Here is a 144,179-nt window from a genome sequence, read left to right as displayed (position 1 = left end):
CAATTCTATCGTTAAATCGCAATTATCTGTGTGACAATTCATCGTCAAGTAAAAGTTCATAAGCGTGACAGCCCTAAAGACATCTAAGTACAAAAGTGTTTGTTCCAAGCCACTTCCACTTCATCTCAGTAGACTTTAAATTAAATTAGAGACGCAATAAAGACTGATTCTGTTATTTAATCGACTTAATGTAACATGGAAACAGAGCATAAACCATAACTGATGCAGATGGAGATTATTCATGTTCATTGTTTTCAGAAGTACGTGCAATCACATTTTGCATGTTCTTTTAGTTTTTTTTTTCCACAGTCACAACGCATCGCGATGTGACACGTTTGTGAGCTTGTAGATCTGCCATTTCGTTTTTTTAGTGTCTGAAAAAGTTTTCTATTTTTGAAAATTTTCTATAACCACATGAACCCCCAGCATACCTATTCTGAGGTGGGGGGGCTATTCGCCAAAAATAGTAAGCGTAGCGACACACTTTGAGCTTGTAGATCAGCTATTTTTGGCAAGACATTTGGTGTAGACGAAGGGAAAAAAGCGGTCCAATTACAGTTGTAACTCGGTTCTGTTTTACTAAGAATAGAGATTTTTAAAGGAGCAGTTCACCCAAAAAATTACTTATTTCCTATCAATTACACACCGCATGAAGCCTTGAATTCATGGAAATGTGTTTGTTTTTGTCGCATTCCTAAGCCAATAATTTGATGACTGGCGGAGACTCCGGTAGGAGACTCAAAGAGTTTCCTACTGAGTCTCCTACTGACCGATGACCCGATCATCAAATTATTGGCTCAGGAACAAACAAAAACATCTCCATGAATCCTGGCTTCATGGGGTGTGTAATTGATAGGAAATAAGATTTTTTTTTGGTGAACTACTCCTTTAAGTGGACAATGACATGCCCAATAGGGATGCTATAGGTTTAAATTGGTGAACTACAGTAAATCAATGCCATGCACTCTACAACAACACTCATGGATTAAAGTTCTCAGGATTTCAGTCATTCAGATTCCATGATAGAAGCCAGCATGTCTTCTATGGAAGCATGTCATGCACCAAATAATAGCAGATCTACAAGCTCACAGTAGATCGGCTATTTCCGGTTATCAGTTATTTTAAGATAAAATATTTGAAGGTGTCAAACTATAGCACCAGAATACATGTTCAGAAGCATCTTCCAAAAACATGAATGGTCTCAGATATTATCTCATGATTTTTTTTTTTTTTTACATACTGTGTTAATTGTTTAGGAAACCCCAGTGTGTGTGTGTGTGTGTGTGTGTGTGTGTGTGTGTGTGTGTGTGTGTGTGTGGGGGGGGGAGAGGGTTATTTTTGCTTTATTCCATGAAGTCATGTAAGGACTCACGGTTGAACTTAAACATTGTTTCTACGGTCTGACCTCATCCAACTGCTTTTTTCAGTTCAGAGGACAGTGGTTCCAGTTACAGTATTGTACAATAATCCCACCACGTCATCACGAACAAGTGACTGTGGTGCAGCAGCAGTGAGTCAAACAGGGGGAGAGAAAAAAAAAAGAAAAACATTGTTCCATAATCCATTAATGCACCCAGGCTTTTAATCTGTGGACAGTGGCTGTTCTAAAGTGCAAACCCCAAATGCTTTTTACCTCATTCTTTTTTTTTTTTGGTGGATGATTTGGAGGAGGGTAAAAAATAAATAAAGACGTACATGGCATTGACACTAGAGAGCGTTAACAATATGTATATAGTATAATAGCAGAGATTATAGGTTCACGATAAATTATGGATAAAGCCTGGGGTTTGGTTGAGACACGTTCAAAAAAAGGCACACAGAGTGAATCTTCCAAAGCTTTAGTGACAATGGGATTCCATAGCGCTTGATACCTTGTAAGGAGACGGCTCTCTATAATGCCATCACAGAACACCCATTAAAGCCATTAAGTATATAATCCAGAGATACCTTCGGCGCAAACACATATCATGTCCAACTTTGCGTGTTTTTTTCATGGTGACTGTCACGGAGGCGGAATTCCCTTTAACAAAATACACTGGACTTGAGTTACGACTGTACTTTTTCAGTCTACAGTCAAATATCTTAGCCAAAGAAAATAGCCGATCTACAAGCTCACAATGCGTTCGCATATTTGTTTTGGCTAAACAAGCTCGAAACGAGGCGATGCGTTTCTAGCTTGTTGACCTGCTTCTTTTGCCATTGTTGAATTTATTTCCTGAAAAGTAACAGTTTTGGACATATGAGGTTTGTTGACTCCAGATATATATATATATATACATCGGGCATATATAAATCGGCTTTAATCTTTTACTAATGCCGATGACAGCTGCCATTTACGTACGCTTATGTGGAAGGGCAGCCTGTCCCGTATGGATATAGTGGCGTGCTGCTGTATATCTGAAGCTCTGACATGGTTGGTGACACACGGGCCGAGAATCAAAACATATATATAATCAGAATAAACCTATAAGATGAAGACATGGGTCTGTGAAACATGACCGTCATTCAAAGCAGCTGATGGTAGTTATAATATATTATTACTGTTATTATTATTATATAGTAATAATGAATAATAATTATTATAAATATGAAACGAGTACATAATACAAAAAAGATATATTATATGACAATTAGTATATGGTATTTACTAATTGTTCTTGTTTTGTTTAGTTTTTTCTGTGTAATTGATGCAAAGCCGGATATGTTTCATATGTTTTGTTTGTTTTGATATGTAAGACTTAAAAGCATCGTTGATACTTGGTTTTCTTTATTTTGCTCTTTTGTTTCCTTTTTCTATTGTGACAATTAATTTTAATATCTATATATTTTTTAAATATTTTATTTTTAATTTAAAAGTTTCACAAAGTATACGTACATACAACCCCCCCACATACAAACCCAATTAATTTAAATATTAATAAGCTTCGGCTTCAGCCCATACCTTTTCGGCAATTAAATATCTTGTTGCCTTTATTCTGTAAGTTCAACTGTTTTGTTAAATCATGACCAAAATGAATAAACAAACTAACTAAACTAACTAACTAACTAGCTCAAGAGAAGCTCACAACACGTTGATGTGAGCTTGTAGATCGGCTATTTTTAAAGGGCCAATGTGTGAAATTGGGGGGGGGGGTCCCCAGCTAAAGGAGTTAATATAGCATCACAATCATTTTAACCACTTTATCCATTTATAAGTTGGCTATTCAAAAATAGCCAAGAAGTGACACGCTGTGAGCTTGTACATCTGCTATTTTTGATATAGATATAGATATAGATATATATAAATACATATATATAATTTGTTTAACACAAATCTTGCTCCCTGGCACAAAACATTTTCAAATGGGGGTCCACGGCCATATATATATACAGTATATCCATTTGGGGGTCCTTGGCATGAAAAAGTTTGAGAACTACTGTACTTCAGAGTACTACACAAAGAACCTGGCCTGTCCTCGCGTTGTGCCTCTGCCTCTCTCACCTCTCGTGACTCCCACCAGTCACACAGCATCTCTTTCCCTTTCCCCATGCAATACCACACTGTGAAACCATGAGTGTTCATCTTATATTGACACTCAGCGTTTCGCAGTGCAGCCACACCGCTCCCATTTAAGGCCAGATTCTTTTTGGCAGCAAATCAGAAAGCTTCCTAGTTAATACCCAAGAGTAGCTTCTTTGCGTCGCTGTCGTCTTTACTCAATTTGGGGCCAAACTAATCGCGTCTCTCGCTCATCATCCCGCCCACCCACCCACCCCACACACACACACACACACACACACACACACACACACACACACACACACAAACAAAAGCTTGATGTTCTTTTCACCGCACACTTTGCTGATCTGCATGCATGTTTTGTGATTGTGCTGTGCTGTTGGAAGGGAGTAGCACTGCCATTAGGCTGTCATATAGGCCTTACTCTGATATTACACTGATGGCTTGAAGCACGCCAATGCCACCCAAGCACGCAAACACACACACACACACACACACACACACACACACACACACACACGCACACACGCACACGCACACACACACACTCCAGCTCCACTTAAGATTCTCCTTGGCATCATGAGGCCTATAAGATGCATTTTCATTATAGGTGTAATGGGATGACTACGCACCCCCATCACGGCGCACCCCATTCGTCTCTCCAACGGTTCGTGGAAAAGTTAAAGCAGAACAACACATGTGTGGTGTCATTTCTTTTACAGAACCCTCCATTCAGCGGTGGAGTGGGACCTGGCAGGTGGAGCAGAGAATCACACCCACTCTGTAATGTCACTGTACTGTACGACGGGCCTTCAGATCAGTCATGTTCAGTGTGGTGAGAGAGAGAGAGAGAGAGAGAGAGAGAGAGAGAGCCGGGTATAGCGGGGTTTCCACTAGCCTTATGGTGTGCACACAGAGATGGGAAGATGAGAGGAGAATGACGGAGGGAAGGAAGGAAGGAAGGATAGATAGATTTTTAGATAGGATTTTTTTTTTTAATATATTTTTGGCTACATTTTTGGACACACCTTGGACTTATTTGTGCATCCCAACGGTCAAATTAGCCTTTGTGATTTTGGGGGGTAAACAATTACCTCAAGAACAGATATACAATTAGTGTAATATCACTTATATGCCGATATTTCATTTGGCTGACCAGTTGAAACACTTTTAAACCAATTTTTCTGTGATTTTCCCCCCGTAGTTACTGCACTTTGGCTTTGTAGGGCAGAGTAGTCTGACAGGAAATGGGGAGAGAGAGATGGGGAGTGACATGCACCAAAGGCCGTCGGGATCGGGACTCGAACCTGCGACGCGCTGTCAGGCTACTTTGGAGCCTAGGTGCCTGGACCGCTACGACCAGCGGTCCAGGCCATGGACCTTTTAACTAGAGTAGGTTACTGAGAGAGAGAGAGAGAGAGAGAGAGAGAGAGAGAGAGAGAGAGAGAGAGAGAGAGAGAGAGAGAGAGAGAGAGAGAGAGAGAGAGAGAGAGAGAGTCTTTCTGGCGACCTCTGCTTCTGAACACAATCAACATGGAAACAACAGGCTAATTGGAATCACAAGGCCCAACAACAGTTGCGTTTTCCCGTGCTGCTCTAATCTCAAACACATGATGGACTGTCCAATCAAACCCTCACCAATGCTCTGGTCACTGTTGTTGGGGTGCATCATGTGAGGTACTCAGCACAACAACGTTTTCAAATCACATTTCTGATTCACAGTGGTTTCATCCAGTCTGAACAGGAAGAGAAAACAAAAAAACAAAACAAATATAGCTGCAAGCAGCAATACAGGGCCCAAGGAATGAAATAGCATAGGCAATATGCAAAAGGCAATACAATACGCACAAAAAGCCATAGAAACAGAATAGATTGAACTTGAGACAAAGCAGCCCATGCAATTAACAAAGAGAACAGCTGAGCAGAGGGCTGAAGGATTGTGGATATTTGTAATGTATCTCTGTATTGTGTTGCTTATAACGCAGATGTCAAACTCGTGTTACAAATTATTTTATCATGCCACTAAGAAGTTAACTTTAAACCTAAAATAAGCTTCGTAGCTCCAGCATTTTGTTTTCAAAGGTCAATATTGGAGGTCATGGTGCTGTTTATAATAATAAAAATAAAGACCTTAAATGATTCCAACAGGGGAAACTACTTTTCAGCTTGACCCAACTGAGGTGGTCATATTTAGCAATCAGGGGAGCAATTAACTCATTCAGTGCCAATGAAATAAAAAAATAATTGCAAGCTGTGCCAGCCAAAAATACATAGTAAAAAAAAAAGTGCTCAGGAGCCGAGATACAGCCTTTTTCAGTTATACGTTAAACAAGAAGTGAATGGAGCACAAATCTTCAAATGATGATATCTTGGGTTCTGAATGTCCCCCCCCCCCCCCCCCCAAAAAAAAAAAACATCAATGGCACTCAATGAGTTAAGAACCCTACTCATGGACACCTCAACCCATGGCCAAGAACACAAATCGAACCCTTGACCTTTCGAACAGGCTGCCGTGCAACCAATTGAGCTAAAGCTCTGCCCATCATGGTGTCTGTTGACGAGCTGAGTTGAATGTTTGTTAAAAATGCAGTCATCAAGACAAAAGTTTGCCAAATGTTTCACTTCATCTACACAACATGGACGGATCCTAGTATTCTAATTAGGTTATTCCGTTTTGCATTACAACTCCTTGACAGCCATTTAGCCGTAGCCTGGATTCAAACCTGTGACCTTCTGTTTCCCCGGCGTCCTTTCTACCCATTCAACTACAACAGTCCTGTTTAAATTTGTTGAAAAGCATAACGTTTTTCCTTCTGTCATGTTTCACTAGAACATATGTCACAAAATTGAAAACAAATACTGTCAAAATGCCATTTCATCTTGTCTTTTAAAAGTGCACATTTAATGAATAAAGTCATGAGTTTATGGCACATTCATATCCTCACTAATAGAGTTGATAAAGGGTCGTAAATCCTGCTCTATGTTAATTAAAACTATTTGTAGTTAAACAGCTGAAAAACCCAGTGTAAAAAGGAGGAGACGAAATCAAAGACAGACACAGGCCGGTTCTCAAATTAAAAGGTTGACATTGTATTAAGAGAAAGAATCAATCCACGAGGCACCGTACAGGAAAAATATCTCTCTGATATTACAAATACAGGCATTAGTATTTATACACAAGTTGGAGTCCGGATATCAGATATAAGGTGGATCCTAACGATTGGTTAAGACCCTCAGACGTCAGATCATATCTGATGAGCTGTCAGGCATCAGGGTGTCATCATAATAAGTTGTTGTTTATCTTATAGTGTCCTTGTGTACAACTTTTGGTTCCATAAACAAGTTATTCCTTCGATATCATAGGACATGTGGCAGGTTTATCTGTGACAGGGTGACAGCTGACAGAGTAAATTAATGACAATATCCCGGTCATACAGGTCATCTTACACAGATACAGGTCATTTGACATTTAATCACAAAGCGTTGACCAAGACATGGTTTTACTGATTGGGAACATATGGAGCCGGCACCAGATAGCAAATATGGAGCCAGCTACATGGCCTTGGTAGGGAAAGTATAGTAGAGTTACAAAAAGCATCTTTAAAACACTGAAGTACAGGCCCAAAAAGACATCACTATATTAATTTGACTGGTTAGATCGATAGTTCTAGATCATATCAATCTGGTCCACAAAACATATATATTTTTAACTCCATCACTCACCTTCTTAAAATATTGGCTGGAGTCATAAAAAACTAAAGATCTGTTCTATTTGTTTCACTTTATTGTTTTTTGAAAATATGACTTGACCATTATTTTAAGAAAGTGGCAATATGTGGTTTGAAATTCAATTAAAATGAGATTTAATATAAAGATGTCTCTCAGAGCGGACACTGCAGCCTCATTTATAATTCCTCACATGACGGTGTCCCTCGCCGAAAATAGCCGACCTACAAGCTCACAACAGCCTGTAGACCGGCTATTTGCGGCGAGTGACAGAGTAAACACGTAAAACTACTCACGCCTATGTCGTTACGTTGTTATCACAGTAACCAATGCAGATAGGTCCAATATGCCTGAAGATGCCTGAATAATCATATCAATCCGATCTGATCATTTGCAAATAAAAGTCAGTCCTAAATATCATAATATTTGGATTTGCCTGTAACAAAGCTAGTGGTGGACAGTACATTTACTACTACTACTACTAGTACGGTACTTAAGTACATTTTTTGAGTATTTGTTTTTTGATTTTTGATTTTTGCAAGCATGATGACTTTCACTCTGCTACATTTTAAATAGAAATATAGTATTTTTGAGTCCCACTACATTTCTAGGAAGGGACTCTTGGGAGCGAAATTTACAAAAACATATTATGAATTAACCACTTATTTCACGCCCTATTTCAAATACAGTGAAAATAGCTGAGAGACCATTTCTGAAAATATACTTTGCAATTTGTTCTTCTGAATACTATTTGTCTTGTACTTTAAGTCCTAATAATAGTGAAAATAGCAGATCTACAAACTCACAAGGTGTCAACATGTGACATGTGAGCTTGTAGATCTGCTGCTTTCACTATTGATATTTTCTTTCTGTAAAATCTTTCAATTATTTGGGAAAACGTCTAAATGTCAATACAGCAATGCATTGATATTTAAAAGAAAATGCTCTTCGTAATTTGTAGCCACTTTTGAATACTTTAACCCATTGTGTCATTTTAGATGTTAGCGTTAGCTATTCAAAAATAGCAGATATACAAGCTCACAGCGTGCTGCGAGCTTGTACATTTGCTATTTTTGAACATTTTTGAAAAAATCTTCAAAGTGTGCAAACTACTGATTTAGAAGGCATTTGTAGAATCGGCCTCATTAATGCGTTAATGCTTTTTTTTAAAGCATGCACTTTTGAATACTTATAAGTATTTACAAAAAGCAAATACTCCAAGTACAACATTTGACAGAGCAACGCTATATTTAAGTACTGGGGGGGGGGGGGGGCGAGTACACTTTTGTCCTCCACTGGATCACTCTCTCTTCACCCACAATCGTCTCTTCCATCTGCCGAACGCCGAAACCAGAAGCAGTCACTGGGGATAATTTACGTCGCGGAGGCCATACAGTACAGAGCCATGCGGATCTGAACCTGCACGAATGTTCCTTGACATCATAACATCACAGTGTCTGGCTGCGACTGTGGGCTCTGTGGTAAACAATAACAGTCAATGGCTTGCCCTCGGTTTAACCCATTGAAGCCCAGCGGGAGCACATCTGTGTTAACCACTTTAACCATTATTTTTTATACTTTAGCTATTAAAAAACAGCAGATATACAAGCTCATAGCGCGGCACCGAGTGCCGCACTATGAGCTTGTAGATCTGCATTTTTCTTTTTTAATCGTGTGCAAATCCTTTGCATCAATTTGTGCAAATCATTATATATTTATTTTTTAAAGCGAACATTTGTAACTCAAATTTTTGCTTCTGGGGGGGTCCCTGGAACAACATATTTTGAGATGGCAAAACATTACGTTTTTCAAAAAACTGTTAGGATTTTGAAGAGATTTGCAGAATCCCCAGAACAAAGATTTGAGTAAAGAAATTGCTTTAAAAAAAAAAAAAAAAAATATATATATATATATATATATATATATATATATATATATATATATATATATATATATATATATATATATATATATATATATATATATATATATATGCACAAAATGCTTGTAAATCTGCATTTTGTTTTACAGCCAAAGAAATAAAAAAAATGACACAGACGCGTTCCACGGTCTTAATGGGTTAACTCTATTGCCTGTGGGAGAGAATTAAATGTGCAGGGGTGCAGAGTATGGCACAGTCAGCACACCACAGCCTGCCACCGCTACTGCTGTAGCGTCTAGTCACTCGGGCACGTCCATATGGAGGTGGTTAAAAACGCTCATTAGTCGGCCTACTTGAAATACACTCGCAGTGACGCCTGTCCATAAAAACACAAAGTGGAAGGGTTTCTTTTTTTTGTGTGTGTGTGTGTGTGTGTGTGTGTGTGTGTGTGTGTGTGTGTGGAGGTATTAACCAGGTTAAGGCATCGAAGCCCTCAAGATTGACAACAGTTTGGCGCAGGGTCTCCAATTCACAAAAGTGATGGCTGAAACTTGAACACTTTCCAAGGGAAAAGGAGAAAGAGAGTTTTTTTTTGTGGAAGTTTCTCGGAAGATTGCTGGAACTTTTCCCCTCCTGGTAGGTATTTTGATCCCTTCTTTGGGTGAGGAAGTATGGAAAAATGTCATAAAATGTATGGTAAGGTGAATGCGATATGGTCCATTGGAAGAAAAATGACTTGGTCTTATTAAAAAACAAACCAAGCGTCACGAAAGGCTTGCTTCAGAAAAAAAGTGAGTTTTGCGAATACAAAATCCATGCAACGGGCGTTCACTTCCGACACCTATAGGACTATAGCGTTACATATACGGTCATGGGTGAAACGAAACCCAACCGTTTTTGATTCACTTGCAAGATGTTTGCTACTTTTGTTCGGCTATAGTCATACCGAACTGAAAGTGAAAGAATCGGCACCTTAAAAGTTTAAAGACATTTTAAGCCTGATTCATACTTCGTCATTATGATAAATTAAGCCTTACTTGGATACTGCTGAGTGAAACCGCCCCAAGACAGCTGAAGATGGCAATAGGCAGGCAGGCACCATGAACAACCATTAGCCCTGTATTGTATATCGCAGTGGATCTCAAACGTTTTTGTGTCAAGGACCCGCAAAGTGAGATTTATTTGGCCACAGACCTCCATCTGAAAAGGTTTTGTGCCAGAGACCAGAAACAAACCTTTTAGATATTTTTCAAATGTTTTCAAAAATAGCAGATATGCAAGCTCTCAGCGTGGCACAAAGTAAGTGACGCGCTGTGAGCTTGTAGATCTGCTATTTTTTAATAGCCAACATGTAAACGGATAAAGAGGTTAAAATGATTGTGATGCTATGTTAACTACTTTTTGCTGGAGACCCCCTGGAACCCCCTCCACCCCACTTGGTGGTAACGATATACCAATGGTATATCGTTGCTGTCGGGTGGAAACCTTCCATGTCCAAAACCATTCCTTTTTACATTCATTATTTGAAAAACATTTAGAAATGGTGAAAATAGCAGATCTACAAGCTCTTTGGTGTGACTCTCTTGTATGATGAACCAGGCCCTGGTTACTAGGGCATCAATTTATGAAAAAAAGAAAAGAAAAGTGAAAATGAAATGTGGAGATATGAGGTTTCTGCTCGACAACAACAATATTCTTATCATACAGTATTTTTTGGCATATAAGAGATATTTCATTAACAGGCAAGTTTGAACTCTTCAGTTTCATTGACCGGTGTGCCCCAGGAGTCTACAGTATATACTTGGTCCTCTCCCGTCTTCCCTAGTCTACACAGCAAATCTTTTCGCCGAAAAAATAGCCGATCTACAAGCGCACAGTCACAATAAGTGGTTGACAAGTGAGTGCACTGACTGGAAGTGTGTTTTGGATGAATCAGAATTGGCACCAGTGACCGAGAGAAGCAGTAACAGCGTTTAGCACGGCGGGGGTGGGGTGGGAAAAACCTCAGGCATTGCAGGTAAAAAGATGTGGTTATTTATCACTGATACAATTTATTTACCGCAGTTTGAACTGGGGTCACAGCCGAGTTAACCCATTAAGACCGGGAACGCATCTGTGTCATTTTTTTTATTTCTATTCTATTTTTTTATCATGAAAATGTGTGAATTTTTTTTGAAGATTTTTAGCGCTGAGTGCCGCGCTATGAGCTTGTAGATCTGCTATTTTTGAATGGCCAAAGAAATCTTAAAATGACACAGATGCGTTCCCGGATTGAATGGATTAAAGGCTGCCATACGGTTGCAGGCAGATAGACAGGTCATGGTAGACAAAACCTGTCTTATATAGGTTTTTTTATTTTTATATCTCTCTTATGGCACTGTTTCTCAGCATCTGGTTCGGAGACCACCAGAGGTCTAAATGGTCACTTTTAATGTTTTAATGTTTCACATATTGTTTGTATATTTCTGTAAAGATTTAAAGTGGACGTCAATGATCAGCCACTCAGATCAGGCTGAAACCTTAAGCAAATGTATTGTCATATGTCATGTCATCATAGCTGACCGACATCATGTCATGGACAGGTCACATGAAGTCTGTATGTATGTGTATGTATGTATGCATACCACACATCTTTATTTTATTTTATTTAAAAAAAAAAACATTATATCACAGAATGAAAGTTGAGCCCAAGTACCATGGACTACTGGACATGCTGCAATAAATTACGTCGAGCATTCAAAGACTGGCTCATAAAACATGAGACATGTCTGTGTGCTCCACCGAGATTTAGTCATAAATCAATAAAATAAATCAATGCCTGTCAAACGTTCGAGACCCAAGCACCACGCAACCATCTGTCTGAATGAGTCAACAGTACCTGAGATGTCCATTGTGAGCACCTCTAAAAGCCCTGCGCCACAAACCAAAGTGTTCCTGTTAGTCACATAGCCAAGAGTTATTGCACAACATCTTCGAGGGCGTACTTGCGATTGGCAGGGCATATTTACACTTATCTGAACAATTAAAAGATAAATTGTGTGCCAAACGTGCACGATTTAGATTCTACGAGTGGGGCTGCCATCAGTGGCTTGGCTTGGCTTGTGGCGTGTGCACGCGCGTGTGTGTGTGTGCCTGTGTGTGTGTACATGTGTTACTATACTTGTGAGGGCGAAGTATAGTCGAATTTGAGAAATGGTCAATGTGAGGACCATTTTTCCTGGTCCTCGCAAGAGAAATGGTTGTTTATATGGTTAATAAGAAGATTTTAAGCTTTACAATTAGGAAAAGACTCAGGTTCGGGTTAGGGATTAAGTATTTAGAGGTTAGGTTAGGTTCTAGTGGTTGGGGTTAGAGTTATGCCTGATTCATAATGTAGCTGCACGCCAGCATGTCTTGCACCCAAAGTAACTGATCTACAAGCTCACGACGCGTCGGGCTGCGACGAGCTTAGAGATCGGCTTAATCCCGAATTAGGTTTACGGTAAAAAAAAAAAGACGTACAATTTCCATCCTAAAATACTGATGTCCTCACAAGTATAGAATAGTAATGCCAGCACGCACGTGTGTGTGAGAGAGAGAGAGAGAGAGAGAGAGAGAGAGAGAGAGAGAGCTAGAGAGAGAGAGAGAGTATTGTGTGTATGGCTGTTTGAACAGATTGTACACAATGAGTGTTTTACCTGTAAGCAGAAATGGAAATACCCACACAGGTGGTTATGTGTTACGTGTGTGTGTGTGTGTGTGTGTGTGTGTGTGTGTGTGCGTGTGTGTGTGTGTGTGTGTGTGTGTGTGTGTGTGTGTGTGTGTGTGTGTGTGTGTGTGTGTGTGTGTGTTTTTGTGCACACAAGTACGTATGAGTGTGTTAATTAAAAGTGACAACACCTAGATGTGGAATGCAATATTTCTCCTTGTGTCTTTGCCCGAGCAACTCCCAAAGACGCACACTTTCCCCCCGCTTGCTTTTGACATGTTGTCAAATGGAGTCTCAACGCGTAAACACACGTCACATAGTGTTTGTGTCAAGAATCAAAGATGCGCCTTTTTCTTTTAACAAGTTTTTTTTTTATGGTGTGTGTGTGTGTGTGTGTGTGTGTTTGTCTGTCTAGTGTGTTTGTCCAGAACTAATATATGGAACAATCAGCGCCACATCTCTTGTGCTGCCAGCAGGCCAACAAATTATCCATGCTTTTTCTTTTACATATGTTTTAGATTTTTACAAATCTATATCTATTAAGTCAAGAAAACCCTGTCCCAGGTATAACTCGGGCGCCGTCCGACCGAGCGGCCTCAAATTTGCTGTGTGTGTGTGCAATATGGGGGTGTGCAATGCCGAGTGTCAATTCAATTGGATCAGTGGTTTCCGAAGAAAACGCAAATGTCTGCATCCGTCTAGCCTCGGAAACCCAGGCTTTTTTTTTTTGTTACAAAAGAAAAAAAGCCTGGGGGAGCCATGCAGGAACGATGGTCTTGGACCTTGTTATCTCCTAACCAATCAGAGTGCAGAGGGGCGTCGCTCTAAATTTGGTGACGTCAGCGTGCTCCGTGCACAGGCCGAGGGGGGGAGGGGAGGGGAGGCGGGGACATAGATTGGTGAAGCAATAGGAAGCCACACACAAATCCGGGCGGCTGTGTTTGGGTCCGCCCTTCAAGACCATGGATTGAGCTCGTAGCCTCAGGCTAGCATCCGTCTGACCGCGGGGTCTGCTGAGGACGCAGCGATTCTCTGTGTGTTTGGGGAAGCGTATGTTATGCATCGGCTTCCCTTATTGGCCGACCCAACCCGTCAGCATTAGCCAATATCCCTAATTGGCCAATCCCACTCCGTCGGCTTAACTGATTGGCCAATCTTCACTTCACTTCAATGGGGGGGGGGGGGGGGGGGGGGATATTTGTCCCATGCTCCTGCGGGCTGGGGCGGCACCTGTCAGCAGCAGGGAGTGTTGGGCGGGAGGAGTAGGACGGAGTCTCAACGTCCTCCCGGTGGGGGCTCCTCACTGGAATGTGAGGATAGCTGGGGTTTAAACATTTCAGTGATTCTCAATGGGGCATTTCAGTGGGGCACTGAATGGGGCATTTCATTGCCAATGAGGCATTTTAGGGACCCCCATGGGTCATTGAAGGGGTTCCAGGGGTCCCCAGCTAAATGAGTTAATTATAGCATGACAATCAGTTGTTTATTCGATGGTTATCATCGATTTATAAAAATCTTGACACATTTTGAATCATTTTGAAACACTTAAATATTCTCTTATTGGGGTCCCTGTCAGGGCATCTTTTCAGATGGGGGTTCAGTGCCAAATACATGAATTTGGGGGTCCTTGACATGGAAATGTTTGAGGACAACTACTTTGAGGGGGGTTGCCGTGCTTTGTTTGTTTATACATATTTGTCGGTTGTACTTCAATGTGAAGCACACTGAGTTTACTTTGCTACACAAATAAAATGTACTTGTCTTGGCATAGTATGCATGGGTTTTATTGACATAAAGGTTTTGTTATCAAGTTGGGAGAAACTGAGAATCCATTGTGATGAAACAATTTGATGAGTCAGGGATATTCGAAGCTCCAAATGTTCCAGAAACATGATTTAAAAACAATAACAATCGGCCATCCATCCCAGATCTGAATAACCCGAATGCCATCTCGTTGGAGCCCAGGGCTGTTATGGTGTTATGAAACTTTGCATTCTCAACGGTTAACCCATTAAAACCAGGATGGCATCTGTGTCATTTTTAGATTTCTTTGGCTATTAAAAAATAGCAGATATACAAGCTATGAACTTGTAGATCTGCTATTTTTAAAAAATCTTTAACATTTGTGAAAAATCTTGAAAATTTGTGAAAATCTTTAAATATATATATATTTAATAAAGTGAACACATTTAACTCAAATCTTTGCTTGCGGGGGGTCCCTGGAACAAAATATTTTGAGATGGGGGTCCGCGGCCAAATACATATATTTTAGTTTTTTTTTGTGATTTTTTTTAGCACCACTGATATAGCAACATAGGTTTTTCAGAAAACTGTTTTTTTTAAAGACATTTGTAGAATGGGCCTCACAGGTCTTAAAGGGTTAAGAGGTTTCAAACCGGGGTACGACATGCCTCACAGTGTACACAGAGGTGTGTCGGCAGAAATATGGATGGAATGTCCAGAATGTGGTTGTAAACAATGTCAACAAAACCGTGTGGGGCTATGTAAACAAAATGTATGTATACACTAAGGCACTTTATGTGTATCGTAAATAATAGTATGCTTCCTAAAGTAATAGACACGCTGAGTACATTTGAAAATCAAATAATATATAGTTGTCTGTGGTGCAACCATGCATGGTGTGCTGGTGAGGTCATTTCAACCTGGTGTCCCTATTTTTGGGCATGTCGTTATAGGTGGAAATGTTCAAAACAAAAATTGTAAATATATAAAATCTTTAAGTTTCTTTTTTTTCATTGTATTATGTATATATATTTTGTCTTTTTTTTTGTGTTGCAAAAATAGCAATCTACAAGCTCGCAACGTGTCGCAATGCGACGTGTTATGAGCTTGTACATCGGCTGTTTTCCGGTTAAAAGCGGTTAAACAGAAATGCGAACGCTGCAGCTCTCAGCACACAGAGTAAACAATACGTATGTTGTTGACGCGAGTAAACAATGAGCCACGTGTCGCTTCGCCGCCAACAATACGAGACCCGCACCTTAATGTGTCTGGGGCAAACAATGTGCGGCAAGCCGATTATGCAAATTGGGGTTATCGAGGGCATTGCAATGCAACAATGGCACCGAGTTGATTGAGCTGGCCCTAGTGTGTGTTTGTTACCCATCCCCTCTCTGGGGGTCTTTCTTTCCTAAAAAAAAAAGGAGAAATAAAGAAAACTCCCCCACCCATCCTTTCCTCTGTGTTCCAAGGCCTCATTATAGGAGCTGCTGTCAATTGGAAGGTCAAGGGTCGCAGCAGAGGATTCAGTCTGATCAATACCCCCCCCCCCCCCCGCCTGATCAATCAGCCTGTCTTTTCATCTCCACCAATAAGATACAAGCCTACATCAAAACAAAGGATGAAGAGGGGGAGGAGAGAGAGCGAGACAGAGAGGGAAAGTAAACAAGCTGGTCTCACCGAGGCGAGCGGATCCCCGAAGCCTTGCTTTTTTTTCTCCTCCTCCTTCTTCTTCAGCGGTATAGCTTGACATTGTCAAGGACTGGAACATTGATGAGAGGAGTGCGTCATCGTGATGCACCTGCGATGCCCTGGGGTGCTTCTGCGTTGCCTCCACATCTGAGGGAGCCTTGTGGGACAATTAGCTCAGTGCCTCATATGCCTGCTTGCTGTGGCGATCACCTCCTCGCTGTTGACACCCACACATATATAGACACGGAACCTCATGTGCTTCCTCCTGTAGTCCATTAAGACACGAGGCCCGTTCTGCGAAATGCCTTCTAAACCAGTTTAGTTTCGAGACACTTTCAAGATTTTTCAATTGATGTTCAAAAATAGCAGATTTACAACGTGCCGCGCTGCGAGCTTGTATATCTGCTATTTTCGAATAGCCAACGCTAAAATCTAATCTTCCCCGTTTTAATGGGCTAGTCCAGTGGCTTGCAAACATTTTCATATCAAGGACCTCCCCCCAAAATTGAAAATGTTTTGTGCCATGGACCCCAGTATCCCTAATTTGGGTTGTTAAAATGTTTTGGAAATGGTCCAAATGATCACATTTCTTCAAGAGTTTTTGAAAACAGCTGATCTACAAGCTCACAATGCATTGCATCGTAATTGGCTATTTTCAAATGATCTCTTATCCCAATCTCTCTTTTTAGGCTATTTTCAGGCTATTTTCAAATAGCTAATGTATACGGTTAACGTGGTTAAAGTGATTTTGCTGCTATATTAATTAATTTAGCTGGGGACCCCTTGGAACCCCCTCAAGGACCGCTGAGGGTCCCCAGACCCCACTTTGAGAACCACGTCCTAGTCAGTGTTGACTCAAAAAAGATACTTTCATCTTAACCACATTATCTCTCTATTGTGGGCACATTTTCTAGTTTTCACTTTTTTTCCTTATAATATAAAAATGTATAAATAGAGAAAATAAATCGGCTATTTTCGCTGCACAACACCATTGTACGACAGAGTATAAAATATGACTTGAAGGGATTCTAGGTAACTTTAAGCCTAAATTGTATGTTAAATTGTTATATATATATATTTTGCATTTTTCCCCCTCTATCAGCCACTATATAATGATGTTGGGGTGTTTTCCTGCATTGAAACACAGTCCTCTTTCCGTATTTTCCCTACTATTTATGTTTTGACATCCGGGTATCCAGCTCTGTCCGGGACGTAAATGAAATGCACGCATGTGCACGTCCGTGCGCGTACGTGTTGCGAGTTCGAGTGAAACCGAATGGAACCGAGTGCAGCCGACAAAAATGGAACGGCAGCCATTGTTTTCTCTGCTGTGTTTTTACTTTCGGTTTTAAAACTTCGCTCTCAAACTTATTTTTTGAGGCACGGAATTTACTTTTAAGATAGCGTTTGGATAGAATTTAGTTGTTTAACTTCATATATGTGGTCAATTAATCATGACAGAGCCTATTTAAAAACAAACAAACAGAGAACCGGCAGGGGCGGGCAGTGACACGCATTGTATCCGAATAAAGCAACCTATTTTCGGCATGGCCCGTTCAGAAGTCCCCCCTGCGTCACCCCCTGGTGGTCGGGGAAACAAACTGCTGATGAGGAGGGGGGGGGGATGTTTGACAACAGTTTTTTTCTTTTTTGATCGCTGAAGTTGCCTAGAATCCGTTTAAGTGGTTATGTTATGCATTCATTTGAAATATTGGGATAATTTCACCAGAGTGAATTTCTATGTCATCATGTCAGTTTGATCTGATACATTCAAAATAAGAGACATGGCTGTACTCTTTTTCCTTCCCCAGGATTATAAAATGTTCATTGTCTTTCAACATGGATAATGAGAAGACCTCATTGTGGGGACCATTTACTGGCCATTTCAAAATGAGAAGGTATTTCTTTACCAAGAATTTATTTCTCCTTAATTTCAGGCAACTAGTAATAACCGATCATGGAAAGGAGAGGATGCGATATGGAATAATAAGACCAAGAGTCTAAAAGTCGCTCTAGCAGTCCCTAGAGGCCACAATGCTCCTTACACCCAATTGTACCAAATTCGTTTGAATCAGACAGCGGTTTGAATCCTTAGAGCTCTGCAATCGCATTGGGGGGAGAAAAGGAAAACGTGAAATAAAATACAATACCATGATTAGGGTTAGGATTCAACTTTTGTTTTAAAGCCTTTAAAGCAGATTTGGAGATTGTAGATTTTGGCCAATTGGCGGTGCTAGAGGAAAGGCCATGGGGTCGCCCAAATCTGTAGGGTTCATCCTGCAATCTGCCATCAGATTATGAAAGGTATCTGGTGTGCGAGTGGACATTTTGGCCTGAGGGAACGCTATGGCAATGCTAGAGTAAATGGAGTCACTTCAACCCATGTTTCATGTCAACGTATCAGGGTTCCCTGAGGGGGTTCCAAATGGACCCTTACAGATATGTAACTTTAAGAGTGTACAAATGGAGCTTTCGGACCCTTTGTGGTTCCAGTTGAACACTCAGAGTTAAGGGAGGGGGGGGGCCTTGAAATCAAAACGTTTGAGAACCAGTGAACTAGAGGAAAGGCCATCGGGTTACTCACTAGTCTCGCGTGGCCAGACTGTTGCCTCCCACAATTTTAAAATGTTTCCGGTCATACAGTCTGGGTCATGACTCTGATCATGATTAGAATATAAACCGGATGTGAAGCCTCCTCCCCACTTCCGTTTCGTCTTTACAGTCGCGCAGATTTATCCTCATATAAATACAAATCAAGTGTTTTTAGCTTGCTGCTTAGCAGAAATGGAAATTAAAAAGTAAAATGTAAAGATATTTTAAAATATATTTTAAAGTGCCAGTTTCCTCTCTCGGATTTCGGGAGTTGTAGTTCGAGACTCTAGATAGCGTTCAGAGATTGTGGAATAGTTGTCTGGCTACGCGAGACTAGTTACTCACCAACAACAGCAGGGTTCATTCTCCAGGGAGCATGACATCATTCATTCAGCATGAATTCCATGGCAATCCAGCCAGTAGTTTTTTTTTGTGATATCTTGATTGGGATGAACTGTATACAAACTGTACTGGACAGACTTATGGACAGACTGACATATTGGCCAAATTCACACCAGGAGTGGTGAGCAGTTCTCTGCTACGTGTGTGCAAAACAAAACGTCTGAAACACCCACATCACCTTCCTGTATACGCCTATTTCCTAGATCCGACATCCCTATTGGCTGAGGTAATTGGCCAATGATGTCACGACTCGATCTAATTTCCCTATTGGCTGTTGCATATTGCTGTTCGGGGCCGGAGGTACCCTGGGAAAGTTGGAGCCACTGATTAACCCATTCGATCCGGGAACGCATCTGTGTCATTTTAAGATTTCTTTGGCGATTAAAAAATAGCAAATATAATACAAGCTCATGGCACGGCATCGAGTGCCGTGCCATGAGCTTGTAGATCTGCTATTTTAGAAAAATCATAAAAAATGTGTGCAAATCTTTGAATATATATGTTTTTAAAGCAAACATTTCAAACAAAAATCTTTGCTTCTGGGGGTCCCTGGAACAAAACATTTTGTGATGGGGGTCCGCAGCCAAATACATATCTAAAAATATTTTCTAAATCCTAACAGTATGTTGCTATATCAGTGGTGCTACAACTTTTCCATGTCAAGGACCACCCAACATGATATGCATTTGGCCGCGGACCCCCATCTCAAAATATGTTTTGATCGATCTCAAAATATGTTTTGATCGGAGTTAAAAATGTTATTTTTTACTTTAAAACATATTGAAAGATTTGCACACATTTTCCACGATTTAAAAAAAAATAGCAGATCTACAAGCTCTTAGCGCGGCACTATGAGCTTGTATATCTGCTATTTTTGAATAGCCAAAGAAATCTTAAAATGACACAGATGCGTTCCCGGTCTTAATGGATTAAAATGAGAGACAGTTGGGCACGTGAGAAGCTTCAGAACATGAATGAGAACATGAGAGATTGACTATGCAAAAGTGTCAGTTGTGCAGAGGCAGAGACAACAAGCGCACATCGCAAAGGAACATTCTCAGAACCGTGCGTGGGGAAAAGACGCATAATGAATCGTCAAAAGACAAAACTTGAAAGTATGTGGTGGCCAGTGACGCTAAAGTATAAATGTGTGTTGAATATGATAGGAGCTGATTTATTAGATTTATTAGATAGGACTTTAATGGCCCTAGGGCCTAAGAGTTCACAACCTTTCATTCCTATCCGAGTGGATCAGATTTGGATTTTCTGCTAGTTCAAAATTGAGAGAAAAGGGAAGGAAAAAAACAGCATTTGTATCACTTTGATATCTGATCTGTGATCATAGAATGATCTCAGCTAACATTATGTAAATAAGAACTGATAAGTCTGATTAATACAATAATATCTAATATCTAAATCTGATCCATATAGGATTAAACACTTTTTAACTCTTGGGCCCAGGCAGGGTTTGATCAGCTTGTGACACAAGTATATAGCATTAGAAAGAACTATAACAATACCAAAAGATGATGATGATGAATAAATGATAACAGTAAAATCAAGGGGATTGTCACTGAAAGGCCGTTTAGAGCTCAGGAATAGATTCAACCTTGACCTCATTTTTGCACAGTAACCACAAAAGCCTTCCTCGAGCCAATACTCTGGGATGTCTTTTCTCACGTCACTGTCATCTCATAACTCTGACCGGGACATGAAATATTCAAATCCTGCACTGCCTACTGTGTTAGTGATCAGGAACAATGGAAAAAAACCTAGACTTCGGCCCCTTCTTAGACCAATGATTCTGAAACAGGGGTCCAACTAAATACCAGATAGTTATAGAAACCAAATGGACCCTTGAAGATAATGTAACTCAGAGAGTGTTCAAATGGACCCTTATGGGGTCCATAGGGTTCCATTTGTACAATCTCAGAGTTAAATTAACAATGAGGATTTTATAGTGTAGATTGGGGTCCCAGAATTAGAGAGAAACCTCATTACCTCCAAAACTATTACTTTTCAGGATTCAAATTCAAAAATAGCAAAAGTAGCAGATCTACAAGCTCAAAACGCGTCGCTTCGCGCCGCGTTTCGAGCTTGTGGATCTGCTACTTTTGTGTGACACTGTTATAGAACATCAACTGATACAAACTTGGACAAATCATCAGTGTTGTTACCTGGAGTCACTGGGTGTTTCGGGTCTTGCAAACAGACACCCTCCCCCAGGCGAACCGACCGAGGCTGATCAGACCCCCGGCCTGTGTCCAAGGGGCATGCTATACTGCCCCCACTGTCTCTTGGGGGTAGTTAAGAGACAGTGCTAATTATAGGGGGTTAGGGTTAGCCTGGCACTAGCCAGACCGACAACGCGGATCCACTCACACATGGCACTATGTGAGTGAATCCACGCCATCAGTCCGGCCAATGCCAGGCCAGGTTAGGTGAGATGTTGCAGCTGGTGTTGGCGATACCTAGGACGCTCATAGGCACTGTGGGTGGGTTGCCTCCGGGCCTGGCTCCTCCTTCGTCTGATCAGAAGTAGAAGATGTTTTGTTATATGATCAAGTAGGGCGTTAATTTACACAAAAAAAAGCACAAAAAGTTAAAATATTGAGATTAGAGGTTTCTGCCCGACAGCAACAATACCAAATCCGGTCCGTGGCCCTAATGCATATCAAACTGGGGGTCCTTGAAATGACAGAGAATGAGAATAACTGCCATAGACCATGCATGCTTTGTCTCAGAGAACACGGGTCCGTGCAATGTAGACCTACTGTACTTTTGGGGGAAGACGAGAACACGAGGATACTAAATATGTGGCGTGACGAGAGTTGCTTTGTGGTTTATCTTACAGCAGGCTTTATCTTCCTTTGGATTTGGGCACAATGCTGGCATAGAGTGGCAGGATTGTGTATACAGGAAGGTACTCGCACGCCCATCTTTTTTGGCCTATACTGTGATGCCCCGCCCTGGCCAGCACTGGGACAAAAGGTTTAATCTGGGCCACCACATGTAATGCAGCTAGTGGTTCTCAAAGTAAGTGGGGTCCTTGGGGGGGGGGGGTACCATTGGGGGGGGGGGTCCCCAGCTAAATGTGTTAATATAGCGTCACAATCATTTTCACCACTTTAACCACATTTTACACGTGCGGCGCTGCGGCGCTGCACGCTTGTACAAAGAAATACATCATGGACTAGTCACTTAAGACCAATCTAAATAATAGTGACAATAGCAAATCTACAGCAACATGTTGTGAGTTTGTAGATGCTGTTGTTGCGGTAAAAGAAAAGATTCTGAAAAGTCTTTCACTTTTGGGGGGGATTTTTTTTTTTGAAACATTTTTTGAAATCTTTCATATTCTTTTATTTAATATTTTCTGTCTAAAGAAAATCACGACCCATAAAAACAGATAGTCAGTGATCCAACATGGGTCACGACCCTAGGTTTGGGAACCGCAGGTGTGTCAATAAAAAGTCAAAAAAGTTGTAAATGTTACAGATGCAGGACAAAGACGTACAGACAGAAGAGTAACATCACAGTAAGACACCCTCAAACTAATCATTAATAAAAGTATACAGACGTATACACTATGCCAGGAGTCTTCAACAGGGGGTCCAAGACCCCTTGGGGGTCCACAGTCACTACAGGGGGGGCCAAATCTTTGTGTGGTTGGATATTTCTTTTACATTAACCACTTGAACATTCCCATTCTGAGGAGAACTTCAGCCAAAAATAGCCGATCTACAAGTAGAAACCTCATATGTCCAAAACTGTTACTATTCAGGATTCAAATTCAAAAATGGCAAAAGTAGCAGATCTACAAGCTCGAAACGTGGCGCGAAGCGACACGTTTCGAGCTTGTAGATCTGTTACTTTTGATGCTTTTGTGTGACGCTGTAGTGGGATCACGTAGGGCGTTAATTTACGGGGAAAAAAACACAAAAAGTTAGAACATGGAGATAAGAGGTTTCTACGATAGGTAGGGTGGAGGCCGGGCGGGCAGACAGGCTGGGCGGGTGCCTGTGAGGTCAGGGTCTAGGTGGAGTGATAGCGGGTGCGACACCTGACAGCGGCTGGGTGGATGTGCCCTGGCACTTCTGTACGTCCGTGTCACTACGGATCAACGTCAACGCTGAAACAAGTACTCCTAGATTTATTTTTACTTGAGTAAAAAAGTAGCAATTACCACATTATCAAAATACTCTATTACAAGTCAAAAGGTCTGTATTCAATAATCTGACTTGAGTGAAAGTACAAATATATTGGATTCAAATATATACTTACAGCACCCAAAGTGAAAGTACAGTTTAAAAAAAAAAAATCTGTCAAGTTTGTTTAAAAAAATAGCCGATCTATAAGCTCACGCTTGTAGATCAGCTATTTTTTAAATAGATCAAGTATAAAATAGGGTTAAATTGATAAATGCATTATTTTTTTATCATAATAATCTGATTATTCTCTAAAAGAATTCAAACAATTGTAATGGAGGGGGAAAAAAAGTACAATATCTGCCTCTGTGATGTAGTGTGTCTGTAGTGGACTAGAAGTATTTAAAGTATAAAAGCATGCACATACTGAGGTCTCAAAACTGTACTAAAGTAACAGTTCTTGAGTAAATGTACTCAGTTACTTTCCACCAACTGACTGGCAGCAGCGCGGGGTGGCACCGAGGCCTCCTCTGTCGGTGTGGGACGGAGAGGTGGAGGAGGATGACAACACTTCCCTCCGCATGTTCTTCCCCGTCGCTCCAGAGCAGACAGGTCTGGGCAGACGGAGTGCATCAGCTGGGCAAGCGGGTGGAGCGCTGGAGGTGCCAGCCTCGTCATTGTGGGAGGTAGGTAGGTAGGTGGGGGGCAAAGCGGCGTGACGCTGCTCCATTTAGGCATGGAACCAAAACAGTAAACAGACAATAGACCCACAAGGACTCTCTGGGGACTTTTCCTTTTTTAAAACCACATTATCCCTGGTGTCTTTATTGGGCTTTGTAATTATAGGTGACCGTCCCCCCCCGTGCTTGGGTGGCACGGTGGTAAAGTGAGTGAGTGAGCCTCGCTGAGCCATGTGGCCCATAGGGCACAGGAGCCTAGCTCCTGTTTCTGTATAGCGTGAGGCGGCTCGACGGACGTGACGCCATGTATGTCACAGCAGGCGCATATACCCCCCCAAATCCAACCCTTGATGATGCTGGAGTGCCAAGCAGGGTGGAATAAGCTCTATGCACAACAGCCATATTGGAAAGAAATTGGGACGCTTCCTTAATACTTCCTTCACAGGTGTTACCCAATGATACTAATGAAGGCTCTGTTCCATTCTGGTCAAATAGTCAGGGTGCTGATATCACTGGAAACACTCTCAGGGTTCCTTGAGGGGGTTCCAAATGGCCCCTTTATGGGTGTGTAACTCTGAGAGTGGACCCTTACGGGTCCATTTGGTTCCATTTGTACACTCTCAGAGTTATGGAGGTCCTTGAAATTACATTTTGAGAACTACTGCGCTACACTAAATGGAACAGAGCCTTCATTAGTACCATTGGTAACACCTGTGAAGGAAGTAAGCAAGGGGCCCACAGTTTTTCCAATATGGCTGCTATGCATAGAGCCTATTGGGTCGCATTTGTATAGTCTTTGGTATGACCCGGGCCGGGGAGAGAACCCCGACCCCCCAGATCTCAGGGCGGACACTCTAACCACAAGGCCACTGAGCTGGTCAGTGGTAAAGTACCACCGGCTTTTGCCGTGTTCGGGGGAGGAAAGCCGGGCGGGTGATCTTTTTGTCACTGAACGTACTGTACTTCTACAGGCTGGGGCAGCGCTTGTTTTTTAGCGGAAAGGGCAAAAAGGCTCTACTGCGTCCTCCCGGTGGAGGCTCCTCACTGGCAGATGAGCCAGTAGGACACAGCAGCAGTGACAACACACAGAAATGTGTGTGTGGTGGGCTGGGGAGGAATAAATTGGCTTAAAGACTAAACATGGGTAAAACATTTTTTTATGACAACTTTAAATTATAATAAAAGATAAGAAACATATTTCACAAAATGTCAAAAGAATACAAACAAATCTCCACGTTTTGGCTATTCGTCGTATGACAAAGCATAGGTGTAAAGTATATTGTTGGTAACAAACTGAACGTAGGTAGTGGTAGGAGCTATACTGTAGTGCTTAATGAGAAACTAGACAATCCAGTAACAGTTATGGCTATTTTTTACTTTGTCGTGCCACTCACCGGATATAACTGATTTACAAAATGAAGGAAAAAAAAAAAAACGTGACAGGAGGAGATGCGAGAATCAGTTATTTTCGGTGAGTGACATAGTCGCATGACAAAGTATAAAATAGGCTTTAGTGTAGGAGAGGAATGGCAGTCTGCCTGCATGGGCCCTGGAGCAATACGCTTCTCAGTAAAACGTACAATGCACTTAGAATCCTCCCTCATGCGGACACACACACACACACACACACACACTACTTTACTTAAGTAAAAAAAAATAGTATTTTTTACATTACTGGAGTATTGCCAATTTTCAATACTTTTACTTCTACTCCGCTACATCTCAGAGGCAAATATTGTACTCTTACTACAATTATTTGAACACTTTAGTAGCTAGTTACTTTGTAGACTAGCTACTAACCACTTCAGCCCTATACAATTTCGGCCATTTGAAAAATAAACTTTGTGAAATGGGGCATTCTGCATAATGAGTACTTACTACTTTTGATACTTTAAGTACATTTTGATACCAATACTTTTGTACTTTTACTCAAGTACATTTTGAATTCTGGACGTTTACTTACAGTATAACAGAGTATGTCTACATCGCAGTATTGCTACTTTTACTTAAAGGGTCTACACCATGAAAATCACATTTTTCTTGTTTTTTTGTATTTTTTGGGGTCCCCAGTGTCTCTTGTACCCCAAAAAATGTTTTTTTTTTAATTCAGTCATTCCTTCTCATTTCATGGATTTCCAGAATGGGCGTGTCTGAACAGGCGATCTCAGAATGGCAATGATTCTGACGTCACAAACATCAATGATGGCAAACCCAATGTTAAATGAAAAGTGCCCGAATCGCTCCGAAACTTTTTCTACCCCCCTAAGTGGGGGTCTACGAACAAATACCTCGGATTTTGGCTCCGCCCCCCGGAAGTGGGTGAAACAGGCACCTCAAACACTTGGTGGAATTGTTCAAAAATGTTCAAAGTGTTTTTTTTTCGATTTTGTATTTTTCTTAGATGCTTCTTTTTATGCAGAATTTTTCCATTTTTTTAAATATTTCTTTTTATTAACAGACAGAATTGCTCAGTAGCCCCCCCCTGCCCAAGAGGACGTTTTGGTATTGCAGCTGAAAGTGCTGTATAAGCCAGAGACAATTGACTTGGGATGAGTATATCTGAGTGATGATTTAGGCTCAAACCTTTTGAAAAAGGTTTGAGGGACAGACACCATATGATATTAAATATCAAATATATTTTTTAAATTCATGGTGTAGATCCTTTAAGTAAAGAAATGGAGTACTTTTTCCACCACTGACACACACACGCACACACACGCGCACACGCACACCTTACATATCAACACGAGCATACATAAAATGTCCCAGGGAAAGGAAAGCTAATATTGCACTAAACCCAAACAGACGTAACGCAAGAGGCTGCCAAAACTCCTCTCACTTCCCTCATTCTGGAAAGTAAGTTACTTTACTGCCTCAGTGTATATGGCATATAGGATAAACATGCACATGTACTGTATAGACCAGTGTTGCCAGACTGTGTGAGAGAAATAAGCAACCAGGTCTAGGAGAACAAGTCCAAAAGAAGTGACTATTATAGGTGAGTACTTCAAACCTATATACCGTATACATCGGCTATTTGAAAATAGCCAGTCTACAAGCTCACAACGCGTTGTGAGCTTGTAGATCTGTTATTTTCTAAATGTTTTGAAACAAAATATTGAAACATTCAATACATTGAAACATTTGAAACACAAATCTGGTACGGGGCTCCCTGGCACAAAACATAATTCAGATGAGGGGTAGGGACAAATACATATTAATTTGGGGGTCCACAACATGAAAATGTTTGAGAACCACTGTTTTAAATAATAATTAAAAAAATGTGGAAGCTCAAGCCCAAAATGAGCAAACTCCATTTAACCCTGGAACACTATTAACGTCGGGTGATTTTCACCCACACTATTATGGTTCTGTGGTTTTCATTGTGTTGCTGATGTCTGAGGTGGGTGGGTGCTCGGTGACATCATGGAAGGTAGGCTTGTTTCCCTGCCCCCCCCATGCCTGGTTTTTGGGTCATTATTGGGTCATTTTTGGGTGATTGGGTGATTTCAGTGGTGTAAAGTAACTAAGTACATTTAGGGGGAGACTGGGGTCAAAAGTAACACTTTTTACATTTTCCTGGTATAGACACTGGGCCCAAAAATAAAGCCAAAATCATTATAAAAGGTCAGGGTGGAACGAGGGCCTTCTGCTGGCCCTCGTGAAGGCACACCACTTCATACAGCCCACCTCCAGCGACGCCTGATTTACACTCCGTCCAGCCACCGAAAATAGCTGATCGACAAGTTCATCAACACGATACATTGTGGCGCGTTGTGAGCTTGTAGATCAGTCATTTGCGGTGTGTGACACCCGCGCACAACAAAGTATAAATCACCCTTTTTACCAGGAGGAGTCGGCTGGCTGGCTGGCCAATCTGTCAAAGTGTTCCCATTCACCTCTGCTCAGTGTTATATTGGTGAGACTGAAGCCAGACACTGCCACCTAGTGTCCATTACATGAACTATTGACACATTAGAGGGAGCCCCCCCCCCTCACACTCCACTGCTTCTGTATTTACTTTTATGATCACAATCCAAATAAAAAATAAAATAAAGTTAGATTTTTTTTTTATCCATGACCAAAGTAAATAAACCAGCCCAAACACGAGCCTTCTGTTCTACTCGCACGCTTCCTCGGGCAAGCTCGCACGCCCGCTCTCTGTCTTAGCTAGAAACGCTAGAAAAGCTTGTCGCAACTTTTCCATAACCCAGCAGCAGCACGTAACGGAAGCAATTGTTCAACGGGTGGGCTGTTGTTTTTTCAACCCCCCCCCCCCCTCCCCCGCCCCCCCCAATTTCACTTTTCTAAATGACTGCAAATGAGGGCCCCCCCAAACACTTTGGTGTTGTAAGCAAAATTAAACTTTAGCATCCCCGCTCTGTGGTTTAAACGGTGTGGAAAAACTCATGCACCTTCAGCAGTGAGTGAGGTGAGGGGAAGGGAGGGGGGGGGGGTGAAGCATTGCCCAATTTGGAGGGAGACTGGGAGAGCATTGCCCAATTTAAGCTCCCCTCGTACGACTGTGCAGAACGCGCTGCGTTTTTGGGCTCGTCGACCGGCTCGTTTTCGAGCTTGTAGATCGGCTGTTTTCCCGGCACGCGACGACGCGGTACGACAAATTATAAATCACGTTTTTTAAGGAGGGGGGTGGGGGTGGGGGTGGGGTGGTGGACTAGGAGTTGGAGACGAACGCATGTGCTGTGAATTAAGGCTTTTCGGCGGGCAGCTTCCTTGTGGTGGTGGTAGTAACCAAGGAGACTGGAGGGAGCGCGGAGGGTGTTTCTGCATGGCTGCAGACCGCCGCTGCTGCGCCTCAGGGGCTCCCTGACCCGGGTGCGAGAGAGAGAGAGAGAGAGGGAGAGAGGGAGAGAGAGGGAGAGAGAGGAGGAAGGAAAAGACAAGCAGGGCTGAGAGACCCAACACTCGCTTTTTTTTGCTATTTTTTCCCTCTTTCTCTCTCTCACTCCCCCCTCGCTCTTTCACCCCACCAGTAGCCCCCGGGGAGCCCTCGCACGCACCTCTCCAACCAGCCTTCTGTATACTCTCTCTCTCTCTCTCTCTCTCTCTCCCTCCCTCCATGTGTGAGGACTCACAGTGGTGGAAAGTAACTAAGATACATTTACTCAAGTAGCTACTGTACTGTACTTACGTGTACAATTTTGAGTATTACATTTTTGTTTGTTTATGCTTTGCACTTCTACTTTCCTACATCTCAGAGGGTAGTTTTTACTTTTTTTACTCAACCAATTAAGCCCTATTTATTTATTTATTGGTCTGCTTGAAAATAGCTGATCTGACAGTACAAGCTCACGTGAGCTTCTACGTGAGCTGCTATTTTCGACAGTTTGACACGTTAGGAAATAAATCGAGTACTTTTACTTTTTGTGCCACGTAGTATATTTTTGATGCCAAGTACTTGTGTGCTTTTACTCCTGTAAAATTCTCAATACAGGTATTTAGACTGCAACAAGAGTATATTTCTTACATCATGGTATTTCTACTTTTACTTAAGTAATACAAGAGTACTTTTTTTTCCACCAGTCGTCACTTTCTCTCTCTCTCTGCCCTTATATAAGGCCTCTCTCCCCCTCCTCTACATATGTTTGAGGCCCTCAATCTTTCTCTCTCTCAGCCACTGTGGAGGAAGGCCCAGCTTCCTCTTTCTCTCTATGTGGGAGTCCTCTCCTCTCCTCTCCTCACGCACGCACGGCACAGCACCGCTGAAAACCAGCCATGTTTCATGCTCATGGAAAGCATTCAAATCTCTTCTCGGGTTTCTTTCAAGTTTTTCCCTCCGTTGCTAAATAACAAAAGCAGATTTTTTTTTCTCTTTCTCGTATTAACCACTTAAACCCCAGCATCCTATATTGCGGCGAAGGCTTTCGCAGGAAAACGGCAGATTGACAAGCTCGCAACACGCTGCCGAGCTTGTCAATTGAGCTATTTTCGCCACAACAACAAGAAAACAGAAAAGACACTAGTGTAGGGCCCTGGGGGACTCCGCGGTCAACCATATGGGCTTTTTAAGTGGTTAACGTTTCCCCCGCTTCTCCCCATTTTGAGTGAAATGTATACAATATCACAATTTATCACAAAAAAAAGGGGCGGAGGGCTTATCTTCATTTTTTGTTATTGCTGCTACAATGCTGAGCAACCAAAACAATCTTTTTGGCTCTTGTGCAACTCGTTACGAGATGTTAACAATGAGGTCTTGAATGGGACAGACTTCCAGAAACCTGCAGGTTCTGCTTACAACTCTTTTCTTTTAAATCGCAGCTATGAAAACACGTTTGCTGCATGCATTTCATCGAGATTTCTTCACTTATTCTTCTGCGCCGTCATTTTACTACATTTTTTCTATTTCATTTTTTGTTCTTTTGTATGTATTGAATTCAGTTTATTGTAAGACTTTTTTATGCGTTTGTTTTGCCGTGTCCTGAATGAGTGTTTCCTATCAAGGAGATTGATTGATTGACTGATTGAATACTTAATTAGTCAGAAATGTAAAACAGCGTGTGGTAGCCTACAGTAAGACATTAAAGCTTAAAGAATAACAAACAGAAAGTCCTGGGGACTTGTTTCCATTGTGGTCCTGTGTATTCAATTCATCAACATGTGGGCGTTTAACTTCCCTTAATTTTGTTTTGTTTTGTTTTTAAACATACATGTTTATCACATATGTGACATCTGAAATTGTCCGCCTAAATATATATTTCTACATATATGTATATATATCCATATATGTGGACATATATATAAGCTAAATATGAGACATAAAATCAAATATATATACACATATATGAACCTGAATATGGCATATGTGCAGCATATATTCTGCATATACAGTACATGCCATATATTGGCAACAAATATACATAATAAAAATAAATGCAATCGTCCGGCCGCCGGGGGGGGGCAATTGCCCACCTTGCCCCCCCTATAGAATCGCCACTCCTACTATAGCGTGTTTCTTTCACTTAATGTTTCATGTAAAGCACATTGAATTGTAAATGTGCTGTACAAATAAACTTGGCTTGCCTTGAATCCTTTACTTTTCTCGTACATTTCTTTCCATCATTCCTTGATGAAGTGAATCGATCTACTTCCCCCAAATGAAACGGAATTCCACAAACAACGTAATCGTCTCTGTCGGTTGGAAACCTCATACTGTATGTCCAAGACTGTTACTTTTCAGGATTCAAATTCAAAAATAGCAAAAAAATAGCAATAGCAAAATAGCAAGCGCAAAATAGCAAGCTCAAAATGCGACGCTTCGCACCGCGTTTCGAGCTTGCGGATCTGCTATTTTTGTCACGCTGTAGTGTGATCAACTAGGGCGTTAATTTAGGGGAAAAAATGGAGATAAGAGGTTTCTGCCCGACAGCAACAATATGTGGACGCTTGACTGGAGTGACGGTGTTCCTTGAGAGCACACACACACACACACACACACACACACACACACACACACACACACCTCTGCATGGGCATAAATGAGAGTCCAAGAAAAAGGGGGAAAAAAGAAACTTGAATCAAAATTCATGCCATTGACATTCTTTCCAGGTCCTCCCCCCCCTCCACGCTGCCTCTGACCCACATGTACACATTCTGCTGTACTTTCCTCTGACTGTAGATACAGTATACAGCAATGTTAACCCATTCAATCTGGGAACGCATCCGTCTGTGTCATTTTAGATTTATTTGGCTATTCAAAAATAGCAGATCTAGAAGCTCGCACAAGCTTCTAGATCTGCTATTTTTGAAAATGTGTGAACATTTGTGCAAATCTTTGAATACATACATTTTTAAACAAACAATTGTAAAAGATTTTGTTCCAGGGACCTCCAGAAGCAAAGATTTGAGATACAAATGTTCGCTTTAAAAATATATATATTCAAAGATTTGCACAAATGTTCAAGCTTTTTCAAAAATGGCAGATCTACAAAGCTCATAGCCGTGCTATGACCTTGTAGATCTGCCATTTTTGAATAGCCAAAGTATAAAATAATGGTTATAGCTCAAATCTAAAATGACACAGATGCGTTCCCGGTCTTAATGGGTTTAAAGGCCGGGTAAGTGATAGGTTTTGGTAAAACAAAAAGGTTTTTGTTAAAAGGTTAAATATTATTAAATAATATATATTCTGATATTAATCATCACTATAGAGTGTGTGTTCACTAACAGGGGTCTCCCCGTCTCTCCAGCTCTTTAATAAAAAGAAAATACATTATCAGGTAGGTGAGAACATTTCAGCCAATCAGCAGAGAGTACCCACTCATCAGCTCCATTTCTATAGTGCTCCAGTACCAATTATGTCTGCTCGTTTCTTTGTGTCATCACTCACAATTGCGCTCGTTAAATCTGTATCCTGTCCGAGTTCTCTATCCTATCCCGATTGGATAAAATTGGTATCCTGACGTGAAAACGCATTTTCTGTTTACTAAAGAGCTGGAAAGACATGGAGACTCCTGTTACTGAACAAACACTCTATAGCAATTAGTACTATCACAATATAGTGGTAATTTACACTTATTTTTATTATATATTTGAAAAATCCCTTACCCTACCTTTAAGAAAATCACTTACCCTACCTTTAAATCCTGATTTATACTTTGTTGCGCGTTGGAGTCGCTGGCCCCAAAAAAATGCAGATCTACTAACAAGCTTGTAGATCTGCTATTTTCAGTAAATGAAGCATTTAGTCATGAGTGGAACGTATAAGAGGTGAATTTGAGCATGGTTTATTCACACATCACATACATGGGTAATGTATTCAAGAACACTGAACAGTTGTTGCCATATATGACACAGAAAATAAAAACCAAAAAAAAAGACACAGAATCCTCTCTTCCATGTTATATAAAAATAGTGTCGCTACAAAAGTATAAATTACAGCCTACCAAATAAGCAACTCAGATCTGAATCTACACAACTATCTGCCCGAGTGTGATTAAAAAAGACTAAATGAACAGGATCAAATCAGTTTTATTTGCAACCTAGCAGAGTATAAAAAAAAGCAAACGGTGAACACAACACTGATATCGCAACCTGATTGTATATTAGATTTAAATCCATACTAAAACCAAAAACAAATGTCCACGTAGCCTAAGCCATGTTAAAACAATTTTTTTTACACGGTTAACTTTATCATAAGTTAAGGTCCTGAACAAAAAAAAACTAAAAAAATAAAAATAAAACTTCAATTAGAATGTTGTTTTCTAACAGACAGTATCTAGCTTGAGTTTCTATATCAAAACCTTTTTGTTGAAAGTCTAGTATAGAAAAAAGAGGTATGACGTTATCGGTGCTCCCTATCTCTGCAATGACGGCGCCCTCTTGTGGGCATAGAACAGCAGTTTTTGTCTTGTATTTACACACAGCATCCTTCTGAAAAAGGATGACGTCGCCCCACAGACACAGACCCAGTGTCTATGTGGTCAGTGTTGCTTAACCCCCCCCCCCCCCCCCATAGGATTACAAGTCTGATTGGGGACACTCACTTATCTGATCCCACATCAGTGTCATGGGGGGTATTAACCTGTACTCAAGAGTCCAAATGTTATTACTTCTATCTCTAGCCTGATTTACAGTATATACTTAGTTTCACGCACTGAAAATAGCAGATCGCCAATGTCGTCACTGTCGGGTGGTTACTTTATAAGCCTTGCCGAGCCATGTGGCCCAGTGGTGTTTTCTAGGTTTATTTTTTCGGAGGGCATACGATAATCATCCCTGCATGACACGCGCGTGGTCAATGGATGAGATGCTTAGCAGTGGTGGTAAAAGTACTCTTAATGTTTTACTTAAGTAAAAGTATCAATATACTGCAATGTAGAATCACTCTGTTACAAGTAAAAGTACAAAAGTATTGGTATCAAAATGTACTTAAAAGTACCAAACGTAAACTCTACAAGCTTGTAGATCGGCTATTTTCAAATGGCCGAAATATATATATAGGGCTGAAGTGGTTAGTGTGTTTTGTAATAATCAAAAAATCTTTTTGCCACGTAATTCCAGTGGATTTGGCCTGGGATCGAACCCTGACCTCCCAATCTCAGAGCGACACTCTAGCCGCAAGGCCACTGAGCAGCTGGAAACCTCCCATTCTCCATGTTTTAAATGTATGTGTTTTTTTCTTTGTTTTTTTGTGTAAATCAACGCGCTACTTGATCATACTACAATGTCACACAAAAGTCAAAAGTAGCAGATCCACAAGCTTGATCCACAAACTTGTAGATCTGCTGCTTTTGACATTTTTTTATTTGAATCCTGAAAAGTAACAGTTTAAAATTTTGGACATAATGAGGTATCCACCCAACAGAAACGATTATTTAAAACAACTTAAAATAGTGAAAATAGACGATTTACTTGACGAAGAAGGACATTCATTTAAATATGGAGATATGAGGTTACGGGCCCGACAGCAACGATATGTTGCAAGCTAGGAGGCTAGATGAGCTATTTTCAGTGTGACTCCGTTGTACCAGGAAGTGTAAATTATTCTTCAGAAGAAAAAAAAAACACTCTTGCTTATCCTTATATAGAAGTACTCTTAATAATGTATGCATGCATATCTTACGATTAATAATTCTCTCGTCACCCACAAAACATGAGTCGACATCATTGTGTCAACTATGGTATTTTGTCCCAGAGCAATTTGTATTTGAAACTTGAAACTGTTAAAACTATTTTAAAAAAAAGCAAAAACAACAAAAAACAACAACGAAAGAAACGATTAACTTAAATTGTCCCCACTGCCGATAGCCTGTTCTTAGAACCAAACAGTAGTTTTTAGCATTTCGGTAATGACGCTCGTTTCAATTCACTTGAACTATTTCATCCTCTTATCTTTAGATATCTGGATCCATATATTAATACAAAACAAAGGCTTTAAAGCAAATGGATCCTTTACAATCAACGATTATAAAGCCCCCATAGAATATCAGTGTACATCTTGACTTCAGGATTTACCTTTGAAATGTTTCTTAAATTCTTCTTGTCATAAGAACACAAGATGGACAAAATATGAAACTCGAGTGAAATAAAACTCAAACCAACCAAATCAAGAATAAAAAAATAAAGAAAAATCAGTGCTGAAACAGCTTAAACTAATTTGTTCATTTGACTGACATTTTAAAGACATTTTGTGCAAAAAAAAAGGAAGAAAGATAGAAACATGAAACGATACATTAAAAAAGTGTATATATAGTCTGAATATAAATCTTAATAGCATTCCTAAAAAGCACAGTTCATGCTTTTAAGAAGATATACTATTTGATTTGATTGATAATTAGAATAGAGTAGAAACTTGAGTATATTCCAACAAAAAAAAAGAGCACATGCACAAGCATTTTGAGTATGAGGTATTGGAAGCTGAGGCTGAGGCCATTGCTTCGCAATGGCGACTCGGTTCAAGGAGAGTGAAAGCAATTGTTCTCAGAAAAATAAAAGTAAAAAATAATCTTAATTCCCTAGTCTAAGAATTGAATTACTAAAATGGTAAAATGCAGCACTTTGAATGTGTCCCTGTTTCTGAACAGCGTTAGCAGATGTTGAGAAATCGTCGCTGTCGGGCGTAAAAACTCTTATCTCCATATAATAACTTTTTGCGTTTTTTTTTATCGTGAATTAATGCCCTACTTGATCATACTACAGCGTCACGGAAAAGTATCAAAAGTAGCAGCTATACAAGCTCGAAACGCGGCGCAAAGCGACGCGTTTCGAGCTTGTATATCTGCTACTTTTGATACTTTTACATTTGTATCCTGAAAAGTGTCAGCTTTGGACATAATGAGGTTTCCGCCCGACAGACGATATTATGTTTCCGATATTATTACAACGAAACACTGAGGCAACTACGTTTCTTATCCCGTTTTAAGAGTTATTACTGTTTTTTCTGTGAGGATCAACTTGGTTTGCATTGAAAGGAAAGGCAGACGTTTATCATAAAACAACCAGGGCTTCTTTAACAACTGAAACTATCCCTTTAATACGATTACTCGGAATGACATTTAGTGGTATGTTCATGACATATTCAAACCTGGTTTTAAGAGTGCACTAATGAAATGTTTGAACATAATTAGAAGGATTGAACAAAATATCAGAAGAACCTTACGTTTTATGGTCGTCTTTGACTGTACGTAATATGGCTCACATGAAACTTCCAATTTGTGTGTCAATGTGGGATAGAAAGCAATAAGTCCAACAGCACAGTGGTTTAAGAACTGAAATAAGTACAAAACCACCAGAGCACATCGTTTCCGACCGCAAGAACCCCAAGCCACGAAAAACCTACTATTGTTCAAACACCCGAAAGCCGTCTGAAATGGTGGGAAAAAAAGGCCTTTGAGTAACAAATGTAAAGGCGTTATTTTAATTCTATTTACCTCTAGGGTATCGCACAAGAGAGACATTAAGGCCCAAACTCAGAGATGACAAACTAGTACCAGATGCCAACAAACAAAATGTTTTTGATAAAATAAAATGTTTATATTAAAATGAAATGTCTTTTTGTCGGAAATGGTACTAATTATCGACAGTACTTCCATGGTTACGCTTCCCCACATAAATTAAACCTTGCCTTATTATTGACGTTTGCAACGTAGAACTCGCAATTTCCTGTAAATACTCATCTTATTAAGAAGTACTGTGTGTGTGTGTGTGTGTGTGTGTGTGTGTCCCATATGCATTTTTATCTTTACAATCTTTTTCTAAAACATATATAAATATAAAGTCTGGACTCATTGGTTGAAATGGGAAGGTGAAAGTTATAGTTCTCTTTCCGTCCTTTAGCCCATGTTGGAACGGAGAAAGATAAGTTTGTTCATCTCCTCGGCGGTTACCTGCTGCCTCCTCTTCATGGCGAGGCTCTGCTCGCACATGGCGACGCACTCGCTGCGTATGCCCACCGCGGGCACCGCCAGCAGCCACAGCGCCAGGCGCGCCAGCCGGGGGAACCTCTCCCCGACCGGCCCCGAGCTCCAGTACTGGAAGAGGTCGGGCGTTCCCTGGAGGAGAGGCTCGGCCAGGTACTGAAACATCTCCTGTCTGACCTGACTCTGGTTGTCGTCGCTGCCGGACATGGAGCAGGTGCCGAGGGTGTTTCCGCCGTTGGTGCCGCCGCCGTCCATGCGACCTCTTTTCAGGGCCGGTGGCCCGTCCGCGTCCCGCTCGTCGCCGCCGCCTCCTCCCCCCGACCCCCCCCCCGCCGCCGGTGCTTATTCCTCCGTCTTGGGTCTCGGTGGCCATTTCGCACGCCCGGGAGATGATGTCCTCGTGTTGGTACGCCGGCACCGGACGGAGCTTCAGCTGGGGGTCCAGGACCATGGCCACTTGGTGGGCTCGCTCCACCTGTCGACGGAGGAAAAAGAAAAGTCTCCACGATCAAACTGCGTCTTCTTTTCTTAAAAGACTGACGCCGGGCAGACAATCACTTCGTCTCCGTGTCACTTAAATATAATGGTAATGTGAAATCTCAGGCAAATGGAATAACATTATTCATGTTGTGAGGCTAAACTCAATTGACAATTTAGGCATTAATCAGAGCGAAAGTGCAAAATAAGAGTTTCATTTTGGGTTCCCAGCAGGTGCTTGTTAAAATGGCCCTAGTCAACACAAAACAACAACAACAACAGGGTAAATAGTCGCATAAGTAGAGTGCAAAGAAAACAATTTAGTGCTTCAAAGAAGCTAGGATATGAGGTTAACATTAAACCTAGAAGCTGAGACAACATTCTTAGCATTGTGGTCGAGCAAAAACTTCTAAACAACAAAATATACGTAAACAACATTAACTGCATGGTGTAACTAGCATCTATTAAAATGTGTGACAGGAAGGGATACAAGGAAAGAGGAGTACTGAAAATTACAATGCCCAGGGTTTAGATTTGTTGGGGGGGGGGGGGGATTTGGGGGTCCATGCATCTGCTTTTGATATCCCACATCTGGTTCCAAATTTGTTTTATCGCTGGTGGGGATATGTTTTATCCCTGCTTCTGGTCAGACTGAATTAAATATAAATATATGCATCTCCTTTTGTGGAAATGCAGACTGTTTCATGTATATACACATTTGATAATATCACAATTTATTGCTGGGGGGAAAGGCCGCCTGTGTTAACCCATTAATACCTGGAACGCATCTGTGTCACTTTAGATGTCTTTGGCTATTCAAAAATAGCAGATATACAAGCTCATAGCGCGGCACCGAGTGCCGCGCTATGAACTTGTAGATCTGCTATTTTTGAAAAATCGTGAAAAAAAAATGTTTAGATTTTTTTCCAAAAACTGTTAGTATTTAGATTTTTTTTTAAAGAATCGCCTCAGGTCTTAAAGGGTTAACCACATTAACCTGGCATCCCAATTTCAACATTTTGTCATACACTGAAGTATATAGGGCTTAAGTGGTTAAGAAAATGCCCCCCCCGCCTCTCTGTTGTTTTGTTACAAACCAAACCCTGACTAAACCCTCTAACACCCCTTTCATCACCTTGAAGTTCTCCTTGAGCGCTTCCAGGAAGTAGTGGCAGAGCTTGCTGGCGGTGCCGGTGCCGGCCTCGCCCGCCTTGGCGGTGAACAGCTTCTCCAGGCGCAGGTAGACGGGGACCACCTGCTGCAGCGTGGGCCTCCGCTGGCGGCTGAGCTCCAGGGCGGCGAGGCGCAGCGGCGACAGCAGGAAGGCCAGCGTTCCCAGCAGGTGCTTGTTGAGGCCCTGGAGGAGCGGCGCCGTGGCCTTGCTGCGCCCGTACGCCTCGCAGACGTGCTCGAAGTGGGCGTGGACCTGCAGCAGTGGTGGAAAGTAACTAAGTACATTTACTCAAGTACTGTACTTAAGTACAATTTCGAAGTATTTGTACTTTAATTGAGTATTTCCAATTTCCAATACTTTTACTTCTACTCCACTACATCTCAGAGGCAAATATTGTACTTTTACTCCACTACATTTACTTGAAAACTTTAGTTACTAGTTACTTTTCAGATATAAACTATGATATAATGAAACATACATTAACCACTTTAGCCCTATTTTATACCTAGGCTATTTGAAAATAGCCGATCTACAAGCTCACAACGCGTCGCATCGCGACGCGTTGTGAGCTTGTAGATCTGCTATTTTCAAATATTTAGTACTTTTACTTTTGGTACTTTAAGTACATTTTGATGTCAATACTTTTTTACTTTTATTCAAGTACATTTTTAATTCTGGACATTTACTTGTAACAAAGTATTTTTATATTGCAGTATTGGTACTTTTACTTAAGTAAAGAATTTGAGTACTTTTTCCACCACTGACCTGCAGGAGGGCCTCGGCCGTGCGGTCCCAGCACGGCGGCGTGGCGGGGCCCGACTGGGCCGGGCCGTCTTCGGTCGCGTTGTTCGCCGACGCGTGGTTGGAAGACGACGGCTCCAGGGAGAGGCTGGTGGAGGAGGCGATGTCCCTGCACGTGGAGAGGAGCTCGGAGAGTTCGTGTAAGCCCCGCGCCTGGAGGCTGCGCTTCCCGAGGACGGCCTGGACGATGGCGCCGAGCGAGCAGCCCGCGCACCGCAAGCACAGTCGTCCCCTCCCGCCGGCGCCGCCGCCGCCGCCGCCGCCGCCGCCGCCGCCGCCGCCGCCGCCGCCTCCCAGCGGCGACCCGGCGAGTCCCGCCGCCCAGAGCCGGGGCTCCGACACGTACACCGTGCGGATGTCCGACATCACGAACTCGGACAGTACGTTCTGCACCCACTGGTGCACCTGGTCGGGGCCCTCCCTCAGCTCGGCCTCCCTGACGCCCAGGATGTAGCGCTTCAGTCTGGAGCCCTCCACCTGGTATACAGTGGTGGGAAAAGTACTCGCATGTTTTACTTAAGTAAAAGCATCAATACTGCAATGTAGAAATACTCTACTGTTACAAGTAAAAGTCCGGAATTCAAATTTTTATTTGAGTAAAAGTACAAAAGTATTGGTATCAAAATGCACTTAAAGTACCAAAAGTAGAAAGTACTCATTATGCAGAATGCCCCATTTCACAAGTTTTCAAATGTACTGTATAAAATGTATAAAAAATCTTTGAAAATAGCTGATCTACAAGATCCCAATGTGTCGCGATGCATTGTGAGCTTGTAGATCGGCTATTTTCAACTGGGCGAAATGAACTCTACAAAGTAACTAGTAACTAAGGTTTTCTAATAATTGTAGTGGAGTAAAAGTACAATAATTTTCCTCTGAGATGTAGTGGAGTAGAATTAAAAGTACAGAAAATTGCAAATACTCCAGTAAAGTAAAAAAAAATACCTCAAAATGTTACTTGAGTAAAATGTACTTAGTTACTTTCCACCACTGACCTGGTAGGCGGTGAGCACGTAGCACGCGTCCGGCCCCGACGCCTGCGAGTGGCAGGTGACGGCGATGCCCAGCGACGCGTTGGAGCCCAGCGCGCACGTCACCTTGACCTTGACCTGGTTGTACATGCGCGGCAGCTGGCGCAGCGCCAAGGCACTCATGTTGCTGCCCAGGGCGTCGCGGGTGGAGTAGGCGCCGTGGCGGGCGCCCGTGTCCACCAGGGTCTGCGCCAGCTTGAGGAAGTCCTTGCTGTTGAGCACGCTGAGCATGCTCACGTCCGAACACATGAGCCGCAGGAGGCGCTCGGCCACCTGCTGACGCTCCTTCTCCGGGAGGCCGTTGTTCTCTGTGGGATGGAGATGGGGCTGTCACCATTACAGATTTAACTTGACGATTAATTGTCACTCAAATAATTGCGATTAACGATTTAATCGTGTGTTTGGCGTTGAACATTGTAACATATGAATAAAAATTCGTTATCAAAAATTGCACAGGGCAGATATGACAAATAACTTATACAAAGACATTATTAAGCGGGTGAGCCTGGCCAGGAGGCCATCCACAGAGCCTAGCCCCTCCACGTACCAGAGCCTTCCTCTCCCCCATTCCTGGCAGAGTAGTTTCGGACAAGCGTATTGAGTGGCCCTGTCTTTCCCTATTTAGGACTGACCGTGGGTAGCTACCTGGGACGTAAGTCGGGGCTTGATCAACCCTGGCTGGGTCACCTGGGCGAGGGTGTATGTTGCGAGACCCGAAACATCCTATGACCCCAGGCCACAACACTGATGATACGTCCCAGGTGCATCCATGTGATGTTTTTTCGTTATTCAACATATATAATATGTATTTAAATTTTATACATGTAAAAATAGCAGATCTACAAGCTTTCAACGTGTCACTTTGTGACGCGTTGTAAGCTTGTAGATCAGCTATTTCTGGGGGGTTTTTGTATTTGGAAATGTGTGAAAGATTTAGACGCGTGACGATTATGCAAAAATAATCTCAAATAATTGCGATTAGATGATTATGTAATAATTGTGACAGGCCTAGATGGAGATGGTGGATGGATGGATGGATGGTGTATGGTGGATGGTGATGGTGGGTGGATGGGGAAGGCAGGGCAAAATACAAGACCACATTACTACAGGTGAACTAGCTGCTCCAGTTAAAAAGCATCATTTATGTTAAAGGGTAAGACCACTTTGGTAGAGGTTTGGGTTGTGTAGTTACCTTGCCATGATGTAACTCCAAAGGTGGGCAAGAAATCAAAAATAATTGCTCCATTGATTAGAAATTGATAATTCAAAATATGCTCCTCATTGACTTACATTGTACACTAAAACAGCTCTCAAAGTCACTCTTTTAGCACATAAATGAACCCAAACATAGCTGATTCAGACAATGTAGAGTATCACCAAACCCAGTACTGTTTGTTTTTTTAATAAAAATGTCAACTTCCTGTTGATTTTACTATTTGAAGATCTGGATCCGGATCTGCCGATCCAGTCCGGGTTTTCTACTTATTAAAAATGGCAAAATCAACAGGAAGTTGACATTTTTATTTAAAAAAAAAACAGTACTGGGTTTGGTGATGTTCTATATTGTCTGAATCAACTTTGTTTGCGTTCGTTTTTGTGCTAAAAGAGTGACTTTGAGAGCTGTTTTAGTGTACAATGTAAGTCAATGAGGAGCATATTTTGAATTATCAATTTCTAATCAATGGAGCAATTATTTTTTATTTCTTGCCCACCTTTGGAGTTACATCATGGCAAGGTAACTACACAACCCAAACCTCTACCAAAGTGGTCTTGCCCTTTAAAGATAGGGTTGGGATCCTTTAGGATTTCAACGATTCCGGTTCTTTAACCGTTCCCTCTTAACGGTCCCATTCCTTAACGGTTCGTTTTAACGATTCCTATATATTTTTTAATCCATATGATTTCGATTTTTGATTGATTATAATTTGTGATCAATACAAATTCAATTACACATACAGCATTGCATACATGTTATTGTAGAAGTTCTCTAAGTGAGGTCCAGGGACCATCATGGTTACTTGAGGGGGATATGTTTTTTAGAGGTATTAAAAAGGTCTTAAAAGTCCTTAAATTGTCACTTTAGAAACGTGCATATACCCTGTATACACTTATACTGTATGAGTTGAGAAAACAATGTTGCACACTAAGCAAATCATCTGGGGAGTGGGGAGGGGGGACCTCCCCACTCCCCAGATGATTTGCTTAGTGGAGGTCCCGACCCACAGTTTGAGAACCACTGATTTAAAGACTGAAATAGTGATAATGTTCCGGCAAAGGGAAATATTGTTAGTTGAGAGTGTTTATGTGTCACGGTCTGGCAATGACTCAATACACTGTACCATCATCACTCAAAACACAAGCCCATTCATCTTCATTATTAAATCACAATAGCCAACTCAATATTTGGCACATTCTGTGCAATTCTGTGGTCAAAGTTCAAGAATGTAACTGCTTAACACTTTGTCGTAAATAACTTATTAAAAGCTGAGTTAGTGATATTTTTATTCTTCTACAAGCTCACAATGTGTCGCGATGAGACTTATTGTGAGCTTGTAGATCTGCTATTTTCAAGATTTTTATACATTTGAAAACTCTATTTGTTTGTAGAATAATTGCAATATTCAATTTCCATAGATGTGATATATGGTAAATTGACATTAAGTGTCCATTTGAAAAGGAATGAACAGCTCCAATCAAAGGATTGATGAAACAGTAGATTGTATCAGTGGAGATTATTTTGGACATCTCAATTAATTTCCTCCAGTACTTACGGTTGAGAGAGTGATTGCGCTGAGGAGGATGAGCAGCATGAGACTGAACCTGGAGTGTGAGTGTGGGCAGGGCCAGGGCCTGAGAGCCTCTCCACAGCGCCTCCTGGTGACCGGAAGCCGGCGATATCTTTGGAGAATCCCCTTTGGTGTGGTTCTCATTGTCCGCTATAAAAGGACACAGAAAACATAAAAGGACAAACATGAACATGACCATAACTGTGGCAGTCTTGTCTGATATTAGATGTTCAGAATATGAGTGGAGAAAAATAAAGAAAAAAGGAAATTAGGAATAAAAATGTGAGAGAGTCAAACGTGTCTGCTGACTTTCCCTCACAACTATGTCTCTGACGCATTTTATGGGTTTATAAGCCACCAAATGCACAACCTCCCACATAAAAGAGCTAACTACTCTAACTAGCTCCAACTCCTGCCTCCTATTTAATTTCTAGCTCTCTATCCAACTTAACATGGGTCAACTCACCTAGGTGTGCGACGAATCAATTTAATCAATTATAAAAAATATATTATAATAAATTAATATGCAAATGAACTTATGATCTTTTCACGTTGATTCATTAACTCATTCACTGCCAAGGACGACTATGACGGGGTTGGGGGGGGGCAGCCTGTGAATGATCCAAGTACCACCGAAGAAGAATACACCCGGAATTGACGTCATTAAAAAAAAAAACGCTATACCTCCGTTCCTCTTGCTTTACGGCAAAAACAAGCGTCATTCAAACGGCCACAGCTGTGCAATGGATAACGGCTAGCAGATACTTTTTCCCCCCTATACTACGACACCCCGTGCGTGTAATGAGCTGATCTCCGTGAGGACGAGGTCGAGGAGAATATTAGAAAAAACGCTAGTTTTTGCTGGCAAGGGGACGGTATTTATGTATTCATTTATTCTGGCGGTGAAATAGTTAATATAAAAAACACGCTTTTCGATTATTTGATTAAAAAAATAAAAAGGGTCCAGTGCTCCTTGGTGGGGGTGTTCCAGAGGGTCCCCAGCAAAAGTAGTTATCATTTTAACCACTTTATCAATTTATACGTTGGCTATAAAAAAAATAGCAGATGTACAAGCTCACAGCGTGTCACTTTGTGCCACGCTGCGAGCTTATACATCTGCAATTATTTTCCCTAAAATAAAAAAAATATCTAAAATATTTTTTTCCAAAATTATTGAATTAATTTTTACATCAAATATTCTCTTCTGGTGGGTGGGGGGGGGGGGGGTGGGGTGGTCCCTGGCAGAATATATTTTCAGATGTGGGGGGGTCCATGGCCAATTTGAAGGGGTCCTCCTTGGCATGAAAACAGTTTTGAGAACTGCAGCCCTAAGTGGTGGACTCACCAGCATGGGACTGCATGTGCTCCAGCAGGTTGTTGTAGAACTGGAACTGGATGCCACAGGCGCCACATGTGAAGGGTTCTAGAAACAACACAAGGACCCAGAAGAGGAGGGAGGTGGGCTCGGGGTCAGAGGTCAAAACCACTGTACCAAAATGCACCGGCAGTCTGTGGAGCGCTCTCGCCTAATATACCCGGAAAAGCCTGATTTAGACTTTGTTGTGTGTTCCAGTGTCGTGCTCGGTTAAATAGCAGATCTACAAGCTCACAACGCGTCACGTCCGTGACGCGTTGTGAGCTTGTAGATCGGGTATTCACGGCACGCAACACCAGCGTGCAACTAAGTATAAATCAGGCGTACGCTGTAGCTATATCTAGGCCAACTCCGGCTGCCCGTTATGCGTTTAATTTTAAACATCTGACTAAGATGAAAATACGGGCCCTATTTCATGTTGAAGGGGAATTTTAAGCCAGCCGTGTTAAAAAAAAATACAGCATGGCATTCAAATACTGGATTTGGGCTTCATTCTGGGAGGTATTTATAAGATGCTTTTCATCAGCAAGTTTTGCAGGCAATTTTCCAATTTTTGCAGTCTATGGTTGCAATACACTTATACATAATCTTGTTTTCTTGAAGCACACAAAGAACCCTCCAGGAGTACACGACAGCACATTCTTCTTTTGCCATATCTAATGCACGATTGGAAACATACACAACCAGACAATATAAAGTTCTTGTCCTCCTGAATTGTCCCTGCGCTAACTGAGCAAGAAAGAGGCACCAAATTAAAATGATTACGAGAGAAAGAAACACGCCAACTTAAAATAATAATGCAAGGGCAGAGAAAAAAAAAAGTGAAATAAAAGTTGACTTTTGATGGAAAGTGGGCAAACGTTTTGTTTTGAGCAAGGTGGGTGTGGTTGGACTCACTCTGTGATGTAGAGAAGGAACTGGCCACCAGGGGGCTCTGAGTTCCTGTGGGTGAGGATGAGAGAAGCACAAGCACATGGTCTACCAGCATTCACCAGTGGTGTGGTCAAAGTATACACTCAAGCAGGGGCGTAGCACCAAATACTGGGCCCTGGGGACAAAGATTCACTGTGGGCCCCCCTATGATTTTTTTTCTTTAAAAAAGACCAAAAAAATACTTTTTTTTATTTTTTTTTGGGGGGGGGGGGGGGGTCCTAGTAACTCAGTCCCACTTACACCCCCCCTGTGACGCCCCTGCACTCAAGTATTCAAAAGTACAAATGACCAAGTACATTTTCTTCAAAGATAGTGATAATAGCAGATTTGCAAGCTCACAACGTGTCACATAGCAACACGTTGTGAGCTTGTAGATTGGCTATTTTCACAATTATTTAAAAAAGGGTTAATTCATAATGTACTTTTTCCCTTCCTTGAAAAGTAGAGTTAAAAGTACAATATTTGTGTTTGAAATGTAGCGTAATGAAAGTAATCTGCTTGCAAAAAAATATAGAAAAAAGAATGTATTCAAGTAAATGTACTTAGTTACTGTGTCCACAGCTGGTTGTCTCCTTGATCCAAATAATTTGCTTCCATATGTCATAGGATTTCATATTTATACCAAATAAGCTTCACAGTAACAACCCCAATCTACGCTGTAAACTCCTCAGTGATAACTTCAAACTGAGAGAGTACACTCTCTGAGTTATAGACCAGTAAGGGTCCCATTAGTAGGATATTAGCAGAAAAATGTCCAATCTTGGAATAAATTCCTTACCAAAAAAAATCTTCACCAATGTGTTTGTAAAGGTGTCTAGTAACACATCTCACAAAGACTGAAATGCAGTTTCCCTAGGGGAATTTTTGACAGCTGCTGAAAGTTGGGGTACCCACCATAACCTTATGCGGGGGAAAAAAACAAAATTTAATTCTGTTTTAAGTAGCATGTGAGGAGTCAAACTAGGGTGTTTTTATGATTCTGAATCCATTGCAAACATTTGCTTTGCACCAAAACCACTCCTTGGGCTAAAAACGGCCCAATCTCAATGGGCTTTTTACACAAAAAGTATACCTGGAAAAGGATGGCTATGGCCGTTTTTTCTTTCAGGAGCTGTCACAAATTCCCCTAGGGAAACTGCATTTCAGTCTTTACTAGAGTGTTACTAGACACCTTTACAAACACATTGGTGAAGATTTTTTTTGGTAAGGAATTTATTCCAAGATTTTTTTAATATCCCCTGACTAATCTGGTTCCCAACTATAAATCATTTAGTTGAGGACCCCCTGTAACCCCCCCTCAAGGACCCCTGGAGGTCCCCGGACCCCCTGTTCAGAACCAGTCCTATAGGCCTATACTGTACAGTGAAGGTGCTGAGTGGGTGCACCGAAAGATTGAAAAGGTCAATCAGTCTCATCTAATGCAACGGCATCACTTTTCAGTTATGAAATGCTAACCATCCTGTAGTGTTTGGACTCACTAGGTTTTTTATTAAAGTACCACTTCAGGAAAGGCAGCTCACACAAACATTTAAGTATGAAATGCCCATATTTGACTCCATCACAGGCAAACCCCGAGTTGACATGGAACTCTGTCAGACAGTGACACTCCTGTACCCTACAGTACATAAATGTAGTAGCAGTACCTACATAAACTAGTGGTTCTCAAAGTGGGGTCCTGGGGGGGGGGGGTTCCAGGGGGGACCCCAGCAAAATGTGTTATATAGCGTCGCAATGATTTTTAACCACTTTAACCATATTTTATACTTTGGCTATTCAAAGGTAGCAGATATACAAGCTCATAGCGCATCACTTCGTGCCGCACAATGAGCTTGTAGATCTGCTATTTTTGAAAAATCTTGAAGATTTGTTCAAATCTTATTTTTTTCCACTGCAGGTTTAGCCCCACAATATATAGATTTTTAAAAAGCAAAGATTTGTAAAAACAAATCTTCTTTTCTGGGGGGTCCCTGACACAAAGTCTTTTCAGATGGGGTTCCGCGGCCAAATATATATCAATTTGGGGTCTAATAATGGCGTGGCTCCCATATGGATCACACACTTCATGTTCCCAGTCATGATGTCAGTCATCTGCAGCAGGGGTTCCGAAACGTTTAGCTCGAGACACAAAAGAGAAATGTGATGTCTCCCCCGGAACCAAACTAGAAAATAGCCAATCTACAAGCGCACAACGTGCGACCAAATGGACCCTTACAGGTCTGTATAACTCAGTGCACAAACGGAACCGAATGGACCATTACAGGTCTGTAACTCTTGAGAGTGCACAAATGGAACCAATAAAAAAAATGTTATTTCCATGTTTATTGCCAGTGACAGTGGGAGTCAAACATTCATTTTCACTGTGGAAGCCAGAATAATAAAAGCACACACACACACACACAATAAGGTAAGGTAAAATAAGAGGTGTCCCAGTGCTCACCACTTGAGTTCTGCGAGCTGTTGGTGTCGATCAGGCTAGGAGGCATGGCGCTGAACAGGCTGTCTACAAAATGACAATACAGTAGAAACAATAAGCGACACACACAAACTCTACTGTAAATCAGTGGTTCTCAACCTGGTGGGTTCCCTAATGACTTTTTTTTGGGGGTGGGGGGTACCCAGATGACAGTGAAGTGACAATTTAAGGACTTTTAAGAGTTTTTTAATTCCTCAAAAAACGGAAAGAAAGAAAAACGACTGCATCAAAAGAAGTCGACAAACTATACTATAAAAACTGGTCAAACATTGGCCAAATTGTCAAATATAATAAAGAGGCAAACATTGTGAAAATAGCCGATCTACAAGCTCACAATGCCAACGGCATTGTGAGCTTGTAGATCGGTTATTATCACAATGTTTATCCGAGTCAAACGAAATGTAATGACTCAACTCCTACAATTCCAAGTGCTTGTCAGGGTGGGGGTCCCCAGTTCAAATATGATTCTTTTTTGGGGTCACGGCCTGAAAAGGTTGAGAACCACTGCTCTAAATAACAAAGATAACTTCGATAACAATGTCTATTTTCATGCATTTGACAGCGAACATAATATCGAGCTGGCGCGATGCCAAACACATGCAATTTGTTGTCCATTACAATGTGTTGCATCATTACACATACCTGAGTGTAACCAGCCATATATAAAATCGAAATGATCCATAATGCATTTGAATATAGGTCTAACTCTTCCTCTCCACTCCATCTTTTTGACCCAATTTTGTGGATGTTTTAGTGTGTGCCATGCTTTTAAATAGTTATTTATGGCAAACTGCTCTTCAGCACAAAGAGGGGAAAGGAAGGAGGGGGGACCGATCAAATGAAAGATATACCAGAGATAACAGAAGAGAAAGAGAAACGATTGCTTTGACATTGTAGGTTGAGCATAAAACGGCGGAGCAGTGGAAATGATGCATATTATTATGAATAAATGTAAAATGAGCCCAAACACAGCAAATCACCATTTTGAAAAGTGTGACGATTACTTCTTTCCATCACCAATTTCCTTTGACAAACAGCTCACACAGCACAGTGTGCTTGGAGAATTAGATTATATAAATAACCGGCGAAAATGCATTTAATCAAATAAATGTTTAGCGGTGAGAATGTATTAAACAAGCCATACGAAAGGTTGTATTTTTAAACATGAATAAATCGATATGTTTTCAGTGTTTCTAAGCCCCATTGTAATGCAAATCAAAACAAATCATGAGAAAACAGTCTCAATATTCTCTAGTGTTGCCAAAAGAAATTAAGTAATAGAAGTTGCCAACCATTGACTTTTATTTCTGTTAATCGAACATACAGTATGAAGGTTTAAAATGTTGACTAATAATAGATGTAATAACAGATGATTAAATATGTCAAAACTCAATACAGAAATGCCAGTATGTGAATTGCACAAAACATAATCATTCACACACACACAGATTTGAAGCTTAACTTAGAGGTAGACGGTGATGAGTTGAAAAGTGCTTTGGTGTAATTACAATATTTTCACAAAAATGTCGATCGTCCACCGTCCAAGGCAATTTTAATATACAGTAGGATATACTGTCTGTACATTGTGCATACAATTTTGAATCTCTTTAAAAATCAATGTATGTATTTATTTATTTTTTAAGGACGGATTGATTTGAAAAGTCTAGCCAAATACAGAACAGTCCCTGGAGAAAAGATTGATTCACAAACAAGCCAACATGACCATAATTATTCAGATAATAACTTCGGTAACAGTTTCAAGACTATGGACAATGTAAATATACACACAAACAGGATCCATTAACGTACAAGTGGGACAACTGTGGATATACACTATATAGATATACACTGTGGCCCAAGCTGGTAGTAGACAATGGCATGTATCGACAACTTAAAATGAAGACGACTTTTAACCTTTAAATGAAGCCAGGTGAAGACAAACAATATTGAATAATACCCAGACCGCTCTAATCTCTCAGTGTGAGATTGCTGTTGCACTATTTTTGCTACTTTTTTGCGACACTGTTATACAAAGTGTAATAACATAGGGCATTCATTAACTCTTACCCTGCCAGAGTTTTTTCAAAAAGTCTGTAGCCTCTGCCAGGGTTTTGACCGATTTTGGTACCTTTTCGCATAGCCACAGAATATTTTTCTCCTGTATGATTGATCCCAGATAATTTCTAATCACAGATGAGATTCAGGTGTGGTTTCACAAATGTCAACGAGGTCAATTTGACCTTGTTGTCATGTGTTGTTTGATGTTTGAAAATAGCTCAAAACCAGTAGTTTCAAACCAAAAAACATTGTGAATTGTTTGTCTGTTTCAATTTTAACATTGAAGTGGATGGAGCAGCAAATCTTTGGGAATTGTTATCTCCTTATTCGTTTGGAATATTGAAAAGGTGTCAATCTTAAATAATTAGAGAATCTTTTTAGATTTTTTTTTTTTTTGAAAAAAGTTTTTTTTTTTTTTTTTTTTCAAAGACGTTTTTAAACGTCTTTGGCAGGCAATAGCTGAAGGCCCAAAGACGTTTATAAACGTCTTTGGCAGTTATAGAGTTAATGAAAAAAGATTAGATATGAAGATACAAGGTTTCTGCGCGACAGCAACGATATCCACTTTTTGTGCTTGTAATTCTCACCGTCAATAACGCCATTAACAAAGAAAAGTTAAGGGGAACTGTTGACCTCAATACAAGATCTGAAAGACAACAAGATATCTGATCCTACTTCTCATAGCGCTGCTGTCGGGCGGAAACCTTGTATATCCAAAACCGTTCCTTTTTTTATGTTAAAAAAATTACGTGTTGTATCATGGCAAATAATGCCATTTTCAAATCAACATATCCCTTACATAATATTGTACAGACTTACATCTCCCTAGCCTAACACATTACAATAAATGCTCCTCGTGATGTAAATAGTTGTCAATAGGGGATTTCTGAAAAGTAACAGTTTTGGAGATACAACACTTTCCACCCGACAGTGACGATAATGAACATACATTCTTAGCATTCGGCTGAATACACATTACACCAGGTTCACCAGGTTTTATCAGTTGCAGCTGTATATCCCATTCAATCCGGGAACGCATACCGGGTCTTTTTTAGTTTTTTGTTGCTATAACCATCATTTTATGCTTTGGGCTATTCAAAAATAGCCCAAAGTAAATAGCACTCGGTGCCACACTATGAGCTTGTGGATCTGCAAAAAAATTATAATAATTGTGAAAATGTGTGCAAATCTTTGAATATATAAGTTTTTTAAAGCGAACATTTTTAAGTCAAATCTTTGCTTCTGGGGATTCTGTCTTCTAAATCCTAACAGGTTTTTTTTAAAGAAAGAAACTCATGTTGCTATAATATCAGTGGTTCTCAAAAAAGATTCATGTCAAGAACCCCCAAAATGATACTGTATGTATTTGTCCACAGAGATAGGATCATCTTTGCTGTCGGCTGGAAACCTCATACGTCCAAAACTGTTACTTTCCAGGATTCAAATAAAAAAATTGCTAAGAAAAATTGCAGATCTATAAGCTCAAAGCGCATCGCAAGACATTTTGAGCTTGTAGATCGGCTATTTTTGCTTCTTTTGTGTGACACCATAGTAGAGCATTAATCTACGGAGAAAAAAAAACATTAAAAGTGTAAATACTGTATGGAGATACAAGGTTTCTGCCCGACAACAACGTCGTCACGCAGCCTGACCCACAGACAGACTTACATTTAGGTCACAGAAAACTCAGATCAGATGCCGCAGAGAGGCAGTGATATATGAACCACTTTCAACCTGCCGTCCCTATTCTGGGCATGTCATTATATAGGTGAACATTTTCTAAGAATCTTCCAGAATGTTCACCAATAGCTGATCTACAACAGTGGTTCTCAAAGCCAAGGACCCCCAAATTGATATGTATTTGGCCGCGGACACCCCCCATTTGAAAATAGTTTGTGGCAGGGAGTGCCCCGCTATGAGCTTGTAGATCTGCTATGTTTTTTGAAAAATCGTGAAAATGTGTGCAAATCTTTATATGTAAATGTGTAACTCAAATTCAACTAATGTCTTCTAAATCCTTACAGTTTAAAAAAAAAAGAGGTTATGTTGCCATTATCAGTGGTTCTCAAACAGACCCCCCCCCCCCCATCTCAAAACATTTTGTTCCAGGGACCCCGCTGTTCGCTTTAAAAATATATAATATTCAAAGATTTGCAAAACGTTTCCACAATATTTCAAAAAATAGCAGATCTACAACCTCGTAGCTTGTATATATCTGCTATTTTTGAATAGCCAAAGAAATCTAAAAATGACACGCAGATGCGTTCCCGGTCTTAATGGGTTAAGATTTTAAATGCAGCCAAATTGCCAAATATTCCAGAGAAAGACCAGACAGACCTAAAGGAACTACACCATTTGACATACATAGTGAGCCCACATATTTCAGTGTTTATCTTAGTTATCTCAAGTATATTTCTTATTCTAACGCGAACGACACACAGTTGTATTTCTCAGTCAAACCGAATGACCTTATATTAGTAAGCTGTACACCTGGCAAGACCGTTGAACCCTTTGAACCCTATAGCATCCCTATTCCGGGCATGTCATAAATGGGCAAACATTCAAGGGATTTGGTGTAGAGGGAAAAAAAAAGGAGGGGGCCAAGGGTTGACCCCTGGGGGACCCCGGTCAATGAAGTATATAGGGTTTAAGTGGTTTTTCAGCTAAAGGACTGGATGTTCACATACTGTAACTTCCCTCAGCTCAGCCCTGAAAAAACAGAAGTCCTAATTATAGGCCCTGGCCTGGGAGCATTTCTGTAAAAAATACAGCAGTGTATTGGTCCTTAGCAGCAATGTTACGCAAGCCTGAAAAAAAGGAAAAAGACTTTGACCCAAAACATGCATTTTTGAGTTGCATGTAAAGAAATTGGTCAAACCTTGACTCAAGCTCGTAGCGCGGCACTCGGTGCCGCACTAAGAGCTTGTAGATCTTCTATTTTTGAATAGCCAAAGAAATCAAAAAATGACACAGATTCTGTCCCGGTCTAAATGGGTTAAGAAACATCTAATTCAGATTAGCATTTATCTCTCTCTCTCCATCTCAGAGAGGGAGAGAGAGAGAGAGAGAGAGCGCCAATAGAGCAGACTGCTGACACTAGGTCTCGTCCCCGCTGTCACTCAAACATGATGGGCCACGCCCACCTAGTGGCTTGACCTTTCTGTAGAAAACAGCTTTTTACAGCAATAAAAAAAATATATCCGATCGACAAGCTCATAGTGCGGCATCTGGTATTTTTGAATAGCCAAAGAAATTTGAATGGTTTAACCCATTAGGACCTGAGGCAATTCTTAAAAATGTTTTCTAAATCCTAACAGTTATTTGAAAAAAATCAAAAATTTATTTTTTCAAGATTATTCAAAAATAGCAGATATACAAGCTCATAGCGCGGCACTCGGTGCCGCGCTATGAGCTTGTATATCTGCTATTTTTGAATAGCCAAAGAAATCTAAAGTGACACAGATGCGTTCCAGGTATTAATGGGTTAAAATATTTTGATTTTGATGAATGGTGATTCAAACAAACAGATTTTGGTGGTAGACTGCATGCACCCCCAGAGTGTGAACGGCCAGCATAGTAGAGCGATTTCATGTAAATGATAGAGACACTATATCCAGGGTTATGCTTTTTATACTTACTTGCCTTACCGGTTTGGATGGGGACATATTTACTGATGATGTCCATATTCACCCGCTTCTGTACCGGCGAGGACTTCAATTCAAAGGGGCTACCTAGATCTTGAGAAGGATATCAATTACAATTACTGAATTTATTTAAATAAATAAAGGTCCTTCCATGATATCGTCGCTGTCGGGCAGAAACCTCTTATCTCCACATTTTAACTTTGTGTTTTTTCATAAAGTACGTGATCGTACTACGGGGTCACACAAATGCATCAAAAGTAGCAGATCTGCAAGTTCGAAGCTTGCTTTGAGCTTGAACTTCTGCAGCTTTTTTCATTTGACTTCTGAAAAGTAACAGTTTTGGACATACAAGGTTTCCACCCGACAGAGTCGATATATTTGTATACAGTATGGATGTGATATAACATTGGTGGTACTCAAATTCAACTACATCTTCTTATCTTGACTGCCATTTTATCTAAAGCATCACACAAAGAGAATTGCAGTGCTATATTCAACATCTACTTTTCCATTTAAAGCCCCCCTCCAGACAGTTTTACTTCCCGTTTTTTTAACCCCTGCTTTTAGTGCAGTTTGTGGTTGGAAATCACGTGTCCCACCACCATGGTAACAAGGCAGGACTATAGGTTGAATTCTCACAAAGGCAACGGACTGTGAAAGCAACTGGTTTTGAGGTGGAATATTACTCTTCCACATACTGTATAAAATAAAACATCCAAAATTGTAGAGCCGAGATTGGCGACAGAAAAACCTAGATGTGACGTCCAAGTAACCAGTCAGAGTGAGACCGTCCCTCTGGAATTTGGGATTGAGACAAGGTCAAAATACTTAAGCCAAATACTGCTTCAGGAGGAGCTTGAGATGCTGTACTTTGCATTCAACATTTTATCAAAAGCAGCAGATCCACAAGCTTGTAGATCTGCTGCTTTTTGCTATTTCTGAACGTATGGACATCGGTTTCTACCCGACAGAGACAATTATGTTACATATGTCTACATGGATTGGAACTTTGAACATGTTGGGTGATCACTAGCTTGTAACACCTGTAACGTTTCAGGTTGTTAATACTTTCATAGAAAGGCCACCTCACCTGCCGTCGGTAGGCCGATGTGAAGAGCCACATGTTCCTGGTATGGGTTGAAATACTTGTACTGCTTCCCGCAGATCGCACATAAATAGCTGCCTGATTCTGGACAAATAAAAGCAAAGAAAATTATTATTATAACATCAAATATATCATTATCTTTCCTAAAAAATTAGTACAATATACTATATGTAGAACAGTGGTTCTCAAAGTGGGGTCCGGGACCCCATGAGGAGGGTTGCAAATGGACCCTTGCAGGTCTGTATCTCTGAGAGATATGGGGGTCCTTGAAATTGATATGTTTGAGGAGCACTGATGCGGAATTACGATGTTTAGGTATTATCATTCTAAACCTTCTACATACAGCCAACCAGTTGAAGGAATTGGCAGATAACGTATTGCTTTTGTAAAACATCCGCAACCATTAAGGGTTTTATGGCAGATGATTCTGAATATACGTATGTATAGTATTGCTAGATTGACACAAGCTGATACTCTTTAATCTTATGAAAATGACTGAAATCAGTCGTGGCGACGGAGAACAATCCACACAGACAATAACAGAGCGCATATCTCTGCCAGGCCAGGTGGCCTTTAGCTCGCCAGGGTTGTGTAAGTTGTGGGTTGCAGCCGCCAGGAGCAGAGGAAGCTGCGGGGGGGAAGATAGTGTTTCTACGACACGGTTCAACTTTTCACATCTGTGGTGTGGCCCTCACGGGCAGAAGTGAAACCGCTTTTCTTTTTTTTTGGCGCTTGGGTGGCGCAGTGGTCAAGTAGCTTGCCTTACACCGCTGTGGGTTGTGGGTTCGAATGCACCACGGTGCTGCAGCTTTGTCGAGCGTTTATCAATAGGAAAACAATTGCCCCGTGTTCAGGGGCGGGTGATATCACTGCAGTGACTGCACGTATTCCTACGGGCTGGGGGTGGCACCTGTCAGCAGGGAGTGTTGCGCGGGAGGAGTAAGACAAAGGCTCTACGTCCTCCTGGTGGTGGCTCCTCACTGGCAGGTGAGTCAGTAGGATAGAACAGCAGTGACAATACACTGCTGTGTGTGTGGGGAGGAATAAATTGGTATAACGAATACATTGGGGAGAAAAAGGGGTAAATAGCACACAAAAAAAAAAGAAGTGAAACCGCTTTAGGAGCATTTTTCTTTGTAAGAAATAGGGACATTTTGGAAGCCAAGTGCGGGTGTGATATAAAAAAACTGTTTGACACTCATTGTCACATGACTCCCGAGATCATGTGTACATAATTTGGTGAATATTGGTATAAAAAGTAAATAAATAAAATAACTCTGCGACAAACAGTGACATTTGACGCAAACATTTTGGAATAGTTTTTAATTGGTGAGAAGATTTTTTTTTGTTTAAACTTTTTTTTGGTACGGAAACAAAAAAAGGGGATATTTACTCGCGACCCAAAACGTGGGTCCAGACCTACTATTTTGGGAAAACAGTGTTCTGGACAAGCCACAGACGGGAGAGGGAGGAGCTAGCAACTGCTATGTAACGGCAATGAGTTGCAATAGTCCAGCCGGGAGGAAATGAAAGCATGAATCACTTTCTTCATATCAGAGAGAAGAGACTTGGACTTGGTTTTGTCTGTCTGTCAGTCTGACTGAGTTAGAAAACACTTCCCTTTACAACAGAGTTGATGTGCTTGTCAAATTTCACAACACACCAAGATTTTTTTTTACATGTGGTTTAGTGAAGGAAGACAGTGGTCCAAGGGAGGAACATACGGTATATCATTAATGCTGTCAGGGGGAGTAGAATAGAACATTCTCCATTGTATTATCACTTAGCAAAAGAAAAGTTGATTATTTACAATTTGTGAGGACTGTGGGGTCAATAATTGACCTATTGTATAGGCTGAACAGCAGCGTGTTTAAAATAAAATTGACCATGACAGCTGTTCATTCTTTAGACAAGATGCCTATCATCTTGTCAAAAGATGCCTAGCCCAAACTGTCAAAAATCTCTCTTAACCCATTAAGACCTGGAACTGTGTCATTTTTAGATTTGAGCTAAAAAGCATTATTTTACACTTAAGGCTATTCAAAAATAGCAGATATACAAGCTCATAGCGCGGCACCGAGTGCCGCGCTATGAGCTTGTGTATCTGCTATTTTTGAAAAATCGTGAAAATGTGTGCAAATCTTTGAATATATATATGTTTAAAGCGAACATTTTTAACTCAAATCTTTGCTTCTGGGGGGTCCCTGGAACTAAATATTTTGATGGGGGTCCGCGGCCAAATACATATAAATTTGGGTGGTCCTTGACATGAAAAAGATTGAGCACCACTGATATAGAAACATACGTTTTTCAGAATAATGTTGGGATTTAGGAGACATGTAGAATCGGCTTCAGGTCTCAATGGGTTAAGGAGGCGAGGTACAGTATATCACGCGAGCAGGCTGTGGGTTTCATATGGGAAACTACAGTACTTCCAGTAAACAAGGGAGGGACAGAGGCTTAGACTGACATAATCATTAGTAGAAGATGAGATGCAGGATCTAATGTCAGCTAACGATCAACAACTTAAATGTAAGAAAATGTTGGGGACACATTCAAGGCTGGCAGTAACCGGAGGATTAAGTATTACATTTACAGAGTCAAAAATGACTTTGGGCATTTGAAATGTTTTGGGACTGATATATACACATGTAGAAAGATAAGTAGCTCCAGCAGTTTTAACAGCATTTTGACATGTAGTCAAACTCTCTTAGAATGTTGCAAGATACTTAGTTTTTTAACTATCCATTAGATTTTAACGACTGCAAATTCCACTACAAATGTGTCATATTTTCTAATCTTTCTTTGACCTGGTATTGCAATGTCTTTCACTCACTAAAATATTCAAGTTCTAAAGTTCTATGGCTTCAGTCTGATGATGAGAAACTGCAGGAAATAAATAACTAGAAACAGGGTTGGCTAGCCAGGGAAAACTTTGGAAGTCAATCATCACTCCAGAGATAATGTGTACTGATTTACAGTGGTGTAAAGTAACTAAGTACATGTAATCAAGTATTGTACTTAAGTACACATTTGAGTCATCTTTACTTTACTGGAGTATTTCAAATTTTCTATACTTTTACTTCTACTCCACTACATCTCAGAGGCAAATATTACCCAGAATAATATTCCACTACAATTATTTGAAAACTTTAGTTACTAGTTACTTTGTAGATTTTGATTATTATAAAAAATATATATATACATTAACCACTTTAGCCTTTTTTATACTTTTATTTTCAAAAGATTTGTATGCATATTGAACTTGGGACAAATGGGACATAATGCATAATGAGTCATTTTCCTTTTGGTACTGAAGTACATTTTAAATACCAGATTTTCACTTGTAACTTAGTATTTCTAGATTGTGGTATTGATAAGTAAAACATTTGAGTACTTCTTCCACCATTGCTGATTTACGTAAGTAACCGACTCGCAGGAACCAAAAACAATCTCTGCCTCCTGCCATCCCGTCCTGGCGAAGATAATACAGTCAAACAGACGTGACTTACTTGGTCCAATTTTTTTATAGGGTTCAACTGGCATTTCTTCTTTGAGGTCATCCACAGGTAAAATAACCTGTTGGTGTTCATATGGGTCTGAGGAGAGCAAGAAAGACCATAATATCATTAAAAACTACCCCGTGTTTATGCAGATATACTATTATTTTTTCCCGGTAAAAAGAACAAATAAGTTATAGCCATTTACTATTAACACTTAAAGGATCTACACCATCAATTTAAAAAATAATGATAATATTTAATATCATATTGTTTATGTCCCTCAAACGTTTTTCAAAAGGTTTGAGCCTAAATCAAGCCTCAGATATACTCATTCCAACTAACTTCTCTCTGGCTTATAAAGCACTTTCACCTGCAATACCACATTGTCCTGTTTGGCACGGGGCGCTATTGAGCCAGTTTGTATGCATGTTATCTCCTGGTTCTGTGTGGAAAAAGTAAAAAAATAAAAATAAGGAATTTAAAATAAAAATAACGATTTTTTTTTTTTGTTTTGTTTTGGTTGGAACTGAAAAACGGGAGGTATTGTACCCTGACGTGACGTCACGTCACGTCACGTCAGGGTGCAAATCAGTTTGGCCTGTTTTGAGACAAGAAAACCCCAGATTTGCTGTGAAAGCCTGAGTGTTCAAACTGGGGTATTTTTGGGGATAGAAGAGAGGTAGGGGAGACCAAAAACACACAAAAAGAAGAAAAAGTTCAAATTCATGGTGTAGGTCCCTTTAAAGGGATAGTTCACCAAAATAATTACTTTTTTTCTATATATTAGTCACCCCATGGAGACTTGAATTCATGGATATTTTTTTGGTTTTGTCGCATTCCTAAGCCAATAATTTGATGACCAGCGGACCGGTAGGCAGCGGTTCTGGTAGGAGACACAAAGGAGACTCTTTGTGTCTCCTACCGGAACCGCTGCCGGTCATCAAATTATTGGCTTCGGAATGCGACAAAAACAAAAGAATATCCATGAATTCAAGTCTCCATGGGGGTGACTAATCTGTAGAAAAAAAGTCATTTTGGGGGTGAACTATCCCTTAAGCCCTACCTCATAAATAGCTAAGATAGCCGATCTACAAGCTCACAACGCGTCGTGGCACGCTGCGAGCTTGTAGATCTTCTATTTTTGCCATTGTTTAAATGTGAAAACTGGCCAAAAACAGACGCCATGGTCAAAGTGAGTGCAGCAAATGATCAATAAAGCAAGCTCACCTTAAAAAGTCTAGGTAAAAAATTCAACCAATCTGGCCATGAATTAGATTAAAAGAGTAATTACCATCGACTGCATGCAGATCTCGGTGCTCCTGGAAGCAGCTGTAGTACTTGTACTTCTTGCCACAGATGTCACAGGAGTAGCGGAAGTTATCTACAGTTGGGACATGACACAAAGAGACACACAGTTTTGTTTCTGTGACTCATAGTTTGTCTACAGCAGGGGTCTTCAACCTTCAGCTTTTCCAGGCCAAGGACCCCCCCTAGCTGAGAGAGAGATGAAGCAGGAACGGACCCCCACTATATTGTAGAAAATTGTGTTTCAGATTAAACCTTTTTTTGTATTTTTTTATTTTTACTGCTCTTTTTTCCCCTCTACACCCAGACCTATACCTCTTTGCCAAAAAAATAGCCAATCTACAAGCTTGTAGATCTGCTATTTTTGGCTAAAGTTCTCCTCAGAAAAGGGATGCTAGGGTTGAAGTGGTTCATGTAAAAAAAAAAAAAAATCCTATCACACAAAGATTTGGCGGCCCCCCCTGTAGTAACTCTGAGGACACCCTAGGGGTCCCGGACCGCCTGTTGAAGACCCCTGGTCTTACAGTGGTTCTCAACCTTTTCTGGATCAGGGCCCACTTGACAATCCTGATAGTGTTCATGGACCACCCATCAATTCCATGAGTTGCACTAAAATGTTTATATTGAACATCTAACTATATCTTGTAAAGTTGTGTCACAACTATTCATGGACTGTTAAGATGTGCCTGTTAAACAACAACAACTAACCTGCAACAGCTTCTCCTTTTTAGTGACTGATGGGGATTTTTTTTTAAATGGATACTCTGTAGGTATATAGAAATAAAGTCAGAGAAGCTAAAGGCTAACATCGTTACTGTCGGGCAGCAACCTCTAAACTCCATATTCAAACTTCTTGTGTTTTTTCGTAAACACCCTACTTGATCATACTACAGCGTCACACAAAAATAGCAGATCTGCAAGCTCGAAACGCGAGATCGATCAGACAGAATAGATCAAATACAGGGCAGCCATTACATATTAACAGCATAAGATGGGATACAATAATAGTCATTAGAATTTATAAGATTAGATTGAGACACGCCATCATTGCCATGGAGGTTCTATCAAATCCCTGGAAAATAAATTGGGGTTATAAAGAGCAATAAAAAGCAAATTTTACTTCACATTATAATTTTTTCCCATAGTAACACGTTATCTGCAGACAGACAGTGTTCAGCCACTCTGGCCTGGCTAAGTTTGTAGAGGGGTGAGATAGGACAGGGGGAGAAAGGGAAGCAGATTATCTCTACATAAAAGGAGTTCTCGACATCCGCTGCTGCTATATAAAGCAGACGGTGTGACATGGAGGGAGGTATTGTATATAGGCCCGCATGGCAGCCAGTCGGCACAAATGAATGACTGAAGAGATCCTTGACACAAATCCAGTGGAATGAGCCACTGACTTGACTGAAAAAAAAAGAAGCACCACGACACTGACAAACTTGTCACGGAGGCAGGTGGAGAGGGTATTGCTCCAAAACGGCATGTTGTTGCTGTCGGGTAGTAGCCTCATACTAGGGCTGACCTTCAATTATTTTTTTTAAGTCAAAGCTTCTGGGCCTAATCAGGAGAAAGTACCCATTTATCAGCTTCATTATAGTGTCCAATTTTGTCTGCTCGTTTCTTTGTGTCATCATTTCCAATTTGACTTGTTTATCCTGTGTTCTGTGTTCCCTCTCCTGATTGGATAAAATTGGTATCCCAACCTGGAATAGCATTTTCTGTTTAATCAAGAGCTGGAGGGACGGGGAGACCCCTCTTACTGAACATACAAACACTCTATATCAATTAGTACTATCAGAATCTAAAGCAATTTAACAATTATTTTAACAAAAATAATGTAAAAAAAAAATTTAAACTTTAAGTTTAAATTTCAAACATGATTAGAAATAAGATTAGAAATGACAAAAATTGCCGATCTTCAAGCTCACAATCTGTAGATAAGCCTATCTACAGATTGTGAGCTTGAAGATCGGCAATTTTCTCTGCTTTGGCGTGACACTATCGTACGACGGAGTAGAGCATTAATTTCCCCCATAAAAAACATCTATTGAAATATGGAGATACATTTTTTTTTACCTGACAGCGACTGACTAAATGCCAACTGGAGGCTATTCTTTCAACTGGTGTCATGCATCAAAACACACACACGTCTGATTGGATAAGCATTTACTATGGTCACTGATTCCTTTCTCTTAATATTGGAAAACATGTTAAAAGGCAGGATTCCCACACATTGTAACAAGGAATTTTCAACACTTTTCCATAACTTTTACAAAGTATTTTGAGGCTTTTTCACCTGTATGCTATCAATGCCCCAAGACAGACTGGAGAGAAGGTGTAATCACGATGTAAAATGTTGCTATTATTTTTAGCAGCAGATATATTAGCAGCAGATATTTCACATAATGTTAGACATGTTTTGGGATTTTTTTTAACTCTTTCAGTGCCAAGAGTATTTTCATAAAGTACTCCCCCAGTGCCAGCAATTTGCGTTTTTTTTCTTTTTTTAATTTTGTAATTTTTCATTCAAATAAATGATCTGATTGGGTTTTTAAACCCATAATACAGTTCTACCAGTAGAGAGCAACAAATCGGCACATTGATGACCTCGCTGGCTCACTCACCCCCTCCCAATCAGGCTCACGTCATATCCGGTCATAACCGGATGTTGACATTTTCGACAATCGTTGATCGCGCTACATTACGATGCGATACACGACTACGATGACTGATCGTCACCCAGACCAAAGAGAGTAGACGTGGACCTCTCCGTTCGCTTTTTATACCGTGTGAAAAACCGTGACTTTCCCTATTCTGGCCGAAAATCACCGGAGAAAAACAACGTGACCCGGGAAATGATTTTTTTTTTTACATCCGGCTCCGGGTGAGTCTGAAGGAGTCAGGAAGCGAAAGTGATCATGAAAAATAAACAGAATAGCGCGACCACAGTCAAAAGTAAAAAACTCGGGATTTCTCGTGCTGGCACTGAGGGTACTCGGGAAAAACTCGGGATATCTCGGGGCGTGGCACTGAGAGAGTTAATGAACAAAATCAATAGCCAAAAACACTGTATAACATTTCCTAAAAGAATGTGATTAATTCCAAACCTTTTCCACACCTGGAAAGTTTTTCTAATTTCAAAATAATTCCAGGAATTTCATGACCGTGGGAACCCTGTAAAGGAGTAGTAGACCCAAAAACATACTTGTTTTCAATCAATTACACACCCCATGAAGCCTTGAATTCATGGAGATGTTTTTGTCGCATTCCTGAGCCAATAATTTGATGACCGGGTCATCGGTCAGTAGGAGACTCAGTAGGAGACTCTTTGAGTCTCCGCCCGTCATCAAATTATTGGCTTAGGAATGCGACAAAAACAAAACAAATCTCCATGAATTCAAGGCTTCATGGGGTGTGTATGAATGAATAGTCTCGCGTGGCCAGACTGTTGCCTCCCACAATTTTCAAATGTTTCCGGTCATGCAGTCTGGGACTCGGAAGCCTCCTCACCACTTCCGTTTCGTCTTTACAGTCGCGCAAATCTATCCTGATATAAATCAAAATAATTTAAGTATATTTAGCTTGCTGCTTAGCAGAAATGGAAATTAAAAAATAAAATGTAAAGATATTTTACAATATATTTTCGTGAACGGAAGTGCCAGCTTCCGCTCTCGGATTTCGGGAGGTGTAGTTCCAGACTCTATATAGCATTCGGAGATTGTGGAATAGTTGTCTGGCTACGCGAGACTAATGATTGAATGAATAAGTTTGTATCTCTCAATATGTTTGTGTCTTGCTGCCTTTCAGAGCCCATCCCTCACAGGATTATTCAGACACAATTTAAAGAACACAGTTTTTCCCAGTGCCAACATGCAGAGTGCACAAATAAATACCACACACTATACATGACTCTCTGAGTCATGTATAGTGTGGATGTATAGTCTGAGTGGATAAAACTATCAAGGGGGAGTTTGCCTCTGCCATCTAGAATTGGCTTGCATTTTGTCACCGTCAGGTGGAAACCTCATACTGCATGTCCAAAACCATTCCTCTGTTATTATTATTCGTATTAATTAGTGAAAATAGCCGATCTACAAGCTCAAGCTGTTGTGAACTTGTAGATGTGCTATTTTCTCTTGTATGATGAAGTACAGTAGGGCATTCATTTACGAAAAGTTGAAATATGGTTTCTGCCAGACAGCAACGATTTGCAAAGTCCAACACTGCCAAAATGTTAGTGCCAATTTGTAAAATGTGCAAAACATGTCATGGTGAACCACATGAGAACAGTGGTTAACCATTTACAAAGGGAAGCATGCATAGTAACTGTAAAAACTAACTTTGGTATCAATATTAGTAAAATATTGTTGCTTAAATACTTAGGAAATACTGTTATGAGTTTGGAAAATAACATAACATGATCTGTTGGCCATATCCCCCACCACGCCTACTTGAAGAACTTTTCTGTCATTTTATGTTCCATAATGATTATAGTCTTGTTGAGTGAACAGGGCAAAAGTTAACTTGCACACAAAAAAATCCTGAGTCTTCATTTAACCCAAATGGACCCTAAAGAGGATTTTACCGTGTATACATTCAAAACTGTATCACCGTGGTGTAAACTAGCCAACTATGAGATTCTCAGGGGGAAATAATCAGGTGTAATGCATTTATTTAGAAATACAGGGGGAACAATGAATACATACTTGGCCTCATTAACATTTAAATTCTAAATGTCAAGAAAGCCCCAGTGTGTGTGTGTGTGTGTGTGTGTGTGTGTGTGTGTGTGTGTGTGTGTGTGTGTGTGTGTAGTAGATGAATGTCCAGAGGTAGACTCACTGTTAGGTGTTGGGGGAGGTCCATCTCCAACCATGATTTCTGACTCTGCAGTGAGATGAGGAGACAAAAACAAAGAGTTGCAATCACAGAGAACAATGTGATAAGATGAACGCTACGGTTTGTGTTACTCAAGACCTGAGGCCAATTGTACAAATGCCTTCTAAATAAGTGCTCCTTCAACTTTTTTGTGCCAAGGACCCCCAAAATGATATGCATTTGCTCGCGGACCCCCCCAGAAGAGAAGATTTGTGTTAAAAAAAACGCAAAATTATTCAACACTTTCACAATTTTTCCAAAATGTTCAAAAATAGCAGATGTACAAGCTCGCAGCACAAAGTGCCGTGCTGTGAGCTTGTATATCTGCTATTTTTGAGAACCAATGTTCTAAACCACTGTTCTAAATAAATCCGAAGAGTTTTTTGAAAAACCTTTGTTGCTTTATATACTGTAGCTAAAACCAAAAATGTCCCGGTTTTAACAGGCTAACAGCACACAAAACCAAAGTCTCACATTGTGATGATTCAGTTTTAACATTAAAACCATGGGGCAAAAACTAAACTACCGGTAAACAAAAACAAGATACAAGCTGGGCTCAGACTGCAGTGCCCCAACCAACCTGGTTGAGGCAACCAGCCAACCAACCAACGAACCTGGTTGAGGCAACCAGCCAACCAACCAACCAACCTGGTTGGGGCCAGGGTTGCCAGATCTGCTTATTATAATTTCCACGCAATATTTTATTTGAAAATAGCCGATCTACAAGCTGCGACGCGTTGTGAGCTTGTAGATCTGCTATTTTCAAATAGCTGATGTATATGTTAAAGTGCTCATGTGGCCCATAGTCGCTTCTTTTGGGCTGGTTTTCCTAGACCTGGTTGCTTGTTTCTCTTACAGAATCTGGCAACACTGGTTAAGGGGCACCTGTTCGTGGTTTCCCACCCACGAACTGCGGCCAATTGTGTCTGTTGGCACGGCCGGGCCGAGCCGGATGCACCGCGGAGGAGTTGAGCCCATATAGTGTCTGCCATGGTGGGCGGGAGTTTTACCACTGCACCGCCCGAGAGCACAAATCAAATTCTGTCAAAAATACACGAGTCACGTAAAGGTGGCATATAAATTTAGACGCATACTTTATATGCCACTAGAACAGGATTTTGTTAACCCATTAAGACCGGGAACGCATCTGTGTCATTTTTAGATTTCTTTGGGCTATTCAAAAATAGCAGATCTACAAGAGCATAACGCCGCGCTATGTTTTGTGCAAATCTTTGAAATGAATATATATATTTTCAAGCAAACATTTTTAACTCATGTTACAACTTCTGGGGGGTCCCTGGAACAAAATATTTTGAGATGAGGGGGAGTCCACGGCCAAATACCTATCATTTTGGGTGGTCCTTGACATGAAAAAGTTTGAGAACCACTGATATTACAGGAACATACGTTATTTAAAAAAAACTGTTAGGATTTACAAGACATTTGTAGAATCCCTAGAAGCAAAGATTTGAGTTACAAATGTTCGCTTTGAAAATATATATATTCAAAGATTTGTAAGATTTTCCCCCAAAATAGCAGATCTACAAGCTCGTAGCGCGGCACCGAGAGCCTGTAGATCTGCTATTTTTAAATGGCCAAAGAAATAAAAAAATGACACAGATGCGTTCCCGGCTTGAATGGGTTAAAAATAGATAGCGTCATGACTCAATTATTCTGTGGCATTCCACAAACAGCCCCATATGCCGTCTGAAAAAGACGTGTCTTACCTCGGTGTGCCCTGACATGTGTCTGAAAACAGTTGTAGTACTTGTACTTTTTCCCACATACCCCGCACACATAGGAACCTGTGTGAAAAGGCAAAAAGCACATTGCAGAGAGCGTTATAATCAATGTGTAAAGCCTTGAGTTATACTTGGTTTGCGCGTCTTGTCGCGCACCGAATCTGAACCCCGTCTGCCACCTCACAATGTGTCTCGCTGCGACATCGTGAGCTTGTAGATGGGCTAGTTTCAGTGTGCGACACGGGCACACCAGGCTTATCTCCAAATACACCGTCTCCATATCAAATAATACACATATTTTAGGATGATTTAGCTAGCACACTGGGTCCAACTTCTCTGCTTAGATAAAAAGTCATTACTGTTTTAGGAAAAAAAGCACACTTTGAAATGGACAAATTTGGCTTTAGGATGGACAAGGCCCAGCAGCGCTGGTCCACTATGTACTGGCAGGCAGCCATTGAGGCTAATGGTCTAGGGTCTAAATAAAGCTGTTGTTAAAGTCATGCCATAAAACATATGCCCTTTTTTTAATTGCATCATGCCAATCATGGCCTAAATCGTATAACGTAGGTAGATAGAGCATACTAGGGTAATTTTAAATAGTCTAGTAAAAATAGACAGTTTTAAATAGTATGCTTTAAACTAATTTGATAGCATTTTGAGCCAATTAATCTTCTCCAGCGACCAAGATTCATCAAGGTTTGTTAGTGTCAGTTTGGGCAGACGGCACTCTTGAAAGAAAGCACTCCTGCTCTTACTAAATTAATTTTATGCAATGATATAACTATACACATATATATATGTATACTGATAATGTCACCTGGCATACAGTGTCAACACCACTGGCATTGTAAATATCGCACACACAAAAAGAGCTTGGTGAAAGTGTGCCGCAATGTTCATGCTGCACAAATGAACCCTCCAAACAACTAGACTTAAAAAGAAACCTAATCTAATACCACCTCGTGAAGAGACCTGGGTTTAGCTTTTATCATTGGGGTGTGAATCCACTTCCAGTGTTCACATGGGGCCAGAAGAGTTTGAAGGTCACCATGGAATGTTACAGCATAGTTGGTTCTAAATAAGGACGTAATGCAAAAAAAAGGAAGAGATCTGAGGTGTGAGTTAACCAGGGAGATAAATGTGCTCCTCCAAAACTCTTCAGGGTCAGTCAGTCATGTTTGGACAAGACAGAGAAGACAGACAAATGACTGTATTCTCACACACACAGAGAGACAGACACACACACACACACACACACACACACACACACCTATGCATGAGTCTGTGTTCTTCGTTGGGGGAGCAGAACCAAGCAGGGCAAACATACCCTGGGTCTGAGGTCCGCGGTCATTTCCTCCTATGACCACACAGATCTCGGCAGGGTTGGCATCCCCCACTTTCCCGTTACTGGCCATGGGAATCACGGGTGGCCTAGTGGGAGTCACGGGAGATACGGGAGACACAGGAGAAGACACGGGAGACGCGGGAGTCTCGGGCTCTTTCTTCAGTGTGACAGGCATCAGTGTGACAGGCCCAGTGGTGGGACTGGTGGTGGCGCCGTCAGTAGCAGCAGCGATGGCCGAGACGGTAGCTACGGCTGGGACAGGTGAGGAGGAGGAGGAGGGGCCATCTCTGGCCCCGCCTCCTGTATCCACCGGCTCTTTTTTCCCAGGACTGGGTGCCTCTGGAGCACTCATAACTCAGCAGCCTCCTCTGGGCCAGTGCTACTGCAAAGGAGAGGGGAGAAAAAAAGGGGGGACAGTGAGATAAAAGCAGTGGTTCTGAAACTTTTTCGTGCAAACGGACGACCCCCAAATTGATATATATTTGGTCACGGACCCACCCAAAAAGGTTTTGTGCCAGACCCCCCCAAGAAGAGAAGGTTTATGTAAAAAAAAATCAAAATTATTCGAAAGTTTACAAATATTTTCAATAAAAAAAAAAATGGTTAAAACATAGCATATGTACAAGCTCGCTGCATGGCAAGAAGCTGTGAGTCTATTTTTTTAATAGCCAAGGTATAAAGTGGTTAAAATGATTGTGATGCTACATTAAGTACTTTTGCTGTACTTAATGCTGTACTTAATGTGATATCATGATCACTAGCTGGTATATGTAGTATCTATTCCAAAACTCAAAAAATAGGACAGAAAAGTGAGGACAACCACTCTTCCCATTTTATAAAAAAAAACTAAAAAAAACAGTCACTCATGACTATAGAATGAAGAGTTTTACGGTCTTCAGAAAGCTATAGCACTGGTCCTCAACATGGGGTCCAGGGGGTCCAGTGGTTACACAGATGCTTTCCCAGTTGTAATGGGTTAAGAGCCAAAATGGATCGTTACGGTTCTGTAACTCCAATAGTGTAATATCTGGTTCCAGTGAGTTGTCTCTCAGAGTTAAGCCATTAAGACCTGGGACGCATCTGTGTCATTTTTTGATTTGAGCTAAAATGAAAAATCGAGAAAATGTGTGCAAATCTTGGAATATTTATATTTTTAAACCGAACATTTGTAACTCAAGTCTTTGCTTCTGGGGGTCCCTGGAACAACATATTTTGAGATGGGGGTCGGCGGCCAAATACATATAATTTGACTTTAAAAAGTTTGAGCACAACTGATATAGAAACATACGTTTTTCAGAAAACTGTTAGGATATTTTTTTGTGTTAAGACATTTTGTAGAATCGGAAACTCAGGCCTTAATGGTTTAAATGAACACTGAGGGTTATGCAGTGTAGGTTGGTAGTCTCAGAGATAAAACATTGTATCAAATGGGGGTCTGTGTACTAATGCATATCAAACCCGGGGGTCCTTGTAAATAAGTTGAGAATCACTGGGCTTATACCGCAGCATGCTGACAAAGAACAGAGGACAGAGAAAAGAGGAAAATAATAAATAAAGATTATGCAAATAAGCTCTGGTGTACAGTGGCTTCATTGTTTACATTTGACCTTTGATGACAATAAAATGCAGAGTGTCTTGGCACCCCAAGTGCTCTAATTTCAGAAATATCCAAATTAGACAACTTTCTATGCGGTACGGGACTATAAAGCAGCAGGGCTTTGTCAACAGAAGGTGGTCAGAATGCAACCAAGCAAAACAGAGTAATGCCAGGATGACTGATTTTAGTGGAAAGAGGGGAAATTACTCTCCTAATAATAGCAACACCAAACGGCAACAATGAGCCTTTTCATACACCAAACACACCTTTTCTTGGAAACGAACTGATGAACAACACACCTCAGCAAACAGGCACAATAATTAGCTCATGTTGACACTATTCATAAAGTAACATTTTAGATTGTTGTTTCACCTAAGACGTGATTGTTTTTTACACGAAGATCACTGCAGGTGGCTGAACAATACAATGGGTGACTGGTTACGATTAGACAACTAAGTCGAAGTCGGAGAATGATTAAGACGGCGTACAAATTAAAATATATGTCATTCAGGAGCTGTCTCGTTTCGTTTTCTGTACCTGGCACCTGCCCTTCCCAATCTTACTTTCATTTATACTGGGTGGTCACGAATAAATAAGCTCTTTGCTCGACATAATGAATCTTGTTTTGCTCTTTGCTCTTTTTTTTCTTCTTTCTTTTGCTTAAAGTCAGGATTGATGTTTTAGGGTGCGGTCACACCAAACTTTAATTCTGCCTATGCGGCAGATTCTGCCAATGCTTTTCAATGGGAACGGAGCAGTTTGTTGCCATTTGCGGATTTCTGCAAAAAAACTAAAATGCTCCGTTCCCATTGAAAAGCATTGGCAGAATCCGCCGCATAGGCAGAATTAAAGTTTGGTGTAACCGCACCGCACCCGTAGAACAGTTTTTCCAATGATTTTATTATAGTGTCTGCCTAAGAAGTGGCTAGCACTCTAGCCTCACCTAGCCTTCTGTTTATTCAAGTGGATTTCAAGGTGCAATAAGTGATTTTCTTTTGTTAAATAGCTTTATATTCTGATAGCAATCATTGCTAAGGGCGCGCTCCCACCGCACTTTTATTTTACCTCTGGGGCGGAATCTGCCAATCCTTTGTCAATGTAAATGCGTAGATTCACGCAAGAGCGGATCTTTCCACATGTCGCGCAGACCGTGCGTTTATCTGCTCTATACGACTTGTCCATTTGAAGCATATAACTGCTGGAGGCAGGAGCTGCTTTCCCCCTCTGTCCAATCGGGTGAGTCGAAAGGCGGACCGTCCCAAGATTCAGGAAGCACCATGGTGCTCAAGGCAGAAGGCGATGCGGGCTACGGGGAGGGTCCTGAAAGTGAGTGACAGGTGCGTCACTCCCGTTTTTTAGAATCCGCTGGATGCAAAAAACTGTGGCTGCGCACAACCTGCGTTTAACAGCAGCCAACCATGTTTTGGTGGGAGTGCGCCCTAAGGAGTGTTTGTTCAGTAACAGGGGTCTCCTCGTCTCTCCAGCATTTTATTAAATAGAAAATGCATTTTCGGGTCGGGATACAAATTTTATCCAGTCAAAAGAGAGAACTCATACAGAAGCATCATGTAATTGGTCCTCACTAATGCTCAATGAGTGATTATGTAATTCCATCAAAAAGTTAATCATCTCTTCGGGGCAGCCTACTGATCATTTCCACCTAGAATGATGAAAAATGGGTGATCCGTCCGAGTTATTCTGCCAACAATAAACAAGTGAAATTGGAATTGATGACTCAAAGAAATGAGCGGACATTCCGGACAAAATTGAAACTGGAACACTATAAAATATAAGCTGATGAATGTACTCTTCTGATTGGATGAAATTGACAACCCACCTGAAAACGTATTTTCTGTTTATTAAATAGACTAAGAGACGGGGAGAACCGTTATTGAACAAACACTCTATAGAGTAATGATTACGATGTGAATATAGAGCTTTAACCTTTTCACAGAAAAACGTTTGTTATAACCATAAAATATAATACTGTATGATGACTGTCTTGTACTACAGTATTATAATATCATTATAGAATGGAAAACACAATACTGTAATTACCCATGGCTAGGGTGCAAGGCATCATTTCACACTATGATGGCGTACACTACAGTGATAAAAATCAATAATTTCATTCCTTCGCTGCAGTTTTGCTGTGGTCATATTTATCATGCAATCATGAATAGTTCAATTAGTTTTAGAAGGGCTTGTTGTCAGCTTACCAATGATTTCTTTAGTCCAAGTAAATAGGCCACAAGTATGTTTCTGGTATTCAACCTCCTAAAATGTTTATGTCCACCCCCTCCCTTTTCTCTTCATTGGCTTCCGGATGCTGCCTGCCCCCAGTACTAAACACTGCTGTTGGCCTAGAAGGCAACCAAAGGCATGACACCCTCATACCTAGATGATCCAACCCTATGACCCTTCCCGCTCAGTTAGATGAGCTAACACAGGAATGCTGTTCAAGCTTTCCGTTAAACACCCTGGACAACACATCCAACACAGACTCTTCTCCCTCCTGGCTCCCAAACAGTGGAATAAACTCAGAACTGCAGACTCACTCCCATTTTCAGCCATAGTCTTAAAAGGAGTAGTTCACCCAAAAACGTGACTTGTTTTCTATCAACTACACACCCCATGAAGCCTTGAATTCATGGAGATTGTTTTTGTCGCATTCCTGAGCCAATAATCATATTGGCTCAGGAATGCGACAAAAACAAAAAAAAATCTCCATGAATTCAAGGCTTCATGGGGTGTGGAATTGATAGAAAATAAGTATTTCTTTGGGTGAACTACTCCTTTAAGACTCACCTCTTCAGTAGAATTTTTCAACGTGAGATTCCAAAGGCAAATGTTGCATTAAAGTCCGGGACAACGTATACTCTGCAATGACTACGAGCCACTACAGGCAATGATGGGTGATGACAAATGGAAGGTTGTTCTTGTAGTCAGGGGATATTAGCAGAAAAATGTCCAATCTTGGAGTAAATTCCTTACCAAAAAAAATCTTCACCAATGTGTTTGTGAAGGTGTCTAGTAACACATCTCACAAAGACTGAAATGCCGTTTCCTTAGGGGAATTTTTGACAGCTGCTGAAAGTTGGAGTACCCACCATAACCTTATGCAGGGGGGAAAAAAATCCAAATTTAATTCTGTTTTAAGTAGCATGTAAGGGGGCAAACTAGGGTGTTTTTATGATTCTGAATCCATTGCAAGCATTTGTTTTGCACCAAAACCACTCCTTGGGCTAAAAACAGCCCAATCTCAATGGGCTTTTTACACAAAAAGTATACCTGGAAAAGGATGGCTATGGCCGTTTTTAGTAGCCTGGGATCCAGCCTGCTTCGCTACGTTCGGCGGACTTTTTTTTCTCTCTTCGCTTCTCAGTCTGGAAAGCCTCCTATCTCCAAGGGAGGCGGGACATGCCAAAAGCTTCGAATCGAACCTGGGGCTTCTGATTGGTCTGTGGTGCGGGGCGGGACCAAAAAAAAACAGTGTGATCGTTGTGATTCGTCATTCGTTTGAACAACATCCAATCAGCAACGACGTTGCCCAACGTAACATATGTAGTTCCAGTGTAGTTCTGCAAAACCTCCCAATGGGAGGCTTTCCAGACTGAGAAGCGAAGAGAGAAAAAAAAGTCCGCCGAACGTAGCGAAGCAGGCTGGATCCCAGGCTACGTTTTTAGCCCAAGGAGTGGTTTTGGTGCAAAACAAATGCTTGCAATGGATTCAGAATCATAAAAACACCCTAGTTTGACCCCTCACATGCTACTTAAAACTAAATACTTTTCCGCATAAGGTTAGGGTACCCCAACTTTCAGCAGCTGTCACAAATTCCCCTAGGGGAAATGCATTTCAGTCTTTGTGAGATGTGTTACTAGACACCTTTACAAACACATTGGTGAAGATTTTTTTTGGTAAGGAATTTATTCCAAGATGTTTTTAATATCCCCTGACTATTGGTCAAAGACTAATGTTCAGTTAGGTTAATAATGCAATCCATTTTCCTCTTTTAGCCTATGCCGTATACAGTATACTATCAAGTGTAACCTCTTCTTCCTAGTGGTATGCACTGATGAGTTACCACTAATAATACATCCATGTCCAAAAATAACCACCCAAGTGGAAAATTGCGGCACTCCAAAAATAAAGGATGCAAGACTTAAGGGCTCCGATACAAAATCTTTTAATTCCGGCTAACGCGTTTCGGCCATTAGCCTTCCTCAGAGCAGATAAGAAGTCTTCATCCATGTCATTTACAAATAAATTGTAGGTTACTGCAATTTTCCAACTTGAAACGTCAAAATGAGTATGTGTGTTTCAGATGGCTACTGAAGATGATGGTGGCTGAATGTTACTATAAAAAACTACCACAAACACAAACACTACCACCACAACTATAACTATAAAACTACTACTACAAATAATAATAAATAATAACAATAAAGAAGAAGAAGCAGAAATATATGGGCTAATATCTTAGTTATGTATTGTTATGTTATAACCATTAAATACCAGTTACATATAGTTAATAAGGCATGACTCAGCCAACAGAAATGTCGGGCAAGTAACCCCTAACCTACAATATCTAAGAATAGTAGCATATCAGCATATTAGCATTATCACCTGTCAAATTACAATGAAAAATGTCAGCTGCACCACAAGATGTAAAGGAACAGGCTGTACTGTCCATAGTTTTACACCCAGGCCAAACAATAAATACTTTGTGTGTGTTTTAAAGGAGTTGACCGGGTCATCGATCAGTAGGAGACTCAGTAGGAGAGATTGGCTCGTCACTTCGTGCTGCGCTATGATCTTGTAGATCTGCTATTTTGGAAAAATCTTGAAAATGTGTGCTTTGAATTTTTAAGCCAAGATGTTTAACACAAATCGTCTCTTCTGGGGGTCCCTGGCAAAATCTTTTCAGATGGAGGTCCACATACATATCATTTGAAATCACCTTGATATGAAAAAGTTTGAGATCCACTGCTTTATTTGTCAGAAACGTAAACAGCACGGAGGTACAGTTAGTAAGACATTTAGGCTTAAGGGATAACACAACAAAAGTCCTGGGGACTCAGTAGAGTGCACACTGCACACCTCCACCAACACTATGCAAACTGTCAACAAACTCAAGATATGGCATTTCCACCGTAGAGGAGTGATGTAATTCCACCAAAAAGTTAATCATCTCTTCGGGGCAGTCTACTGATCATTTTCACGAGAAGAAAAAAAAAAGGAGAAAAGAAAATCTGTCCAAGTTATTATAATCTTTCACCTTTTCAACCCAAAAGTTAATAAGGTCTTCAAGGCAGACAGACAGACAGACAGACATGCAGACAGACAGAGCTTCATTGATCATGAGGGGAATTCAGCTGCTTAACAATGGAATAGTGCGACAACATATCCACACCGTCCAAGGTAGGTATTTATACCCTATAAGGGAGGTAACAATATAACTTCTTTCATATCAATAGTGTTGGCGGGACAGGAGCTAAACTCAGCTTAACACCCCCCACGCCGCAGGGTCCCATTTCTTACAAAAGAAAACACCATATGACACAAATGCAACATCCAATCAACCTCAAATTAGAATCACATGTTGAGGATACTGTATTGGGCACAAGGTTGGGATCCTTTAGGATTTTAAGGATTCCCTCTTATTGGTCTGATTCATTAACCGTTAATGAATCAATGTGTAATGATTAACGGTTCCCTTTCACGATTACTATACAGGGTTCCAAATGGACCCTAGGCTTACATCCCTGTAACTCTGAGAGTGTACAAATGGAACCAAAAAGACCCTTACAGGTCTGCAACTCTGAGAGTGTTACGGGTCCATTTGGTTCCATTTGTAAAGAGTTATGGTGGTCCTTGAAATAAAACATTGTGAGAACCGGCACTATTGTAATTGTATAGCAGACGTGAAGTCCACATTCTGTATGAGCTCTGACAGTGTAATAAAACAAAAAAAAGTACAGGAAAGCACAATAGGAAAAGCCTAATTTCTTTCTTTTCCACATAACCTTCTATCCAGGGGGTCCCTTGCTAAATTTGTTAATACAACATCACAATCATTTTAACCACTTTATATGTTGGCTATTAAATAGCAGATGTACAAGCTCACAGTGAGCTTGTACATCTGCTATTTTTGAATTAAAACAAATAATCTTGAAAGTATTTTTTGAACATAAATGTTCTATTCTGGGGGGTCCCTGGCAAAAATCTTTTTCAGATGGGGGTCTGTGGCCAATTACATCAATTTGGGGGTCCACCCATCTGACCACTTGTGGCCTGGGCCGTGAACCAGAAAAGGTTGAGAATCACTGTGTTTGTGTTTTCCAAGTTGGCGGATGATCATTTCCTGTTTCAGAATGACAACTGATTGGTACGCCTGCCTTACCAAAGTGATCTTCTAACTGTTTATATGATGTTTTGCATAGTATATTGTGTGTTTGTGTCTGTCATTAAATGTTTCGATGAATTGAGTACAAAGAACCCCAATGGAAACAAGATTTAAAATCCTCTTAGCAGACCTTGTATTGAACTGTAGCAAACTGCTAATAAAGTATTCAATCAATCTCTCCTCTACCCCTGCCTTACCAAAGAGATCTCAAGGCTGGCTACCCCTGCCATCCTACCTTACTCCAAACTACCCACTAACATAAGAGTGTCCATCCTCATCTTTTAAGGTCCAACTAAAAGGATGGATCATGGACAATCAAACGTTAATTTACTGTTGCTTTTTTCTCTTCTGTTTGTACCCTTTTAGTAATGTTTTTATATGTGCTCTTTTTGTAATGTTGCTCACTTTCTGTATGGGGACTACGGATGGAAATTAGCATTCTTGCTAAATCCGGCGTAATTACATTGCATTGTATGTGTGGTGTTCATTAATATGTGCCGTCCCTCCCAAATAAACATAATACATAAAAACTCTACCCCTGCCTTGCCACAATGACCTCTCCTCTACCCCTGCCATCCTAGTAAAAACTATATTGAGAGACCGCCATGGTAGAAACAGGAAGTTAGTGGACTAGAAGGACTACTGTACACAGAGCCACTCGCCACTATTCTCGGATATCGTTGCTGTCGGGCAGAAACCTCTTATCTCCATATTCTAACTTTTTAAAGTGTTTTCCCCTACTTGATCACACTACAGCGTCACACAAAAGCATCAAAAGTAGCAGATCTTCAAGCTCGAAACGCAGTGCGAAGCGACGTGTTTTGAGCTTGTACTGTTAGATCTGCTACTTTTGCCATTTTTTTACCTATTCAATCCGGGAACGCATCTAATCATTTTTAGATTTATTTGGCTATTCAAAAATAGCAGATATACAAGCTCATAGCGGGGCACTCGTGAGCTTGTAGATCTGCAGTTTTTTTTTTTATCATGAAAATGTGTGCAAATCTTTGAATATATATATATTTTTAAGAGAACATTTGTAACTCAAATACTTCTAGGGGGCTTCTGGGGGGTCCCTGGAACAAAACATTTTGAGATGTGGGTTGGAAGCCAAATACATATCTAAAAATGTTTTCTAAATCCTAACAGTATCATTGGTGCTCCAACTTTTCCATGTCAAGGACCACCCAAAATTATATGTATTTGGCCGTGGACCCCCATCACAAAATATGTTGTTCCAGGGACCCCCAGAAGCACAGATCGGAGTTAAAAATGTTCGCTTTCTCTCACACACACACACACACACACACACACACACACACACACACACACACACACACGCATATATTCAAAGATTTGCACAAATTTAAGATTTTTCCAAAAGTAGCAGATCTACAAGCTCATAGCACAGCACTCGGTGCCACACCATGAGCTTGTATATCTGCTATATACATAGCATGTTTCCATCCGACAGACAATATATCTTTCACTAGTTTTGGAACATTGCTGCTGCTACAGTGTTTGTGGGAGCATGTTTATGTTCCCTCGGCCCTGCGCTAACCCCAACCCCAGCTGTCACCATTGTGAAAGTTAGTTGATGACTTTAATTAATGATTTAATTATGTGTTTGGCATTGACAAACGTATATTAATACAAATTACATTTCCGTTTTTGCCTTTTAGGCTTTGTATAACAAAGAATGTACACAGGGTAGACATGACACTAATAACTTCAATATGCAAAGAAATGACTGACAATGAGCGGTGCCAATAATCAAAAATAAATAATGTACAATGGCCAAAGTAAGCCACAATTATGAAATAATGTAATACTTTCGACATTATTGAAAAAAAATATGGAAATAGCCGATCTGTGAATCTGCTAACCCTGCATTTTTTGAAAATGTATGAAAAATTCAACAGATTAATTTAATTCATATAGATGAATGGAAAACGATTCTGACGATAATGTGGCCTCTGGAGGCAACACGTGGCCCCTGTGTGACTTTTGTCATGGCAGACCCCTGAACAGTGTTTGTGCCAAGTTTGGCGCGGATCGGAGCAACGGTGCACCTTGCAAGTTCGCATGTTACGTTTGTGACCACTGTCCACCCACCATCGGTCTACCCTCTGGGCAATTTAATCCATTAAGACCGGGAACACATCTGTGTCATTTTAAGAAAAATTGTGAAAATGTTGCAAATCTTTGAATATATATATATATATATATATATATATATATATATATATATATATATATATATGTTTTTTAAAGCTAACTCAAATCTTTGCTTCTGGGGGGTCCCTGGAACAAAACCTTTTGAGATGGGGGTCCGCGGCCAAATACATAATCTAAAAATGTTTTCTAAATCCCAACAGTTATGTTGTTATATCAGTGGTGCGCCAACTTTTCCATGACAAGGACCACCCAAAATGATATGCATTTGGCCGCGGACCACATCTCAAAATAAGTGGATATTTGGGACCCCCCCAGAAGCACAGATCGGAGTAAAAAATGTCCGCTTTAAAACATATCCAGTATAGTGGGGTTGACACTAAGGTCACAGAGGCACTTGCCCGTCGGGCAAGTACAGGTCATGTTCTACTTGCCCACAGGTCTTGCCCACTTGCCCGAAAAGTAAATCGTCCATTATAAAATGGCAAGCAAAATTTGCATTACTGTTCAATTTAACACTTATTTTTTTCTACTTGCGAGTTCTGGAGCTGCACGATAAAAAATGTCATACCTCAACATTTATGCCAAATATCTAGTAAATAGCTATGAATATGGGTTCACACTTGTTATTTTAAATAGCACTCTGGCCACGTTCAAGTGTCTAAAAACAGATATGTGGTTGCGTCCTCACTCAAAATGCGCACCTGCCCGGTCGGGCAACCCGATAGCAAACTTCACCTGCCCGACCATTTTATTTACCTGCCCCGGGCAGGTGGGCAGGCGTTAGTGTAAACCCCTTAGATTTGCCCACATTTTCAAGAATTTTCAAAAATAGCATTTCTACAAGCTCATAGCGCGGCACCGAGTGCCGCGCTATGAGCTTGTAGATATGCTATTTTTGAATAGCGAAAGAAATCTTAGAATGACACAGATGCGTTCCCGGTCTTAGTGGATTAATATAGGATTTGTGACAGGCCTACTCATCTCAACAGACCATTTATATGTGGGAGAGTGTGGGGGACACTGGGGATATTATTGCCATACTGAAAACAGGAAATGGCCTTCCGCAAACTGTTGCTATACAGCTGCAAAACACACAATTGTCTAGAATGTCATTGTAGCTGTAGCATTAAGATTTCCATTCACTGGAACAAAGAGCAATGATTAGAAACACTAATTAGAAAAGGTGTCTGCTGACATTTAGTCATTTAGTGTAGCAATCATTTTTACAAAGACAAGTTTTCAAATTAAATATTTTGACATGCCTTCACAACAAAAAATATTGGAGTTATCAATTATTTAAACGCAGTTTAAATAATTGACAAACATAAATTGATAAGTGTTGAATTTTAGGCACCGGACAGGTACACTAGTGTAGAACTTTCCAGTAATACACAGCTCTATAAATGCCTTTTCAAATTCAGGGCCTATTAAAGTTTGCTGTCTATTTCAATTTCCAATTTGAGATTTAAGCCTTTAATAATGGAACAAACTCTTTGTGCACCGCTCTCTCACTGTGTGTGTGTGTGTGTGTGTGTGTGTGTGTGTGTGTGTGTGTGTGTGTGTGTGTGTGTGTGTGTGTGTGTGTGTGTGTGTGTGTGTGTGTGTGTGTGTGTGTGTGTGTGTGCGCGCGCGCCAGGGGCACACGTGTGCGTATGTGCGTTCATGCCAAGAACTGCAGTGCTTAATGGGCGTGAAATATTTATTCAAATGAGTATAAATTTGTCATTATAGTCGGATCATAATTATGCCAAATCATTTTTAAACATTTTAACACAAATCTTGTATGAACAAAAATTATGGGGGTCTGCAGCCAAATACATATTAATTGTGGGGGTCCTTGGCATGAAAAAGTTTGGGAACCACTCAAGGGAACACTGGCAAATAAAGGCTTTTGATCTTGTTTTGTACACACACCATAAATATGAGTGAATTGAATTGTTATCAATGTGTGAGTAAGTCATGAATTGGCTACTAGAATAGACAGGCACTTAGTTTGCACAGCTACTGAGCTAGTCTACATGACAGCAGAATGACGGATACGAGCGCACGTCTTTTCCATCCAATGTCAAAATGACACATTTTGGTGCAGTACAGGCCAATGTCATTCACAATAATGTAGCTACATCTCAAATCTGCCAAGAAGCTCTACATTTCCACACCATCATGGAATGTGTTCATTGCTGTGCGCAACGTTTTTCATATCGCCTCTCTGTCAGCATACTAGTAAAAATGCCAAACCAAATGAACACTCAAAAAATACAAAAAAGAAACTGTATACAAGCCATAGAAAACAACACACTGCCATCTCCCCCATTCAGGAGAGAACAATTACAATTATGAGAAAGATGTATTGATCCTTGAGATTCCTGCGGGACTGAAATGCTTGCAGATCAATCGATGGCCAAAAGGTTTTTATATTGAGCATATCGCTAGTCTCTCGTAAATCACATTAGAGCAGTGGTTCTCAAAGTGGGAGGGGGGTCGGGGGGGAGGGTTCAGGGGGTCCCCAGCTAAATTTGTTAAGACAGTTTCACACTCACAACCACTTTATCCATATTTTATACCTTGGCCGTTAAAAAAATAGCAGATCTACAAGCTCACAGCCCGTCACTTAGTGCCGCGTGTTTGTTTTTAATCTTGAAAGTATTGGAACCTTTGAATAATTTAGATGTTTTTTTAAACACAAATCTTCTCTTCAGGGCGTCGCTGATGCAAAACATTTTCAGATGGGGGGGGGGGGGGGGGGGGTCCGGGGCCAAATGCATATCAATTTGGGGGGTCCTTGGCATGAAAAAGTGTGAGAACCACTGCATTAGAGCAGTGGCTCTCATTCTCAACCTTCTTCAGGCCGTGATCCCCCCCAAAAAATAATATTTGAACTGGGGACCCCCCACCCTGATAAGCACTTGGAATGTAGGAGTTCGGGCATTACATTTAGTTTGACTCGGTTCCACAGATAGATCGGCTATTTTCTACATTTTTGCCTCTTTCTTATATTATTGAACAATTCGGCCGATGTTTGACCTGTTTTAATAGTATAGTTTTGATGCAATAATAGTCTTTTTCTTTTAGGTATTAAAAAGGTCTTAAAAGTCACTTAAAATTATCATCTGGGGACCCTCCCCCCCCCCAAAAAAAAATCATGTGGTGACCCCCCTGGGGGTCCCGACCCACAGGTTGAAAGTGCTGCATTAGAGAAGAGCTCAACAAAGCTGTGGAGTGTAACGTCACATGTTGCAACACAGGGTCTCCAGCAGGAACTGAACCCATAGGTCAGTGTGATCATGTGATCAACTAGCAGCCAGTGGTGGAAAAAGTACTCACATTTCTTACTTAAGTAAAAGTATCAATATTGCACTGTAGAAATACTCTGTTACGTAAAGTAAAGTAAAAGTCTGGAATTTAAAATTAACTTGAGTAAAGGTACAAAAGTATTGGTATCAAAATATACTTAAAAGTACCAAAAGTAAAAGTACTAAAATGTTTGAAAATAGCAGATCTGCTATTTTCAAATAGCCTATGTATAAAATAGGGCTGAAGTAGTTAATGTACGTTTTAAAACATAATCATTTATATCTGCAAAGTAACTAGTAACTAAAGTTTTCAAATAATTGTAGTGGAGTAAAAGTACAATATTTGCCTCTGAGATGTAGTGGAGTAGAAGTAAAAGTACTGAAAATTGGAAATACTCCAGTAAAGTAAAAGTACCTCAAAATTGTACTTAAGTACAGTACTTGAGTAAATGTAATTAGTTACTTTCCACCACTGCTAGCAGCACACTGAAACTGCCGTAACTTAAAAATGACTAGTACTCAATTACTTTCATTTCCATTACTAATACACTCAGGCACATGATTGATCTCTTTGTCACGTGACAACACATTTAGAGAGCAGTGGTTCTTAAACTTTTTCATGTCAAGGACCCCCAAATTGTTATGTATTTGGCCGCGGACCCGCCCCCATCTCAAAACATTTTGTTCCAGGGACCCCCAGAAGCAAAGATTTGAGTAAAAAAAAAATATATATATATACATATATATATATTCAAAGATTTGCACAAATCTTCAAGATTTTTCTAAAATAGAAGATCTAAAAGCTCATAGAGTGAGCTTGTATATCTGCTATTTTTGAATAACCAAAGTATAAAATAATGGTTAAAATGATTGTGACGCTATATGAACTACTTTTACCTTGGTTTGAGAACCAATGTGGTGACAAATGCTTTCCCGTTTTAATGGGTTAATTTCCATTACTAATACACTCAGGCACATGATGGATCTCTTTGTCATGTGACCTTTTTTTCTGTCTGCAAATTTCTGTTATTTTTTCTCTTCCTTTTTTATATAATTTAGAGTAGCCAATTATTTCCCCCACTTATTTTCTCCCAATTTAGTCGTTATACCAATTTCTGCATTCCCCATCAGGCCCTCTTGTGTATTGTCAATGCTCTTCATCCCCGCTGGCTCACCGGCCAGTGAGGAGGCCCCTTTGTATTTGTATTCTCATCCAAGCGGGATCATATGCCCTGCCCTGCGGAGGATTCAAACTCATCTAGTCTCTGCGGTGGTGGACAGGTACTTTACCGCTGCCAGCCGAGTGCCCTTCTGTCTAGTATTTTCAAAAGCACATTATACCTAAATAAACAAAAAGATCACGTATGTTAACTAGAGGTGCAACAGTTAATCAAACTAATCGATTCAATCGAGATTTAGCCGATCTACAAGGCTATAACAACATGTTGCAAAAATGCAATGTGTTGTGAGCTTGTAGATCGACTACTGCACGACACCGTTGTGCAACGAAGTGTAGAATAACGCTTCAAGGACCTACTTCACCCATTGTCAATCTTCATATAATTGGTCCTCACTGTAATGCTCATTATAATATGCCACCATTTCTGTTAACTCGGCCTGTGTTTCAGAGGAGGGCTGTGGACAGTTCAGAAACCCGCCGATCAGTGACATCATCGATGGGGAATCCAAGCAAATAGAAAGGCTGTGTTTCTATTCCTGGAAAGTTTGCATGCTGGAAGCCATTGTTCTCGCGTTATTAATAAATACAAATACAAATTGAAATCTTGTTTGGAAGAAAAAAAAACCTGCCTAACGATGATGTCACTGGTCGGCGGGTTTATGAAGTGTCCACAGCCCTTCTATGAGACACAGGCCGAGTGGATTTTTTTTTACCATTTTATCACTAGCATTAGTGAGGACCAAACATGAAAAAAAATGTGGTTGAAAATAGGTGAAGTCATCCTTTAATTGTCTCGGCGGTCTCAAGTAGCCTATGCGCTGGGTGAGCAAGTTTCATTGAAATGAGTGGGCGGGTATTTCCTGTGCCCTCTCCAGATAATGAAATATGTATATCAGTGGTCATTAGGCTACATTTAAAAGCACAAGTTGATGAGCCAAAACAAAAAGCCAATAGAATTAACCCAGAGCTCCTCCATGCCACATCAACCATGAAATGGGGTCATTGTATTCCATCAATTTCATTTTCACCTGAGCTTTAGCAGAGATCTATCACAAGTACCACTGCAGAAAGCTTAACCACTACTTTCAACCTGGTGTCCCCATTTTCAACATATCATTATAGGTAAACATGTTCAAAGATTTCAAAAAATGTAACATTTCGAAAACAAAATATGAATAAAAAGCAAAAACAGCTGATCCACAAGCTCAGAATGCGCCGTGCTGCGACACATTGCTGGCTTGTAGATCGGCTATTATAGCTACTCGTTGCATAACAAAGTATATAGGGCTTAAGTGGTTAACAGTTTAACTTTAGGCAATGTGTGAATGGGTTTGTCACTCTGTGGATAATTTCCATTTATGAAACCAGTTTTGCAGGAGGCAAGCACATTTACAATAGACTCGTTCTGGTCATTATTGGGGGCAGCTGTTTTTGTTAAATGTCAGCACATGGATATTAACCACAATGTGCTAGCGAGACGTACTGCACAAAGCTTATTATTTGCCATGTTGCTGGAGTTGTCTGGGAGTCCACACACACGCAGGGAAATACATCTCTATGATGCACTTATTCACAATTCAGTATTCTGCACTGTACTGACTGAGGTACTTAAAATAATTGGCCTAATTGTGGGCACTACTGTGTCTGTCCCTGCACAACAATGAACCAAATCAATCACTGCACTACTAGGATAATCCTGGTGCTCCTACTTGCTTTAACATCCACATCAGTATGTTCTGCATCTATCCATCTATCTATACATTCACAAAATCTCTGTGAGTGAGCGAGCGAGTCATTGAGTCAGTGAGTAAGAGTCACAAGCACATCTAACCGCCCGACCGACTGACTTCGAACCCCAAGGGAGCGATGCGCCGAGCGGCCCACAGGGGATTTGTGAAGCCTATGGCCTGAAACCCTCGTGCGCCTGCTCTATTGGCACCAAAAGGTGGCGCCAACCCCAGAAGGAGTGTACTTCCGTTCACTGCATGGGTGAACAACTTTCATTGAAATGAATGGGCGGGGATTTTCCATCTGTTCTCTAGTTTTTATATAGCTCCCTCTATGTACACTATATTTGGCATGCCGCACACAAAACTTCATATATGGGCATAAAAGGGACACAGACGGACAGACGGGTACAACGTGTATTGTATTCTAACAATGGATATTGCATACAGTGTTGCCAGATTCTGTGAGAGAAACAAGCAACCAGGTCTAGGAAAACCAGCTCAAAAGCAGCGACTATGGGCCACATGAGCACTTTAACATATACATCAGCTATTTGAAAATAGCAGATGTACAAGCTCACAACGCGTTGTGATGCGACGCATTGTGAGCTTGTAGATCGGCTATTTTCAAATAAAATCTTGCGGGAAATTATAATAAGCAGATCTGGCAACCCTGATTGCATAACCGGGTGGGGCATGCATACCCAACTTGCATCGTTCCCGGGTAGACCGGTGCCCAACAATGTAAAATAAACTGTAATAATATCTAAAATGCATCATACACATGAACCTCAGCACCATTCCCAATTCTGGAGTGAGCTTGTAGATCAGCTAATCAGCGAAGATCAGCAAAGGGATTTTGTGTATAGAGGGGAAAAAAGAGCGGACCAAGTAGATCCCTGGGGAACTCCAGTAAAGGACGTTTAGAGGGTTTAAAGAAAGTGAAAGACAAGGCTCATCATAACCTTGATGTTCCAGGGAAATTGAAAATAAGAATCAGCTGAAATATGTCTGTAAAAATGTAAAAGGGTACTGCTTCACTGTGCAATATTTGCAATAACCAAAAAAAGTCAGTGGCAAGGGGGAACCAAAACCTGTTTTAGCCTAAATACTTCGCTATATGCTACCCCTTTTCCCTTGAACAAATGTAAATGATCCTTTCTTTCACAATAACTGTCGCCAAAGATGGCTCACGAAAAACAATTTCAAAAAGCAATAATGCAGAGAAATGACAGAATTCCACCCACCCCCTCTAGATTGCTCTGGGAAAAAAGGAAAGTGTGCCATATAGTAGAATAGAATTCCGTCCTTGTGCACTCCAAAACCCCCATAAAAACCTTTTTCAATCTATATGGTAATGCCATGAATTAAAATTTAATAACTGGAGATATTGAAAAGCAGCCTTGAATTATACCAAAATAAATCCTGAAAGATCAGGCCCTAAAATTAGAAATTCAAGCCGGCATCCAGTCTGCTGCTAAGCCCCTTGTAGGCTGGCAGATTAAATTTTTGATGAAAATCAAAATTGCACTGCAGACCGAGGCAGCCAGAGCAAACCTGCAAGCATTGTGATTTATGGATTCATTAAAACCCATAGGAGTTTCACCCCTCCCATTTTCACTCACAGAAAATGAGATTTGCTTTGCTGAAAATTTGTATTTTCAGAGACGCAGCACAGCCATTGCTCTACCTTCCAGAAAAATAATCAACATCACAAAAAATGTTCTGCGTACATAGGCACCGCACGCAAAACAGGCCTAATTTTCTTTTGCTGCAGCAATTGAAAGTCTTTATGCATTATTCATGAGACCAATAAGGTTCGTTTTTTTAAAAAGGGAGAGGCAGGCAAAAAGAATATGTGCAGAATGCACAGAATTTTTTAATGCAGCAGCCCCAAACCCCTGAAAAGCCATTCCCTCGAGTCTAATTTGAGTGATGCCATTTTGAGACATTTGCAACATGCCTCTGAGAATACTAAAACTACAGGGGCATAAGGTGTTCAAATACATTTATTACGCCCACAGGGGTTGTGTTTTCCTTAAGACACAGCGACGCTCACATAACAATTTTGTAATCATATTCATATAATAGATAGTTGACACGGCATTTAGGTAGTGACTTCCTATAGCATACATCTTACAATAAAGAAACTACCTATATGATAAATTAATGATCATTTGAGCCACAAATACAGCAAATGCATTCAGTCTCATTTGTCCACTACCTTCTGCCTGAGGGGGACCGCTTTTGTGATTTAATATTTGATAATACAACGTCAGGCATTCCCAATGGTCAACATAATTGTTGTCATCAAATGTATAATCATGGTCTAAGGCGTATTTAATTAAAAAACAAACTTAGTATCATTTTTATCTGAGGGCTTTGCATCCTGGTTCCTTTAGCATTCTGATTTCAAACAATCCCTTCTCTTCACTCCTAAATCATGCAAGTTGCTTCTGTATAATTTCTGAATATCATTAACGCCCCCTAGTACTTTTTTTGATTAGATACCTAAGCCTATAAAAGTTGAATTAATTCTCAGATTCATCAGGCAAAGCATAAAATGTTCCATCAACTATTTAAATTTATACAGTTCTGAAGGTCAATGCTAAAATTACACACAGCGGAAAATGGCTTTCACAGATTCCCTTACAATAAAAGCAAGCCATGCAAGATGGGAAATTGTTTTTGCATCCACAAGATTTGTGTAAACAGTGCAGAGATTGGTTGATTGTTTTTTCCTGTCCTAAAAATGTGCTGACACTGTCTTCCTCCTGAATTCTTTCGCCACCATTCAGTTCACTATTATGTGTTAAGTTTTGTTGTCCCTCTTACACATTTACAGAGTTGGTGCACATTGCTCCCCTATGCTTAACCACTCAAAGAAATCCCATGCGTTGCTGAGCGGAGTTCCACAGGGCTCTATACTAATGTCCTTTTCATTTTTTCCCCTATACATCAAATAGCCGATAGACAAGCTCGATTGTCTATTTTCAGCTAAAGTTTTCCCCAGAATAGACATGCTGGGGTTTAATTGGTTAACAATTGCGCATCAGCACCACAATCCTATTTCCATGGGCACACACACGTGTACACACTGTCTCTCACACACACACACACACACACACACACACACACACACACACACACACACACACACACACACACACACACACACACACCCCTCTCTCTCTGTTTGTTGATGTCAGCCATCAAAAGTAGTATAGCTTTACAGGCATCAGAGTGGATTGTTGCAGCTTATGTAATTATGAGACACCACAAAGGACAGCCTGTATATCACACCAACAATAAGCAACAAAATTCAAGTTGTTGTACATTCCCTGGCAGTCAGTATAGAAGCATCAGAAAGAACAGAACAAACATACACTTGTACTTGTGAAAATATATTGTACATAATCAAGGTTTTGAAAATATATTTTTAAATGTATGTATAAATGTATAATTATGTTCGAGTGAATTAAGTAAAAAAAGTAATAGTGTGTCAAACAACTGTGGCATGCATGTACACAACATGTAAACATGCATGTGTTATTTTACATATTTTGGGCAACATGTGCATAAACAGATAAGCCTCCACAAAACTAAACAAATTTCAAAGTAGTCCAATTACAATTTCGTAATTCTTTCCCAAAATGACCACCTACAGGTGGCGCCAACTCCACAAATAAAAGGAATCAAAACCCTGTCTTTATTTTTGGGGAAAATAGAAGTCAAAATGTTATTTGACAAGGTGCTGAGCTTTGCGTTTTTTTCTCCCCAGGTAATGATTCTACTGCTAGTTAAATATATATATCACATGTTGCCAAAAGTATTAAACCAGCGCATGTATGACGTGAACAAGCCACAAGCTTTGGTCAAAATTTGCAGGCAAATTCACAAAACATGGCTGCAGGAGGTTTTTGTGTTTGAGAATTGTTCCTCCCCTCCTTGTCCTTCATGTTATGTTCCCACGCTCTTTCAGAATGGACAAAGCATCTCATAAGTGCTTTATTAAAAGTACACTATGGTGCATAACCGGGGGTAGTTTAAGCCAAATCAGCCGAAAACTTTATTTGTTATTTGCCGTTTTAAAAAAGGAGAAAAAAAGAGGGGACAAGAATCAACAGATTATTATTAGGTCTGTTTTAGGATGGCTTCTAAAAAAGCAGCACCCTGACATATAGAATAGTAGCAACATTTCATACATTTAATAAGTGCCACCGTCAGATATGATTAATCAACACGGAAGAATGAGAGCCGGCTGCGAGCACTATAAGCTTTAATTGCGGCCCTTGCGAAATTCTACAATTTTGTTTCTAGAATCAGAAACAATAATATAGTGGTTTGTTTGACGTACCTCCCGGTGGCAACGATGTAGCTCATACGAGTCAGCAGCTAAAAAAAACCTTCTCTTTTCCTCGAGCAGAGGACAAACACAACACAAACACAACACAATAACTGACGACTCCACGATTCTCTCTAAAAATTGACTTGTTTCAGAATTTCCCCCAAAAAATGTTTAGACGCAGACGCGCTTTATTGCCTCAAACAGAGCGACATTTTCCAATTTGAGTCGTCATGACGTGAAAAAACAAAACAAAATCTCTCTCTGGTCCGCGCTGTGCTGCTTGTACAGTCTGCGTTGTTGCCCCCCCGTGCACACACATTTTGTTACACTCTCACATACACACACACGCGCGCCGCACACACACTTGTGTGTTGTTGCGGTTCCTCTTGTGGAAATTTTTTCGTCCGCCATATACGAGGACTGTAGGACAGATTCCGAAATTGCAGCGCCGGCCAGTTATATTAGTCTGCATGACAGGAAGGAAAAAAAAGAGAAAAAAATGATTTGAAAAAAAAAGAAAAAATTCTGGGATTGAGAGAAAGGGCTGTGCGACCATAACGTTACACAGGGTTGGTTGGTGAAGTTGAAAATTAGGCAAAATAAAAAAAGATAGTGAAATTTTACTGAGATTAACCTGAGCAGGCTGCAAAAAATACTTTATATAGGATATAGGTTTTAAACCTACGCCTATAATATAGACATTAAATCAGTAAAAGAAAGTATACACACATTTGCATGGCTTCGCATGTTGTTTTTTTAACAAACACTTTCTAAAGTGTTGGTAGGAATTATGAAACCAACATCTTTAATTAGCACTTATGTTCAAGATATGACGTTCTATCCCGTTTTCGCATAAGGAACTGTTTAGATAAAGTAATGTGCAAGTCTGCTGTTAAATATGTAATGGGTACATATTTTAAAACAGGTTTCTAACTATTCCCATTCGAGTTGACAATGAAAAATGATTGATAGATAAATAAATAATCATAATAATAAAAGGCTAATAACATAGTGACTAATTTAATATTGGTCCGTCCCTAACTCTGTTCCTGGAGAATGGCTAGTTTTCTCATAATCTATGCATTCACTCGGTGTAAAATTGACATCCCTGATTTTGATACTAAAGCTGCAGCGTCGCGGGGCAGAAGCCAACTCTTTCTCAATGGAAAGATTTTTTTTGGCCAACAAGTTTTGATTTCAAAATAGAAAATGCCATTGGAATTAAAACAAATGTATAATTTATCTTTTGCGTTTTGAGAATATATTTGGCCACAAGTTGCAGAACCTTTTGAACTTGCCTGTTTTTTTCCTTTTATTTCTACTTGCTTTGCAGGCATGTGAATAAGTGTGAGAATCTTAGATAATATTTGTCTATAGGATAGCTAAAACCCACATATTGTTGTGTTATTTGAACTATTTTAAACTGTTTTGAATTCTGATCATAACAAGGATCAATAAAAAAATATTAAAAATGTCTCTTTAAGACTTGGATATTTATGTTTTGTGAATTATAGTATTGATTGATTGATTGATTGATTGAATACTTTATTAACAGTTTGCAACGGCTCCCTCTGCATGATGTGGGCATCACTCACTTTTTTTCAGTACTTACTCCACTACAATTATAATAAGGTTACTAAGTAGATTCTGATTATCTTACAAAACATACTTTAACGACTTCAACTCTATACACATTTTGGCAATTTGAAAATAGCAGATCTACAATTATTATTATAAGTATTGATACATTTGCTAAAACATTTGAGTACTTTTTCCACCACTGTTTAGTACCTGATCAGTTTGTTTTGAGTGGTCTTAAAAGGATCCCTGGCTAATATGCCAAATATGCCTTAATATATTATAATCGTCCTCTATAACTAAAATGGAAAATTAAAAACACCTTAAATATTCTATTTAGTTTAGAAATAGTTAATCTTTCACTCATTGGGACTCCCTCTTTCTTTGGTGTTTCGCCCAGGTGGGCGTGCCGCAGGGCCGGACTGGGACCAAAATTCAGCCCTGGCATTTTGGTCCGGACCGGCCAAGCCCCCAGAGTTGCTGAGAAACATTGAAGCTGCCACCCCAGTGGCCAAAGCTGGAACTGCAGGCGGGGAGAAATACATGCACGCGCAAAACATACTGAGAGATATTTATATTTATACATATAAATATGTAAACATATTATACATACATACATATGCATTTACATATAAATATGCATCTCGAGTGTATTTAATAAATATCTCGCGTTCAATCCTTGACACACGGGCTGCCGTAGAACGCAAAAAGGACACTAGTGCGCATGCTCATAACTCTATGGGGAGTCAAAATCGAACCAATAATTCTACTTCCGGCAGGTTTCCGGGTGCTTCAAAACGCCACTGAGCACATTCATTGAAATGATAGCTGGGGGCGGGGCAATCCGCCCTCTAGTTATATTATACCTCTATGGGACCGGCCCCCCCCCACCTGGGCGTTTTGTCAACGGGGGGGGGGGGGGGGGGTGTTTTGTCAACGGGGGGGAGCGTTTCACTGTTTCAGCAGCCCAGCCCTGCACATGAACTCTGCAGCCGCACTGAGGCCCCTGCTGGAAAGCATCCCAGCCCAAACATTAACGTAACTAATAATTTGACCGCGCTACCCGGAAATGACCGTAATAATCCTAAAACAGGAGCGAAAATATTTTTCAAAAAAAAAAATGAAAAAAAAAAATAATATTTTTTTAACCCAGTGGTTCCCAAACTTTTTTGATCGTGACCCAATAGAGAAATGTGATGTCCTCCCGGGACCCAAAGTAGTGAAAATAGCCGATCTACAAGCTCACAATGCGTCGCGATTTTTTTGTGAATAATTGTGAAAACAAAAAAGGCAAATCTTTTGAAATATATATATATCTTTTTAAATAAGTAAAAAAAAGGGATATTTACTTGCGAGTCTCAACCCATACAAATAGGTCCACAACCCACAAATGGGTCCCGACCCACTGTTTGGGATCCACTGCCTTAACTTTACCTCAAAACCACGCCCACCTGGGCGAAACACCAAAGATAGAGGGAGTCCCTTCACTCAATATGGGCAATGCCCATAGATATATATAAAGGCTAGATGGCTCAAGGGGACGGCGCAAGCGTAGCTCAACCGCGGCCATCTTGAAACAGTCATTCATAACATTATGTCTATGGTGCATATACTTTGAAATAACCATAGCGTGCTCAATTTTCATCTGATTTTCAAACGGTTTGGTGTATTGTAAACACCAAAGATGTAGTTATGATACTGCATACTTATAATTATAATCATGTTTTTTTTTATTTTTTATAATTTTATAATTTTATTACATCTTTGGTGTTTACAACACACCAAACCGTTTGAAAATCGGAAGAAAATTGAGCACGCTATGGTTATTTTAAAGTATATGCTCCATAGACATAATGTTATGAATGACTGTTTCAAGATGGCCGCCATGTGGCAACGTCGTACTCCATTGGCCAGCAGCGCGGGTGAGTCATCTAGCCTTTATATATATCTATGGCAATGCCCATCGCAAGTTGATGATGTAATTTGTCCATGCAGGGGCGCCAATTTGCGTCCGCACGCGCGCGAAAATTTGTGGTTATTTTCCGGGTTTGTTACCTTCATAGGGGGGTTTTGTTACTTTAATGCAGTTAATTTGGTACCAAAAATGTACTCACTCATGTGAAGATGTAAGTGTTTTTTTTTTCTTTTTCTTTTTTTGTGATGAGTTTGTGATGGGTGCCCTTCATTTCCCCTGGGTGCTTTAGCCCCGAAGCACCCGCAGTATCGGCGCCCTTGTGTCCATGTGTGGTCTAGCCCAATGGAATTTATGGAATGTATATGAAAATTGAAAACAACTTAATACTTCCTAAGGTTAATATGAGCATCAAATCAATATTTCAAATATGTTTTTTCTGCACATGCATTCCATAGGGCTAGACCACACATGGGCAAATTGCATCATCAACTTGAGACCCTGAGGCACAAACTCATGGCCCCTTCTTGGGTTTGGGTGAAGTTCGGGTCTTCCACTGTAGTCTCTTGGTTTCCGGGTCATACTGGAAGGGTTAGGGCTATGGTAAGGGTCAGTGGTGGACAGGGTACATTTTCTTGAGTACTGTACTTATGTACAGATCAGTATCTGCACTTTACTTAAAAATATTTTTAATACTTATTACTTTTTCTTAAATACATTTCCAAGACAAATATCTTACTTTTAAGTACATTTGTAGGAAGGCTGTGAAGTAATTCACTTTTCGGTTGGCTGCTTGTTTTTCTTTTTCTTTTTTTCCTAAAATGCAATTAGCCACACTCTGTGTTCTTCAAAGAAGGAAACCTGTCACAGTACATGCTCTCCACTGGGATCTACATAAAAGCGTAAATACGTCATCCAGGCGTGCAAACCCAGGATATCCCTCTTCCACCACACTCCCTTATTCTTTGGCCGGAAAAATATATGCATCTCTATATATGAATCTCAAATTCAAATCATACTGTTACATACTAGCAGAGGGCAAGAGTGTCAATTTGAGTAACGTCATTACTCCATAAATGGTCATGGTCGACTTTGAGCTCCATAAACTATATGGAGTCAGCTGAAACATTTGACTCTTATACAGATACAGATACATTAGATGACATACACCATATTTGGGCATAGATGTAGTGTTAACTCTATATATGGTTATGGCTGAGTCATTGTGAGCAGTGGGATGGCACAGGCATCCCGCTAGGCGCAGTATAAATAGGACCAGCGCAGCCAGTCTTCACCTTTTGACAATGAAACGATTTATCATATTGCTTGTTCAGCTTCTATTTGTGGTTCACGTCAGGAGTTGGAATGAAGTTCCAGGAGAAAGGGTGTCGCTACGTGATGTTGAAGCGTTGACACTTTATAAGGACCACTACACCACAGGCCGCCGGTCCAGCCCTGACCCCCAGCTCAAATGTGTTGGCGGCTCTGCAGGCTGCCGGGCCTTTGTTCCTGAAGTGGTCCAGTGTGTGAATAAAGGATGGGACGGAGTTGATGCACAGTGGGAGTGTAAGACAGACATGGGCATTTCATACCGGTTTGGTCATATCGAGGTCAGCTGTGAGGGCTACAGCCATCCAAATGATCCCTTCGTCCTGAAGGGCTCCTGTGGGTTGGAGTACAAGCTGGAGCTGACGGAGGCGGGCCGCAGTAGAGCACAAAAAGCCAGCGATTTGTGCTACTGTGCTACTGCCTGTGACTGTGCTACTGCTGCTACTGTGACTGTGCTACTGCTGCTACTGCTAGCCTATGGTGTGTACAAACTCCTCACTGGAGACTTCACTGGGCCGTCTCAATCTCCACACTATCCTGGTGCCAAGCCAGGCCATGGCTTCCAAGATGATTACCCAGGAGGCTGTGCTTCCACAGGAACAGGGGGTGGCTTCTGGACAGGCCTGGGGACAGGAGGGATGCTGGGATACCTGGAGGGACAGGAGGGATGCTGGGGTACCTGTTCGCCCTACAGCTACAACCACACCGAACCCGAACCCACCAACTCCAGCCCTGAGACATCACACACTGCATCAGGGTTTGGAGGAACCACGAGAAGATAGAAGCTGTGTGTCACAAACCGTCTGGACCAACCCAGCACCTATTGTGAACATTGCCATTAGGCCAAGGAAGTTACCCCTCCTTTTTTGTATGAGACTGACAGATCTTTTGTCTCCGCCAGGCCGAAAGCCTATATTTTTCACCCTGTCCGTCCGTCCGTCTGTGTGTCCGTGTGTCCGTGAATCTAATCTCCGGCACTGTTGGCCCGGTCGCTGTGAAACTGTGCACACACACTCCCTGGAAGCCAAAGCCGAACCTCTGCCCCGAAGTTTTCAGATTACATTTTTGCAAAACATTTTTTTAAATTTACTCCTAGAGATTTTGTCCAAACATCACGCAAATCGGTACACAGTATCTCTATAGTCATGTGATCAACACGGATCTGTCCGACTGTCCATATTCCATCCTGATTGGCTAAGATTGACTTACAAAGTTTGCAGGATTGGTTCGTTTTGAACAAAATGCCTCAAATCATGAACGCAGCATGTGATTCCAGTGAAATTTTGCACGCACATTCCCATTAGGCCAAGGAAGAAATTACACTTGATAAAGTTCAAATCAGCCTCATGGTGGCACTATAACGTTCACGTTTTACCTATAACTGCACCGATCTGTGTGAGACTTTGCACGCACACTCCTTAGAGGCCAAGGAAAATACTTTGCCCTGCATTTTTCACATCTGCCTTTTAGAGCGCCACCAGGAGGCTGACTTTTGTAAAACTAATTTTCAGATTCTGTCCAAAAATCACGGAAATCGGTTCACGGTATCTCTATAGTCATGTGATCAAGACGGATGAATATTTCATATTCCATATTCCAAAATTGGCTTCCAAAGTTTGCAGGATAGGTCAGTTTTGAACAAAATGTCTGAAATCATGAACGCAGTGTGCGATTTTCCTACAATCTAGCTTCCAAAGATATCATTCAGCGGTGACGTTTCTCCACTCAAACGTCAGAAGTGTGTTAGGAGCAGTGACTGTAAGAGCCAATATGGGTGTTTTTGATTTATTTGACTATTATTCCTTATATGGTGGTGTTATTGCACCGCCAAGCCACAAGGGGACGCATTGGTGGTGGGTCACGTCACGCTACTCATTGATAAATTGAACACCCCGAGAGATGCAACAGCACGCACGTTAGCACACCTTTAAGAACATAAAAACAAGGAATTAGGAAATACACATAATAGACACACGGGTGACTTTGGGGTATTATGCGTCAAGACAAACTTTTGGTGAGTCCAGACGCCACCGTGACTGGACTGAAGGCGGTATTGGGACAAATTTAGTTGGTCACAACAATGACAATGAAACGATTGAGCAGGAGCTGTGCTATTGCTGCTACTGCTATACATACTGTACAAAATCCTCACTGGGCCTTCTCCACACTGTCCTCGTGCCAATCCAGGCTATAACTTCCACTGCCTTATAAAGTCAACCAGCACTAGGACATACACTGCATCGGGGTTTGGAGGAACCGAGACAGAATAGAAGCTGTGTGGCACATGCCGGGAGGCCATAAGAGTTACAATGGTCTTTTTCTTTTTTTAGGTATTAAAAGTCCTATAATTGTCACTTCACTGTCATCTGGAGACCCCCAGGTTGAGAACCTTACCCAGCCATAGATCTGGCTGGGTATTCAGCCGGAGCCCGATTCAACCACCACTGACTTCCATTATAAATCAAAGTCCTAACAAAATAAGTGTGTGACAAACAAACAAACAGCGGCTAAAACATAATTGCCTGGTGGAGATTTCGAGATGGGAGAACTACTGTAGATGGGTAGATTTCCAAAAAAATCTAAAGTTCTGAAGGGGAACGTACTGGAGCTAGAGTTTGTTTTGAGGAGAAAGATAAATAACAAAGTAAATGACAACATAAATGGGTTCTCTCAGGAGATTAACCCCACTGACGAAAATTAAGCCTTTTCAAAAAATACTAATTAAACTAAACTAGCAAACTAAAATTTAAAACAAAAAGTCAAAAAGAAAAAAATCAAAATGATAATAAACCTTGGTGTTAGGAAGAAACTTCACCCACTAGCAAGGTGCATAAAAAATCTGGATGTACAGGGTGTACCAAAAAAGGCCATAGTCTAATAATGCCATGCCCTCCATGCAGATAGATGTCTTATTGATAATATCAAGTCATGGCCAAATGTGAATAGAATTCCCCAAACAATATTCAGGGACTCCCTTGCCTACTGGTAGCGTGATAGCCGCTTACATGCCGACGTCGTAAAATAAAACATAAAAATAAAACGCCACTACCCTCTTGTGCGCCACTTTGCCCTCTAGCCTCTTCTTCCACTCTGTCTCATGCTCTTGCTTGCTAGCTCAGCTCTCCTCTACCCTTCCTAGTGAGCAGCCTGTCACAGCACACCTTACCCCCTTCAGTGTGTTTATACCATTTATTTCCAGATATGGGGGAGACGGGAAGTCTGTCCAAAATTAAATGGATGAAGGAGTCTGTTCTTGTTGTTTTCTTTTGTTTAACCCGTGCGGGCCACCCGGCCAGCCAGTTGGTCAATGGGTGGTGGGTGGGTGGACGTCTGTGGACGGTCCTGGCCCTTCTTGTTTCGGTGCCACGTAGCTGTACTCATCTGCCGAGCTCTGGCTGCGCTCGATGTACTCTTGGCCGATGAGCATCTCGATGCACTTCTTGATCATGCTGATGCTGGGTTTGAATCTGGATTTGGACTGGTTGATGACCTCTTGGATGAGGGTGTTGTGTCTCAGCACCTTGCGGTCCTTCATGATGGTCAATATAGCAGCTTGTAGATACATTTTGCGGTCCTCGTCTACGGTACTCCTCATCTGCTCCAACTCCTGTGGTATGTCCTTCTGCATTGGCGTCGTGATCTTCAGATTTGTCATTTCACCGGTGAAGCCCATATTTAAGGAAAAGGTGGACTTGGACTCTATTTCTTCCTTTTGCGAGTCTTGGTTGAGCATGTTGATGTCCAGCAGGTACTTCATGTTCTTCTGTAGCTCCGTCTCGTCCATCTGGGTGCTGTCCTGTGGCTCCTTGTAGGCCACCGTTTGGCTGTTCTTGAAGGCCAGCAGCTCCTCATCTTTGAACTGCGCCAAGACCTTTTCCATATACCGTGAACAGCTGGACTCTTGCTGTAGATTGGAGGCTTCCTGTTTGTAATACTCAAAACGCTCAAGGATTTCCTGATAAAACGTCAGCGGGGCCTTCTTGTACTTTCCAACATGGAGAAAGGAGTTGATGACCCCCTGAATGACTTCCTGGTCATTCTTTATTTGGTCAAACAGCATGGGGATCAGCTTGTCCAGAAGGGGCTTGATCATCAACTCTCTCCAAATTTCCATCGCCAGCTCTCTAATCTCCAACAGTTGCTTGGTATCGTCCATGCTGCTCTGGAGGTCTCCCTCTTTCATTTCTTCTTTGCTGGTGAAACGAGCATTGTTGAGATAGCTGTATAAGCAATTCATGTAGTCGGCGCCCTTGCTGTACTGTTCCCAGCATCTGTGGTACATCAGTAAAACCGTCTCATTAGACTCCTTTGTCTCCTCGCACAACTGCTTGACATGATTTTCCAGAAAAAACATGGTCTCCGTGTATAACCTTTCGGCCAGGTTTTCTGGTTTTGCAACACACAAGGCATAAATAGCAGAGAAACACTCATTCCACGTAGCTCTGTCCACGCAGTCGAGCTTCAGAACTGCCTTGATTGTCGGTTGCAGTTTGTTCCATGTCTCATCGAAATACATCATGCGGGGCGTCAAGGAGGACATTCTTCTTTAGACTGTTGGCTATAAGTCACTTCTCTTTTCCACTATCACGCTCTCTCAGAGTTACAGGTCTTCAATTATTCTTCCGACACCTGCTAAATATGGGCTAACACCACCGCTTAAATTCTGAGTAAATCTCCTTACTCTTCTCTACTTTCTGCAGTACACTAAATATGATTAGTTCTACTGCCACATGTATGTGTATGCTCACTTGAAAAATCTGCACCAACTGTCGCCATATATATCTACGTCAGTATTACTTCAGCAGTGACGTAATACCCATATACGTCACTTGAACGTCAGTGCAGCGTGAAGAAATGGCCAGGGCAATAGTTTAAGCTTTTCCAGGAATCCCAAGGTTCCCTGGACCCCACTTTGAGAAAGAAAGAGCTTCCAATATTTCCCCTACCCCACCAGAGGAATTCAAATGCAATTCATTAAATGAAAGCCTTGTGCATTTGAATTCCTTCTAAAGTTTAGAAGGTAGGACAATAATTAAAAAATTCCCTAGAAACTGGACAATAATGTAATTTAAAGAAAAAAGATGAAAAAGTAGTCCAACAAATTCAGTCTAAACACATGGAACACCTGACAGCAGTGGTTCTCAAAGTGGGGTCCAGGGACCTCTGGATTTCTTGAGGTGGGTTCCAAATGGACCCTTACAGGTCAGCAACTCTGAGTCTAGTGGGAAGAAGGGGGTATAATGCACCCCCCGGAAATATACTTCTAATCAGTGTTTCTAGATTAGAAGAAATGTGTTCAAAATGATGAGCTATGTTGAAAAGTTGTCAAAATGTCCCATATACCATTTGTCTGAAAATTGGTGCCACTATTATCCAAACATCTATTTTGTTGTTATGTTTTGAGGGTCAAGGATCAAAATGAAACTATTCTTAAACTGATCACATGAACCTGTGGCATGCTGGTGTGCAAATGAGTGCTGTCATTATAATCAAAGTTTTCCAATTATTATATGTCAACCTTTTTAGCCATCTGCTAAATAACTGCTCACCAATAGCTTTCTTCACTACTGCATGTGTTCATAAAGGTGTTTTCTAACACCTCTCAATTATCCAACTGAACTCCTCTGGGAAACTTCTTGGGAGCCAATCAAAGTTGCCAAAGTTGAAAAGGCCCGGTGTGAAAAACTATAAATATATATATATAAATTGGCCAATATGAGCTTGTGGGACTTTAACTAGGGCCTTGTGGGGGTGCTGAATCCATTCCATACCATAAGCTATGCAAGGACACCTACCTACTTCCTCATTGGTGTGGGGAACAAGAAACGGATAATCGGTATGCACTTAAGGGAATGGTTTATCACAAACATGGACATAGACTCTTAGTTCACCTTTCAAAGTTAATGCCAAATTATACTCATTTCCATTTGACGTTCTAGAAACCTAATGAATCTAATATAGATGGGTTTCCTGTTTGTAAACATGAGAGGATGATGCGCGCGCAGTGGAGGGTTGAGCAGTAGAGGGCGCTATTACCCGCAGCAGCTCTAGTCAAATGTACATTAAAAAAAGAAATGGTCTTCACCGGGTTTAATGAAAGTAGATTAAATGATGCAGTTTGTAATATCTTCTTTACTCAATAAAAATGATTTGTCGGAAGTTGGATCTGTTTGTATATAATAGCAGCATTATGCCTATTATGCCTAAAATAGCAGCATTATGCCTATCTAAATCCCGAAAATAACAACAGAGTGAATGGCGCTTCCGGTTCGTTCTACCACCCGCATGCGCAGATTGCGCACTCTGCTCTGTGATGACGTCGCGCGGAAACCCATCTATACCACTCAACAAAAAAAAAGTGAAAATTATGGCCACCACAATTTGTTGGATAAGCCCTTTGAAAAGTAGGCACGGCCAATTATCTTACCGGGGAGTCATTGTTACTAAAACACTAATGGTTGGAATGGATTCAGCACCCCGCAAACCCCTAGTTAGATGTCCCACAAGCTCATATTGGCCAATTTATATTTTTTACGTTTTTCACACCAGGCCTTCTCAACTTTGATTGGCTCCCACGAAGTTTCCCAGAGTAGTTGGGTTGGAAGTAATTGAGAGGTGTTAGAAGACACTTTTATGAGCACATTGGTAAAGAAAGCTATATTTGCAGATGGCTAAAAAAGTTGGCATAATAATAGCTGGTACAAATGTGATTATATTGTAATGGCAGCATTCATTTGCACACCAGCATGCCACAGGTACACGTGATCACTTTAAGAACAGTTTCATTTTGATCCTTGACCCTCAAAACATAGGTGCAACATTGGCTGATTTATAGTGAAAATCGATTTTTCAATAATGGTATATAAATGGTCAATGGTACATTTTGACTACTTTTTACATAGCTCATCATTTTGTACAAATTTTTTACACATATTGATACCCCCTCTTCCCACTAACTGTGCTACAGGATAGTTGAGGCTTTGGCAGACACGCAGGCAAAACTGCATGGGGGAAAAACAGCAAATTGGTAATGGTGCAAATGCACCACCAGGAGGAAGCAGCAAGGTAGCTTATGCCAACGCTGTTCCTAGCAAAAAGGGGACAATTAATGAATAGGAAAAGTGTAGAGTTTCAGAAACCTAGTTGGAAAAACTTTGGAAAGTGGAAGTAAGTAGGATTATTCATTGGTGGAGCAGACTACGATCTGCAAAGTAAAATCAGTGGCCAGTTGAAGACAGCGTCCTACTGTATGTGCACAGCAATGCTTTGTGAGCATTTGAGGCACTGTATGCAAAATATACTTTTTTTTAAAACTTTCTGATATAGGCCATATGCTTCCAGTTACACATTTGTAGAGAAACACATGTTGATAAGACACAATATCCGTAGCAATCACAGCGTTCTAAATGCATTTTATGATAAATATTCCTATTCAAGGCTACCAATGTATATGCCTTGTTTTTAAAAAAAATGCTTTATTTCAACCTTTCATTATATTCATTTATTTTATTTCAAATTGCACTATAAATCAAGTGTGGGGTGGCCAAGAAATGTCCCACAGGTAGAAAAAATAAGTTTTAGAACCCCTGATTATAGTCTATTCTACTCTACCGCTGCCATGTAGGAAGGTATTTTGCCTAGAACATGTATTACATTTTCATACTGTCAGTGGTGGAAAGTAACTAAGTACATTTATTCAAGTACTGTACTTAAGTACAATTTTGAGGGATATGAAGTATATTTTTATACCAACACTTTTGTACTTATACTCAAGTAAATTTTGTATACCTACATGTAACAAACTATTTCTACAATAGGGTATTGATACTTTTACTTAAGTAAAACATGTGAGTACTTCTTCCATCACTGCATACTGCAGCACAATGTCTGTGGCTCTGTGGCCATGCATGCCTCTAGTTAACTAACTGGCATCGTTAGTTTTGCAAGATCTTATATGTGAGTCTCAATTACATACCCTTACAGTACCCTAACCCTATTTTCAATCGTCAAACATTTGAATCCCTTGAATTGGGAAGGGCCAACAACATAAGACATGGAGCTATACAACATAAGACATGGAGCTACACTATACTGTATATTATCTTAACATTCTTATATTATACCATTATATACTGCATACACATTATTGCTGTACTATATTATATTATCATATACTATCTTACACTATTGTATTTGCTACTATTGTTATTGTTACTACTTGCACTGTATCTCTTTCTCTCTCTCCTCTGTCTGTCTCTCCCTCTCTCTCTCTTCTTTCCCCCGACACGGTCGAGGCAGAAGGCCGCCACCCTAGAGCCTAGGGTCTGCCTGACGTTTCTTCCAGTTAAGAGGGAGTTCTTCGTTGCCACTGTCGCAAAATTGCTTGCTCAGGGTGGGATGTCGGGTCTCTTCTCTACATGTAAAGTGTCTTGAGACAACTTGTTGTGATTTGACACTTTAATAAAATTGAATTGAATTGAATTGAATGGTCTCACTACCACCCAATTTATTTTCAGCTCTTTTGGGTTCCGTTTTAAACCCCTTGGGGGTGCTACTGTACCATGTAAGCTATGCATATTCAAAGTGAAACTATATTAACCACTCAAATTGTATATCGTCTTTGTCGGGTGGAAACCTCATATCGATGGCCAAAATGCAAAACCTCCTATGTGCAAATTTCATGATTTTCGGATTTCACTGTGGATGAGGACTATAGGCTATGCTGCACATGCTCAGTCTGTCTGCAAGATAGTCCCGCCCCTCATTTTGTCAGAAAAAGTCATTTGACTAAAACCTCCTGTAAAGGACTGGCCCAATAAGCGGCTGGAAACAGCACAGAGTCAGGAGGTAGATTGCAACCAAAGGTGCTTTTATTCATCCAAAGTGCACATACAGGATACAAGAGCATCAGCAGCAAAAGGTGACATGGTGGTCGGCAGCTCCACCATCTCCTACTACTAAAACTAAAGCTGAGTGTGTTTGTTACTGGCAGCCTTTTATACTCAGCTGAGCCAATCAAGTGTCAGTCAATCAATTGTGGGTTCAACCATGTTGCAGGTTACCTCAAACATGCAACAAATCTACACCACACATTCCATTAAACATCTGCATCAATACCCCTGGTAAATACATATAACTTAAGCACCCTATTGCAACACAAACTTTATCACATTATTAGCAGCTTCCAATGTACAACACAAAACCCCCCTCTCTCTTCTACTGTGGTCCAGTCCAAACCCATATATGGTGCTCGGGCACCCTGGGGACTCTTTTGCCCGAACACCCTGGAACAGACAGACATAAGCAGTATTAAAATCACAATCCAATATTCTTGTGTGCAAATATACTGTGCAAAAGAGTATAAGTGCAAAATAGTGCCAATTATAAGTAACGGAGGACCTCTTCGTTACACCTCCTATCTTGTTCAGTGCCAATTAGTGCTAAAATGTTGAAGCGCAAAACCTCTTATCTGCACCAGAACTAGTTGAGCAGCAGACAGAGCTGAAACTTGGGAATTCTATGTTATGTAGACCGTCTAAATGTCTTTCAGTTTGTAGTCATCTATTATTTTCAAAATAAAAAAGTGTCTTCCCCCTGTTAAGTATTTGTTAGTAACTCTGTCAAGTTAATTGCATTGCCTTGTTGATTGCTAATGATTAGTGTCAGGTGGTGACACTTTTATCACACCAAGAGTGTGAGTTGATAAAAAAACTAGAAAATGTGCTCCTCGGAGCACAAGTCTCCGCCAGCAGACCCGTGCTATTTTAATAGCACGGGTCGTCTTGGTAGAACGGGTCGTCTTGGTAGAATGCGCGTGGTTTTTGGTGTTCTGCAGGGGCGACTGAATATGTAGTGTCTGCATCTAAAAGATGTTCTTCTTGAAGCAATGTGTCATATGGGAGTCGTCGTAATTGACTGGTTTGTTCAAATGCTTGTCTGTCTTCTTCATCTTCATTGTCTTGAACAGTTTCAGCAGTTGATTGGTGTGTTTGATCTATGTCAGTTTTCTCTAGTGCTACATAATGTATTTGATCAAGGCGGACAATTGTTACAGTATTAAGACTTCGGCCTTGTTGTGGGATCAATTCAACTCTATAGTCCTCTTCTGTGTTACTGTTATAGATTAGTATGCTTTCTTAGCTTTGGCCTTCTGCGCCTTTGCTTGACCAATGTTAGGTGTTCTCAGAGGGACACACACACGCACGGACGGGTGATTTGGACTGGAAGGTACTGTTCCAATCAAGACTGATTGATCCTGTCTTACCTCACTTCAAAAACGTAAACGGCTTTTTGAAGTGACACACCTATTTATAGGATTTTATTTCGTCATGCGTCCCTCTAGCCAATCAAAGGCATTGGTGTCAACATATTGACACGTGTCACGTGGAGCTTGACCAATGTTAGCTTGGCTAACAATGTTTGCTCACACACGGCGGGACGAAGCGAAAACATACTCTCCACCTACGGCGGAGACAAAAATAATGGAAATACTTGATACAGTACTGTAGAATGTCTTGATCTCAAAATGAGCATAACAAATGTTAGTAAGCCTAACTATTTCTAGGTAAAAACCTCCTATGTGCATCTATGTAGATAGGAGGTCATTTTTAGGTATAGATAGGAGGTTTTGGCATTGAACATTTTGAACTTGTGGTTAGAGGTTGTCATTGCTGCTTAAATGTGAACGTCATTGTCGTGATTTTTTATTAATTGCAGATCAAAATCACACGTGAACACCGTGGCAGCCAACAACCCTGTGAAAATATTGTGGTGTGTCGGTTGGGGGGTATGAGGGTATGGGGGTGGGATGGGGTTTGGAGTTATAGGTTGTGGGTGGTGGTTGGGGGGGTATGGGGTGGGGGGTGCATGAGGGTTTGGGTGGGTGGAGTTTGGGGGTTGTGGTGTGCTGGTTGTGGGCATGGGGACCGGGGGTTCTGGGAGTGGGGGTAATGGGTTGGGTGGGATTTGGGGGTGGGATGGGGTTGTGAGGTGTGGGCTGGCAGTTGGGGGGTATGGGGTTTGCGGGAGTGGGGGTGTATTGCAGGTGGTGGAGTTGTGGGGTAGAGGGTATGGGGGGGATTATGTTGAGGGGGGCATAGGCCAGTTAGGCCGGATCATACAGGATAGGGTCTTTGTGATGCGAAAGTGTGGTCTAGCCAACACCAACTCAGGACTCCTGAAGTGGGATGGGGTTTTGAGTTAGGGAGGTGGAGAGGTGTGGGCTGGCAGTTGGGGGGGGGGGGGGGGGGGGTTGTGGGAGTGGGGGAGTATTGCAGTAGGTGGAGTTGGGGGGTATAGGGTATGGGGGGGATTATGTTGAGGGGGGCATAGGCCAGTTAGGCCGGATCACACAGGATAGGGTATTTGCGATGCGAGAGTGTGGTCTAGCCAACACCAAACAAGATTATGGTGGGTACCCCAACTTTCAGCAGCTGTCACAAATTCCCCTAGGGAAACTGCATTTCAGTCTTTATGAGATGTGTTAATAGACACTTTTACAAACACATTGGTGAAGAAATTTCTTGGTAAGGAATTTATTCCCAGATTTTTGGAATATCCCCTGACTATCAGTAGTGTCCAACACACAGTATGTCAGTGGTTCTCAACCTGTGGGCCGGGGGCCCATGGGCCGTGAGGATATTACAAGTGGGCCCTCAAATAACTGGCAAAACACTAAGATTTGATAAGATGATAATAACATTAAAGCCTCACTATGTAACTTTTTTTTAATGAATAAACTGTAATTTTGTCCAATCTGTATGGTAGAGTATGTTAATGTGATATAACTTATACAATTGAGGTGGTTGTATTTGGTCTCCCTGCTCTTCTATTGAGACATTTTAGATCGTGTCAAAGGTCATGTCTCACCTAGACACAGGATCTGACACGAATATTGAACTGATGGTCAAGATTCAATTTATCCCCCAGGCAAAAAAAAATATATATATTCCGCACTTTAGCAGGAAACAGGGTTCAAATCCGGGTTAGAAGAGGAAAGTTACATAGTGCTGCTTTGATATAAAAATACATAATATTAGCCCACACTCCGCCCACACTGGAATGTGAAAGTGCCGTTCTCAGTCATTCCCAACTCATAATAGGTTGACGTTGTTGATGCGACCACTAAAGCAGTGGTTCTCAACCTTTTCAGGCTGTGACCCCCCAAAATAATCATAATGTGAACTGGGAAGCACTTGGAATGTAGGAGTTGAGGCATTACATTATGTTTGACTCTGTTCCACAGATAAATATAGTGAAAATAGAAGATCTACACCAGAATGTTTTTTATTGCTAATGATATTTTTGTGTTATCCTTTTAGCTGTATATTCGTACCACTGTACTATTTGCAAACTGTTAATAAAGTATTCAATCAAAAGAAAGAAATGCAGTAATGACATTATCATAAAAAGGTATTAAAACGGTCTTAAAAGTCCTTCAATAGTCACTGCACTGTCATCTCTCTAGCGCTTTGTTTCCCTTTGTCCAGTAGATGGCAGCAAAGTAACATCGAATGGTACAGCTGCTCTCTGCTTACCTCTGTCATGCTGATGCAAAATCACATGATTTAAGACAGTCATTGGTTCTCAAACTTTTTCATGTCAAGGACCCCCAAATTGACACTTATTAGCCCGCGGACCCCCATTTGAAAAGATATGCCAAGGCCCCCCATAAGAGAAGATTTTTAAGGCTCTAGCAATGATTTTCAACCATTTTAATTTCAAGGACCTCCAGTTTGACATGCATTAGGCTACGGACCCCCATTTAATGGCATTTCTATCTCTGGGAACCCAATTTCTATTGTAAAATCTATGTTAATTTAACTCAGAGTGTTCAAATGGACCCAAATGGACCTGTTATCTATCATTTAGCTGGGGACCCCCTGGAACTCCCTCAAGGACCCCTGGGGGTCCCCGGACCCCACTTTGAGAACCACTGAATTAAGTAACTTTATATTAGCATGCATTTCTAGCAGAACTCTCATTGTAACAAGGTAATGGAAACAAAAACAAGAAGTGAGTGTTAATGCAGGCTACTCCTGTTTGACACAAAGGATAGGCTCACCGCTCACAGCTATCCTATAGCACTGACACATTCCATGGCAACTTATATTATACATTATAAATTGTACGGTAATGAGCTTTGATTAAACGAGATTGGATATGACCTTTAAGTAAAAGTATCAATACTGCACTGTAATACTCTGTTACGAGTAAAAGTCTGGAATTCAAAATGTACTTGAGTAAAAGTACAGAAGTAATGGCATCAAAACGTACTTGAAGTATCAAAAGTAAAAGTACTCATTATGCAGTATGTCCCATTTTTTCACAAGTTCGTCATGCATAAAAACATATTTTGAAAATAGCAGATTTTTTTTAAACTAAATTCTTATCCCATGATTTTTGTAACCCATTTTTTCACCCAGTGCCAATTGCCCAAACTGTAACCCTGGGCGCTACTCTCCCTCTGCCAGCCTGGTGAGAGCCACAAACTGAGCTCATGTTTCCTTCAATGCATGAGGAGTGAGCAGGCCACTTCTTATCACCTGACAGGGCCACTTCTTATCACCTGACAGGGGGGAGTTTCTTCGGTAGGATGTAGCGCGTAGAAGGAGCACGTTATTCCAACAAGTTCCTTTCCCCTCCATCAGGCGCCCCGGCTGACCCTTTTTTTGTGAGGGTACAGGGGACACGGGGAGAACATGCAAACTCCACACAGAAAATAGCAGATCTACAAGCTCTGTGATTTTTGTTGCATGTCAGTGTTGTATGCCAAAAATAGCAGATCTACAGTCTAAGCTTGCAGGGCTGCCATTGTCGGGGTTCGAATCTCCATAGACTCATATGGGAATTTGAGGATTTATATAGATATTTTTGGGAGAATCAGCTGATCCGACCACGTTCACACCGGGCACTGCACTTCCTCTGGTCCTCTGCGATGCACAGGGCAAGTTTGAAGTCGATCAGACAGACAGTTCTCGAGATAATATGCGAAGGACAGTTTCATACACATGCAGAGATTTGTTGCAGAGATTAGTATAATTTATAGAGAGATTTGTGGTTTAAATAGATGGTGAGACCAAGTAAAGAGTTCAGGAGCATGGATGGTGTGCCATGACCTCTGGATATGTTATTAGGGCAGCCATAGCTGAATGGGTAGAGAGCAGTGTTGCCAGATGTTGCGAGAGAAATAAGCAACCAAGTCTATGAAAGCAAGCCTAAGAAAAGCGACTATTGTGAGTGGCAACGTTGACGTCAGCAAGGGGGGCGTGGCGTGGCACTGTGCATTGACTGATAGAGAGGAATGGACACTTACTTATCCTTGAGACGTTTCAAATACATATATTGAAATTGGCAGCATAGCCTTCAACATTTTACTTTTTTTACTTTACTTTATTTTACATTTATTATTTTATAGTGACGTCTAGACATCACTGTTCTCCAGACAGATTTGTTTTAAGTGTGTGATTTAAGCCTGCAATATGTTGCAGTATAGCCTAATTTAACTCTTATTCATAATCCATTATGAAACTTTAATTATATACTAAGGAATGTGCTCATTAATTCATGTAGTCCCATTATGAAAAAAAACAATAAATGTAATTTGTTTTATATCACGTAGCACTTCTCAAGGTTGCTCCAACCTCCAGTCAACCTACTTTTTGGGGCACTTTGCTGCATATGGCAGCTGCCAACAGGTAAAAGGGGCTGACAACATAGATGCTATTTTCTCCCTCTTCCTGACCTACATGGGTGTGAGCGCTTGCCAGACCTTCGCTGCATGCTCCAGAGTTTGGCACAACAGCCCCAAAATAGAGGTTATACAAAGCTCTTTAATATAAAATATATATATGCACTGCACACTAACAGTCAAATGATCAGTGACAAGGCTAAATGTACGACGGCACAGCAATGCGTCGCAGATGCAACACATTGTGTGCATGCTTGTAGATCTGCTATTTACGGCGTATGAAGGAGTGTAATCAAGCAATCGAGTCTCAGAGTTAAATCAACTCTGTGTATGCTGTGTATAATTAGGGCCCACGACTTAGAAAACCTAACCTAGTTTTTTTTTTTACCAGGAATCAAACTTTGTAAATGGAGAACTGCTACAGTATGCTTCATGCTCACTAAATCAGAATGTTGTGTATCCTATATCAGTGAATCTCAAACTTTTTCATATCAAAGACCCCCAAAATGATATGAATCTGGCCGCGGACCCCCCATCTCAAAATATTGTGTTCCAGGGACCCCCAGAAGCAAAGATTTGAGTTACAAATGATCGCTTTAAAAATATATATATTCAAAAGGTTTGCTCAAATTTTCACGATTTTTCAAAAATAGCAGATCGACAAGCTCATAGCGCGGCACTCGGTGCCGCGCTATGAGCTTGTAGATCTGCTATTTTTGAATAGCCAAAGTATAAAAGGTCATAATTATTGTGCCATATTAACACATTTTGCTGGGTACCCCCTGGAACCCCCTCAAGTACCCCTGGGGGTCCCCGGACCCCACTTTGAGAACCAATGTCCTATATGATGTTTTTGTACACGTGTGCACTGGTGAAAGTGAAAAACGGCTCACTATCTGAATTAACTTTCTAGGTCATGTTTGTCACTTGTTGTCACCATCAGCAATGAATAATTTAAGAAAACTTATTTGCATATGATGTTTACCTAGTGTGTTGCGTTTGTGTCCTTTTCTCTGATCAAATCTCCAGATCAATGGAGAAGTCCGCCAAGAGGGATTCTTATTCATATATACATGAAGCTAATCTAAGGACCACCATCTTTGAAGTGTTGAGAAAAGCCTCAGAGACATCATTTGCTCCCTGAAGAGGTGTTTTCGCTTCAAATAAGTCCCCCGCTGGCCTTTAAGACCCTGTGTGACTGGGATTTCCATTCTAATCAACTGGGAGGAAATCATGGTAATAATTCATCAGGAGCTCCACTCTCTATACTGTTTTCAATCGGGGGGATAAGCTATACATGCCCTCGCAATCAATGCCTCAAATATTAACAAATACATAGACATGCACAAACACGGTCTAGGGCCAGGCACTGAGGAGAAAGGCATCAGTGGTAGACAAAGTACTCAACCTCAGTACATGAGTCAAAGTATAGATACTTCCTCCTGGTCAAATTCTTGACTCGACTACAAGTGAAAGTTGCTCAGTCAAATTTGCACTTAAGTCAAAGCAGTACTTTCTTTTCGCCTATTACGACATGCCTAAAATAGGGTGCCAGGTTGAAAGTTGTTAGCTGAAGATGCTATTCCAGTATGCCTATGCAAAAAATAAATAATAATGCATCCATGTAGAGAAGAGAGATGAGTGGATAGTGTGTGAATTTAACAAAACCATTAAAATAATAGGGTGCATCATCACAAACAATCCTGATACAGTATTAGGATGCGATCACACCGAACTTTGATTCTGCCTACATGCGGCGGATTCTGCCAATATTTTTCAATGGGAACGGAGCATTTCTTTGCGGAAATCTGCAAATGGCAACAAACCATGCAACAAATGGCTCCGTTCCCATTGAAAAGCATTGGCAGAATCCGCCACATAGGCAGAATTTAAGTTCGATGTGACTGCACCCTAAGTTGTTAATTCATAATGTACTTTTCCTAGAAATGTAGTGGAGTTAAAAGTACAATATTTGTCACAAGTATCCACAAATACAAATACTCAAGTAAAGTACAGATACTCAAACATGTTTCCTTAAGCAAAGTTAAAGCAAATGTACTTTGTTACTGCCCACCACTGAGCCCACCACCATATGAAACACATAAATCCTATATCTGGGCACATAACACTCCTATTTAAATTTAAAATAGTTTAAAATAAATAATTTAAAAAAAATTAATTTATATTAAAACACTGCCAAAAAAAATGCACATAAAAGTGTCTAGATCTGATATTTTCCCTTTGTGTCATACGAAGAAGTATATACTGTAGGGTGTAAGTGGGCAATTATTTTACAAATGGAACCCTGCCTACATGCCACAACCTCAACTAAAGCACCCATGGCAGTTACTGTAGCAAGCTTGCCATTTGTAATTGGATTCCTTTGTCCTGATGCATGTCATCTTTTCGCCAACTTTGTTCTTTACCGTCTATACATCGCCGGTGCACAAAAAATAGCTTTTGTTGGTCAGCCAACAATAGCTATTTTTGTGGGTTATATCTCTCCCATTCTAAAGCTGTCATGCTTCAAATGGAATTCTTTGTTATACTGACGTTCGCTCTGTCCCCATGATGTACTGTGCCAAGTCAACGTTTATCAAGATATCAGTGCTGGCATCGCTGATTGTGAAACATAAAGTGGGAATATTTGTACAGTTAAACTAACTTTATAATTTAAACACTTAACCCCTGTTTGCTTGAGCTTGTAGATTTGCTATTTTTGCAGTGGAGAATTATGAAAAATATTCACCTATAATGACATCCCCAAAATAGGGATGGCAGGTTTAAAATTGTTTAAAAATGAACCCAAAAAAATGGGTGGTCAGTCTGGTCACAATTGACGGGTTGAGGGCATGCCTCTTACTGTACATGCTCTGTGACTTTCTAAAGCAATGTGTAGAGTAAAAGTATGATATTTGTCTCTGAGATGTAGTGGAGTAGAAGTAAAAGTATAGAAAATTGGAAGTACTCCAGTAAAGTAAAAAAATACCTCCAAAACTGTGCTAAAGTATACAGTACTTGAGTAAATGTACTTAGTTACTTTACACCACTGGTTGTGTGTGTGTCTGTGTGTATTTGCTGTTGTCATGTTTGGTTATACCCATAAAGCATGCAGCCACAAAGTAAAATCAACAGGGTTGCAAAGATCAAACTGTACATATGATAGGCCTACATTTATGAGCTTATAGTCTCTCCATGATGGTTGAAACAGTAGGAGTAAGAATACATGTAGACTGTTGGTGGTATAATGTTCTCACTGTGGGAGTTTTGTGAACTTACCGAGGGCGTGTTAACCACAGCGGTTTACATGAAACCCCAGTCTGAATGACAGGCTGGAAACTATGAATAAAGTGGATATAAATATCTCTCTTTGTCTTTGCTTGGTTGTCCTGGAGTCATTGATGATTTAACGTCCTTCCTTTAAATAGCAAGATACCTTTTAGCTGACAACTTTTCTCCCGAAACGTCTCACATAATTTATTTGTCAGTAAATCTAACTATATACTTTCAATGTTACCACACAAGCAGTGACCGGCAGTATTTCTAACAGGAGGGTCCCACCTGTTCTTGAGAGAAGATATCATAACCGCCGGGCAGAAATATTGTATCTCCATATTTCAAACCTTTCTGTCTTTTCATCAATTAATGCCCTACATCGTCATACAAGAGTGTCACACATTATTTCACGGTTATTTTTTTAAGTATTTAGAATGCGAAAGTCTGTCTGTGGGTTTTATAAATATTTAAGCGATGAAAAGTATTAAAAGATTTAATAGCTACACATTGGATCCATTGAAACACAGGTCCTTCTTTCCAATTCCTGAAAAGCAACTGTTTAGGTTTCCACCCGACAGGGACGATAATGTTTAACACACTATAGCCCCATTCAGATATACAAGATTGCAGGCAACGTGTCGCCATGTTTGATTCTGGTGTCGTGTGTGAACGTGCGTATCTGCTAAAAACAACAGTTGTATGACCTGATTAGACAAAAAAGATCCTCAAGTATATGTCTGAGAGCAAAAATCAAACATGCCTGTCAAGTGACTTTTTTTGTTCTTTACGAGTTCACAAGGCTAAAATAAGCTGAAACACGTAACTTAGAGCTGAGATAAGCTTGTTAGTGTTGTGTTTTTGTTTTTCTGTATTTTTTTTCCTAGTCCGTGTTAAAGACTAATGTAAGAATGGTGTCTGTTAAGGTCCTTACACACCGGGGCGATTTTTTCGTGCGAATAATACGCTTTTTTTAAAAACCTTATAAAGTCAATGCAAGCGTACATGGCGCGAAAAAGCGGAAAACCGAAGCGAAAAAGCGTCTTTTAATTATTCGGAACGAGTCCGAATTTTGCGTATATTCGCACATTCGCCGGTGTGTAACCGCCTTTAGGGTTGCATGTGCCCGTTTAAGCATCTTAGCGAAATAACACATGCTCAAAGACATTGAACACACACACACACACACACACACACACATACATGCATGCGCACACACATGCGCGCACACAGCCCCCATGCATAATTTATTTTCTTCAAATACAATGTTGGTCAAACACAAGTGGCCCGTGTTTGGGGGAGGGAAGCCGGGCGGGGAAGGTGATATTGGTCATTGCATGTACTCCTACGGGCTGGAGCTGATGCACCCGTCAGCGGGGAGTGTTGGGCGGGAGGAGTAGGACGAAGGCACCACGTCCTCCCGGTGGGGGCTCCTCACTGGCAGGTGAGTCAGTAGGATATAACGACTAAATTGGGGAGAAAAAGGGGGGTAAAACATAATTGGCTACTCTAAAAGAAAATTTAAAAAATACAAAGTTGGCCTTCCGCAGTCTTGAAGAGAGCACACATTTGCTGTGGGCTGGAGTGAGTCCATCAGCCATTCCACTGGCTATTTGCAAAGTCAATATTAGCACATACGTTCTATCCCTCTCTCTATCTCTCTCTCTCTCTGTCACACGCACACACGCAAGCACGCACGCCCTCTCTCCCGCTCTTTTTACTCCATAAGTTCTTTATCCTCTTACATGTACAGTATGCAGGCATATATCCTTCTGACAGAGGATATTGAATATTGGGCACACCCTTGCCCACAAGAGACTGGAATGACAACATTTTTTTCAATTACTCTGGTTAATCTGCAAAGAAGAAAATTGGCAAACAATAATAACAATAATAATAATAATATTAGTATTATTATAAATATTACACAAAGCAGTGCACTATTCCGTTCCCAACTTAAAAGTCAAACTCATACATTCCTTACATACACAGCCTGTGTGTGCGTGTATGTGTGGGCGTGCCATGCGTGTGTCTGTCTGTCTTTCTGTTGGTGGTTTCAAGCCATGAACAGTAATAGAGTAAAAAGACAGTTATTTATGTGCGTTGGCCTCGGGTTGCTCCAGTGCACACACAGGCTGTCTGGCAGTGCACACATAGATGGCCCTAGAGGCATGTGGAGAGCACCTGTCATTTCCCCTGCATAAGGATGTGAGCTGGCCATGGTCTGTTGGGCCAGTGGTGGAAAAGGTACTTTTTATTTTTTACTTCAGTCAAGGTTTCCCAAACTTGAACGTGAACCACTGCGTATAGCAAAAATTACCGATCTAACAAACTCACAACATTGTGGAAAAGTTTTAAAACTTTGCGCCTATAATATCATGCATGCCCAAAATAGAGACTGGTTGAGAAACAGAGGAAGAGAAGGATGGAGGGAGGGAAAGGGACCGAAAAACAATCATGCACTGTCATTGACCGATTTGAAACATATTCATAGGAATTGGGTACCTAGGCCTGCTGCAAAAAAAAATACATATCGCCTCTGTCGGGTGGAAACCTCATATACAGTATATGTCCAAAATTGTTACTTCTCAGGATTAAAATTCAAAAACAGCTAAAATAGCAGACTCAAAAGTCACTTTTGTGCCGCATTTCGAGCTTGTAGATCTGCTACTGTTGATACTTTTGTGTGACACTGTAGTATGATCAAGTAGGGCGTAAAAATAAATAAAAGAAAGTTAGAATATGGAGATAAGAGGTTTCTGCCCGACAGCGACAATATACCTTATATAACCCTGATCGGCCCAGTAGCTTGCAAGGCAGGCAGGCAGGCGGGCGGGCGGGCGGGCAGGCAGGCGGGCACACACTCACACATGCATCTATCTAACCCCTGAACCCCTGCTCATTTTGCTAGGGTGGGATGGCTCAGGGTAGAGGACAGAGTACAGCAACTTGCAATGGGCCTGGTCTACAAGATACACTACTGTACAACACAAAGACACCCACACACACACACACACACACACACACACACACACACACACACACACACACACACACACACACACACACACACACACACACACACACACACACACACACACACACACACACACACACACACACACACACACACACACACACACACACACACACACACACACACACACACACACACACACCTGGAGGATATACTAACAATTGGTTATTATGTAACTACCTCTGTGTGTACATATTTTAGTTGGGTCAAGGGGAAGTCCGAATACATAGCATAAAGCCATGGGAGTAATCAGTTGGAAAAGTAAGACTTAATCAGGTAGGTTTGAGTGTGCATGTGTGCGTCCATGTGCAGGAGGGAGGTTGTTGTTGACCTGAACACTGACATCTCTGTCGGGCAGTTAACCTTGTATCTCCACGTTTCAACTACAACATTTTTACCAGGTTGCCAAACCTGGTCTATATCTACACTCGCTAGTCCTGACTTGTTTGCTAGTCCTGACTTTTGCGAGACTTTTTCCTCATTGGCTGGTCCTTTAGCCAATGAGGGCTCAATGTCCTCTCAGAATATGGGATCTAAAGACGACCCGTAATACTGTGTTCGGCCACTCTATGTACTGTATCTCTATGAACTGTGGCGCTGTTCCTCATTTGGCCTTTCAACGTTGCCATGTTTAGTGAGAGACATAAGCAACCATATGGGATCTAAAAACGTTGCCAGAAATAAGCAACCTGGTATAATATTTTTTACGTAATTTAATGCCCTTGGTCGTACAAGAGTGTCAAGGAAAGTAGTGAAAATAGCTGATTTACATAGATAGATCAGCTATTTTCACCATTTCTGAAAGATTTCGCTCCGTTTCCTGAAAAGTAACGTTTTATTTTGGACATATGAGGTTTCCACCTGACCGGGACGAAATGAATGGTCTATAATTGGAATCTCATTACCGGGGCGGTTACAGTAGAGACACAGTATCTCAAGGGAGGTCTACTGTACGTCTTCCAGTGATGCCACATTCAGAGATATTAATATCACTTCTTCCATGAGGGTTCTGGTCTGTGACACTGGAGAATAAAACAACTGAGCAAGTAACCGACCCTGAACACACACACACACACACACACACACACACACACACACACACACTTTCGGGCAGAAACCTCTTATCTCCATATTCTAACTTTGTGTTTTTCCGTAAATTAACGCCCTATAATTGATCATACTACAGCATCACACAAAAGTATCAAAAGTAGCAGATCTACAAGCTCGCGCCGCGTTTCGAGCTTGTCGATTTGAAGGAACCCATGAAAGCATAATGAATACACAGCCAGGCAGAAGAATACCAAGTCAAAATTATGTAACTCTCTCTCTCTCCCCCCCCTCTCTCTCTCTTCCCCTTGACTTTTCTTTGACTGCTACACTGCATTATAGCATACATTTACCCATCCTTCCTCCCCATCTAATATGTTTCTGATGAGTAGAATAATGCTGCTTGCCCTGACTGTGCATTAGCAAGAGACATCAACGTCCTTGTCCCACTCTCACATTGAGAGGGTTTTTTCATTAATATTCATGGGCACAGCTACACTCAGGAGCTTGTTGAGTGGCATGTCTTTATGCTCCATGTCTTAAACATTAGTAAAAAGAAAAAGCTATAGTGACAATGAGACCAAAAGTAGGCTTAACAAGAAATGTGCACTATAGAGTACAAATCTCCACCAGGAGGCATGCCCTATCTCCCTACATCTTTCTGGGTCATGTGATGTGATGTTTTGGGCTTTGGCATGAGTATGAAAAGGCATGGGGCGAGGAGGGTGGTACTGTATATAATAAAGGACAGTGATGACATCCAGAGTGACAGCCAGGCTGTATAGAGACAAATCGTTGGAGAGTGAGTGAACACATTGAGATGTAGTATGGCATGTTATCATCACTATGGCAAACATGACATGTTACATGTTATAGCCTAAAGGCAATTTCATAGTCCAGATGTAAGCATACAGTACATGGACCAGCAAGGGCAGACTGGAAACAAAAGCTTGGGAATGGCTGTGTATGTATGTATCAGTCAGTCAGTCTCAAATAAATACAAACTCTAGGTCCGATGTTAATTCACCAAAATACAAAATGAAAATTGTCTTTGACTGATTAGAAAACTATTTGGGAATAGGGCATAGCAATGTCCATTTTGTGGTACCAAAGATTTAAAAAAAAAATGCCAGAGATTTCCGAAAATATTTGTATAAATGATTGGAATCAAGCCATCCATATTAAAAAATATTTGAATATTAAATTATTTTATATACTATATTTAATAAATAACCTTTATTTAATAAGTAAAGGGTAAATATTTATATATTTAAATAATTTATTTAAATATTTTCAGAAATCTCTAAGGGAAAAATGAATGGGGTTTTCTATATGTTGCACCACAAAATGACCACTGCTATGCCCTAGACTGGGCTAGTAGCAGTGTGCACAAGAAATACAACGCTGATCTGACCACAGATAACTTAAGCTGTGGACAGACAGCTAGAGTTTGAGAGACTAGCTGCAGACAGAGACGGACAGACAGACAGACAGACAGACAGACAGACAGACAGACAGACAGACAGACAGACAGACAGACAGACAGACAGCAGTAATTGCAAGATCCTCCTCCCTCCAGGCGGAGACAATAAAAGGCCATTATACCGCTGAATTTACAAGCAGGATGGTGCTTACAGTAGGTATCCGTGATGAAGAGAGGGCAGGTGTGATGGTGATGTGAGGAAATGTTGGAACATTATTGAATATTGATTGAGGTGTATTTATTTTAAAACCCCTGTTTCTTTGTCAGTCTGTTTGGCTCTATTTCCTCATGACGTGATTCCCTTGTTATCTGACCCATCACCTCTCTCGGATTTTCTTCTCTCCATTCTTTTCTTACTTGCTTGGTCCTTTATGGGTAGCCCTGAGACTGAGACAGGCTCTGTAGCAGCCCACAGAGATGTTATGAAACACTGCAGCACATCATTATTCATAGTGCCACCCTACTTTCATCAGCACCTATACAGTACACACACACACACACACACACACACACACACACACACACACACACACACACACACACACACACACACACACACACACACACACACACACACACACACACACACACACACACACACACACACACACACACACACACACACACACACACTTACAATATGAGCTATGTCTTGAGTCAATGCCCCTGAGGCTTCCTTCTACAGTAACAAAAGCATAGCTGATGAGAAACATTTTGAAAGTATAAAATAGGGCTTAAGTGGGTTCATAAAGAGAAGAGGGAAAGGTGAATGGAGTGTCTCTACACAATTAACCTACATTAAACTTTCATGCATAAATGCACACACAGTGATAGACCACATGACAGACACCACGTGTTTGCCAAACCACACACCATTTAAAAAAAAACGCAAACTAACTCCAACACTATAACCATGCTGAGCATGATGCCGCAAGGGGTAAAATGTTGTGACTGTGTCTGACGTAAGCCGTCACATTGCTGTCATCCATTCCATTGCCTCACCTGCCTCACTATCTCCCTTTGGACCTGCATAATGCCTGGAACCCAGAAATAGATTCATGTTAGGATTAAGAGAGAGAGTGGTGCTGAAGGATGCAGTCAGGGTTCTTATCTTTTATGACTAGAAATGACTGGCTGCTCAAATTCATCTACTGTAACACCTTCCTGCTTTCCTACAGATAACTCAACTTGCGTATCGTTGCTGTCAGGCAGAAACCTCTTACCGTATCTCCATATTTTAACTTTGTGTTTTAAATTGAATGCCCTACTTGATCATACTACAGCATCACACAAAAGCATCAAAAGTATCAGATCCACTTCACGCCGCGTTTCGAGCTTGTAGATCTGCTACGATTGCTGTAATTGCCATGTATAATTGCTGTGCCTTTCTAAAGCGCAATTAAATACACACTCCTTCCCGACCTTTCTTTCAGAACGGGGGGTGACATGAAGACACATTTACTTCATTCCGAGCTTCGGAAGGGCGTTCTCAGAACCTTTTCCATGGAACCCGTGCACCTCCAGATGTCCCGACTCACTGAACTAGTTCGGAAAGTAAGTATAACCAATGGTTCCTGAGCCATGTGGCCCATAGGTCAGGAGCCTATCTCCTGTTTCTGTAGCGTGAGGCGGTTTGATTTACAAGTACATCCCCCAAGCCCGACCATATGCACACCCCCTGGACATGACGTCAGTACGTCGCAGGGACTTGCCCCCAATCCAACTCTTGATGCTGCGTGCCAAGCTGGGAGGCATTGGGTCCCATCTTTATACTCTTAAAATTCATACCACTTCATTCATCCTGCTGACCTATTAATCCAGCTATCACCATGTATGTCATTCATTCGATGTCCATTTAGTCTTACAACATACAGAATCGTGACGTCATTATGCATATCTGTGAGCTTTAACGAGCGATTAAAATTCATCCTCTCGGTTCGTTTTGACGCACAGGGACAAAAATAGAATTCAAATAACCTTAATGGATCTGTAAAGTATGGAGTTTGCACACACACACACACACACACACGGGATGATGCTTATAATATGATTGTGTATGTGTGCGCGCACATTTTTTTTTAATGCATCACACACATTTTTAAATGCATCATTTCTAACTCTGGTGTCAGAGCTAGGATTATAGAGCAGACATGAGCACTAATCTGGATGAAAATTCTTGGCCAGCTTCTGCCTCATTACTGAAGCTGCTCTGGGTGAGGAGCTGCGTAGTGACCCAGGATTTTTATACTGGACTTCCATTTATAGCCTTACACGTTCACATGGAAAAACTGATCTAGGCCAATTAATAGAGATCTTACATTACAACAATTAAATATTCATAACATTAGGGTACTTGTTTATCAAAAATGTTGTTCTGTCATTGTCAATCATGTCTGATTCGTTTCATTCATTAATATGTTAATTATTTATTTATTCTGTCCGTTCTGTAACTTACTTTTTTATAATGTCCATTTAACTTTTGAAGTTGATACAGATAATACCACTGCAAACACATCAGCCTACAGTACTTGTATTGAGGCTGACAATAACAAAAATTTGAAACCCCTTGCAGTTTTCTGTATTTCTTTAATTAGATAGGTCTTGCTACTCACACAAGATGAATAAATAAGATAGCTGGTCATGCATTTCATTAGCCTGGTAAACCCTCCCTCCGGAAATCTCAATTCCATTTCATTTCAGGAGTGAGTCTGGCCTGATCCGCCTGTCTGCAATATTGGCTGTGCTGGAGTTGGGCGGGAGTAATACCGTTGACTGACAACCCCTTCAGCCAATGATAATTTTTCCCCTTCAGCCAATCAGCAGTTCACCAGTCTTAATGTGACGCGACGGGACTTTTGAGACAGCCATACCCAAAATGGGTTGCCTTTTTCGGGTACAATGGTGTCACTGCCCGCCCCTACCGGTTCTCTAATTATTATTTTTTAAATAGGCTTTGTCATGATTAATTGACCACATATATGAAGTTAAACAACTAAATTCTATCCAAACGATATCTTATAAGTAAATTCCGTGCCTCAAAATAGAAGTTAGAGAGCTTTTTGAAGTAAAAAAATAGCGGAGAATTGGCCGCACAAGAAAAAGATGGCTGCCGTTCGTGTTTTGGGCTCACTCGAACTCGCCACCTGATTGGCCAACGTAAGCTGTCAATCACAGAACAATGAGCGACGACGCTGATAGGCGCGGCCGTTTGGCATACACAGCCAATATTGCAGAGAGGCGGTTCAGGCCAGACTCACTCCTGAAATGAAATGGAATTGAGATTTCCGGAGGGAGGGTTTACCAGGCTAGCATTTCATTGCTGTCGGGCAGGAAAACTCTTATCTTCATATTTCAAACCATTTATCCCATTAAAGGTAGTGAAAATAGCAGATCTGCAAGCTCACAACGTTGTGAGCTTGTAGATCGGCTATTTTCACTATTGTAATCTTTTGGTTTTATTTTATAATAATAGAAAGGGAACAGGTATTGGACATACAAGGTTTCCACCCGACAGCGACGATTTGAAGACGGAGACCATCTTACACTTTTATCGTCTCACTAAAGAGAGATTAGATGAAGTGCAGTGTTGAAGCTATGAGTCATCACTCTGCTGCACCGCAGTGGGTCAGCTTGGTTCAGATCATTTGAGGCTGATTTATACTAAAGTTGTGCACCCAGGCCTCTCACAATTATTACATAATGGTCTAATCGCAATTATTTGAGATAATCACAATTATTTTTGGCATAATCGTCACAATCATTTCCATGTTAAAAATGTTCAGTATATTTTCATGTTCAAAAACAGTGGAAATATCAGATCTACGAGCTCAAAAATGCGTCACATTTATTCATCTTTTTATTCATAACAACAATTAAATAGTTAATCAGAATTATTTGAGTGACAATTAATCGAATCGTCAAGCAAAACTTCCTAATCGTGACAGCCTTATGTGCACCAGTGTCGTGCCCCAACAAGCTACAGCTATTATCAATTAAGCATCACAAGCAACAGAACACAGACCAGTTTTCCTCTAGTGAAGAGACTTGTCGGCACCTCACCAGAGAATGAACTCCCTACTTTTCTTCAGATGTCCCTCGGTAGTAAGTGATATTTTGTTGTTAAAATAAATAGCTCGGTATTCTGATAGTAATCATTGTTATAGAGTATTTGTTCAGTAACAGGGGTCTCCCTGTCTCTCCAGCTCTTTAGTAAGAAAATGCATTTTCAGGTCGGGATACCAATTGGAATTGGAGCCCTATACAACTGAAGCTGATAAATGGGTACTTTCTCCTGATTGGCTGAAATTGGCATGTATTGTCTGTTTATTAAAGAGTTGGAGAGACAGGGAGACCCCCTGTTACTGAACAAACACTCTATAGCAATGATTACTATAGAGCTTCTAACAAAAAACGTTTTGTTTTAACCAAAAATGATCACTTACCCTACCTTTTTAAGTAAACACATTCAGTCAAACATTACAACCCTAAAGTCTAAACGACCAAAAAGGAGCTGAAACCAAACATTGCCCGCAAGAAATACCCATAACAAATCACCTCTCATGTCTATGAGAGTCAGCGGCAAATTTCAAAAGCACTAGTGGCGATAAGGCAGCTCTCAGAGGGGTACCATGACGGCTGGCTGCCCAGCTGGTGAAGCAAACTGACAGTCTCGTCTAGCGGGACCTAGACATGTCCAAAAACTTTGCAGCACATTTCCGAGTGGACTCTAGCTTGATAAATCGACGACAGATTTTAAGTTTAAACAACTACGTTCTTGCAAAAAAGATAAACCACATTCTGTGACACAACAACGTATTTAAAAAATGATAAAGTTTGAGCCACTTCGCCAATATAAGTGTGCAATAGAACAGAAATTACGAGATCTGTGCGAACGAAGGTGGCGGTGCAAAACAACACGCGATACGTGTGAGTAAATAACAGGTAGGAGACGCAACGCTGTGACATAATTGCTGTGACAAATGCAGCCTTCTGAAGGACGCAGGCCCTGAATTGGTACAAAGATAATTATGTCAAGGCCAGATGTGATTCTAAAGCAATCGAAATGCCTGATCCACTTTGGCCAATGTAAGATGTCTGGTGAGTGGTGACACAATCTAAACCACCGTCGGTATCCGTGACCTCAATTACAGCTTGTTCTGACCCATTTCTGCTTCTTTCCAAGCTGCACAAGTTGCAATGCATTACACACAGAAAAATAATGGTTATTAAATGGTTCTTTAAAAGGCCATATGGTTCCACAAAGAACCCTCACCTAATAAAGAACAATTTTATTTAGTGGAAGTTTTTTCATGTTCCTCATATGGTTCTAGAAAACTTAAAATTTGTTTTCCAAAGAACCATTTTGTATGGTTCTTTGAGGCAGCTTTAACCACTTAAAACCCTAGCATCCCACTGTTGGGAATGTCTTACTAGTGGAACATTCACCAAAAATAGCTCCGCTTGTAGATTGGCAAATCTTTGTTTTATAGAACATGGGTCTGAAAAGTTATTTCTGGAACCAAAAATGGTTATTCTATGGCACCACTCTGAAAAAACAGTTTTGGTTCCAGTTGGCACCCGTTTTCAGTTTGTTTCAGTTCACAGTGCACTGTGAGCTAAAGAATTAACAAGCTCATCGTACTTTCAGATCACACTTAAAAACACACTCCCCCTCGATGATTGTGTGTGCTTGTCATCTCTCTCCCTCCTCGCTTCGCATGAAACTCAGACAAAACTCTGCCTGGTCAGTCATTAATTCCCCATAGGCCTATGCAGCAATTTCCATTTTCCAAGTATAAAATGTGCAATATTTGATTACAAAGCCTAAAAGGCAAACGGAAATTACATTTGTATTCATATGTTCCAATGTTCAATGCCAAAAAACACAATTAAATCATTAATCGCAATTATTTGTGACACAATTAATCGTCAACTTACATTTGTAATCGTGACAACCCTAGCCATAGGCGCTCCAAGCTTGTCATCACAGGAAGACTGGCCCCATTGGCCCTCCACAGAACACCACTGTGGACGTAACTAGCATTATAGCCCTTTTGGTGACCTCTCATGGCTACCCCAGTTCCTCCCCATTCAAATTATGGCTTTTTTTTTTTTTTTTTTTTTCAGTCTGTAATTCAGACATACTTACACATGGGTGTCATCTTCACGCCCCTGTGCCAGGGAGCCAGCCTGCCCAAAACATGCCCAGCGACTGGAAGAGCCAAAGAGAAGAATGAGGAGAGTGGTGCCATTTGCATGGACACTGATCAACAAGAATTTACTTATAAGACCTGGTGCTGATTCTAGAAATGTCTTCTAAATACTATCAGTTTTGTGAAAAACTTATGTTGCTGTATCAGTGGTGCACAAACTTTTTCATGTCAACCCCCAAAATTATATGTATTTGGCCGCCGACCCCCATTTCAAAATATTTCGTTCCAGGGACCCCCAGAAGCAAAGATTTGAGTAAAAAAAAATCACTTTAAAAATGTATTCAAAGATTTGCACACATTTTCACAATTTTCAAAAAATAGCAGATCTACAAGTTCAAATATACAATAGCTTGTATATCTGCTATTTTTTAATAGCCATAGCCATAAATAGACATTTAAAATGACACAGATGCTTTCCCAGTTTCAATGGGTTAAATACATTTAGATTCCAATAACATTGGGAGCATGAGAGACACATGTGTCTGAAAAACATGGTAAAGGATGAGTTGTTTAGATGTGGGAATGGAATGTAGTGATCAGTTTAGGAATGTGAGAGCTGCGTTTCTTCACTAGACTTCAAACCCAGCCTGAGCAAGACTCATCTCCTATTGGCCTAGGCGAGTATTCTGAATGGGCAAAAATTCAGCAAAAAAGGCAGATCTACAAGGTCACAAGGCATCGCGTTGCAGAACATAATGCTGTGATTTTATAACAAAACTAAAACATGGCAGTAAATAAGTGCTAAAAATGTTTTTAAATTTATTTCAAGTAATCTTGAAATCTGACAACACACAGGTAATTAAAGGTTTTTCATGAGCAGCGTCTTAATAAGATGTATGCATGAATGGATTCACTTTCCTGCCTTTGAAAATGAAACATCTGATCTCATTTGCAAGTTCAGCATTATGGTCATTCATTACTTATAATGTAATTTCACTGCATGCATAATGACTTAATTGCAGAATGACGCACATAAAAACACGGCAAGCAAGAGGTGTGCATAGCTTCATGGCCATATTAGCTTATTACATGCACAAAGAACAGGTTATTGTGGTATTTACTGCCTCTGTAGTGATCAGATGTACAGGAATATTATGTAATCTTTGTAAAAAGAACTACTAATAATATTGAACAGAAAATGGCAATGAATGCGTTTGCTTTGCATCTTTAAATAATGCATATTTAGCCACCATAAACATGTCCAAACATTCCACAGCAAATATCCTTACACTAACACAAAACACAAGTTGGATGGCTTTGGCTACTCGTTATTTATTCAAGTTTATTCAAATATGCAAATTAACTAATTGAATATGCATGATGTAAAATGGAAGCAGAAAGGGATTCTAAGTCAAACGTTACTTTATCAACTGTGGTAATGATGCCTATCAAATTGTTCTTCTGGGGATAGCCATGTGTATTTCTCCATTTAGAATTTTCCATTACAAAACTCATTATGCTACATGCATGGCTGGTGAGGCTTTCACATATTAATGTTTTCATATTGACCCTATATAACATTCTGGTTACGGTAGCACTCATGTTTGGCCACCTTGGGTGGTAGTAGGCTACTAAAAGTCTGGATTGGTGTATTAATTTAGCCAAACTATTTAGAAAAAAGTTCATTGTTCCTTGTTTTTACTAGCTCTGGGACTAACTGACAGCAAGTTTGTCAGAGAACCATCTCCATATAGCCTTGCCGTTTCATGCGTTTATTAAATAAACGTGATAGTTAGAAACCAATTCACATTTCTGAATGCTTCAATGTCTAAGTCCAAACCAGTTTCTGTAGGCTACTGGGATACCAGCTCTTGGGGTGACAACTTCTTTTGTGCCATGAAGCAATCCTTCTATTTTCCCAGGAGATATCGTACCAGTGGTGATCAAACTGCATATAGTGAAAGCAAGACTTCTAAGGAACTAACCTTGAATGAGAATGGTGCTGTTCTCCCCTATAACCTGACCTCTCTGCAACCCCAAGTCTCAGCAATTAATTATTGGGTGAGTGCACACAGAGTGCCACACATTAGAATGCTGCCGAGATAAATCCCTTCCACCAAAATGCAGCGAGTGTTCTGTCCATGGCCGTACATAGATTATATGGAATGTATGGAATATCAGCCATTCAAGGCTTGTGTGTGTGTGTGTGTGTGTGTGTTGTTTACCCTTTGTGCTGCCTGTCTTGCAAGTGCCTGGTGGGCTGAGCTAATTAGTGAAACTGGGAGCACCTGACCAGTCTCTCAGGGGTATTTAATAATTATTCAAATGTTTTTTTTAAATAGAATTTGACCATATTTTATACACATACATTCAGTCACAGAAAACAAACACCATAGACACTACTCAACACTACCTTTTGTTTTAAAGGATCTACACCATGAATTTAAAAAAAATATTTGATATTTAATATCATATGGTGTATGTCCCTCAAACCTTTTTCAAAAGGTTTGAGCCTAAATCATCACTCAGATATACTCATGCCAAGTCAATTGTCTCTGGCTTATACAGCACTTTCAGCTGCAATACCAAAACGTCCTCTTGGGCAGGGGGGGGCTACTGAGCAATTCTGTCTGGCCAGCATCAATGCAATGGCAATGCAAGTGATGTCACTTGCATTGCCATTCTGAAATGGCCTGTTCAGACACGCCCATTCTGAAAATCTCTGAAATGAGAATGAATGACTGAATGTTAAAAAAAAATATTTTTTGGGGTACAAGAGACACTGGGGAGCCCAAAAAATACTAAAAACCCCCCAAAAAAATGAAATTCATGGTGCATACCCTTTAATGAAAAGACAGGGAAACAATCAGACCAGTTATTGCTGAATTGCAGTGGTGTAAAGTAACTAAGTACATATTTGAGGTGCAATTTTGAGGCGTTTTTTACTTTCTTCAGTATTTACAATTTTCAATACTTTTAATTCTACCCCACTACATCTCAGAGCAACATATTGCACTTTTACTCCACTAGTACAATTATTTGAAAACTTTAGTTACTAGTTAATTTGTATATTTTGATTATTATTACAAAACACACTAACGCTCAAAATTGTACGTGAGTAAATGTACTTTACACCACTAGGATTCCTATATTATCACGCCCCTGCATGTTTTCTGTGCTGTATGTGACTCTGTGCGTCTCATCTCAAACCACTGGACTGATCAGCATCAAACTTTTCATGCACACTGCCAGTTGGCCAAGGAAGACACTCCACCTCAAATCTTTCAAATCGGCCTCATGGTGGCGCCATACCAGCCTGCTTTACATCTTGGCTATAACTCAATCACAAAAACTCCCCATAATAGGCCATGTGGCCATGTCCATCTAACTACTATAGATTGTCATTACACATTTTCATTGTCATGTGATAAACATGTATCATTCAGATGTTTCATATTACATTCTGATTGTTCATAGCGTGAGTATGTGAGATGGGCCCATAAAAAAAAAGTCTGATCGACCCCACATTTTAATCACACATTGAGGGCCCTCTAAATGAAGTAGTAGAGCCCCAAAAGTGATTTCACTTATAACTAAACCATAGGGGCCACCACAAATGGGAAAAATTACACCATATGTCGTAGAAGTGCTATTTCAACCCACAGCTTCCTCGGGTCTTCACAGCTGCAACCCACGACTTAAACATCGAAGGAACCCCAGCCTGCTGGAGATGTATGCACTCCGCAGAGCGCCCCTTTCTAGTGTTCTAACAAACCTGTTCACCTTTTTAGTTAAAACCGCGTGTCTCCCATTTCTGTCATAGTCTTATGCAAGGGTTCTCAACCTTTTCAAGCCGTGACCCTCCAATTTTTTTTAAAAAAGTTAATAATTTTACTGGGGACCCCCCACCCTGACAAGCACTTGGATTGTAGGAGTTGAGGCATTACATTTTGTTTGACTTAGTTCCACAGATAAATATTGTGAAAATAGCTGATCTACAAGCTCACTGTGAGCTTGTAGATAGGCTATTTTCCCATTTTTTGTTTTGTTTCACTTATATTATTTAACAATTTGGCCAATGTTTGACCAGTTTTTATAGCATAGTTTGTTGATTACTTTTAATGTAGTAATATTGAGGTGTTAAAAAGGTTAAATTGTCACTTCACTGTCTCTTCACCCCCAAAATCACATGTTGAGAACGGCTGGTCTTATGAACCAGGTCATGACGCAAGTGCCCATATGCCGTTTCAGTTGATTCCTACTTATTTGCCTGTCCCTGTTGGCCGGCCTAATCAAAAACCTAGTGACCCATTTTGTGTAAACAAAGAGGCCGTCTGGACAAACGGCATTGGCAGCCTTCATAACAGCTCTAATGATTGCACCGCTAATTCAGGGTCCACTGACCACATCGCCCACACGCGAGTGAGTGCACTCTTACGGAACTTATGTAGAGCGAACTAATGTTATTTGTTCCATGGTGCAGCTGAAGGTGTCAAATGGTATAAATAAGGTCAGGCAAGGTGCAATATTAGGAAAGTCTTCTGAAATCTTTAACCTGTTCAATCCGGGAACGCATCGGTGTCATTTTAGCTTTCTTTGGCTATTCAAAAATAGCAGATATACAAGCTCATAGCGCGTAGTATTTCTACATTGCAGTATTGTATTAATACTTTTACTTAAGTAAAACATTTGAATACTTTTTCTACCACTGGTGGATGACACAAAGTATTACTTCGCTTAGGATGCCAAGTAGAATAAGAGAGGTGCTCAGGTCAGGCCAGTGAGGGCTGCAAGGGTTGCATGTATAGTATAAACTGTGCATAATATATACAATTACGCAACTACTGTACAGTATATAAGACAACATTTGGTGTCAGAAATTGTTAGTTATTATTTTTCATAGAAAATAAATCTTACATTCTAATTCCTGATTTGCTAAAAACAGATACAAGAATAAATCAATAAAATTATGATGTCCTAAAATAAACTACAGTATTATACATATTTTCAGACCAGCCTAATACGATAAGCAAATGTTCATCTTCCCGCAGGAGATAAAATGAAACAAACAGCTATTGTTTGTTCAATAGTCAGCAAAAAGGCCTGCTCTGACCTCAATGCCTAGAGACACTCTTTCTACGGAGATCACTTTTCTCTGCAACTTTGTCGACGTTCACATCAGCATCCAGAGTGAACAGGATGTCCCTGTATCGTCCTCAGGCTGTCACATATACTGTGCATTTCCTGTTCCTCCTCTCTTTCTACCATCACCAGTTGTCCCCAGCTATCCTCTCTGCTTTTTGTGCCCTCCTTGTCCACCTCTCTCCTTCTACAGTCTCTCCCTCTCCTGCCCTCCCTGCTGCTGTCCTCGACTGGCCTCCCCCTCGTCGTCTTCTCTTCTATTGTTTTATTAAACAATGCCCACATTCACCTGACATCACCTGCAGAGGGAGGGCCGCCTTTGGGGCCAGTCAAAAAGACCTGACCTAACTTGAAGCTTTCTAAGGAGATTAGCCTGATCTCACACAACACATGCAGTGAAATAACACGGACTGAAAATTCCGTAAATAGACGACTAGAAAACGGCAAAAGCCGTGCATAGGAGCCGCAAATCCCACGGTGAAATCACATGGATTGCAACCCGGAAGCAGAGCTGTCCCCACAACATGATTTACGATTCTCTGTACAGTATATTATTGGTACATAACTCAGACAGCGCTGAGTAGGCTCAAGCGAACGTCGCAGCGTTCGGCACGGCAACTGGCTCGCTTTAGCTCGCTCGGTGGTGCCTCTCGTGGCTCCAGTTCGCTTGAGACTGCGCGCCTCCGTCATGGTCCAAAACTTAACAAAGTCAATGGAGGGGATTCCCGGCTCCTATGCACGGCTTTTGGGGTTTTCTAGTCGTCTATTTACGGAATTGCAATCCTTGTCATTTCTCCGTGATGGAGTGAGATCGGGTTGCTGCAACACCTACAGTAGAGTGAGTCCCTCTCTGTTGCCCTCTCTGTTGCCATCAACACGAAAACCTCCAAATGAGCTTGATGATCTCCAAATGATGAGTTTGCTTCTGAACAAAACTCTGGAAATGTACATTCACTGGCAGCCTTGATAGCATGACCTATTGGTTCAAGAGTTATACGCTGAAATGCAATGCCTGGTATGGCCGATTTGAACAATTTGGAGTGCAGTGTCTTCTACAGGGAGTGTGCATTGCATGCAAAGTTTTGATCGCTGATCGGTTCAGCAGTGTCAGAGATTAGCTGTACACACACACACACACACACACACACACAAACACACACGCACGCACGCACAGACACACACAGACACACACAGACACACACAGACAGGAACACTATAGCCTGATTTATACATAGTTGCACGCTGGTGTTGCATGCCGCAAATAGCAGATAATAAGCTCACAACGCGCTATGAGCTTGTAGATCTGCTATTTACTGAGCACGACACCGGCACGCAACTACTAAGTATAACTGAGGCTTATCCCGGCCTGTCGGCCTGGCGAAGACAGTTACAGAATGAAAAGTTCCACTCTATAGCCAGAGCAATACAGCAGCATTCCTTACTCTGTGTGCAGCGTAGCGTATGCAGCAGGTTATTGCAACGTTCCTTGGGTGACCTTCTCCGCTTCATTAGCTTTTGGTGCATCTCACCCCACAGCTGGCAGCATGACACGTGCTCTTGCCATTGTACGAGAAATGGAATTTTGCCAATTTCTATCCCTCCCCACTCTGATAAGCACTTGGAATGTAGGAGTTGAGGCATTTCGTTTGACTCTAGATACACTTTTTTTAAATAGCCGATCTACAAGCTCACAACGCCTCGCTTTGCGAGGCGTTGTGAGCTTGTAGATCTGCTTTTATTTTATTTTTTGCCAATTATTAGGGCTACAGGTTGAGAACCACTGCCTTACATATAAACAACTTTATAACACATTTTAAATGATATGCATATAATATATGTACATTGTGAGGTTGTGAGGTTGAGTGCTGCTGGGACAGATTACAAGTATAATGCATCTTTTTTAAACATGTTTGTTTGCCAAGAATAGAACAGAGAGGACGGTAAGCTTACCCAATATCTCTGTGGCAATGATCTAATCTAATCTAATTTAATGTAAATCTAATTGAATCCAATTTCTTAAACCATCCTGATATAAGAAGCATAATTAATACAATATGTGAAGCGACATTTTGTATTTGAAAAATATTTACAAAGTATAGATTAATATAGACATTTATTTATTGCAATCTAACAAAAACAAATAATCATAATCTAGATTCTGCCATAGGCTATTTAGATTTCTTCAAAATGAGTTCCAATATACAACTGATTTCAGTGAAGCGAGGCGCAAGGCAAGGCAAGTTTATTTGTATAGCACATAATTGTTATGAAAAGGATAGTATGCTTTCAATAAGGAAGAAAAGAAACACAAAGTCGCTTAACCCCATCGTCCTTCAGGGCAGTGTCCTTCAGGGCAGTGTCTTTTCTGTTTTCTTTTTTATTTAAATTTTATCCCACGATTTTGTAACCCATTTTTTCACCCAGTGCCAATTGCCTAAGCTGTAATTGCGTTTTGAGCTTGTGGATCTGCTACTGTTGGTACTTTTGTGTGACGCTGTAGTATGATCAAGTAGGGCGTTAATTTACGGAAAAAACACAAACAGTTAGAATATGGAGATAAGAGATTTCTGCCCGGCAGCAACGATATGTGTTATGCGCCCACCACTGTTTCCTATCACTGTATAGGTGGCTGTGAACAATGGGCGACTCTACTTTCCATATCCATGTTCTGGATTGAATGGGATTCCATACCATCTGGACAGAAGCCCAGCTGAAGGAATGATGGCATCATAATCGCTCTGGTTTTCAGGACAAAAATCTGCAATAAATGGTAAATACAAGGAATATTAGAAATAGTTAATACCTCATGAGATGATGATAGTGATGTATACAATGCAACAGATTAATTATTGTAAAAATATTTGAATTACATTTCTATGAAGCCGCCTTTAATGCATTATAACCTGCTTATAACACTGACATGCTTATAATACTGTATAATTGATTCTCATAGATAGTACATTATGATCATTTGTAATGCCTTATAATCACTGCAAGCATTTATACTTGACTTTACAAGTAATTATACATTGCTATATAATCTGTTATGAATATTGTTATAAAGCATTATGAGTATAATGAATATGAAATTAATTATAAAAAAACATAATTGTACAGTGTTATAAGCCGATTATAATCAACTATATCTATGTTTATAATTCATTATATATATGGGCTTCATAGCAAGTGTTGAATGATAAATTAGATCTACCATCTCCATCTCCAGTGTATCGGAATGGTTGGTCTAACTTGCTGTTTGGCTCTTCGAATGTCAATTTCACTTAGTTTCCCTTTTAAACCTCAAGAAGATAAACAAAAATTTGTACACATGCACATATACACTGCATTTTAGATTATAGGTCAAGAATCAAGAGATTTCAGTAATTGTTCTAATCCTTCTGCTTACCATATACAAGTAGATAAGTCAGAGGTGCATAACCAGGAACATGAGCTTTCAGAGTCAGTGTAAGGCATTCATCGCAGGCCTTCAATAACCTGATTTGTGCTGAAGAGTTGAACTCGTCTACAGTAGCAAGACAAGAATGAAGGCAAGTATTACATAACACCTTTGGTGCCAAGGTTGGCATTTTTCCAGTAGGCTATAGCGGTGGTTCTCAAATGTTTTCATGTCAAATTTTCACGATTGTATATCTGCTATTTTTGAATAGCCAAAGTATAAAAGGTTAAAGTGGTTAAAATTATTGTGATGCTATATTAACACATTTGCAGAGAAAAAGGGAGGGGTATTAGACCCTTGGGGGACCCCAATCAACGAAGTAACACTATACAAACAGTAAATGATTAGCCACTAACACACTATATAGGGTGTAAGTGGCTATCTACTGTATGTAGTGTTATACTGTATGTTCTAGTTCTCAACATTATTCGCTGCTCTATTCAAGGTAGGATTTGCTGTCAAGGTTTGGGGACAGGTTAATATTAAGACAAAGAATGTATTATGGCATAGCGGAGAATCTCTTCTGTATGTCTGATGCATGAATCAAACACTAGCTTGATTTCAGCATTGCAGATATCAGTGTACTGTTGTACAGTGTGTTTTGTTACAATCGTTTATTTTGCAGTATGGTAGGTATTTAGAAATACATTTAATTTTCAGATTTTTCAGATTTCTATTGAACTTACCAAACAGGTTAAGGAAGAGTGTATTGTTGTTTCCGCGGGTTATGTTATGGAAATGATGGTAGACACAACATCCTCTGCACCTTAAGATGTAGTAGTAGCATTATTTGAGCATTATGAGTCAGTGAATGTGCAGTGAATGTACTAGTTGACCTTTTGATGATTATGATGGTGCAAGTATCTATTTTGATCAGGTTTGTGCATAACTGTAGACAACCTTTTGGTACAAAGATAAAAGACTATTACAACAAACACACCATACGTTCTCATACAATAGAGTCAATCACAAATGACCAATTTTCATAACAGTGACTGCAACATAGTACAGTATGCAAATCCTTTTTTTTCCCTATGCCAAATAATGTTTTAACCCATTAAAACCGACGTAAGCGTCTGTGTCATTTTAGATTTTAGCCCTGGCTATTCAAAAATAGCAGATGTACAAGCTCACAGCGCGTCACTTCGTGCCGCTCTGCGTGCTTGTACATCTGCTATTTTTGAACATTTTTGAAAGATCTTGAGAGTGTGAGAACTACTGGTTTAGAAGGCATTTGTAGAATCGTCCCATCAGGTCTTAATGGGTTTTAATACAGCTCTTTATGTAGAATAAAATTGTTATCACTCACTTAACCCCCGGCCAAGCCATCATGTGCCCCATTGTAGAATTCAGTGTCCCAGCGTTGGTGTCATTGTAGAATTCTGCCCAGGAGCTCTTGGCGTGCCTCAGGGTAAATCGATCAATGCAATCAGTGGAGTAAGCTTCAAGTTTGGTTTTAACCAAAAGATATAATTTACCCTACCTTTAACTTCATACACTGTATAGGAAGATGGTTAGAGGTTAGGGAACGTTCTCACAAGTATAGCTGTACAAGTATGTGAGTCAGGGGTCATCACCATGGCAGCTTGTGATGGACATTTTCATTAATACTTCATTTTTGCCACGGACATGCAAAATAATCATCGTACCAAAAAAACACAGTGGCCTAGCCCTAAATGTATACTAATGGACTCCTAATAGTATGTCTGCATTAACTACTGAGCCACTTAACGACAAACAAATGAAATCCTAACTATTTTGGATAATAATAATTGAGTGACATCACAGACAGTGCTTCAACCAAAGGGCCACTTAGATGCAAAGGTGCGTATTATACATCATATGGCTAATACAGAGCTTGCTGGCTTTTCAAAAGACAGTGTTACTTGAGGACAGAAGGAGATCAAGTTCTACCAGCTAAACCATTTGGTTTGACAAGGTACGGTAGCTAGTAGATTCCATTAAGGTGATCAGGTATTCTCTGTTGATGAGAAAGTCCAAGGCATGCGCATGTAACAATTGAAAAAGACACACCCTACAAGCTACACAGGATTCTAAATGAATGCAGTGTCACAATAGTTTAATGCGAAGGCACATAACTTTGATCAGACGTGAGCTAACTTTTAGGTTGGAGGAGGTCCTAGGCTGTGGATGGAGGGTTTTGGTTTTGTTATTGTCATTATTGGACACTTTGAAACACTGTCTCTCAACTAACGACAACCAGCTTTACTTGTCCAGTTCTGCCCTCCTTTGCCATGGTAGCAAATAACTCCTTCTGAACCAGGGGTCATCAACATGTCCGTACATGGACAAATATTTCCGTGGCACTCTTTCTTTTCCTTTTTGTTTTTAAAGATATATACATATATATATATATATATATATATATACACACATATTTTTCATTATAATGTAAAACATATTCTAAAATACACAATTGAATCTTAAAATAATGTGTTTGAATAATTTTGGTGACTCATAAAGTGTCGGGATAACATTCTCATTAATATGTTGCAGGACATTTGTGGTATTGTATGTTGTACCCGAACATGATTGCATCATATGAGGACAACAAGACAACAAGTACTTGTATTTTTTAAGACAATGGATTAATGGAGAGTATGAGGTGTGTCAGACAATGAAACAATTAAAGTCAACGGTAATGTGAGTGACCACAGTGAAAAATGGTGCAGGAAAAGAGCAAAAACAGAAGGCATGTAATTGTCATCTGATGAGAAGGAGCACTGAGGCAAAGGACGGCAGAACAGGACAAGTAAAGTTAATTTATGCCAGCAAGCGTTCAATAATGCTAATAATAACCATAGTAACACTCCACAATCATAATCCATGGAAACCCTTGATCCACAGCCTCACCATCAGACCTCCTCCTCACCTCTGATCAAAGTTAGGCACCTTTGCATCAAATTATTGTGACACTGCATTCCTTTCAATCCTGTCATGCCCCTCATTAATCACTCATCATGGACTGTACATATCATCTGTTTTGACTCTCAAATCATTTTTTATTGTTCCATTCGGCATACCTTCGGCATACCTTCCAACATAGTTAGTACAAAAAACGAGTTTAGCTGGTAGAACTTAATCTCTTCCTGTCCTCAATGGCCCTTTTGCTCCTGCAATGTAAGATGGAAGCACTGTCTGTACTCATAAGACCCAATTATTGAAATCCCAAACATGGAATATACTTGGACCATGCCACATTTAATGCCTGTCTCAGGTCTCCAGGTTTTCGAAAGTATAGCTACCACTTTAACCCTGACATCCCAATTTTGGGCATGTCATTATAGGCTAAAAAGATAAGAAACTAGAAAAAGTGCTCCTCGGAGCACAGGTCTCCGCCAGGTCAGGTAGGTTATTGTGGGCCAGCAATGTTCAGAGTTTGGACAAAATTTTTAGGAGTAATATAAAAAATAAAAATCGGCCTCCTGGTGGCGCTATAATAGGGCAATGTTAAAAGGGTGGCGTTTGTTCTTCAACCTAGTGCGAATGTACGTGCAAAGTTCCACCGCAATCGGACGCTGCGTTCATGATTTGCAGCATTTTGTTCAAAACGGGCCACTCCTGCAAACTTTAGATGTCAATGTTAGCCAATCAGGATGGAATATGAAAAATCAAACAGATCCATCTTGATCACATGACTATAGAGATCATGTGTACCGCTTTGCGTGAAATTTGGATAACACTGAAGGCTTAATCTCAAAATATGTGTTTTACATAAGTCGGCCTCCTGGTGGCGCTATAAAAGGCTAATGTGAAAAATGCCGGGCAGATGTTTTTCCTTGGCCTCTAGGGAGTATGCGTGCAAAGTTTCACGCAGATCGGTGCAGTTACAGTTAAAAACGCAAATTGGCCTTTTATAGCGCCAACATGAGGCTGATTTGAAAATGTTCAAGTGGCATTTCTTCCTCGGCCTAGTGGGAATGTGCGTGTGAAATTTCACGGAAATCTCAAGCTGCGTTCATGATTTGAGGCATTTAGTTCAAAATGGACCAATCCTGCAAACTTTGGAAGCCAACCTTAGCCAATCAGGATGGAATATGGAAAATCAGACCAATCCGTGTTGATCACATGACTATAGAGATACTATGTACTGATTTGCGTGATGTTTGGATAAAATCTAGGAGTAATATCAAAACATTTATTTTGCACAAATCGGCCGCCTGGTGGCGCTATAACAGGGCCATGTAAAACATGTGGGGCAGAGGTTCTGAATTGGCATCTAGGGAGTGTGTGCGCACAGTTTCGCAGCGACCGGGCCAACGGTGCCGGAGATTAGCCGCTCGCAGACAGATGGACACACGGACACACGGACACACGGACACACGGCACACAGACGGACGGACAGGGGGTAAAACATACTCTCTCGCCATGCCTTTCGGCCTGGCGGAGACAATTACTGATCTACAAGCTCACAACATGTGATGTGTTGTGAGCCTGTAGATTGGCTTTTCCCCCCAAATAATATATATATTTTTTATTTGATAAGTGGCTTGTTTTAAAATGTGTAGCGCTGTGGAATAGAGTAGACAATATGGCACATCAGGAGTCCATTATTATATATTTATATGTGATTCTGGCAATATTACCTTTTTTCAAAGCACATTTTGCTATTTTCACAGAATTGAGGCAGCTATTAGCAATCATTTCTTTTAGCTGTCTTGTTGTCAATTGTGTGTACATGGTACCATGTGCAATAGGACTACAAAAGAATTCCTGCAACTCATGTAATGAGCAGGTTATTTTACGAGTCACCAAAGTTATTAAAACACATTTTATATGTTTCTACATTATAATGAAGAAAATATATAGGCTATATCTAGATTTTATTTTCAAAATAAAAAATGTCTTGCTACGTGTACGGACATGTTGATGACCCCTGATGTGAGTGCATGTGCTTTCTTATTTCTACATCGGTCTCTCACCTGCTTCTCCATCTCTTCTGTGTTGAGGGGCTTCAGGAGCTCAGCACAGAGATTGAAACTGTTGAAACTCCTCACCAGGAGTGTCACGAGAAGGGCACCGTTCAGAACAAAGATCCTAGAACACTGTTCAGGAACATGACCGTGGATTAGTTTGCAGATGTTGTCTTCAAATTTGTCTTTAAAAAAATATTAATTTCCAGCGAATATCTTCGTTACAATGAGACTGAGCTGACAGTGAAGTTTTCTTTCTCTGTGTGTGGTATTGATTCAGTTAGGGAACATGGGCTGGAACACAACCATGTCAATGGGTCTGGAGAGGAGTTGTCTCTCGTCAGACCCAATACATTTCCAGGATAACAGAGATAATGCTTGCAAAAAGGTTATTTTGAGAGTGAATTGCACAGATTCATTTTGACATGTTTTATTTTGATGGTAACTGTTGTATAATTGCAGTATTACACAAAGGTGTGATTTACCATTAATTGGCTCACCAGCGATGCTTGTGGAACCTAGTGCAAGCGTCTCTCGTTCCTGACAGCATCACTGTCTTGCCAATAATAATGGTAAATCACACCCTCTCGTGTAATATTGCTTTAGAAGACCTGAGGCCGATTCTACAATTGCCTTCTGAATCAGTAGTTCTCATACTTTCAAGATTAAAAATAAATAAAAAATAGCAGATTTACAAGCTCGCAGGACGGCACAAAGTGACGCGCTGTGAGCTTGTATATCTTCTATTTTTGAATCGCCAACGCAAACATTTAAAATGACACAGATGCTTTCCCGGTTTTAATGGGTTAAGTTGACTGTTAAAACAGGGCTAGTGTTAAAATCAGTGAGAAAGAAAGCATTGTGGTTAGAAAGAGGCCGGTACAGAATTTACCCAAGCAGACCCAAACAGTAAGTAGTTTACCTGACCTGAAGTCCACATACTGTCTGTACCAGCTCCAACAGCAGACCGCGCAGAAACAGAGTTTGTGACCGTGTGATGAAAGGCCGACACGAGAAAGCTTTTAAATACTGGCCATTAGAAAGGTGAGCCAAGAGCCCCAGAGAGTGTGCAAACAATGGTGTCGAAACCGGCCTTGATTGCCCACGCAAACACCAACAGCTAAGTTAGGCGTTAATTTACAATATATATTTTGTCCCCCTGACTTCAGTTAAATAATTTTTTTGCCATACAGCCATTTTCGGCCAAGACCATTTCTTCAGCGTGCTGTACATGTCTTGAAGACGTGTTCAACACAGGTGCATTCTACTGTATTTGTAATCATGCTGTCACACAGTAGGCTACTCAATCTCCCAGATGACTCATGCCTACTGGGGTGAATCAACAGACATTGCTTGTTTACCCAAGCAAACAGTGAAGTAAGTAGTTTACCTGGCCTGTGACCGTGCAGTCAGAAGCTAATATAAGCACATTTTGAGTTCTGTGTACAGTGAAATAAAGGACATTTTCTACCAATATTACTTTTGTACTTTAACCCATTAAGACGTGAGACCGATTCTACAGATGCCCTCTAAATCAGTAGTTCTCACACTTTTTCGTTATTCAAAATCATTCAACTTTTTTTTCGAACACTTTCAAGATTTAAAAGAAATGGTCAAAAATAGCAGATGTACAAGCTTGTGAAAAAATAATCTAAAAATCAAAAGTGACACAGATGCTTTCCCGGTTGTAATGGGCTAACACGCTCAGACCCACTTAAACAGTTTGCTGTTGGAACAGATTACAAGCATAATGCACCTGTTTTCAACATGTTTGTTTGCCAAGTATAGAACAGAGAGGAATCTTTACACACTAATAGAAAATCCAGGATTAGTGATCGACCAGTTAGAGCCAATGGATGTGGAGGTGTTATGCCAGAATCTGTCCACTGCCCGAGAAATGTCCGGACCGCCGCGGGAGCGAGCAAGGGGGCGGATCTTATAAGGTTATGAGTCCCGCCCCCATATACTGTATGTTCAACCCGCTTATTTAGAGAAAAGCTGTTTTCATCATAATATGGAAAGGAAGGAAGTTCCTGAGGAAACATGTTTCCTCAGCGCAAATGCGATTTTGTTTACTCATGGGCCTACAGAAGGCAATTCGATCATCATTGTTTTACTGATAATCGGCTGGCTGTTTGACCAGATCCGAAGCCACTACCCAGCAAGCACAGTCAGGACCCGGACGAATCAGTGACGATTGGGGCTAGATCCAGTCAAACCAAGACTAGTCAGATCTGGCCCAGAATATCACCTGATTTCAACCTAAATAATTCCTGACCACGAAAATGGACGTCCTGGATGAATCAGAGACTAACATAAATCCCACAGACAGAATACTTTGCCACTGGAAACTACTCATAATTAAATAGTTGTAATATTGGCCAAATCACATATTTTTCAATCCTGGTCTGTTATTATTGAAAATCTGATCATTTGACAGTCTTACTAGCCTTACTATCAACTAATTGTGTTGATTTACAAGCTGTTGTCATAGGCATAAAACAACATTCTGAAATCACAAGGACAACACTGCATCTGGTGTCTGCATAGGTGCAGTGGCATAGCCTACCTTCACTTTTCCCGTGGGTTATTTTCGTATCAAAAGGGGCCCGTTTATTATTAAAATATCTAATGTATCTGAATGTGTAACTACCCTAACCAGGGGTCATACATGTCCGTACACGGACAAACGTGTCCGTGGCAAGACTTGGCCCATTTTATTTAATTGTATTTATTTTTAATAAATACAAATTATAGTCTATATATTTTTTTTAATGACAATGTAAAAACATACTAAATATTCACAATCTAATCTTTGAAAATCGGTTTGAATAATTTTGGTGACTCTTAAAGTGTCGGGATGACATGCACATTAATATGTTGCAGGAAATGTGTGGTATTGTACAAGGTACTGTACATGATTGTATCAGGTGAGGACAAGACAGCTAGAAGTAATGTTTAATAATAGCTAATAGCAACCTGAAAATAGCAAAATGTGTGTTTAATCCTTTGTTGGAGAAACCTTTTATGTTTTAAGACAATGGATTCATATGTGGTGTGGTCAGACAATTAAACTATGAAAAGATCGAAAATAGATCTGTTCAGAAGGATCCGTTTGCTTCAAAAGCAAAGGAGGGCAGAACTGGACAAGTAAAGCTTGTTGAAAAAGATTTTCACCTTTGAGAGAAAGTTTTTCATGTGTCCAAAAATAACAATATTTAACTATAATAACACTCCACAATCATAAGCAGTGGAAACCCTTGATCCACAGCCTGCGGTCCATAATCACCATCAGACCTCCAGCTTATACATTTGCTCACCTCTGATCAAAGTTAGGAGCCCTTGCATGAACCTAGTTGTGACACTGCATTCTTTAAATCCTGTCATGCCCTTTATCCTTATCTAATCACTCATCATGTACGTACGGTATGATGGTTTTGACTCTGACCTTTCTTTTTCCATTGTTCCACATATCTTACATCACAACTATGCAAGGTCTAAGACTTCCTCATCATGATAGAAGATTTCTCATCAAGATATCACCATAATGGAAAGAAACCACAACTATCGAAGCTACGATTGGTATGGTAGAACTGGTAGAACTTGATCTGCACCTGACCTCAAGTATAATAACCATATGACCCGCACCCAAATGGCCCTTTGCTCATGTAATGTGTGATGGAAGCACTAACTGTACTGATAAGAACCAATTATTGAAATCCCAAATACGGAATAGACCACATTTAATACCTGTCTTAGCCTCCTGGCAGTCTTAAGGTTTTCTTCAGAATAGGTAACATCTTTAATCCCGGCATCCTCATTTTGGGCATGTCATTATAGGCTAAGTAAATAAATAAATAATTAGAAACATTTCTGAAATGTTTTGAAAATACCAGATCTACAATCTCTCAACATGTCATGATGAAATGTGTTGTGAGCTTGTAGATTGGCTTTTAAAACAATGGCTTATATTTCTTTGTTATTCAGTGGTTAATGCAGATATACTATCATTGTAAAATGTCTGGCACATTGGCATAGACAATATGGCACATTAGGAGTTCATTATGTATTTCTGGTAAAAAAAAACAAAAAACAATATTGATCACTTATTTTGTATGTCTGTGGCAAAAATAGTATATCGATGAAAATGTCCATCACAAGCTTGCATGGTGATGACCCCTGACCCTAACATATTGCTGGCTTACTAACAACATAGAGTACATGCATGCACACACACTGATCAACGTGTTTGTGCACTGAACACGTGTGTGCTGCTATAATAATAAATACAATAGCGAAACCAAATAATATTAGTTTTAATTAAGAACGTGTACCATTAAAGCCAGAATTATGTTCTTAATCGGGGTTGATAGCAGGAGTAAAATTACAACTCGCGGACCGTGAGTCCGGGAGGAAAATGCGATCCTGTTCTATTCCCATAGCTTGGTCAGTGGCCACCCAGGCTAGGCTTAAATCACTGCAGTTCATTCACTTTTTCTTTGAAGGGGAAAGAAATCTACTGCTGGTAGCGACAGAGTAACCTAAAAAAGTGTGCTCCTCGGAGCGCAGATCCCCACCAGGCCGGGTTGCCTAGCCTTTCATCACATGACTCCGATCCAGAGATACTATGTACCAATTTGTGTGACTTTTGAACAATATTTGAAAGGAGGACTAGCAAAAAGTGTATTTGGAAGAAAACGTGAAATGGGGAAAATCTAGCCTGGCACAAATGGCCAGGGCCTATACTTGGAGTTGCATCATAATCCAAGGCATCCAGAGATTTTGATTGTATGACCTACGGTTCAAGAGTTATTGATGCCTTTGAGTGTTTTTAGTTGTGTCCTGGGGAGGGGGGGTCTCTTAGTTTGATCATTGTTACCTTTTTCTTGACTTTTTATGCCATTGAAATTTGTGTCAAATATAAAGTGCATTACAAATAAAATGTATTATTATTAAGGTTTCGAGGCCTATCAGGCTCGAAGCCTTATTGAGATTGTAGGCTTTCTTCTTCCGCCGTTTTTTCAGTTCTGGCCCAACCGCGTGGTCGCTTTTTACGAAACTTGGCAATATGGTAAAGGCCTATGCCAAGCGGCTAAGAAACGAAACTCACAACTATTGGCCAAAGGGTGGCGCTATTTCACTCAATTGACTTTGAACAGGTACAACTCATGCCCTGTTTAACCTACAGCCATGAAACTTCGATTCAAACATGCGTCTCCTCATGCCTAACAACTTTCATATTCATGACTTTTGACCTCTGACCTTTAGATTTCCCACCATTTTGAATTATATGAAAAACAGTCCAAATCTATATGCTTCCAATATGTTCTGTTCCAATATGCAACTGATTTCAGTAAAGCAAGGTGGAAAGCAAGGCAAGACAAGTTTATTTGTATAGCACATTTCAACAACAAGGACATTACATTTTTCTTTACATAAAACATTAAGCAAAAGAAACCCAATATAAAAGGACATTTTAATTCAGTAAAAAGTAAGAAAACAGTTAAACACCTATCTCTCCTTAATAAGAAACAGCTATTCAAGACACAGAGCAAAATACACAATAAACAAGGACTTTTGAATACAATTAAAAATAATAAAAGAAGTAAAAATACAAAAATAAAACAGAAAACAGGCTACAGGATTTAACCCATTCAGACCTGGAACGCATCTGTGTCATTTTTAGATTTGAGCTAAAAAGCATTATTTTTCACTTTGGCTATTCAAAAATAGCAGATACACAAGCTCATAGCGCAGCACCGAGTGCCGCACTATGAGCTTGTAGATCTGCTATTTTTGAAAAATCGTGAAAATGTGTGCAAATCTTTGAATATATATTTTTTAAAGCGAACATTCTTTTTGCTACTCACAACAATAATGAAATGTGAAGCTATTTCTGGGCCCTCTTTATACTGTGTACCTCGCAGGAAACCGGTTTGACGGCAAAACTGGTTTTCTAATGGCCACTCATTAACAATTCGGCCGAATGCAAATGAGCCCCATTTGAAAACAAAGGCGACTTTCTGTGGTTGGTTACAACAGAATAGGGTGAGAGCTGCTAATGTTGTTATGTTGATTTCTTTTTTTTCCCCCTGGCGGATCTTGCCCCTACACATGGGCAAGCAGGGTTTACAGACCGGGCCATGGCCTCGTTGGCCCCAATGACCGTACGCCTCTGGATGGGGGTACAAACACATAATTTTGGGTGGTCCTTGACATGAAAAAGTTTGAGAACCACTGATATAGTAACATAAGTTTTTTCAAAAAACTGTTAGGATATAGAAGGCATTTTGTAGAATTGGCCTCAGGTCTTAATGGGTTAAACAAAGATGTAAAAGGGGATAGTTTTAATCATATCAGATAAAATATGTCTGGATTATAGAAATAAATGTCAAAGTAATCAGTTGATGGGTCATCTGTGACGCCGAGCTTCCAGGCCCTGGCTGGTTAACAGGACGGTAAGCTGAATTCTCATAAGACATGTTCCAGTCATCAGGACAAAACTCTGCAATGGTAAATACAAAGGAGAGTATTAGAAATAGTTAATTGCTCCTGAGATGATGATAATGATGGTGATGATAATAATTTGTTCTTATCTTAACACATTAATTGTTAGTAAAATAAATTAATGAACCTTCTATTGATTGTTGTCTTTGTCATGTTCTTGTGTATAATTGTCATAGAATACATTATACTTACATACACAATGTATGTAAGTATATACAATGCATTATATAATCATTGTTACTCACTATAGTATAAGTCACTAAGAGGTCATGTGGTGGTTTAAGTAAAGTAATGACATTCCTGGAGGTGTAGGCAGAAAAAAATGTGTGTGTTGTTCTTGAATATATTTAATGCACTTTTTCACTTTACTTGAAGCCCACAATGACAACTTATATTGACTTACAATCATACTATAATGTATTATAACAGGTATTATAATGCATTATAAAATTAACATGATTCTGGTCCAAAAGTAAACTTCGGAGTGACCAGTAATTATATAACTACTGTATAATTATACAGCAATACATGATAGACATGGGCTTCATAGAAAGATTTATAAGATAAAGTATATCTACCACCATGTCCCTTGTAGTGGAAGTGTGGTGGTCTTTTGAAATTGAGACATTCAGCTTGCTGATTGGTTATTTGAATGGCATTTTCATCCAGTTGATCTTTTAATCCTCAAAAAGAAAAAACATCACAAAATTCACTATAAAAACATTCTGTGATACATTCACATCCTCTACACTGCATTTTAGAGGAAAGATCAAGAATCAAGAGATAACACATCCAGATACTGAACACATCAGAACACTTCTGCTTACCATATACAAGAAGATAATGGAGATGTGTGTAATTAGGAACATGTGCTTTTGCGGTCAGTGCAAGGCATTCGTTGCAGGTCTTCAGAAACTTCATTTGTGCTGAAGAATTGAACTCTACACAAGCAAGACAAGTGTGGTCAGTGGTGGAAAAAGTACTTGCATTTTTTTACTTAAGTAAAAATATCAATACAATGTAGAAATGCTCTGTTACAAAAAGGTAAAAGTCTGGAATTCTAAATGTACTTTAAGTACAAAATAATTCATCAAAATGTACTTAAAGTACCAAAAGTAAAAGTACCCATTATGCAGCAATGTCCCATTTCACAAAGTTTTAAAAAAAATATTTTGAAATGAGCAGATCTACAAGCTCACAATGCGTCGCATCGCAACGTATTATGAGCTAGTAGATCGGCTATTTTCAAATGGACAAAATGTATAGGGCTGAAGTGGTTACTGTATGTTTTTAAATAATAATCAAAATCTGCAAAGTAACTAGCAACTACAATTTTCACATAATTGCAGT

At 40.5% G+C, this 144,179-nt stretch overlaps 2 protein-coding genes across 2 annotated transcripts; one reads left to right on the top strand and one right to left on the bottom strand.

Annotated features, from left to right (window-relative positions):
* Positions 1 to 33,926: 33,926 nt before the first annotated feature.
* znf618 (zinc finger protein 618) lies at positions 33,927 to 88,735 on the bottom strand. Its single transcript, XM_080420014.1, is given in 17 exon segments — positions 33,927 to 37,257; positions 37,259 to 37,402; positions 38,540 to 38,830; positions 39,344 to 39,856; positions 40,375 to 40,718; positions 43,182 to 43,346; positions 44,542 to 44,619; positions 45,469 to 45,513; positions 47,942 to 48,004; positions 53,683 to 53,772; positions 54,770 to 54,868; positions 58,297 to 58,383; positions 59,579 to 59,668; positions 64,435 to 64,479; positions 66,198 to 66,275; positions 67,486 to 67,942; positions 88,299 to 88,735. Coding segments are annotated over 16 exon segments (2,976 nt in total). The 5' UTR covers positions 67,913 to 67,942; positions 88,299 to 88,735; the 3' UTR covers positions 33,927 to 36,840.
* A 4,348-nt stretch (positions 88,736 to 93,083) lies between these two features.
* Positions 93,084 to 93,890, top strand: LOC308078915 (store-operated calcium entry-associated regulatory factor-like; the record flags this gene model as incomplete). The annotated part of the gene is made up of 1 exon (XM_080420256.1): positions 93,084 to 93,890. One exon carries the CDS (start codon positions 93,084 to 93,086, stop codon positions 93,888 to 93,890), a length of 807 nt encoding a protein of 268 aa, XP_080276382.1.
* Between the last annotated feature and the right edge of the window lie 50,289 nt (positions 93,891 to 144,179).

This window comes from Gymnoscopelus braueri (genome assembly GCF_963280865.1).
Source record: "Gymnoscopelus braueri genome assembly, chromosome: 22".
Taxonomy (NCBI): Eukaryota; Metazoa; Chordata; class Actinopteri; order Myctophiformes; family Myctophidae; genus Gymnoscopelus; species Gymnoscopelus braueri.
Note: the sequence above shows the minus strand (reverse complement) of the source record. Positions and strands in the feature narration are given on the sequence as shown.